Source organism: Dermacentor silvarum, chromosome 8, assembly GCF_013339745.2.
Source record: "Dermacentor silvarum isolate Dsil-2018 chromosome 8, BIME_Dsil_1.4, whole genome shotgun sequence".
Lineage (NCBI taxonomy): Eukaryota > Metazoa > Arthropoda > Arachnida > Ixodida > Ixodidae > Dermacentor > Dermacentor silvarum.
In genome coordinates, this window is record NC_051161.1 from 157483324 (window position 1) to 157627502 (window position 144179).

Here is a 144179-nt window from a genome sequence, read left to right on the forward strand (position 1 = left end):
GAATATGGCTCCAGAAGTCTAGGTAGTGATCACAAACGTATTAAGGTGAGTTTTAGAAGGGAAATGAAAGTAGGTAGGAGGCAAGATGAACAACCAGGTGGGATATTTTACTCGGAAAAGCAACTTGAAATAGCAACCCAGCAAATTGAGGAAGTAATTTCAGAGGATACAAAAACAGAATGGACATATGCAAATTTAACAGGACTATTTGAGCTAGAGCTTACTAAGGTACGAGTCAGGACAAAAGGGAACAGAAGACGTAAACCCAAGAGCTGGTGGGATGAGGAGGTTAAGAAGGCCATAGAGAAACGCCAGGAAGCATCCAGGGAACACAGATATTCAAAGCAGAGGGGTGAACCAGAAGCTGATGTAGGCAGAAAATGGAACAACTTCTTAAGCTGTAGAAGGGAAGCATCCAATTTGATCAATGAGAAGATCAGAAGAAAGGGGAGCCAATGGTTGTCAGAAGTAAACAAAAAGGATAGAAAAGCAGCGAAGAAATTTTGGAAACATCTCAACTCCTTGAGTAATAAGACTAGCCTAGAGCAGAGGTTTATAGTTACAGCTCAAGGTGTTCGACTAGAGGGAGATGAGGCAATGGAACATATAAGAACAATGATGACAGAAAAATTTAAAGAACGAAACATAGCATGTGCTCAATCAGGTGAGGATGGACTAGTCAGTGCAGTGGCTCCACTGGCACAAAGCGAGTGGGAAAGGGCAGAGAAGAGGGTTCCTAGTAGCACGTCGACAGGTCCTGATGGCATCCCAATTATGTTGATAAAGACATTGGGCCCAAAATCTAAGAAAGCATTAAGAGAGGCAGTGAGCAAAATGATAATGGACGGTAAAGCCCCTGACGGGTGGAGACTGAGCAGGATGAGCATGATATATAAGGGAAAGGGGGACAAAGCCGACATAAACAACTACCGTCCCATAACAGTGACGTCAGTGGTTTACAGGGTGGTGATGCAGATTATAAAGGACAGACTGCAGGCATGGGTGGAGAGCGAGGAGGTGCTGGGGGAACTACAAAATGGGTTCCGAGAACAAAGAAGGTTAGAAGATAATCTGTTCTCATTGACACAGTGTATTGAAATAGCAGAAAAGGAACACAGGCCCCTATGGCTTGCCTTTCTGGATATCAAGGGAGCCTATGACAGTGTAATCCAAAAGGATTTGTGGGACATACTGGGCACTCTAGAGGTGGAAGATGGAGTAAGAAATCTTTCAAAAGATATCTATAAAAGTAACAGGGTGCTTATAAAATGGGAAAACAAGGTATCTGGGCCTATAGAGATACAGCAGGGGCTTAGGCAGGGGTGCCCTCTGTCACCTCTGTTGTTCATGCTGTATTTACAAGGATTAGCGAAAAAATTAGAGAGGAGCGGACTTGGCTTCAACCTTTCCTATTCCAAGCAGGGAGAATGGATTAAACAGTCATTACCAGGACTGATGTATGCAGATGACATTGTACTTATGGCTGACAGCAAGGAAGACTTGCAGAGATTAATGGACATCTGTGGTAAAGAGGGAGATAGCTTAGGTTTGAAGTTTAGTAAAGAAAAATCGGCAGTCATGACTTTTAATGATAATCAGGGCAGCGAGCATAGGATACAGGAGGTTACGCTGGAGGTGGTGGATAAGTACAAATATCTTGGAGTGTGGATAAAAAATGGGGCTGAGTACCTAACGGAACATGAAAAATATGTGACGGCTAAAGGTAGCAGAAATGCAGCTGTGATGAAAAATAGGGCACTGTGGAATTACAATAGGTACGAAGTGGTGAGAGGGATTTGGAAAGGGGTGATGGTCCCTAGTTTGACTTTCGGCAATGCGGTCCTGTGCATGAGATCAGAGGTTCGAGCAAGGTTGGAAGTTAAGCAGCGAGGGGTAGGTAGACTGGCTCTGGGAGCACACGGAAATACACCAAATCAGGGGGTACAGGGTGACATGGGATGGACGTCATTCGAGGGCAGGGAAGCCAGCAGCAAGATAGAATTTGAGGAGCGATTGAGAGAGATGGCAGAAAAGCGGTGGGCAAGGAGAGTTTTCAGTTATTTGTACATGAGGAATGTTGATACAAAATGGAGGAAGCTGACCAGAAAACTGTCAATCAAATATTTGGACTGCAGGAGGGGTGCAAACCAGGAAACAGCGGTTAAGAAAAAGGTTAAGGAAACAGAGAGGGGTCTGTGGAAAACAGGGATGCAGGCGAAATCAGCACTGGGCACATACCGAACTTTCAAGCAAGAAATTGCCAAAGAAAATATCTACGATAATTCTAGGGGAAGCTCTTTGTTGTTTGAAGCCAGGACGGGAGTATTGCGGACTAAGATGTACCGAGTCAAGTACCAAGGTATAGACACGTTGTGCTGTGCGTGTGGAGAAGAAGAGGAAACGGCTGAACACCTCATACTTTTCTGTAAGGGGCTTAACCCTACAGTGCAAGGCAACGGGGCTGATTTTTTCAAAGCATTGGGGTTTAGGGACAGTGAAGGCAAAATAGACTTTAAGCGGGTAGAAATAACCAAACAGAGGTTATCTGATTGGTGGATAAAATTAAGGCAGGGGTGAAATTTCACCCACCACAAAGTACAAATTATCTTAATAGTCATGGCTAGGTGGCGTATGTCACCGCCCGATTTAAAGGGTTCAGCCTCATCCATCCATCCATCCATCCATCCATCCATCCATCCATCCATCCATCCAGATTCCTGGTATTGACCACTGCCAGCACAGAGAGAATATTTTTTTAACAAGAGTTTACTCAAAAACTACTTGCGCTCTACAATGTCTGTGGAACGCATGGTTAGGCTGGCGCTTCTATACACCCACAGAGACGTCGGTATCAACGTGACCGTTTAGCTCAACTTTCCCCCCGAGAGAAGTTTGTCCTTTAGATAGCGAAGCAGCAAAAATCAATGCAAGTAAAAAGCACTGTTCCTTCAGGTGCATAAGTTCTTAATTAACTTTTAAAACCGCAGAAATTTTCGCCGTTTATTCTAGCAGTTAGCATCATGATCACAATTATCACGCGAATACAAAAATTACGAGGATACCAATAACCTATTTTGACCGACCTTGCTCATTGAAAGCCCGACCCACGCGGCGTTCGCCAAAAACACTCGGATATTGGGTAGTTCAACTTACCGCATCATCTGTGGCCTTCGTTTGTCCTTTTCTTTCCTTTTCAGCTACCTGATTTTATTTCTTTTTTGAAGCGAAGGAATACCCTCCTTTAATTTTGGGTGCAGAATATTTGTTGGCGTTGTGCACGCAGTTAAATTACACATTTTCGTACTGATTTATGCATTAATCCTCTATTATTCTACCCACATGGCACTGTCGCGACCGCTGCATGGCCCAAGTACATATCACGATTTCTGCGATCATAGTTATGTTTTTGCCAGGATCATCTGTCTTTTTGTGCTCAAAGTTTACTATCTGTGACTGAGCAACATGTTTATTTGTCGTATTTGACGCATTATATACACTGACGTTTGCTTAAATATGTAGATTTATTGGAGACTCATACCTATTTTTAAATATTTTTCTGCGAGGTTTTGTGTATACAAGCAGTGAACTTTGTTTCCAGCGACTCTTTTTTTTGCCCTTTAGCGAGTTGTAGCTTCGCATTTGTATATTCCATTCTATCTTCGCATTTCTAATATATACTTTGCAGAACTCCCACTTTTTATTTGTACTCACTGCTGCGAGTATTATCTCGTTTTAATTACAATACACGACGAATTACAGCTGCTCCTGCGCAATCGATTTCAACGAGGGATAGCGTCATTGAGGTTTCTTCCTGGCCGTTGCATATGCAGAAAAATGTAAACAAGGTTTTTGAATGACAAGGATTCATCAAAATATTTGTCCTCAACTTATTCATTTCATGGCCTTTACGTTTTTCATATAAGCTGCATGCACTGCTTGGCTGGTTTCGAACTGATATTGACCCTTTTGGCGGCGATCCCGTGGGCGCTGCCATATTTGATCACATGGTGACGTGTCCATTGCTTGCCTCAACTGCCTCCGTTGCCTCCTTGTTTACAATGGAAGTGTATGACGCCGGCGCGGCTTAGAAAACCTCTGTTTTCGGAGATATCGTAGACGGTGACTAGGTGGACGACACAAAGCTTTGATCACAGCTTGAGAGAACATGCAAAAGCTCTTTCGGAGCTGATTGAGCTATGTCCAAACGGCGCAGGCAGTTTATATGGTGCTTCTTCTAAAAGCGGGGCTAAATATGCATTCCAAGCTTTGCGATTATGAATTCAGTCAGGATTAGTGTGTTTTGCTCTTTGTTATTTATTCGGCAAATATTTTGAAGCAGTGGCTTGTCAGTTTCTGACTCAGTGAAGTTCCTCGGTGCGGCCACTATCTGATTATTTTCTGCCTAATCGCTCGCGGGTGTGCTCAGTTCCGAATCCGATAGATTTGGTCTTGCTGCTCACAAGGCTTGAAACGAAGCTATTTTGTACATTGTAATACCTTGTAGCAAATATATATTACAGCTAGTAACTTGCTTACTCTTGTGGACCGTCACGAAACATTCAGCTTCGACCATTGGTGTGCCATAGGTGTAGTCCGTCATTTATTGTCTGTATACAGTGCGCATATATTCAAGTGTGCGTCCATTCACTTATTCTTGATACGTCGGCGATAGAGTGGGCGTAAATTTTCCTGCCATTTGGACAGATGTGTATAGATAACGTGCGCGAAACTTACTCTGACAGGAAGCGGCGCTACTCCCTTTGTCATTGTTTAACGAGTGGTACTCACTGTTGCCGACGTTCTGGGCATGAAACCCTTTCTTTAAAGGTTAGCGATACAAGGCTGGTGGATGAGCAAATTTCTATATCCTCGAGGAAAGCCGCACATCACGAAGTGCCGGTAACACGTTCGGATAGTTGCAGCAGCAGTCCGCGAACTTCGCCACACAGATTCATTCTATTCCTTAACATAACAGTCACTATTTTTGCAGCCAACTACTGCACGCGTCTTCAATCCACATTATTCAATCTAGCATAATTGGAGCACAGTGTGTTAGCGAAAACTCAGTTGCATTTCCTACAGCTGATCGCACAGAAGCAAGGTAGAATCGGTAATGGTTTCATATTCGTGCGCGGTCGCTGAGGAGAGGTATGGCGCGCCGCCGTGAGCGCCATCTCGTTTCTCTAAAACAAACTGCTCCGCGAACAGGGTCAATAGTTCTAAAGTTCATGAGATGTTTTCTTTACTTATTAATTAGACAAAAAAAACACGGAAGCATTGATATCAGTTATTTCTGCCACAATTTTTGGGGCAAACGAATATATTCTGTTATGAAAACATGCATATTAGGGGCGAAGCTCCTTATAGCGGCACCCGTTCGTCCCCGTCGTCGTCGTCGTAGTAGTAGTGTGTAACCAGTCTGAGAAAAATTAGAAAAAAATTCCGAAGTTGTGTCCGTAGCGCGGAATCGAACCAGGGACCCATCGCTTCCGAGCGCGCGGCGTTAGCCCACTACGCCACGAAGCGGACATGGACACACGCACCACGATGGCAATAAATACCCAACATTAACGAAAGGCTGCGTTTCTAGCGCGTTTCTAACGCGTTTGTGCTAGCGCGTTACGGCCCGTGTAAGAATTAAGCTGGTGTAAGACGCTGTGGCCTCTCCGCCTTACCTTCAACGCGTTTCGAACGCGCTGCCCAAAGCGGTGGCAAGTCAAGTTCAAGTCGAGGAGCGTTTATGAATACGGGGGGGGGGGGGGGTGTACTCTCTCAGCAGTCATGTGATGGCGTCGGCAAACGCGGTGCACGTTCCGGCATGTGTAAATGGCTGCGTAAGACGCTGTGGCCGCTCCCCCTTACTAGAGAGTACTGCACGTTTCTAACGCGTTTGTGCTAGCGTCCCCTTAAGCGGGAGATCCGATGATTCCCTCCGGAGCTTCGCCCACTCATCATCATTCACCCCGTGCATATGCTGTGATTTTTTTAATGGACAGTGCATAGCGTTCAATAATTCGTTTGCAGCATCTAATATACAATAAAATTGGCAATGCAGTTATTATTTATGCATTTGATCCCTCGACAAATTATATAAGGAGGAGGCCGCGCTGCAACCTGAGCCCCCCCCGAACAAAATTTCTGGCTACGCCACTGGTTGTAAGGTATATTTGAGGTGGCCACAGCGCGGGCACCCCGGCTCTATGCCATCCATGTATTTCGAACATTTTAGAGGCGATGCATACGCCTCCGTCTGTAACAGACGTAGAGTGATAGACTGAGCTCTGTTTAAGTTTGGGTGCGGGAGTGGGTACTTCCGCCGCTCCAATTGGTAATGTTTGCAAATTTCAGTAAAGGTTAACAACGGGTCTCTGAAGTACCTAGTAACGTCCTCAGCCTCCGAGTGGTTCTCCCTGACGCGGAACGTGAGACCTCGCGCCCGGGAATGAGCCAACTCGTTGGCATTAAGGATGGTTCCGTGTACGTGTCGGCCAACGTGTGCCGGGAACCAGATGATGTGCTTTTTGTCTGACCAATTAGCAGCATAGAGAACGCGCGCGGCTTCCCGACAAACCGAGCCCGTCATGAAGGCCCGTGCGGTTGCGCGCGAATCTGTGTAAATGGCGGTGCGGTCGGTGGCAGCGAGAGCTAGTGCCACAGCGACCTGCTCGGCACGATCAGCGTTTGAATTTAATAAAGTCATAGACGACAAGTGTTCGCCTTTGATTGTTGTTACAACCGAGACAAAGTGGTCCGTATATCCGTACTGCGCTGCGTCTACGAAGGCCACGTTATCCTCCATGGCGGCTGCGGTACTGAGTAGGGCTCGCGCCCGTGCCTGACGTCTTCCCACGTTATGTGTGGGATGCATGTTACGGGGTATCGGTAATACCGTAAATTTTGCGCGCAGCTCTTCAGGGAGCTGTCGCGGGCTTTCTTGGGTTACGGGAGATTGGAGCCCGAGGTATGCTAGTAACCGTCGCCCAGCTTCAGTGGAAGACAGCCTTACAATTTGAGAGACTTTTTGAGCTTCTACTATTTCTTCGAATGTGTTATGAATGCCTAGCTCGTTGAGCTTGGTCGTGCGGGTGCTGCCCGGTAACCCGAGCACCTGTTTAACGCACCGGCGGATGATCACGTCGAGACGGCGTACATCTCCTTTTTGCCACAGGTGGGCGGGAGCCACATAGTTGATGTGGCTCATGAGGAACGCGTGGAATAGTCTGCGGAGATTCTCCTCAGACAGTCCCCCGCGCTTGTTAGCTACTCTGTTAATTAATTTAGTCATTGCTTCGGCCTTTCGCTGCGGGCGCCGAGGCCGATTGCGCATAGTACGCTCTTAAAATAGGGCTTTATTTCAACTGCAACTTTATGTTTACACCATTTTGCCAAACATATATATTTGAGGCATAGATTACACAACGCGATGTCTTCAATTTTGCTGTCGTTGTCAAGCGCGTCGTCTGCTAGCGAGCGCGCGTTCGCTAGGCGGACGCTGGCGCACGCCCAGTTTTTCTCGCAGAACCTCTGTGCAGTAAATTTTTTTATAATGTTTTAGTTGCTTTGGTGCGCCCATGGCTCTTGACGGATTGTGCCAAATGTAGTTTAGCCAGGTGAAGTGCTGTTTTTACCACTGTCCTCTAAAAGTAACTGGTATCTCTGATATCGTGTCATTTTACACGCGCTTCTTGCTGGTGGATATTGATCAGGGACAATGATCGAAGAAAACAATATTAGAGTGAAATAAACCAGGTTTATTAAATGCGTGGCGCGAAGAATGACCAATGTATTTCTAGGTAATTAAATCGAATGGTACATAGGCATATATATTTACGATATATATATGTAAGGGAAAAAAATAAATATTCTAAATACAATAATTGAAAAAGTGAGAACTCCCGACCGGAATAAGCGCACGTGTTTGCAGTAACAAACACACTTATTAGTGAATACTGGAAATAAAACTCTCATCCGCAGAAATAATATTCACAGCAGGCCAAACCATCTTATATATATATATATATATATATATATATATATGCGTGCGTGCGTGTGTGTGTGTGTGTGTGTGTGTGTGTGTGTGTGTGTGTGTGTGTGTGTGTGTGTGTGTGTGTGTGTGTGTGTGTGTGTGTGTGTGTGTGTGTGTGTGTGTGTGTGTGTGTGTGTGTGTGTGTGTGTGTGTGTGTGTGTGTGTGTGTGTGTGTGTGTGTGTGTGTGCAAGTGTTATTATTATACTGTACGACGCCGAATAGTCATTTCCGTTAGAATGTAACGCTAAACAGCACTATTGAAATCCCAAAGGATGCATGCAAGTGAGTACTGTTATTCCGAATGATTTGCTGCCGGAGGAGAGTCGTGGCTGTTGCGCAAAGGCGCAGTTCCTGAGAGAATTAACGGATGGCCGGGTGTTAATAAGTCCTGATTAACAAGTTCCTAGCTCTCATTCAATATAAACGCGCCGTTTTGGCGCAGCCTGTAAATCTGCTAACTTGACTCAGGCAAGAATTTTTGACAGTCTCACCATGTTTGCAACCCATTAAAACTGAGTGCCCCATGGGGTACCACACTTCTTCAACGAACGCAACAGATCTGCACGTATCTCTACGTGTATGTGAGACATGTGGTTCCTTTAATTGTTTCATTATAGTCGTTATGATAGTGCACCGGATAACTGAACGCAGCCGTTTATAATATACAAGCTGCAGAGTTGAGCGGTCATACATTTGGGAACGGCATTACATTTACGCATGAAATATAGGATAAGCGTAACATGTTTTTCTCGGAAATCAGACTCGCGAATAATTTATGTTGTTTACACCCCCAGAAATAAGCCGAATAACGTAGCCACCTGCTTTTTTTTCTTTTTTTAATATAAGCAAATCCTTGGGTTTTACGTGGCAAAACCATGATATGATTATAAGGCACTCGGTTGAGTTTTGCTACCTGGGGTTCTTTAACGCGCACCTAAATAGAAGTACACGAGTCTTTTTCCATTTCGTCCCCATCGAATTATGCGACCTGGACTGAACCCGCGAGCTCCAGAATTAGCAGCGCAACGCCGTATCCACGATATAGGCACTAATTAGGCTACCGCACATGCTTTCTTTCTTTCTTTCTTTTCTTTTTTTTGAAGTGTCGACTGGAAAAAAAATCCACGTACGGCTTACAGCGAAAGATTAGCATATAGAATGGCTAACTAAAACCGTTTTCGGCGCACGAGGTCCGACTGCAATAAATGAATTCGTACCAATTACTCCGCATTCTGTTACACGAAAAAGGCGGAAACTTGATTGGAATGTTGCACTGCAGTTTACTTTTTTTTATCTATACCAATGAGTCCCGTAAATCTAAGTACAAGGCGCGCGATGGGGCAGATGGGCGATGGGGCTTTACTTGTTTGAAGCGGCAAGCAGGAAGGTTACATATGTTACAATTGCTTCGTCTGCTTTTCGCAAGACCTACTGATAGAAAACTATATGCGCAACAATACACACGAAATACATGCTGCTTGAAGAACGAGAAAAATACTTTTTTTCTCCAAAGGGAACCGTACAATAACATAGTAGAATGAAAGCCGACACTGCGGTCGCAATGCACGCGCTATCACCGAGCGGCATTAGAAAATAATAAAAAATAAATAAAGAAGAGAAAGGAAAGGGATGTATTCTTAAGGCATAAATACATGTCATATGCAATTACGAACCCCTTTTGATTGGTCTGAACGCAAATACCAGCGCGCGAAGTAGTACGAATGGCCCTGCCGAGCAGTATCGCCAGCAGTTTCCAACGGCGCGACCTTGATGCGGCCCAATCCACTTCGACCGCAGCGCCGCCCCAGTATTTTTCCACGTCGGGCGCCTCACTGCAAAGCAAGTTGGCGTCGAAGCCGCGCGTTAGGTGGGCGAGAAGCGCCAGAGAGGTGGTCTATCATACGCCGACAATATGGGTCAGCCCTTTGGCGAAATGCAAATGTTTGATCGTCGTCCGGAGAAAGGAGGTCTATGGTGGCTAGAGAGGAAACCGGCGCAGAAGTGACATCCGAAGAGCTGCTTTGCGACGCAGTTGCCGAGGTGTCAAGTGGGTGCGCAGGAAGCGGGCAACGAGAAAGAGCGTCAGCATCTTGGTGTTTTTTGCCTGACTTATGAATAATGTCAAAGTCATATTCTTGCAGGCGGAGAACCCAGCGACCCAGCCGTCCAGTCAAGTTCTTGAGAGTGGAGAGCCAGCATAATGCGTGGTGGTCCGTAACAATTGTAAAATGACGCCCGTGCAAATAGGGACGAAACTTCTGTACGGACCAAACAATCGCCAGGCACTCCTGCTCAGTTATTGTATAGTTCTTCTCAGCATCGGTGAGTACGCGGCTGGCGTATGCAACGACTCTCTCGTGCGAAGAGTTGTTGCGTTGCAGAAGAATGGCACCGATGCCGTGGCCGCTAGCGTCTGTGTGCAAGAGAGTCGGTGCAGTCTCATCAAAATGGCAAAGCACAGGTTCAGACGTGAGGGCGCCCTTCAACATGCCAAAGGCTGCTTCACAATCTTGAGACCAGTGAAAGGGTACACCGGAAGCAAGTAGTTTGTGTAGTGGCGCAGCGATGGAGGCAAAGTTCCGTATAAAGCGACGGAAATAAGAAGCGAGGCCAAGGAAGCTTCGCAAGTCTTTAGGCTTTTCTGGGCGAGGGAAGCGAAGGACCGCAGCAATCTTGTCAGGGTCAGGACGTATGCCCTCCTTGCTCACGACATGCCCCAGGACCTTAATAGATCTGCTGGCGAAATGGCATTTCTTCGTGTTGAGCTGAAGACCAGCGTCGCCAAGGCACGTCAGAACGCTGGTGGCTGCTGAGGAAGTAAGGGGTGGCTGGTGGTGTCAGAACGGTAGCGGTAGAAGTGGAAGGTGGTGCGTCCTCAGACATGCTAGCGGACAGGGGGCCCAAGCGGCGGCCTGAACGTAGCTCCAGGGGGTAGACTGAGCGGGCAGAGGACTGAGGATCGAAGAGCACCTCCACCACTTATGGCGTCTCTGTTGGCACGACGTTTATTCGGCCCGAGTACTCGGCAGCGAACCAGCAAAAGCACACACCCGATGATGATGATCACACATAACTGAAGATGAGGATCGCGCAACGTAGGATGATGATGATGATATACAGATGAAGAAGACGTGCGTAATAAACGCCCACAATATATATATATATATATATATATATATATATATATATATATATATCATAAATATATATGTCTATGTACCCTTTGATTTAATTACCTAGAAATACATTGATCATTCTTCGCGCCTCGCAGTTAATAAACCTGGTTTATTTCACTCTAATATTGTTTTCTTCGATTATTGTCCCTGATCAATATCCACCAACAAGAAGCGCGTGTAAAATGACACGATATCAATAATAAAATTTTCTTACGTAGCTTCATGTTGCACAGATACCAGTTACTTTTGGAAGACAGGGGTAAAAACAGCAGTTCACCTGGCTAAAACTACACTTGGTACATGCCGTAAGGGGTCATGGGCGCACCGAAGCAACTAAAACATTAAAAAATGTACTGCACAGAGGTTCTGCGAGAAAAAATGGGCGTCCGCCAGCGTCCGCGTAGCGAACGCGCGCTCGCTAGCAGACGACGCGCTTGACAACGACAGCAAAATTGAAGACGTCGCGTTTTATAATCCGTGCCTCAAACATATATGTTTGTCAAAATGGTGTAAACATGCATTTACAGTTGAAATAAAGAACTATTTTAAGAGCGTACTATGCGCAATCGGCCTCGGCGCTCGCAACGAAAGTACGTTGAATATGCCGCGGAGCGCATCTCCGCCCCAATCCAGTTCGCTCGCAGCGCCCTCGTACTATTTTTCCACACTCGGCGCCTCAGCGCCAGAGCACCGTTCGGCCCACTCGACCATTGTCTAGTACACTCTAATAAAAAGTAGCGCCATCCACTTCCCTTCTCCTCCGTTCCACTATCGCGCTCGGCGCGATAGTGTTTGTTACTGCAAACACGTGCGCTTATTCCGGCCGGGAGTTCTAACTTTTTCAATTGTTGCATTTATATTGCACTGGTCTTAATAATGCCGTTTTGGAAGTAGCAACGCGACGATGCGACACGGCGCAAATATCAAGTGTGCAGCAAGCGTTTGCGCACGCCGGATGGTAAACAAAAAAAAAAAAAGCCTTTTGCCCTCGCCTCGTCGGTTGCGGCAACTTAAGGCGCAGCAGCATGCTATCACATCGAAGTTCTTGTCCCTAACACGTTTGATCCGTTTGTGCGTGCAGCACTTTCGTCGCACAGGCCCGAGAATGGCAGTCGGAGCGCGCCGGAAAGAAAAAAAAATATATACAAAAGCGCAACGCGTGCTTCCACGTGACACGGATTGGCCAATGTGGGAGCGGAGGAGGCTGGGGCGACCGAAGGCGGCGAGGAGGAAACGCCGGGGTGAGCGCGGTGGCGGCAAGATCTAAGAATGGCGCTACTTTTTATATATAGGGGCTTTACCGGCTGTACGGGCGTGCGAATGTAAATGCGCCGCCGGGCGAAAACAAAACACCGGTGTCCTTGCTCTTTCACGAACATGCCGAAGAACTCAATATTGTGAGCTGGCTGAAGATGAAGACGTGTACGATTACTCCAAAGAAGACGTTGCTCTTAATTTCGAGAGCTAGGCGACACCAACAACTACAATCTTGTCAGCCGCTACAGTTATTGTAAATATCCGGTAAATATATTGCTTACGTCTTTTTCCCCCGTAACAATGTAATCAATAATGATAATATATAAATTCACTATTGCAATTTTCACTACATCAGACCCACCATAGTCACACAGCTTCGCTGGCTTCCATCTTCACAACAGTGGAAGGGCTCTGAATTTCTTTTAATTCAATTTTCCTTTGTGCAGAGAAAATGTACGCACAATTTTGAGACCAGTTGCATGTAACGGGTCTAAATACATGTTTCTGCAAAGGAGCAGGCAAGCATTTAACAATGAGAATAAATTAACATTAAAAACATGGTTTGACTTAGTTGCAGCGATTCATAATTGTAATGGGAAAAACGGCATGACACTAAAGTACATTGGAATACAAATTAATGCTAAGTTGCTATCTGGAAAAGTTCTGAATAGAGAGTCTGGAATAAAGCTTTTTTCTGAGATAAAAGTTTGGTTAATTTCTCTATAGTTCTAACTATAATGCATAAGGTAATATATTCTTTCATTTGCACTATTAATACGTTTTTTTTTTCAGCCGAACAAGTTTCCACAAAGAAAAAAAAAAAGGTGGTGCATTTAACCAATGTTTACATTGCGGAATGTAACGAAAGATCCGTGTCCTGACATTTCTGCGCCTGAAAGGAGGAGCCTAACACGATCTGAATGAATGTGTAGCTCTCAGATACACTTTCTCTTCTAAATCAGGTGCTCTCAATTGTGCCGTGTCGAACCGCGTCATCAAATCCAGTTTCTCGTTGGTGCGCGCCACGTCTCACTCCGTCCCCTATCGACGCGCATGCTTTCACGGGCATCCGAGAAGAACAAGCTGCACGATTAGAGTGTGCCATATGTTAGTGCAGTAGCTCAGAAAAAAAGAACACTTAATACTCAGAACTGGTGTGCACAAAGTAGCACGAGCAAAATCCGTCGGGCGCGAGCAGCGTTACGCAGTACGCCGTCTGCTCCACTCTTTTACGGATGGATGGATGGTTGGATGGATGGATGGATGGATGGATGAGGCTGAACCCTTTAAACCGGGCGGTGGCATACGCCACCAAGCCATGACTATTAGCATAATTTGTACTTTGTGGTGGGTGAAATTTCACCCCTGCCTTGATTTTATCCACCAATCAGATAACCTCTGTTTGGTTATTTCTACCCGCTTAAAGTCTATTTTGCCTTCACTGTCCCTAAACCCCAATGCTTTGAAAAAATCAGCCCCGTTGCCTTGCACTGTAGGGTTAAGCCCTTTACAGAAAAGTATGAGGTGTTCAGCCGTTTCCTCTTCTTCTCCACACGCACAGCACAACGTGTCTATACCTTGGTACTTGACTCGGTACATCTTAGTCCGCAATACTCCCGTCCTGGCTTCAAACAACAAAGAGCTTCCCCTAGAATTATCGTAGATATTTTCTTTGGCAATTTCTTGCTTGAAAGTTTGGTATGTTCCCAGTGCTGATTTCGTCTGCATCCCCGTTTTCCACAGACCCCTCTCTGTTTCCTTAACCTTTTTCTTAACCGCTGTTTCCTGGTTTGCACCCCTCCTGCAGTCCAAATATTTGATTGACAGTTTTCTGGTCAGCTACCTCCATTTTGTATCAACATTCCTCATGTACAAATAACTGAAAACTCTCCTTGCCCACCGCTTTTCTGCCATTTCTCTCAATCGCTCCTCAAATTCTATCTTGCTGCTGGCTTCCCTGCCCTCGAATCACGTCCATCTCATGTCACCCTGTACCCCCTGATTTGGTGTATTTCCGTGTGCTCCCAGAGCCAGTCTACCTACCCCTCGCTGCTTAACTTCCGACCTTGCTCGAACCTCTGATCTCATGCACAGGACCGCATTGCCGAAAGTCAAACTAGGGACCATCACCCCTTTCCATAAATCCCTCTCACCACTTCGTACCTATTGTAATTCCACAGTGCCCTATTTTTCATCACAGCTGCATTTCTGCTACCTTTAGCCGTCACATATTTTTCATGTTCCGTTAGGTACTCAGCCCCATTGTTTATCCACACTCCAAGATATTTGTACTTATCCACCACCTCCAGCGTAACCTCCTGTATCCTATGCTCGCTGCCCTGATTATCATTAAAAGTCATGACTGCCGATTTTTCTTTACTAAACTTCAAACCTAAGCTATCTCCCTCTTTACCACAGATGTCCATTAATCTCTGCAAGTCTTCCTTGCTGTCAGCCATAAGTACAATGTCATCCGCATACATCAGTCCTGGTAATGACTGTTTAATCCATTCTCCTTGCTTGAAATAGGAAAGGTTGAAGCCAAGTCCGCTCCTCTCTATTTTTTTCTCTAATCCTTGTAAATACAGCATGAACAACAGAGGTGACAGAGGGCACCCCTGCCTAAGCCCCTGCTGTATCTCTATAGGCCCAGATACCTTGTTTTCCCATTTTATAAGCACCTTGTTACTTTTATAGATATCTTTTAAAAGATTTCTTACTCCATCTTCCACCTTTAGAGTGCCCAGTATGTCCCACAAATCCTTTTGGATTACACTGTCATAGGCTCCCTTGATATCCAGAAATGCAAGCCATAGGGACCTGTGTTCCTTTTCTGCTATTTCAATACACTGTGTCAATGAGGACAGATTTTCTTCTAACCTTCTTTGTTTTCGGAACCCATTTTGTAGTTCCCCCAGCACCTCCTCGCTCTCCACCCAGGCCTGCAGTCTGTCCTTTATAATCTGCATCACCACCCTGCAAACCACTGACGTCACTGTTATGGGACGGTAGTTGTTTATGTCGGCTTTGTCCCCCTTTCCCTTATATATCACGCTCATCCTGCTCAGTCTCCACCCGTCGGGGGCTTTACCGTCCATTATCATTTTGCTCACTGCCTCTCTTAATGCTTTCTTAGATTTTGGGCCCAATGTCTTTATCAACATAATTGGGATGCCATCAGGACCTGTCGACGTGCTACTAGGAACCCTCTTCTCTGCCCTTTCCCACTCGCTTTGTGCCAGTGGAGCCACTGCACTGACTAGTCCATCCTCACCTGATTGAGCACATGCTATGTTTCGTTCTTTAAAATTTTCTGTCATCATTGTTCTTATGTGTTCCACTGCCTCATCTCCCTCTAGTCGAACACCTTGAGCTGTAACTATAAACCTCTGCTCTAGGCTAGTCTTATTACTCAACGAGTTGAGATGTTTCCAAAATTTCTTCGCTGCTTTTCTATCCTTTTTGTTTACTTCTGACAACCATTGGCTCCCCTTTCTTCTGATCTTCTCATTGATCAAATGGGATGCTTCCCTTCTACAGTTTAAAAAGTTATTCCATTTTCTGCCTACATCAGCTTCTGGTTCACCCCTCTGCTTTGAATATCTGTGCTCCCTGGATGCTTCCTGACGTTTCTCTATGGCCTTCTTAACCTCCTCATCCCACCAGCTCTTGGGTTTACGTTTTCTGTTCCCTTTTGTCCTGACTCGTACCTTAGTAAGCTCTAGTTCAAATAGACCTGTTAAATTTGCATATGTCCATTCTGTTTTTGTATCCTCTGAAATTACTTCCTCAATTTGCTGGGTTGCTATTTCAAGCTGCTTTTCCGAGTAAAATATCCCACCTGGTTGTTCATCTTGCCTCCTACCTACTTTCATTTCCCTTCTAAAACTCACCTAAATACGTTTGTGATCACTACCTAGACTTCTGGAGCCATATTCATCTATGCTCATTACATTTAGCCTATCGTGCATCCTACGTGACATTAGTGCATAATCTATCGTCGACTGCAGGCTCCCTACCTCCCATGTTATGTGCCCTTCACACTTCTCAGTACTGTTGCATACAACTAAGTCATGCATTTCACACATATCCAGCATCATGTTGCCTGTTGAGTCTGTGTACCCGTCCATGTCTTCTATGTGTGCGTTCATATCTCCTAGTATAATAATCTCGCACCCTTCTCCTAGCTCATTAATGTCACTTGATATGCATTCAGGCATTTTTTTGTTTTCCTCTTTGGCATTTGCTCCTGTCCACAGGTATACAAAGCCAAGGAGTGTCTGCTCTCCTGCAACTTTCCCTTTTAGCCATAAATGCTCCTTGCATTCCTGTTTGACCCTTTGCCAGTTCATACTTTTATGAATGAATGCACCAATTCCACCCCCTTTTCTGCTGCCCTCTGTTCTATTGCAATATTACCATGCATAGTCAGGATTACAGGGAGGTTGCTCCATGTCCCTAAGATGTCTCCACAAACCCGTATACCATCAGCTTTTCTTGCCTTAGTTGCTCGTCTATCTCCTGCCACTTCAGCCTATTCCTGCCACCTTGCATGTTAATGTACCCTATGTCAGAATTTGCCCCTGGTGCTTACGTCTATTTCTTCTCCTACCGATTCTACGTTTCTTGAATCTTGGGGCCTCTCTGGGTCCGTCTTCGTCTACACTGGTGGTCTTAGGGCTCTGGGTCCCCCCAAAAAAGCCGTAGCTTGGCGCCCTATCCTACTACCTACGCTCCAGCCCGTCGCACCACTGTAGTGAATGCCATCCTGTGCAAAAGGGTAGGAGCCAGACGGCGCCCCCGAGTGCAGCGCCCCTCGCGGCACGGGCGTGCTTTGGGGACTGGTTTCCGCGGCCGCTTTTCACACCTTCCAATTCTAGCCACCCTAGCGCAGCAGCGCCAGTTTTCCCTCTAGGTAATGTAGTGAGAAACTCTATGGGTAAAGCAAAAAAACGGGGAAATTTGCGGTGGCGCTGCCATCGTCTTCTTTCGAAGCTCTAGCCAATTTGGTGCCTCTGCGGACCGACGGCGGCACCGTGGGCGGCGGTGACGGTGGCGCCGAGCTGTCGTCTGCTCGATGCGCCGTTTGTATGGGTGTTGTATGGGTGTAGGGTGGCTAGAATTAGGGTGGCTAGCCACCCTAATGGGTGTTTTGTGCGCTCGCGGCCGTGACTGGGCCTCTTCGATTATCAGTCCCGGACTGCTTGGGACTGCTGTGCCGCATTCGATTTTGCTCGGACAGCTTCCGAAGCTCCGCCCACTAGTCCGAGTGTTGTCAGAAGCGCGTTCGTTTTTTCACGGACCGGAAGTTCCGGACTGCCCGCGGACTGTTGGAGCTGTCAGCAGATGTTTGCTCGGACAAGCGCAAGTAGCTAGCAGACGACGGCTGTCTTTAAAAAGATGAGCGCGGTGTTTGACGCCATGTTGTGAAAGATTTCGTGTGCTTCTGCATACGTTGCGCGCTCCAGACGGCAACTACTGTGCATTGAGTTATCGCTTCTGTTACATCGGTGCTTTGTGTGCCATCATGCAAGTTTTTACGAGCCGTCTAATTGTTGTAGCTTTAGTCTTCGTGTTTTTTAAAGAAAGCAGCACAGCGATCAGGCGCACATGCTTGCTTTTCTTAATGTGTTTCACGAAATCAGTCATGCGCATTGCAGGCAAATTTTGCTTTTCGGGTAAGTGAAACTAGCGTACGGGCAAGGAATCATATATTGCAATGTGGCTATTTCATGCCGGTAGCTGGGGTGGTATACAATAGGAGCTTCGCGGATTGCTGTTTACATATATGTTGATCTCTTTTGCTACCAAGTTCGAGCGTTTTATTTTTGACGTGCAGGATTAGTAGACGGTGTACACGCGCTCTCTCACGCGTCGGGCCTTTAATTAGCAGACGGTCTCGCAAGCTTTGAGGATGTAGGCGGGTGCTTTCTGCCTGAACAGCGACGTGGCACGACCATGATTTCGGAGTCTCTCCACAGCAATTTTAGGGCCAATAAATATATTTCACCACCACCACGATTTTGCTTACGTCCGTGTGGGAATTCACCTTAAATTTCTCAGGCAATGAGCTGGCTAGCGCGACGTAATAAACTGCGCTTTGCGAAAACGTTCTACGCGCTCAAGCTACGGTTACACTGTGCTAGCTTCATGGTTGTGTCGGCGACGTACGCCTCTGAGACTGCACCATTGCGGAGGCCACGCTAATAAAAACGCTGGGTAGGGGGCTATGTACGAGTAGCAAAGAGCAGACGACGGCAGCCAGGAGAGTGACTTCCGGTCGTGGTGCTTCGACCGAAATCTCGGACCATATTTTACCTCCATGTCTCGGACAGTAGTCCCCGACAGCTGGATCACGTGACTGTGACGCGCTCTTCTGTCAGGGCTAGTCAGACCGGAAGCCGCGGACGGTTTGCGGACAGTACGGGATCGCATAATCGAAGAGGCCCGCGCACAGAAGGCGATGGTGGCGCCACCTGGATTGCCAATAAAACATGCCTCAGCGCAGAGCCCTCCTTGGACCCACTCCCCCAATCTAGTACACTCTACCGAAGCGAGCGATATCCGGTGCACCTTTTCTCCGGACCAGAATGCTACCATTCACTTCGCTGAGGCGTGCGTACGCGAGTGTTAAGAGCCAGCCGTGTCGATTTCGGTTTCCTGTATACATTCTAGACGCAATTATGCATAGAGTTAGCTGACCATAGGACTTTTCAGAACGTGATCGTGATGAGTTTAACAACGTCAGCTGGCTTGAAGTGCAGGGATTTGCACGCGTACCTGAAAACGCTTTCGCCGGCTACACTGGACAAGCTCTACACTCATCCAGCGACGTGCTTGGCCGTTTTTCGGTATACTTGTTTTAGCGATGGTGGTGGTGGTGGAAAACTTATTTGAGAAGGCCCGCGATAGTGCCTGCTGAATGATGTGCTCTAATTATATGCTCTCGTTACAGAGAGCTGCCAATCATATCTCGTCATTATATTATGCGATTGCTGTTTGTTGAACAACCTGTACCGCAAGCTGTAGTTTCATCTTGGAATGAACAAAAATATGTCAAGTAAGTATCACTTGCATGAATTGCTTTAAAATGAGTAAATGCTCTTTTATCGCAAGGTTAAAATGACTGTTATGACTGCCAATTGGTTAGCGTGTTGGCACAACGTATAGTGATAATGGGATACCTATGTTGTTTTCCCGCCTCGCATGAATTAGGCTACGTTCACACTTGGGAAGCGGCAAGCAGGTGGAAAGGCCAAAGCGGCCGGAAAATCTTTTCCGCGCATGTCCAAGTTGTTCACATTTGTTTTGCTACTGCCGCGGCCACCGCTGTCGCTTTCGTCCACATCCATCTAGTCTGCGTACAATTGTCGGCGTGGTGGCGCTCACTATCGCACCATTGGTGAAACCAACAACAACGGGACGTTCACAATGCGCTGTGCTTACATACGCTCTGCATTCATTACGCTTGTCGGATTCTTACACTTGAGCAGTACAGTCACGGCGTTACAGTTTTCATTTTACACACCAGACCTGTTGAACACGAGACGGATGGGCGCAGACACACTTCACTGTCCTGTCCATCTCGTGTTCCTACGTTGTATGTCTTGTGCATCACCAAGCCCAACAAACTCATGGCCTGCTGTTGTGTCAGTCAGCCTGTGCTTTCATATTGGCCTTGAAAGTATGTGATTGCCTACGTCATGATGTAGATTCAATGTGTCCCTTTGATATATAATTTAAAATATTCAGTTTTTCTTTTTCCTTCTTTTTTTCATTGATTTTTGTCATTCCACTCCGTTTGAAATTTGTGCAGAGACCATTTGGAGGCACTTGAGGCGCTCACTGCACTGCACATTTGGACAGATTCCAGCCTTCCTGGTGGACTTCCAGGCTGGTCATTGAGTGCAGTGTTTAGAAAGAACATCCAGATAGCACTCCTTGGAGGGTAAGCACTCTTGGTAGGCTCTGGAAATCTGCAATTAGTTAGTGCATGTCTTTAAAACCCGGGGGTAGAACTGAAATTTTTGGCCGGAACTAAACCCACACCTAAACTGATATTCTTAATATGTGCCTGAACCTGAACGACTGTTACTGGTTTGGAACAAAACAGTTCAAGCATTTTCGGTCTTATGAAGCAGAGAAAGGCATTCTAAACAAAACAGCTTTTGTTTCACAGTTGAGCCTGTCCCACTTGTAGCCTGTTATGACTTGTAAGGTGGTTTGTGTGCATAAGATGCGCATTATGCCCGAAATTGTGGGCTCCTAGTCCCAAGACGATTGTAGTCCCACACTGCCATATCAGCTGGGCAGGAACGTTTTTTTAAGGGTGTCTTAAGGGACTGCCTATTGTGTTGCAACCTTAAGGTTCAGCCACTTAGGCAACTTAAACACCAACCATAAATATTTAGGAAAGTAAGTTGTCTGCGCTAATTAGGTAAAAGCACATGCACCACGAGATATGCAGAGCAGCAGATGCGCTCGAGGAGGGAACGCAGCAAGCCAACCAGAGGACTGGTAGATCACACCAACACATGTCACTCTCCCAAAAACCCAATGACGCATACATTGTCAAGAGTGGACTGGACCACTTACCACTTCAAGTGCATGTGCAATAGTGTCAATTAAGCAGAAAAACATTACTATTGTTGTCTTGCTGTCGGTGATTCAGGCTCAAATCGTTGTACAAGAGGGGTATTTTAATGGAATAATAACATGTTACATAGCCACACAGGCTGACTATGCCACGCAGGCAAACTCCCACGAGCATAGACACACTTCTTTCACTGACCATCTGACAACTGCTATGTGGGTCCCAATTTCAGTTAGGCCCGCTAACGCACTACGTGAACAGTGGTTCCCGAGGGAGGGCACTAGCGACATGCTAACATTCGGCCATCCTGAATTCCTTAACGTCTTTGTTAAGGTGATGCTACATAAGATTTTTTAAATTATCTTACCGATGCTCAGCTACCCTCCAATTCACATTTCCTAAAATACAAACAATAAGAACAGAGAAAGGTAATAATAATAGCTTAAAAACACAAGCAAGCACTATGTCCAAGGACTGATGCTTAAATTTCACCACACCACACAGTATTTTGGTAGTTCGTAATGTACAGATCTTAAAAGTCATTTCTTCTGGCCATCTTGACTGGCTTGAGATTGTGTAAAGCCACAAAACGAAAAGAGAGGGAAAAAAATGTTTCACACAACACAGGAACTTGGCACAATAGAATTCTCATGGTATGCAGAGAAAATAGAAAAAGCCACAAAACGAAAAGAGAGGGAAAAAAAATGTTTCACACAACACAGGAACTTCGCACAATAGAATTCTCATGGTATGCAGAGAAAATAGAAAGAAACAAATCACAACACAGTCTCGTAGTTGCCGGTAAAATGCGTTCACATTGCGGACGTTGCCTTATTGATGTTTCTCCTTCCTCTTGATACTCTTCAGATGTGTCATCATCCTTTTCACATTAAACACACATTGACACATTAAACAGACTACACACTTGGACAGTAAAGAATTCACTATGTATTAACTGTGGTAAAACAAAAGCTGTGCTTTTTCGGGCCAAATCTACATCATGCAAAATACTTAATTCCCTAAGTATAAATAATCTTAGAATATAAATTCCGTCGTCTGCAAAGACTCTGGGTGTTGTGTTTCACGAGTATATGTCTTGGGAACACCACTACATAAGAAATAAACGCAAGTATCCTGCAAAAATGTCAGCGCATACTGCCAGAGCCACAAAAGCTTGTTATATAACGCTCTCTTCTGTCCTCATCTGCGTTACTGCCATCTAGTCTGGGCTACTGGTACCAAGAACTTGTTGCACAACTTAATCACATTGCAAAAAAATGCCTTGCGTTGCATTGCAGGTTTGTCGTACACTGCGCTGACGTTCGAATTATTTGCTAAGTTCAATGTTTTAAAAGTTACAACCCTATATGAATAGCACCTCTTGACAGCTTTTAGGTCCAAATTAATTCAAAAAGGCAGCCACATTCGCACTTTAGCAAATTTAACTCTTAATCCCACCTCACGCTTAACCAGACACACCAACCATTATTATATCCCCCGGCCGCGAACTAATTATGAACTGCAATTATTACAGTATTGTCTTCCGAGCACATTAAATAAGTTTAAACAGATGAAGGTTTACGCACGTTATCGAAAAAAACGCTATTTTAATTATGATATCCTGATTTCTTTATGCTTTAAACATGAAAATTGTTTTGAATTAGTCTGTATGAGCTTGAAAAAAAAAGCATTGCTTGAAATTGTTCCTTGTGAGCTTGTTTCCGTAAGCTTGTTTGTAAGCAGGGGGTGGCGGGGCTAGTCAAGTTGCTAAAAAGCAGCTTTTTTCCCGCTATCCTCACCATTTATGTACATTTTTGTTCTGTACTGATGTGCCATAATGGTGAAATAAAGCAAATACCGTATACACTCTTGTAAGGGCCGCGCATTTTTTCTGCGATTTTGATGGGGTGAAGCCCGGCCCTTCCACGGAAGTGTGAAATTTTGGTCTAATTTTCAATCCACGTATGCAAAAACCTATTTAATCGTGCCATATATACCTAATGATGGGATGCCTGGCGTCTAGCTACAGACATCCTCGCTAGATGTCCTCATCGGTATCGCTGCTCAGGCTCGGCTCGCCGCCGCTGCTCAGGTCATCCGCACGTTCATGTAGCCAGTCGTCCTCAGTGCTGTCCATGGCATTGAAAATCCCGGTGACCTTAAAACTCTTTACAATAATGTCCGTGGACACCGTCCGCCACGCATTTAAAATCCAAGAGCAGACCAGCTGAAGTGACGCCCTGCTTAGTCGTCCAGTAGGCATTTTCTCGTGGGGGCCCGCTTCCATCCATTCAGAGTACGGGCGTCTGAATTCTGCCTTAAACAGCCTATTAACAGACACATCCAGTGGTTGCAGCATGCTTGTTAAACCGCCGGGGATGACCGCCAGATGCGTACGAGCTTCTGCAAGACGAGCCTTCACGTGCTCTGTGAGTCTCGTCAGCAAACGGCACACGAGTGTGCCGTGCTGGCGAGATATTTTTTTTTTTTTCAGAAATTGGACTGCCAAGTTGGGGGGAGCGGCACTTAGTCGAGTGTATACGATATCAAAAATATCAAAAGAGTCCTGGGCGGACCTATGCCCGTCCCGTGCTTGGAGGCCGACTTGGACAAACCGGTTTTCTTTTTCACTGCTTCCGCTGGTGGCATCGATTCAGGTTTTTAAGGTGCTGCCCCGTCGGTGGCTTCGTCAATCTTTTCCTCGGACGCTGTTTCAGTCGCCGGCTTTACACTTTCTTCGGCATTCCCGGAAGATTTCTTGCTTTCGTCTGCAGCCCCTGGCTCAGCTTCAGTGGCAATGGCTGCTTCATCACCTTGGTCTTTAGGTGCCTGTTCCGTCATCTTGTCCGTGCCCGCTGGCATGGCACCGTTCAGCTCTCGAGTTTCTTTTGTAGCAGCGTCAACATTTGTTGTTGTTTCTTCACATTCCTTGTGACCAGACTCGGCTACTTCGTCTTCTACCCTTTCAGGTGGGGCTTCGTCTTTAGGCTCTGGCTGGGCTACTTCTTCCTTGACTTCCTGCAGTTCAACTGCGGTGGGGGCTTCCTGAATAGCCGGTTCTGGAGCGTCGGACACTTCAGAGTCACCGGGTGGCTCCTTCGACGGCTCTTCTGTGGATTCACTTTCGTTGTCTCTATTTCGTTCTGCAACAGCATCTGAAAGTTTCCGTGCTGCAGTTTCTTCGTTTGTTTTAATTTCGCCTGTCTTTTCCTGGCTCTTGAGGAGGGAGCTCTTGAACGTGAAGTTTCTCTGGTCCCACTTCTGCCTCCTTCGGGACGTTCTCATCCTCTTCTTTTTCTTTCGACGAAGTTTCCTTGGTTGCCTGTGTCCGTTCTTTCTCACCTACGCCCGGTTCAGGAGAAGTTGCGGTTTTGGGCGTATCCTTTGCAGCGGCGCCTTTGTGAGTGCGCTCCGCTTCCTTTAACAGCTTGTTGGTCTCTGCGGTGACGTTGCAAAGTTAGGCGGTTTATTTCCGTTGTTCTCGTTCGATGCATTCAAACACGAGGATGTCGTGAAGCAAATTGTCCTCGTAGCCATGTGTCCTTCCCAAGAGCATGGTGCAAAGCTCGAGAGATCTCAGACCCGGGAGAACATGCTCTCACGTATCATGAAAGTCCAGGTTCACTTCACAGCAAAGCCGCACCTTATAGTGGAAATAAACAGTCATGCTTTCCTTTCGCTGTTGCATGCACTCTTGCATCCTCTGCCATCATTCCGCTAATCGGGTCTGACTAAGAACGTGCGACGAAAATGTTCCTTGAACTCTTCCCATGACGTGATTTGAGAAATTCTTGCACGATACCAGTCTTTGGCAGCACCAACCAAATGGAATTTTGCGGTCTCCAGCGTATACGCAACGGGCCATCCGTGAAGTGTCGACGTTCGCCGTATATTTTCGATCCACTCACGTGCCGAAGGAGCGTCCTCGGAGCCGTCAAATAGCTGATATTTTGTCTCAGGTCCAGTATAACTTGGAACATTAGCGCTGGTTGAGGCTGCACAGCAAATCCTGTCCTTTTCTTGTTGGGCTTGGAGGAGGTCGCGAGCTGTGATTCCGCACAGTGGCCAGTGTCTCCGGGTCTCCTCCACCAGACTGGTTCACGTTTTCCGCCGGGTGTTCACAAGGGTTAGCAATGAGTCTTCGGTGGGGACGGGAATACTGGATGGAATCCCACTTCTGAATTATGTTGTCTTGCCGTCTGTGATTCAGGCTCAAATCGTAGAAGAGGGGTAATTTAATGGAGGAATAAAATGTTACATGGCCACACAGGCTGACCGTACCACACAGGCGAACTCCCACGAGCATAGACACACGTCTTTCACTGACCAGCTGATAACTGCTATGTGGGTCCCAATGTCAGTTAAGCCCACTAACGCACTACGTTAACAGCGCTTCCCGAGCGAGGGCGCTAGCATCATGCTAACACTATGAGCGTAAAAAAATATATTGCCTGGCTTACATATTATACTGCTTGCCTTCAGCACTCTAACATAATCAAAGTTTATGGCAAATGCAGTCGAACTCGCTTATAACGATCCCAGATATAACGATCAGTTGTAATGACCACAGTTCACGGCATTTACGATTTTACGACCCTGCCTATTGAAACTGCGTCCAGATATAACAGTCATTTTCAAAAGTGGACATTTCAAAAAAACGCAGGCGATCGCCGAGATGAGCGTGCGCTATTCAGAAGCCGTGAGGAAAGTCACTCGCTTTCAGCCATGGTAGCGTAACTGTGCTTTCAAGGCATGTCTCCAGTGTGATTCAGGGCGAATCGGTACAGTGTACGGTGGCCGTGGCTTCTACAGCAGCACAAACTCCATGGGCGGCACCCTAGTGTGCAGTTGTGGGCGGAGGTCTCCGTGCGGCACCACTCTCGGAAGCTACGCCGGCGGCACTCCCGTTCTTGAGCAGTTCTCCGTGCAGCACTGCGCGCACTGCATCGTGTACTATAGCGCTCAGGGAGGCTTCGATTAGGCAGTCCTGGGCCAGTATAACGTAAAACTATTTCAATCTGTTTTTATTCCAAATTGGCCATTAGCCCTCCGCGATAGGTCAAATCGGCTCCAGCTCTGCCCATATGCCGCCCATATGGGCAGAGCTGGAGCCAATTTGACCTATCTCGGAGGGCTAATGACCGATTTCGAATAAAAACGGATTGGAATAGTTTTTCATTATACCGGCCCTGGCCTGTCCGCAAACCGTCCGTGGCTTCTGGTCTAACTAATCCTGACAGAACAGCGCATCACAGTCTCGTGATCCAGCTGTCGGGGACTACCTGTCCTAGGTTTCGTTCAAAAGGTTCGAAAGCACCGTGACCAGAAGTCAATCTCCATCGCAGGATCGAATCCCGGCCGCGGCGGCTACATTTCGATGGAGGCGATATGCAAAAACACACGTGTGCTTGCGTTGTAGTGCACATTAAAGAACCCCCGGTGGTCAAAATTATTCCGGAGCCCTCCACTACGGTGTGTGTGCCTCATAATCACAACTGGTTTTGGCACGTAAAACCCACAAAGAAGAATGGCTGCCGTCGTCTCTTAGCTAATCGTAGATAGCTCCCTATCCAGTGAATTCATTAGCCTGGCCTCCGAAATGGTGCAGTCTGTGAGGCCACGTCACCGACACACCCATAAAGCTTGCATAGTGGAATCGCAGCCCGAGTGCATAAAACGTGTTCGCAAAGCGCAGTTTACGTTGAGCTCTAGCTCTTCTTGCCCTGTATTTAAGCTAGCTCAGTGACTGCGAAATTTTAGCAGAATTCCCACACGGACATAAGCAAAATCACGGTGCTGCCACGTCACTGTTCATGCAAATAGCACCCGTCGATATACTCGCAGCTCGTGAGACCGTCTACTAACAATTAAAAGGCCCGATGCGTGTCTAGGACAGAGCTCGTGTACACCGTCTAATCCTGCACGTAAAAAATCTAACGCTCGAACTTGGCAACAGAAAGGATCAACATATATATATATATAGGTCAATGGCAGTCGGTGAAGCTCCGATTGTATACCACCCCAGCTACCCCCGTGAAATAGCCCTATGCAATATGATATACTTCCTCGTACATCAGTTTCACTCACCTGAAAAGCAGTGAGTGGTTTGAAAAGCCACTTTCGAGACCTTCCGCGCCGCTCACGGACACACCGCGTCATCGGACGTGAAAGAGGAGAAACTATATTGGTTTTCTTAGCAGTTCGCTTTTTTTCCCCGTTAGGCGGTGATATTTAAAGGGCCCCAAACCACCCAGAGGTCTAAATTTAGTTGTGGTGTTGCAGTTGTATATAAGTCTACAACGAACAGGTAGCCGCGAGAATTTTTCGACATGGTGCCGCAATAGTGGGGTTACACGCATTTGATGATCGTAACACAGCCCTCGCTCGTTTCGCTCTTTCCTCCGCTGCTCTCCTCGTTGGCTGGTCTCCTCGCCGAGTGCTCCTCTAAATGTCATGTGACACGTCATCGCCAACACGCTGTCCATTTCGGTTAAGGCATGTCTATGCTAGCGGCGAATATACTGACGGCGAACCTGCCTCCAGTGCTGTAGAACGTCTGCCGCATGAGAGGTGTCCAAAGTAGACAGTAGTTCGGCCGACGCACCGCCCGCAGCACAATCAACGGGCCAATCGGTGACCATGAAGCTGCGCACCTCCGCCACTGACGACGAAAACATCAGCTGCGCCTCAGCTGCAGTGCACGGCTACCGACGGGAGACGACCGGCTCGGCTGTGCTCGCGTCACAGCCGTCGGTGTCGCTAATATCAGCGTATTTTTTTCTTTGTGTACAGTAATTGCAAAGAGCAATAACAACGATAAGAAAATTGGTGGCTTGTGAGCGTCGGTAATTTATTTCGAAGCGCTGTCCGCTTTAGTTTTGAAGGGCACCGGAAAAGGCCTAGCGACAATATCGGTGCCGTCGACCGATCAGCCGCGGTGAGGCTGCCGCACAATTGAGTCCCGGTCTCATCCTCTCTACGTACGGCAAGGAAATCTCGCCGTTCGCGAGCAAAACCGCGAATGGCAAACGGCGTGCGGCAAGTTAACGTGCTACCCGCTGTGTCTACCCGCTGTGGCTGCCGTGCCAGCCCGTGCTCATTCAAAGCGCGCGCCATGGACCCTGTGTTGCGTGCACGTCTAGAAAGGCCAACACTGTCGCACTCTGTTCGCGCAGCTAATCAGACCGGTAAGCACGACTGTGTTGGATGGAACGCGAGCGATTTGGCACTTGCGTTGCGGGCTGTAATTACCGATTCGCAAGGGCGCAGAAGCGAGCAACATGACGAGGAAGAGCAGGGAGCATGCGTACTGTACCTGCTAGTAGACAAACCGGAAGTCATAGGTCCTTGTTTGACCAGTGGGCGTCGTATCCCCTGTTGACATAACCAGATGCGCCCTGCAGACATCGTGACGACCGCTGGGGATACCGGAAAGGCCAGGAGAGGAGGACGGCATGTTTTTTGTTTTTTTTTTTGTGGTGCACCCGCGCCTTGTAGCGCTGCAGCGTTTGGCATCGTTGATCATGACGGCATTCTGAACTCGATGCGCATGTTTACTTGAAATGTTCAAAAAATATCTGAGGTGGTTTGAGGTCCTTTAAGCGTGCTCCGAAGTTTCGCTACAGTGGTTTTGCGATCGTCAAAGCAGAACGCAATAACAATTAGACAGTTTTAGATGTCTTTAGATGTCTGGCTCCGGAAACGGCGCGCGCGCTTCGGGAGATCGCAGATATTGCGATTCCACTGCCTCTGTGGCCGATCTTATCAATACATCAAATAGCATGAGTCGGAGGACGCTGACTTTTCGTCGCACTTTGAGTCTGAAAGTGACGACGCAAATCAGCCCGGAACATTGGTGGTCGCAGCCCGGCACGCCCAACTGTAGTGCTTGCAGTTAAATTTTTCTAGCGGTATACCTGTTCAATGAAAACTTTAGATTTTTTTCGGAGAGCGCCTAATAGACGGCAGTACATATTTTATATCGCATCATTTTTCGTAACATTTTTTTCTTAATAGATACAAGCGTGTCTTACAAACTTTGTTCAATTATATGCACAATCTTGATTTTGACAATTTATATATTTTTTATGACATACATCTCGTTAATAAAACGTTTATGTGTGAAAAGTGCACTCATTTTGCTTTCTGTTTATGTATTACATTAAATGTTCAGTGCAGTAGTTCCTTCAGAAAAAAAAGCATCTGCTGTAACATACAAAAAATACCTTTTTTCCCCATCGTAGGGATAGAGTTAAAGAAAGATCCTTGAACGCGAAGGCTTTCGCCCATGCAAGCTGAATAAAAGTCCAAGTCTAAAGCCAACGACCATGCAACGAACCCAAGAAATGCTTAGCGACCCGATGTGATGCATATGTGATTTGATTGCCTGTTTAGGATTGTATTTTTGAACGTTTAAGTTGAATGAAGACATTTCGTTAAGTTGCATAGCCTTTGTTTTAGATCATGTAGCTGTTGATTACACCCACATGCTCAAACTTTCTCGGACTGCATGCCGTTGCCAGTACACGGGATCGGCCGTTCGAGCACGATCGCGCTTGCGGCCGTTCCAGTTAATTTTGTGCTTCCATGCATAAAGCGACGTTTTTTTAAGAACCTAACTGGAACGCCAATGCATTTCTCCGCAAAGTTCGGGAATTAATATCTTGAAACTGGTGTCATCCCGAGAATTCGTTCCAAGTGGATCCGCCTTGCGAGCTCCACGGCTACAAATTGTAAATTGCAATATGGGCCATCAAATAATTAGTTAAAAACTTAATTAGTCAATTTCTGTTAATTATTCGATTATGCATTTCAATTTCTTGTGCAAGTAATGTCCGCCTCTTCGAGTAGACCAGCTCATGAACTAGAATTGCGCTATCTGCCACAGGCAACCTTTAAGAATTTTTAAAAGTGATCGCTGAAACACCCTGTAACCCGCCGTGGTTGCTCAGTGGCTATGGTGTTGGGCTGCTGAGCACGAGGTCGCGGGATCGAATCCCGGCCACGGCGGCCGCATTTCGATGGGGGTGAAATGCGAAAACACCCGTGTACTTAGATTTAGGTGCACGTTAAAGAACCCCAGGTGGTCTAAATTTCCGGAGTCCCCCACTACGGCGTGCCTCATAATCAGAACTGGTTTTGGCACGTAAAACCCCATAACTTAACTTGAAATACCCTGTATATATATATATATACACACAATTCGACTGGGTAGTGTGACGTTGCGCTTCCCATTGTCCTTATCGGGACAACTGCGAATGTGAACTGTAGTGTTCTACGGTTATGTGCGCAGATTGTTTTATTGTGCGTGCAGGTAGTTCTATTGTGTAAGTTGGCTCTCCTGCAGTGTGTTTTCGGCACTCACTGATGAATCAATGAGACCGAAAGCTTCGCTTTAAAGCGAACGCGATTCTGGCGGCTCTCGGACTAGTGGGCGGAGCTTCCGAAGCTGTTCGAGAAAATCGAATGCGGGACAGCAGTCCCAAGCATTCCGGGGCTGTCAAGGACTGATAATCAAAATAGCCCAGTATGAGCTACAAGTCAAGGTGTGCATGGTAGCAAAGGTGCCATAGAAGCCCATACGTCCTGCAATGGTGGCTTGGATTGGATTTATTGGCCTCACCCTTTGTAACGGGTGGGCATTGCCATGAAAAACGTAGCGATGCCCTGGTCTTGTGGAGGCACGGCAAGGCCATCTACATTTCGTGGGGCCAACTTCTCGGCAGGGGTGGAAGTGCTGCGCCATTTGCGCCACGCTGCGCCAATCTGCTTTTCCTGCGCCATCCTGCTCCAAAACGCATTATCGCGCCGAAACTGCTCCCAAGCAGTGCCTCCATGTCCGACATGCTCAATAATTCGGACTGCTTCGCGGCACCAGCACGTACCCCATAGAGTCAATGTATAAGAACGTCTCAAATTTCATACACAAGAACCCTTCACCGTCCGATTTACCGGACTTTGTGCTGTGACCGCATGCCCCAAACGACATTAATGAAGGCCATCACTGCCGCCATTTTTTATATTTCGCCGCCTCGAATCGGCGCTCTCGCACGCAGATCCGCTGGAAGAGCCGTAGCCACCACCGCGTCAATGCCAGCAATGGCACCTCCTCCGCCTTTGTAATCCTCGCGATTGGCTTCGGAGCTCGGAAAGCACGGCGCCTTGCATAATGCCAGTTCCCGAAAGTCAGCTTCGCGTCAATAAAGCAGTGGGATGCGGTGAAGCATACGCGAAGTATTGCCGCGAACCGTAAAAAGATTGGGAAGAAGCAATTGTCATGGGACACAGTATGTATTCCTTAATTACACACACTTGCACCTGCAAGTTTCCTGTTACAGTACGAGCACTGATATGCCTCATAAGTGTACTGGCAGGCCTTCAAAGCTTTTTCGGACGTGCCTCTGGCGATTTGAGTCCTTAGCGGCAGTAAAATATATGTAGTCATTGCAGTGGCGCACTGACGGGGGGGCGCGGGGGGGGGGGGGAGGGGGTTCGGGTGTTGTAACCATCCCCCCCCCCTGAGTCCGAGTTAACACCACCCTCCCCCCTCGCGTCCAGCCCCACCAGTCCAACATGTACCTTCGGTGCTCTGTTCACATTGTCAGTACAATTCAGGAGGTGGCTTGAGGTCGAATTTTCCCGAGTAACAAAAATACTCTATCACTGTCTTGTATTTACTCATTCACTCTTAAATTGGGGTAAAATGCTGAAGAAATAAACATCGTGATTATCCTTGGTGTCATTATTATAATTATTAGGCATTTTATGTGCTGTTGGATACTCTGGCTAAAGCAACGACATTGTATATTATGCAAAGTGCTTGCTTCACCCCCCCCCCCACACACACACACACACAAAAAAATTTAACCCCCTCCCTGGCAGATATCCTGGGTGCGTTACTGAGTCATTGTTTCGGACTGCCGGGTTCTTCGGACGATTTCGTGGGCTCTAGGGAGTCCGAAAAATCGGACGTTGACTGTACTGCTTTCTGCCTTTTTGTTGTGAACTATGCGGTTTTATATGTGGGTGCAGTTTTGTGCTACAGTGATCGTGGGACTGAGTAGCCAGCTGTGCCTGCCCATATGTTTGCATTTAAATTTATTGGCTACTTATTATAGTGCCTTGTACCTAAAAGTACAGTTTTCAACTTGCAATATTTCCGTAGTTAATCACAGATGCATTATATTTCACTTAGAGACGTATTATTCTTGTTTAGAGAATACATTTTAAGTAAGACTTGTTCTTTAGACTGACACGTTGCTGACATATAAAGTATGACAGACAAGTGCTAGTGTTGTGTGGCAGTGTCCCTTTTTCACCCAGTTATTTGTTGGTAAAATACAAACTAGCTTTGCATCCCATGCGATTTACTTGTGCTACTTTTAGAGCTGCTTTGTACTTGTTTCTTTATACTCAATTGCGAGTACTGGTTTCTGCTATGTATTTCATGCCTCAAGTTGCTTGGCAAGAAGAGCATAGAATGTTCCACAGAAATTTCACCTTGGCACATGAAGTTTTCTCTCTTAGTATTCGTATTTGTTGAAAGCAAGTTTGCTAATTTAAATGCTCTTAGGATGGCGACCCGCTTCAAAACTCACTTTCTCTGCTACGAAACTACAAGTTCGTTGATCCGATGCTGCTCCAAAATAATTATTTGCTGCTTCAAAGCTGCTCCAAAACGGTCAATTTCCTGCTCCCAGCCCTGCTCTAAAACATTGGAGCCTGCTTCCACCCCTGCTTTGAGGCGAAAAAAAAAATCAACACTTGATGTTCAAGGCTTGTTTCGCCAAGTAGTCTACTGTGCCAGCTCACATCACATCGCTACGACATTGCATATACTGAGCACACAACAATACAAACGAAGCTAGTAAATGAGAACATTCGCCACAACATCGCAGTTCGCAGTCGACGCAACAGACTGATATGACGCCGTGTCCGCAGTATCTAAAAGCCCAAGAAGCGGTTGGCGCTACAGCGCAGCGTGGCGCCCGACAGAATGACGAACTAAATTTGGCGGCCCACCGGCATTGAAGTGCTAGGCCAACGCCGCAAACAGCAAGGAGATAACGCAAGCTGCTCGCGCGGCCGGACCAGCGGTGACCTCGGAGACCTGACGAAAGGCGGGGGGGGGGGGGGGGGGCGACATTGACGACACAGACGCTCTTTTTGCTGCCAGTTTCGGTTTCAAGGAGCCTGCCACGGGGAACTAATTGTTCACTTACCTCCCACATGAACTCCACTATTCAAAATTTGATCGTTGGATTAGGTAGTTTTGAAGACGGGCTCCAAAGCACTCATTTGCTGTAGCCACCTATTGTTGATAATTAGAAAGTCAATTACCATAACTTCGCTAATTATGCACGTAAGTGCAGAAATTGCTCTGTATCTAGACGCTGCCGATCCGTACACTCGAACGGTAAACGTAACGTGACCAAGATTTATATTTTTCGAATTTTAAAAGTTGGGTGCAGCTAAAAAAAAACACCCTGTATATATAGCCACTACTTTTTATGGCTGCGCATAAGAAATTTGACAACATTACAGTGTCAAATACGGTAATACAATCTCAGCATATCTCAGCACGCATTACCACGAGCAAACTTCAGAAAGCCTGCACAGTTTCGTATTCATAATTATTCGTGGATAGAAGCAAGCAGCCTGTGACTTCACATTTTCCTATTTTAAGGGAATTCCTCCACTACGGCGTTCCTCATAATCAGAACTGGTTTTGGCACCTAAAAAACCCCAGATAGAAATGTACTTTTTCAAATGTTTCCATTGGAGACGTATTGGATACATAATTTTCAACAACTCGTGTTTTGCCCCGCGAGCTGTCGCCTTTCAGTCTGCACGACCATAATTGATGTCGCTGCTTTTGGCTTGAAACCGTTTTTTATTGCGATAGCAATTATATGGACACTCCAAGCGGATTTATGCCGTCAGCGTCGGTGAGGTTCCGTATGAATTTCAACGGTGATGAAATCGTCGTCGCGTGGCGTATGCTGTATGTGCGAGTGAAAGCACGCGTCCCTCGCGCGCTTTCACAGGGAGCAAACGCATGGCGGAGAGCAAACATGACTTCTTCCGTCACGCTGCGGCACCTAATGCGTATTTATATCACTAGCGAGCGTCACGCCATGCTTCGGACGCTTAAAAGGCCTGCTCCTTCTACGGACACTTGCAGTCAGCGGCAAACACTTTCAAGATACTGAAACTGTATTTCGCTGTCGTTTAACTATTGTAGCTTAAGTCGTTTAACTATTACCTGTAGTGTTTTGTCAATGGCAATTAAATTATGCAAAAATCAAAGCGGGCGTTAGTTTACACAGCAGTGCTGGATTTTTATTTTACAAATATAGATACCTAATTTCACACACTCATTTCACGTACTAATTAGCTATAATAATTATATTGGAACAGACATGATTAAAGACGGTAGTATATGCGCAATACAACACGCCTACACAATGTTTCTGCATTGAGCTCGACATACATGTATTGGCTATATTTGTTACTCTCCTTGCATATCTGTTCAAATTGAGATGCAAACGTCGGGTGCAAGGAGTTAAATATGTAAAGTTAGGTGCTTTAAGTTACAGCTAGAGGAAACATCTTTTTGCTGTAGCTATGTAACGTTAAATTTTCACGCTGGAAACTACATAAAATATTGTCTTGTCTTCCATGTGTCGGCAGCATCATGTAAATTTTCGGGATAAAAAAACTTGTACACGAAAAACTGTAGTTTATTAGTCTACATGCACTTGGTGCATGATAACATGGGATGCTGAGGCTGAAATACACTACACTGATCCGGTTCGTCAAACAGTTCGACACAGTGAACCAGTTCACAAACTGTTATAGCTTTCGATTTCTTGAAACTAAACCAGAATGAAGTCGAAGTAGCTTGAACCTGAACTGAACCAGTATACTTTCTGTTTGACATGCTGTTTAAAACCCACATGGATTTCGAGGTGTGTTGCTGTAGTTGTTACTCAGTCCAAATGTGTGTCTATTTCAAAAACAGGCCTTTCTATAAGTCCTTATAAATTGACATTCCTGCATCCCTTCATCAGTAGTTAATAATTTGACATGCACTCTCCACTGCTGATATCCTGAGAACTGTCGTTTTTGTAAGTAAACTTGCATCAATATTTTGTTGGAGTTGTAGTCTCACATGAAATATGCAAGTTCTAATCTTTTTCTTTATAGAGACTGATGATGTTATCTACCACTTATAATTTACTAATGCCTGAAACTGTTAATTTTATCTTAAGATTTGTATGACTGCTAACCAGGCCAATAATATCCCAGGAAATGCCTGAAGAATTATCAGGCATTTCCTGGGATATTATTGGCCTTAGTGAGGTTAGAAGAACTGGTGAGGCTTACACAGTGCTGACTAACGGCCACGTCCTCTGCTACAGAGGTCTTCCAGATAAGAAAGAATCCGGGGTAGGATTTCTAGTGCATAACAACATAGCGGGAAACATTGATGAATTCTACAGCATAAATGAGAGGGTAGCAGTTGTAGTAATAAAGCTGAATAGGAGGTACAAAATGAAGGTAGTACAAGCCTATGCCCCAACCTCTAGTCACGATGATGAAGAAATAGAACAGTTTTATGAAGATGTTGAACTAGCAATGAGAAAGGTGCAAACTCAGTATACTGTAGTCATGGGCGACTTCAATGCAAAAGTGGGGAAAAAGCAGGTTGGTGAGCAAGCAATTGGCAACTACGGCATCGATTCTAGGAATGCAAGAGGAGAGATGTTAGTAGAATTCGCGGAAAGGAATAGGCTCCGAATAATGAATACCTTCTTCAAGAAGCGCAGCAACAGGAAGTGGACCTGGAAAAGCCCTAATGGAGAAACAAGGAATGAAATAGATTTCATACTCTCTGCCGATCCAAGCATAGTGCAGGATGTAGAAGTGTTAGGTAAGGTTAAGTGCAGTGACCATAGGTTAGTGAGGTCTCGGATTTCTCTCAATTTGAAGAGAGAGAAAGTGAAATTAGTCAAGAGGAAACAGGCCAACCTAGAGGCAATAAGGGTAAAAGCAGATCAATTTAGGCTGGTGCTTGCAAACAAATATGCAGCTTTAGAAAAGGAAGATAAAGACAACATAGAAGTAATGAATGAAACCGTAACTAGGTTGATCTCAGAAGCAGCAATTGAAGTGGGAGGTAGGGCACCAAGGCAACCAGTAGGTAAGCTCTCCCAAGAAACAAAGGACCTAATAAAGAAGCGACAGAAGATGAAAATGTCCAACTCAAGAGATCAGATAGAATTCGCTGAACTGTCAAAACTAATCAACAAGAAAAAGTAAGGGATATTCGAAATTATAACGTGGGAAAGATTGAGGAAGCCGTAAAATATGGACGCAGCATTAAATCAGTAAGAAGAAAGCTTGGCATAGGACAAGGCAAGATGTATGCACTGAAAGATAAGCATGGTAATATCATCAGCAATTTCGATGACATAGTAAAAGCAGCGGAAGAATTCTATACTGACCTGTACAGTGCCCAAAACAGCCAAGCTACTTTCATTCAAAATAGTGATGAACCGGATACAGAGGCTCCTTCTATAACTAGCGCTGAAGTTAGAAGGGCCTTGAAAGACATGACCAGGGGAAAAGCTGCTGGAGAAGATGGAATAACAGTAGATTTAATCAAAGATGGAGGAGATATCATGCTTGAAAAGCTTGCGGCCCTTTATACGCAATGCCTCACAACTTCATGTGTACCAGAGAGCTGGAAGAACGCCAACATTATACTAATCCATAAGAAGGGAGACGTTAAAGAACTGAAGAATTATAGACCCATTAGCTTGCTTTCAGTATTGTATAAAATATTCACCAAGATAATTTCCAATAGAATCAGGGCAACACTTGGCTTCAGCCAACCAAGAGAACAGGCTGGCTTCAGGAAGGGATATTCTACGATGGATCATATCCATGTCATAAATCAGGTAATCGAGAAATCTCCGGAGTACAATCAACCTCTCTACATGGCTTTCATAGATTATGAAAAGGCATTTGATTCAGTAGAGATACCAGCAGTCATAGAGGCATTGCGTAATCAAGGAGTACAGGAGGCATACGTGAATATCTTAGCAAACATCTACAAGGATTCCACAGCTACCTTGGTTCTCCACAAGAAAAGTAGAAAGATACCTATCAAGAAAGGGGTCAGGCAAGGAGACACAATCTCTCCAATGCTATTCACTGCATGCTTAGAAGAAGTATTCAAGCTGTTAGACTGGGAAGGCTTAGGAGTGAGAATCAACGGCGAATATCTCAGCAACCTTTGGTTTGCAGATGACATTGTCCTATTCAGCAACAATGGAGACGAATTACAACAAATGATTGAGGACCTTAATCGAGAAAGTGTAAGAATTGGGTTGAAGATGAATATGCAGAAGACAAAGATAATGTTCAATTGCCTGGCAAGAGAACAAGAATTCAGGATCGCCAGTCAGCCTCTAGAGTCTGTAAAGGGGTACGTTTATCTAGGTCAATTACTCACAGGGGACCCTGATCACGAGAAAGAAAATTACAGACGAATAAAATTGGGTTGGAGTGCATACGGCAGGCATTACCAAATCCTGACTGGGAGCTTACCACTGTCGTTGAAAAGAAAAGTGTACAATCATTGCATTCTACCGGTGCTAACATATGGGGCAGAAACTTGGAGGTTAACAAAGAAGCTCAAGAACAAGTTAAGGACCGCACAAAGAGCGATGGAACGAAAAATCTTAGGACTAACGTTAAGAGACAGGAAGAGAGCGGTGTGAATCAGAGAACAAACGGGGATAGCCGATATTCTAGTTGACATTAAGCGGAAGAAATGGAGCTGGGCAGGCCATGTAATGCGTAGGATGGATAACCGGTGGACCATTAGGGTTACAGAATGGATACCAAGAGAAGGGAAGCGCCGTCGAGGTCGGCAGAAAACCAGATGGAATGATGAAGTTAGGAAATTTGCAGGCGCAAGTTGGAATACGCTAGCGCAAGACAGGGGTAATTGGAGATCGCAGGGAGAGGCCTTCGTCCTGCAGTGGACATAAAATATAGGCTGATGATGATGATGATGATGAACCATGCCGTAAGGTAGGTAACCGTGCGAGTAATGTAGCAGCACATAGTGGCCTCAGAAACAAGGTGACATAATGCATGTTTTCGTGTAATCTTGCTTGTGCACAGGTAGGAACCAAATCTTATACATTGCTGTGCATGTACAGTGCTTAGTGATTCAAATGAGATACACGGAGCACATGACTGCTAGCGCTTTTTGCACCACCATTTGGCTCTGGGGACACTGAGCTGATGCATTGTGGTACAAGATGAAAGCGAGAGCCTTTGTGATGCACTGTGATTACACTTTGCCCCCCCCAGCGCTCACCAGTGGCACAACTGCCGCCTGTCATGCGGTCGGACCATCGCATTTAATTAGCTGAGCACTGTACAGATATGGGCTGGTATTTTGTAGCAATGCCTTTTCCCGATGCTAATGCCTTTCGACTCGTTTAGTGTACGTGATTGGCTGTGTTTGACGCCTCGTCCCAAGCAGAGTGTCACTTGTCCACTAGCAAACGCTAAACGCACCGAAAGTCATTGGCATCGGGAAAAGACCGCTACAAAATACCGGCCATGTTATCACATGCACTGGGGCTACATGTCCAAGGCATTGTCGTTGTCAGAACCACGTTAAAGTGGCCTGACAAGGCAGATTGCCAAATTGCACTTCTTGAATGCTGAAAGGGTAAATCTTGCTTAGAGCGGAGCTAGAAAATGCGCAAAACCAAAGGCCATGTGGTGACTTTACATTGAAGTCCTTGCAGCAGCTGCCAGTGAAGTCATGGATTTTGACATCTACTCGGGGCTATTGTTTGCAATAAACAAGGATTTAATGCCATCTCGTGGTACCACAGGCACAACTGCAGAGGTTCTGAGAACTTTTCCTGTGCAGAAGCTGCCCTACAATGAAAAAAAAAAAAAAAAACACTTTGAAGTTCGTGACATCACACTGATGTATCGGTGCTCCAGTTCAGGTACAAAATTTAAGAAAGTGAAATGTGGCCTTCATTTGCTTCCTTAGTAATCAGCCTTCTCCTACTGTATAAATGGAAATAGAAGTTTGAAAGAAAATTTACCTGTATAAACTTATTTAGTGTTGCTGTTTAGCATCACTTTAATGCAATCTAGTGCCTTTGAGGCATGCACACTTATGTCATTTTTTGTTGCTTGTTTTACAGCGGAAAACCATGGGCTGTTTACAGTGTACTTGAAAAGGACAAGCATGGAAGAGATGCAGCCTTCCTAGACCAATATGCCGCCGAACGATGGGAGGTGCTTATGTTACAACTTTTTCACATAGAAAAAAAATTCTACATTGTGTTGAAATGTAGGTGCAGTCAAATAGTTGTTGTGGGCCTGCACAATTTATTGGCTGTCATTTGCTTTGCCATTGTGTTCTTTTTCTTTTGTACGTCTGCTGTGGCTGCTCCAGTTGTGACTGTTAGAATTTCACCATCGAACGGTAGAATTTGGCTTTAAAGGGACCCGAAAGAGAAACACTAAATCAGTTCATACTGATAATGTTTTCTTTCAGCACTCCGTCTTTGTTGACTTACGGTGAGAGGTTGATTAATATAAAAGAAAAAGACAGGAAAAGTTTCATTTTTTTTTAATTTAGCCCGGACGCTCTGGTACATCAGTGACATCATTGATTTCGGTATATTGTCACGAGCAGTGGCAAAGACAAAGACATTGTAGTGGGGCTGGGTCAGAGGCTCTTCGGCTCATCGACTGCCGCACCGCGAAGTGACATCGTACATGTTTCCCGCCTCAAACTTTACAACTGTGATAATCCATTTTGATCACAATAAGCAACGGGACGGTGCTTCATCGGCCGGGGATAATGTCACGAGCAATGGCAAAGACAAAGACATTGTAGTGGGGCTGGGTCAGAGGCTCTCTTGTCGGACTGAAAACCTGCTGGAACCTGTGCGCTCTGTGCAGTCTTGACTAGGCAAGCGCTAGCTGTTCACAGTTAATTAAATACTCCCCGTAACAATATCTTTTGATACCTGGGGTGTAGTGGCTCAGCAGAAGTTCTTGAAACTTGCTTAATTCAGTCTTTGGCTTTTTAAGAATACATGTAGTCTATCCTTACCAATATAAATGGAGCTCGAGGAAACGATGTTTAAAAAAAATAATTCTGGGATGTTACGTGCCAAAACAGTGATCTGATTATGAGACATGCCACATTGAGTGACTCCAGATTAATTTTGACCACCCGGATTACCTTAATGTGCGGCTAAATCCAAGTACACGAGCGTTTTTGCTTCTTGCCCCCATTGAAATGCTGCTGTTGTGGCTGGGATCGAACCCGTGATTCTGAGATCAGCAGTACAGCGCCATCGCTAGTGGGCTACCGTGGCAGGTGCAAATGCTGTAAAAATATGATGTCACGGTGAGCTGGTTTTTCCGTTTTTGTGGCTTTTCTGGCATAGCAGGCCTCTTCTCACGGTAAGAGTGGGGTTAAAGCTTAAAATATTTTTTCTCTTTAGTGTCCCTTTAATGAAAGTAATTGCTGTGGAAATAATGTGCAGGCTAGCTGTGGCGAAGGTGCACATCTTTTGCAGGTTGTGTTTCTTGTGTGTTGTGCACGTTGCTCTCTCAGTTTACGTAACTTCCTGCTGTACCGTTGTCTCCGCTGCAGTGTGTGCTTCATTTCATGGTGGGTTGCCATACAACAGAAGGCATAAGTGCAGATGCAGTACGAATACTGCTCCATGCTGGACTCATGAAATCGTAAGCAATCTGTTGTATTTTTTCATTGTATCCTCTTCTAACAGCAGCCTTGAATGGAAGTCTTTTTGTATCCTTCCTTTAGCAAACACGTGAGAAATGACCAGCTGGTGGTCCTAGGTCGCTCAACTAGCCTCACTCCTGCAAACCTTAAAGTTAGAAATATACTAGAGTTGAAGCCAAAAATATGCAAGTTTGGTAAAAAATTGCTTCACTACTGAAGATGTTGATTGTTAAAAAATTCAGACTTTGTTCTGTAGGGACACTGTGCATAAGTGTTCAGCTCAGTAGTTTCAGATGGAATGACCTACATCACAGTTGAATGGCACCTATGAACTTTCATGAACTCATTAACTTCCTTCATGAAATATTCATGTAATAGTGGCGGAAATATTGTTTGACATTCAACATTCGTTCTATGGACTAATTGACATGGCTGCAGATAGGTCCAAATAATTGAGGAGGCCCCTAAAAACAGGCTCTGAAACATTGGTTGGTAACTGTATTTGTATCCTGTTGAAATAAGTATTACACTAAACTGGACATGTATTAAGAACGGTAAAGGTATCGATGCAGTGGTGGGAATGCTACTACAACTGCAACAATCTGCTACATTCTTTTGAAACTGCCTCATCCATGCTACAAATATGAGAAACTGCTCCAAAGCTGCTCCAGGATGAACCGCCTGCACAATCTCGGAGGCCATGGCAAAGAGGAGTTGCGGTCAACGCCAGGTGGCGGTTGCCACCAACCTGTGCGAAGAGTGCCATCACATCTCCTGCCATTCATAAAGCGAAATGAGCTAAAGGATCACTGGGTTAATCCGATCCATTTTGCGTTCGTGCATGTTTGTGGTCCACCATTAGGAAACTCATTCGCGGGTAGTGCGTAGTTTAGAATGGAGTTATGTCTGGCCTAGTTGTGTGCACTTCGCCCATTCCCCGTTATTGGTGTGTCCTGCATTCAGTGGCGTAGCCAGAAATTGTCAAATTTATTTCGGAGCAGGAGGGGATTCTCGGCCGGCCACTAGCCCTCCTGCTCCTCCTTCACCCTCTCTCTCTCTCTCTCTCTCTCTCTCTCTATATATATATATATATATATATATATAATGAGGATGCCCGTTTTTACCTTGCTTGGACAACACTTTGCTTAACTTCTGACAAACGTTTTTAATTGCTAAGGCGTGCAGCCACTTCGATCAAATTATGCTATCATCCTTGTGATATTTTAGAAAATGGTGATATTAATAAAGACTTTAACATTTTGTTTACATATATATGTATTTATGTAGCGTATCTTGATGCCCTAGTCGGTACATGACTTGGAAGAACGAACTGCGCTAATAATGGGACCAAACAAAAGACGGCACACTGGTCTGCTTGTTTAGCCCTGTTTTAGCGCTGGTTGTTTTTCCAGGCATTTATATAGTAGCAGCATTTACAAACCCATAGTGAACAAAGTAACCCATCGTGGCCTACCCTTTGCAGATATATTCTGCACATGCCCGAGAGATGTATTTTCCAACCACAATGTTCTTGTGCACAGACTAGCAGAACAATGCATTTTTACCATTGAACACCTTCGCCTTGACCACTCCAAACCCACTACTCAATCTTCTAGGTTTCGGTGATGGCAAAAGCATTTGAATTGCAACAATACATTTCTTCTGGGCGACTAGGTGTGCGGTTGCGAACCATGAGGACTTCAAAATTTCCCAGAAATTCTAAAGCCTTTCAGCTTGCGCTCCTCCATTTGAGAGACCACACTTTGAGGGAGATGAATAGAGTCTATGGAGAAGAGCTAAAATTCCCGTTGGGATTTGCAGTATATATGAAATAAATAAAACACCAAACAGCCAGGCAAGATAGCAAACTTGGATATTTGCAACTGGTTTATAAAAATCTGCCGTCTATTTATTTTTCGGGAATAGGAAAAGCACTGGTGTTTCTTTTAATTATTACTTGACGCAGAAAAAGTAAGGAGAAAGAAAGGCAAAGAGCAGAAAGAGACCTGTTGCAGCCCAGGTAACGGTGGACATAAGTGTTGTTTTCCAACCAGAGTGAGTGTTTCGGCCGTGGCTACATCTGGAAGAGGGCGGGCACTATTTTGCAAATTGCCGATTACTCAATTGCACTTTCAACATTCTGGGCATGCTATATTCTACATTTAAAATACAGAAACAAACCTTTGCGCTAGAAGTTCGATAGTATGTTATGATGCAAGTTTCACTGACTTTTCGGTGACCTGCTGTCCGACTTGTTTGAAGAGATGTTGTGAGGGAACTTGCGATCTTGGTATTGCAGTCTTCACCACACACGCATATCGTTATTTGATCATACTCCGGAATTGATAAGGCAAACAGTCCAAAGCACGACTGCTTTCTGTGTTAGAAGCCTTTGTCAAAATTATGCCATTCGTAGTTCACAGTAATATAAAGGCTAGTAACTCCGAGAGATTTGGAAGTGTTCTGTCTCCCGACACCTGGCTGTTCTGGAGACTGCAGAGACAGATGGGCTTTCGGCAACAAGTGTGACGACAAGGTTGGTGCACCTCAGCTAGGCTTCTGGCCACGGCCGTCTGGTGTCGAGGGATCGAGCAGTGACAAGACACTCTCCCTGCATCCATAATTTTTGGCCACCTTCGTTCTTGACGTCTTGTATGCACCCCCCCCCCTCTCTTTCCCCGTATCCATCACCCCACTCCTCTCATTAAAACTCTTTTTCATCAGTCACTGTCGCACTCGTCAACATTCCCCTGGTTGTGGAACGCGCGTCGCCCCCTAAAATTTCTATATTTCTGTTTACCTTTTCAAGGCAGCGCCGCTGTGTGGACATCGCGGACATTCACGTACCTCCGGTCCCACCTGTTTGCTGAGGCTATTGCTTAGTTTCCCTAGTCTTGTAACCCCGTCGTTCATATATTTTTACATGTGCAAATCAGTGTTCTATAGATCTTTCTTGTCCCATTTTTTGCGCGGTTTTCATTCTCAATGTGTACAAACTGGCCGAACAGCAAGCTCTCCAAGTTTTTTTTTTTACATAATGAAAGTCAAAGACAAGGAAAAAGGAAGGGGGGGGGGGGGAGGGGGTGCTTATTATGCGTTTCCTAGACAAGCAAGTCAAATCATCTTGAAATGATTTTCTTTAGCATAGCGTGGTTGACGATTCGGACAAGTACCAGAAATGAGGAGCTCTTTGACATCACGAAGGCCATGCGAGGCATTATGCCTCATATGGCTCATGAGGCAAAAAGTCCGGTGTTGTCGGCATTCGCCTGACCACGATGGTCCAAAAAGTCAAGTGAGCCAATTGAGCCAGTTGATGACGTCAGTTACGGCAAAGTTAATTAAGGCAGGTTTAATTAAGATAGAGTTCATTATGGCACACGAACCCACGACCATTGGTGGGAGTTGAACCCATAACCTTTGGTGGTAAGGCGAAGTTAATAAAGGTACAGTTAATTAAGATGTAGTTAATCAAACCACTTGAACCCATGGCCTTTGGTGGGAGTCGGACCCTTGACCTTTGGTGTTAAGGCGATATTAATTACGGTAGAATTAAGACACATGTTTATTTACGGTAGAGTTTATTATGGTACTTAATCTACGACCACTGATGTTAATTAAGGCAGGTTAATTAACGTGCAGTTAATTAGAATATAGTTAATTAAGGCAGTCGAACCACGACTTTTGGTGACAGTTGAACGCTCGTTCTTTGGTGGGAGTCGAACCCACGACCTTGCGTTGTGTGCACCTTGTGACAAACACCATTGGTTGACGCAATCACACAATGCATCAAAACGTTTCGGTCATGTAGTTATTTAACGATTGAAAGAGCATAGGCATCGCGAGGTCGTCGCAATGGTTTCGTTTTCACCCACGTAGGGATAACTAAGTGCCCCTTCTCGTCGCCTCTCCGTCCACGCCTCAAATATGCTTGCAGGGAGCAAGGTCAGGCTGCACATCTCTTAATCACGGAAGATCTCATCAGTGGTGCACTTTGTGTGTGCAGGCAGTGACAGGCACAAAGCAAGGGCTGGTCGTTCTCCAGAGAAAGACAAAATCATCATTCTTTCGAAAAAATAAAGAATGGTGTGGCTTCAGACAGCTTTCTACCTGCTTGTCGATTTTCCTTTCGATAAAGTTTTTCTTTCTCTCTACTCCCGTAATAGCTATGTACGTGTAATACGTATGCACCTGGGGGGAATGGCGACGCTGATAAACTTGTGTGTTCACTTCGAAAATGCCTCGAAACTGGCGTGAACGAAGCAAAGACCCCCGAAAATTTCAGGAATCTTACCAGATACAATAGCCCGTTGGCTTGCCCCTCTTGAAATAGGCTCTCCTAATTGTCTGCTCGCCCTACTCATGCCCACTGACCGGTGTGTATTCTGCAGGGGAGGCGAAATGTCCAAGTAAATTGCACTAATATTCACTATTGTAAATTCTGTAACTATTGTAAATGGGCCCTCTGTACTTTCTCCAATTGTTCCCTCTTCATTGCACCATTCCCCTTTCTGGCCAATGTTCAGGTGCCAGTCATCACCAGTGTGGCCAGCAAAATTCCTTTTCTTCGAACAATTGCGAATATTCACAATGATGTGCACCTGTTCTCTGGAACCATTTTTGATGCGCATGAATTGTGTCCGGCTGAATCATCATTGGTGACTGCTGAAAAATATTCTCCAAATCGCCATTTTTCCTGCAACAAAATCTGCTGCAAAATGCTCTTGGCCATTCCCACCACTGTTGATGTCATTATGACAGTTGTGAATAAGCTCTTAACTATTTGACATGTTATGATAAACTAATAAAACTTGGCAGGTATGTATACCTTTCTACTTGTTTTGCCACCTTTATCACTAATGTATGTGAAGTAACACTTTAAATAATTTGACACGAAACATTGGAGTGGGACCATTGTCAATAATATTTAGAACATGCTCGATTTATTGGCACCTGCTTTGAAACAACTTGTCACGTACTTTTGCCATTCTTTTGTCACTTCACTGATGTGTGTTTATGTGACTACATCTGCAAGCTATTTGTGCTTGATATGGAATAAGAATACTTTAAATTACTATAGAAGTGGTGCTGTGCTTCTAAATCTGAGGGGTCTTTATGTCAAATCCATTCTGCTGTGTGCTCTTAAAGGTATTTGTTTTCCTTTACCGCTATTCCTGTGCATTGCAGTAGGGATGAGCGAATATTCGGTATTGTCGAAGATGCAATCGAATAATTCTGTATTCGTTATTCACTTCGATTCGAATTCTGGTATTCAATATTTTCGAATTATTCGGCGCTCCCGAATAGGCAGCCAGAAGCCACGCAGGGCCGGTATACATCTTGGAGGCTATGCTTCACGCTGTGGCTGCCTACATTAACCATAAATCTCGAAGGCTATATGTTTTTGCACTAAAGAGCCGGAAATGTGCGACACAAAAGAGCAGGAACAGCGCTAGAGTACAACTGAAACGAAGCGGCGGAGTCCGCATCGCCATAGTCATCAGCGGAAATCGTACCGAAATGACAGAATGGCAGCAACGACAGAATGCTTCGTGCCTATTTGTGCCTTTATTGCGTTTACCGCCGCGCATAACAACGCGTTGGCTGCGGGATTTCATAGTCGCCATCCATGATCGCGTCAATAGCTGCCGCGGTTTCTTCCGCAACGGTTGCGCCAAAAAGTAGTTTCGTTTTGACTCAATACGCACGTCGGCCGCGTCCCTAAAAAGTTGCGTAGTGGCCATCCATGATCGCATAGATAGCGACCGCGGTTTCGTCTGCAGCGACTGGTAGTTTCGTTCTGACTTGGTGCGTGCGTTGGCCGCGTGCCTTAAGCACCGCAAAGTCGCCGTTCATAATCACGTTGATAGCGGTCGCGGTTGCGACAAACAGGTGTTTCGGTTTGACTCGGTGCAAAGCTGTCGAGGATGAAGAGCAGCGGCTACATCGTGATAGACGTGTGATCTGTTGGCGGTCAGCTTACTGGCAAAAAAATAATTGGGATGTGCGCGCGGTGGTGCAAAGCGTGCCGCAAATGATAGCGCGCCGCAGCCGTGCTGCAAAGGAAGTCGTGAGGCCTCGATCGCCGCTGTGAGAGCCAATCAGTCACGAGATGACGAGAATTGCAGCTTCCGCACTGCTTTTGTGCAAAATAGCAAAAGGATTTGCTCATCCATTACACTAATAAAATCGTGCTGATGTAGTAAGCATTGGCTTATTGTTTTCTGGATACCCTGATAATTCGGCATTCGGTTAATTCGGACATTTTTATTTTTCGCTCATGTAAAATTCGAATTACCTATAGGTTTTACTGTAATATGTGATATATACTATTTGAATTATTCGATTAGAAATTATTCGACCAAATCACTATTCGCTTCGAACCTCAAATTCAGTATTTGCCCATCCCTACATTGTAGTAAAGAATTCAACTGTAGACACAATCGCAGGCCCAAGTGGCATAAACTTCCCTCGTTTGGTTTGTTTCTTTCAAAGTCGAAGTTTAGGCCAACTTTCTGTGGGCACCATGCAGCTGCCACATAGCATGAGAAGATGAAGCAAACAGTGCCACCAACGACGGAAATTTCGTCAGTAGCATGTGAAACAAACATATCTCCAGAGAAGTGCTTGGAGCATGGATTGATCAGCGTCTTCTACTGTGGTTTATACAGTTTTCATTTCAGAATTTTTCTGAGCTTTAAACATTAAAAATTCTGCTATCCGGATATTACACTGATTGCATACTTAGAAGATGAGGGCACAAGAAGAAGACAGTGACTAGAGCGTCGGCAGAAATTTAGAAACCAATTCATAGTCACAATTAAACTAGTACATCTCTGTAACTCAGACATGCAGCCCTTAGTGCTCTTAGTGCTTCCACTGGCAGCAACATCCGACCATCTCGCCACTTTCAACAGGAAAGGGAAAAATTGTCATGCACCGACTGTAGTACGAAAGTACAAAGAAAACCCATAAGAGCTGCTCAGAAAGAAAAGCTTCGCAGTTGAAGAAAAATTTATCATGGTCCGGGGATTGAACATGTGACCAACGTCTTTCCGAGGTGGTTGCTCTACCATCTGAGCTAACCAGGAGACTAGCAGGTCAAACTAATGCACAACTCGAACCACAGGGATACTGAAAATGGCAAATCAGTTCTGCAGAAACTTGCGAGGTGGAGGAAAATTCATGAAAGGAAATGTCCTCCACCTAACTGCAGCAAGAAGCTACTAACTAAATTCATGTGGGTTTCCTTTGGAAATTTCTGAAGACAATTTTTCCCCTTCATGAATCTTCCTCCACCTTACAAGCTACTGCAGAACTGATTTGCCCCTTTCAACAGTTTACAGGCTGAACACATTGCGGTCACATTGGGTTTGTTGTTTTTCGCTCTGGTAGCACCTCATCAGCATGCCTGATGTACGAAGTCTGAACATATTTCGTGTGTGTGGTAGGATGCATCGGAAACTATGCAAATTTGGGTAGAAGGTTGACTGTGCAATCTCACCAATTTCTGCCATAATCTTGCAAACTCAAATGCTGAAAGTTGGGGATGATAATCATTGCTTGCAAGCAAAAATAGGTTCGTGAATTTTTATAAGCCCTGGTCTTTTCCTTTGATAAGCTTCTCTGCTGAGCTTCTGTTTAGCTACACCTCTGTGATCAGTTATACTTTTGGTTTTGCTGTGCATTTTATGACTTCCTCTGGTTGAGATAGGTTACTTGAATAAGTACGTAGTTGTTGGCTTCTTGCTGTTTGAACTAAAAGTTCGTATTCATGTTCTCACCAGCCATTGCAGTTTATTGTACCTAGGTAGTGTAGGTATTGCAATGTAGCAATGTAGGCAATGTAGGTAGTGCGAGGCGTAAGCATGGCCATAAATCGAAGATGGTGAATAAACTTTCGTAATTATGGTCCCAACCTTTCAACATCAATGTTGCAACATATGTAAAAATTTTATCATGTGAATTAATGCAAAAGGAGCAAGATACAAACTGTGCATTAAACTCGGCGAGTGCACATCGTAGCATGGGAGGTTATGTTTCTTGGCACGCTGAATATTTCATTTAAGCTACATTATAAAATAGTCAGTTGTGCAGGCTGCAGCCTGTTTAATGTTTAAAGTGCAAAATGTCAGTTTAGAGCTGCAAAAATTTTAAACCGTGCAGAACACCGTGACTGTGTCATACATTTCTGCTTCAGACTGTCATGTGGTTCACATGCTATCGGTGAAGTTTGTCCTGCAGGTGTTGCTGTTTGCTAAAGTGCTCATGGTATTATACGATGAGCACATAGCACCTTTAGCCAGAAATTCGTGTTTTAGAAATAAAGCTAGCTGGATGGTTTCATTGAAAATGGACTATTACTGGATGATTGACAAATAATAGAAAGGTTGTTCCAGTGAAGAGCACAGTGAAAATTGCTTTTAATTAGCTGGGGGGGCTTTTACATACACCATATTCCGAAGGTTGGACCATGCAGCATGATTTTACATTAGGTTTGGTCCATGTTGGTGTGTGTAAACTGCCATCAAAGACTAATTTAGTCTTACTTTGGTGCTGTGAAGTTAAAGTCTTAGGTTGTAGGGATTATGTTGGCTTTAGTGTACTCAGCAAGTGAGAAGTAGCTCGTATGACCTTGTATATAGAGCTGCTAAGTAAAATAGGTTTGAAATCTCCACCATTGTATCTAAAATAAATTGGGAATCGTTGCACGATTCCAACAGCAGTTGATTCTTCTAGTAGTAGTTCATATTCAATGAAGTAATCCAAGCAGTTTTATTTTAAAAGCACAATTTTGCCAATTGTCATTGCGTAATAAGAACAGTTATGTAGGTTGAATGGATGGTTCAGCCTGAGTAGCAGTCGAGTCCTCGCTTATGCTTTAGAGCATCTGAAATCTGTGAATGGTTATACATATCAGCACCCTCTGTAATGATGACAAGTTTTAATGTGATCTATGTGCATGATTGGTTTAAAGTATGTTGCAGTATTACAGAAGCAATCAGTGTGATTCAAATGTACTTTAATGCAAATGAGAGATTTGTATAGGGGTTGCTAGTTGCTCAGTTTCCTTGCTCTGTCCCCACCCTTACTATATGAGTGGCTCATGTGAATGCAGGGAAGAAGGGGAAGGAAGCTCCCCTTTGATCACAATGGAGGGCTTTCAGTTCTTGCTGATGGACACAGCTTCCCAAGTGTGGCATTTTGTACTTCAGTACTTGGACACTCTGGAGGTATGCATCATACTGGCCCTTTGCGATATGCCTCTACCTTGTTTTTCGCTGTATGTTGTAAATGAGGAGTTTAAAATGCAGCATTTCAGAAGGAAACTTAAAACAAGTTTATTGCACTTTGTGAGCTCCATTGTGCAGCATTATTTTCCCATCCTCTAGCAGTTTTGCCTTTTCAACCAGTTCCAGATACACATTGAGTTGAGATACATTGAGATGCAGACACATTGAGTGGCCAAGCCAGCAGAAGCGCATTTGCCGAAAATAATGCTCACATCTCATCGGTGTTTTCACATTGCATTGTTATAGAGTGTGTTGTCAAAACAACTATCACTCCCAGTGAAGCAGTGTTCTAGATGTTACATCATGAAGAAAAGGAAGTACTATCCCCAAAAGGGACCAGTCAAGAATATATTCCCAGTACTACTATTCACCCTTACTATCCCCTACTATCTACCCCAAAAAAAAAGTTATTTTACGCAGAGCGGCCGTATTCAACCTTAGTCAGTGTGCACAAGTCGTGCTGTGGCTGGTACACTCAAAGAAAAAAACAAAAAACGTCCGAGCCGCTCTGCACTCGCACAGTGCACTCTCTCTTGTGTTGTGAAGCATTTGAAAGCTCGCGTTCGCAGTGCAACAATGACCTCACAAGTAAGCAGTCTCTTGAATTATTCAACGTGCCTATCGCCGAGGCGACAGTGTCGCTGAAAGTGATTGTTGCAGAATACGTCCCCCGGCTTGCAGGCTTTCCACTAACAGTCGAGCACACATAAAACGATCCCATTTAAAGTGAACTTCCGTCTTCTACGAACAATTCATCCACACCTGAAAAGTTTTGCAAGGAGCCTATGAGAGAGCCGACCTCTTATAACAACCCGGTATCCTGCTTAGTTTGGTTAAAATAAGTGGAATGAACCATGGCATGGGAGCGCCTAAACGATCCTGGCACTGGGCCCCTATGTTACATTACACACAATGCAGCCAACCGGTGCAGCACCTTGACTTCTCTTTCCATTCTTTTTTTTTCCTTTCTGGCTCGCAGATGCGCTGCCACCGTAGCTGTGTGTCACAATCATGGCTGATTGGGTTGCCTTTGGGAATTTGTACAAAAAAGTACGGATTGTCAAAGTTTGATGTCTACCATTCTGAAAAAGAAAGGGAGGATAAGGGTGACAGTAAGTGAAAAATGGTGGCTACAATGTTTGGAAGTGGCTAAATCAGGCCACATATAAAGATGCTGACGATGCACTCTTCAAATGGTTTGTGACCTTCAAGGCATATGTGAGCATCGGGACGTGAGATGGTTTATGAGCGCCAAGGACTTTGTATTTCTTCTGAAAACCTTCAGGAATAAGCTGCTTTCAGAAAGCTGGCGTTTGCTTCCACTTAAAGAGAGAGGTTGTCCACAAAGATGATACATCAGCTCAGTTTTGCGGACACAGGTGGTTAATGCAGGCCATGCTGACCGTGGGAAGCACTGGAAGGCTATTGTGGCTAATGATGGTGTAGATGTCTTGGAGAACATCACCAATGAAGCATTCTTCAAATGGCACAACGAATTCCAGATGTGGAGGCTTTCAGCAAGGGCCTTGACCTACATGACGTGATGACGTGTTGACAACCTTTTAAGTGTCATTGTTGAGTCAAGACTACTTAACTATGCTTCAGTCATCTATCTCTGCCAGTAAGCGCAGTGTGTGTCATTTTTGGATGTCAAGCTTCTCTTCTGCACCTTGTTCAGTTCTTTATTGGCAGTTTTTACGGCAAGTCTGATTATAATTAACTTGATATGGTGAACATACTCAGCGCTACAACGGTGTTCATTGTAGCCAGGCTTGACTTCGGTGCTTCATTTGTTAGAGCTGTGTACATGTTGATGTTGTGTACCCAAGGGGTGCAAATTGGCGTCTCTTGTTTTTTTGTTCAGTTAAAGGCAGGTGTGTATGCTAGTGTTGTATAGCAGCTTGCTGGTTCTTCCTGTGAAGACACCGATCATACTAAATGTAAATTAATCTTTTTCTTTACCTGGAAGCAGCTCTATCAGACACTTTTTGCTGACTTGTCATCTACTAGGAACAGCAAGCTGGACATTTGTTTTGTTTCTCAGGTTATTTTTGTTGGTTTTTGCTATGGTGTAAAAAAAGTCCGTAATGTTATTGGAATGAAAGTATGTATTTCCCATGATTGATCACTGTCTCACTTTTTAATGACCAGCTCCTGGTGATTGCATTGTTCCTCGTGTGCATGTCTGTGCATGTGGGCACATATGTACAGTGCTCAAAAATTGAAATGGGAGCAGCAACTAATGCCTTTTAAGCAAAATTACAAGGAAGCGTGACATGTAGTCACTTAGTAGCCAGTTTCTAAGCATGGAGTAGTCCAAAGTGTACATTTTGGAGTCTTGATGAGGTCACTGCTGCAAATGCAGTTGATACTCAAAACAAAAAAATTAATTGAAGTAGTTTCGGAATTGTTCGTGTCTGAGTTTATGAGCACTGTACATGCACGTGTGTTTTGCCAAATCCACTAACAGTGTTATCACCTCTAGTCATGCCAATCATATCTTTATGTATTCCACAAATTTCTGTCCTCTGCTATTTGGTGGTAACTGGCGCAAAAACTTACTTTCTCTGCAGTCAAGAGGCCTGAACCTGGTGGAATGTCTAACCTTCCTTTTCCAGCTCAGTTTCCTCACACTTGGGAAGGTAAAGTGGCTTTTAGTTTGCTGAATCAGTTTGCCTTTTCTCTTGCATAATGCTGCAATAATTCAATCATATTTTGATGCATGCAACTTGTATCTTGAAACATGCAAGCCTGGTGCATACAGTGAACTCTCGTTAAGACGAACTCGGTTAAGAAGAATTCTCGCTTATGACGGAACAACATGGGATTGATTGTTTGGTTTTTCATAGACTCAATGCAAAAAAAATCCGCTTAAGAAGAACCACCTCAGACGCACTCTTCGGTTAAGATGAACTTTCAAACTGACCGCCACCGCCTCGCTGCGCAGGCTTGGTAGGGCATTCATGCGACAAGCGGGAAAGCGAAAATAACAAAAGGAACTTCCCCTGACAGAACGGCACGCGAGAGAAGTGAGAAAAACCACCCGCGCATGGGAATGCAGAGCCGGCAGTAAAGCAAACAAAACCACAAAAAAGCAGCCAAGAGAGAGAACAAGGGGGAATCTCCACCGGGCCGACCGGTTCGGAGTCGTCGTTGCCGCAATCCGCCTGCTTCGCTCGAAGGCGTGCGCACGTCGCAAATCGCGGGCAGAGAGAAAAACCGCGAGAGGAGAAAGAGAAAAACAAGGCAAAAAAAAACAAAAACGGAGTGACTCTGTCTACGTGAGCATGTGGACTCTCTCCACAACGCGCGGACCACGTGACCACCGCGGCCACCGCACCGCGGCCACCGCACCGCGCCACCGCCACGTCCCGTCCTTCATTCCTTCTGTCTCTTTATTGCCTCGACAGCGATCGGCTGCTAACGTACCGTGTGTCTCGCTCGCACAGCTTTTTTTTCTTTGCCTTGTTGCAAGGGCTAGTATGTCTGCTAGGGCAAGTGTTCAGCACAAGCCCATCACGCTTGCAAAGAAGGCCGAGATATTGTCTGATGTAAAAGCTGGCAAAGCCTCGAAAACTGAGATTGCACAGAAGTATGGAATTGCAAAGAGCAACTTGGCAGGAATCGTTAAGAACGAGGCACGAGTTTGCGCCGAAACGAAAGATGCGGACTGCAGCAAACAAGGATTTAGAAGATGTTTTCCTGGCTTGGATCCAGCGAGCTAGAAGTGCAAATCTGCCTGTCAACAGTGTTGTATTGAAAGCAAAGGCAGAAGAAGTTGCCCTCCGGATGAACATAAAATTCTCGTGTAGTGATGGGTGGCTTGACCGTTTCCGCAAAAGGCACGGGCTGGTTTTTCGGTCGATCGTCGGTGAGTCCGCCGCCGTTGATGAAGCGACATGCAACGATTGGAGGCTAACGAAGCTCAAGGATCTTCTATGGGAATATAACCCCAGGGACATCTACAACGTGCACGAGAATGCCGTTTTTTATCAGATGCTCCCGCAGAAGACGCTCGCGCTTGCTGGTGACAGCTGCACAAGGGGCAAGCACAGCAAAGTCAGGATTACCGTCCTCGTTGGCGCCAACATGACCGGAACTGACAAACTGAAGCTTTTTGTTATAGGCAAGTCGAAGTCCCCGCGTCGCTTCAAGAATGTCAAAACGCTTCCGGTGACGTACACGGCCAACGCCAAGTCGTGGATGACTCGGTCACTGTTTGAGCAGTGGCTGCGGGATATGGACCGCCGTTTTGTGAAAGAAAAAAGGCGTGTCCTGTTTCTTGTTGGTCGACAACTGCCCTGGTCATGGGCAAGTCGCTGGACTTGAAGCCATTCGTGTGGAGTTTCTGCCCACAAATACAACGGCGAACCTCCAGCCCATGGACCAGGGAGTGATCAGCAGTCTCAAGAGGCACTACCGCCGATCACTTCTCCAAAGGATGTTGCTCTGCTTGGAGAGCAATAAGCAGTACGTGGTGGACCTTTTGGCTGCTGTGCATTTGCTGAGCAATGCATGGAGCCAAGTAATTGAAGCGACAATTGTGAATTCATTCCGCCACGCGGGATTTGTCGCTCCAGACGATGACAGCCTACTTCACAGTCCAACCCAGGATTGCGGCAGTCACAACGAGGAGGAGGCTGCATTGCTTTCTTCACTAGGGAGCAAAGGCATCGTCGTGGACATGAGCACCTACGTCAGCGTCGACGAGGATGTGCAAACTTGTAGGGCGAACACAATTGACTCCATCATCGAAAAAGTGCTTGAGGTGTCTTCTGAAGGCAGCTCTGATGACGACGAGGAGGATGCTAATCCAAGGCCCGTGCCTGTGTCCTGCGAGGCAGCAGATGCCTACTTGAACTCGCTGGTGATTTTTTTCCAGCAGTACGAGGGCACAGAAAGATTTTTAAAGTCCTTAGGGGAAATGGCATCGTTTGTGTCTGCTCGCCAATTTGCCACGAAGCGGCAAGCATCCATCACGGACTGGCTGAAGCCCAGCAAAAGTTCAAATTGAGGGTGGTTTTCTATAAGGTGAGCTCGAATAAATGTTTGTTATTTTCTGCCATTGTAAGTCTCCTTCATTTACCGTGTTAAAGTAGGATGTTTAGGCGCATGTGGTTATGTTGCCATTTATTTTTTTGAGGCCCCTTCGGTTGAGACAAACTTCTGATAAACCGAACAAATTTTCGTGGTCCCGTCGAGTTCGTCTTAACGGGAGTTCACTGTACTTTGCATTTTTATCTTAAAAGCTGGCTTAAAGTTTCTGTGGGGCCGGGACATATGTTTATTTACACTGATCGCATTAAAGAAATGAATACTGCATCATATATTTTTTGAAAAGCATATGTAGGTTTATGCAAGTTTGAAAAAGTGTGCTCCTGTGCGTGATCCTTGTTTGTCATTGTTGGGAGTACAGGCTTCCACATTTCTAGTATCCCTGTCACACGTTCATTCTACATTGCCATAACCTGCTCTAATTGGAATCACTTTGGCAGGTGTGTTTTGAGAAATGGGCGTGTACAAATGCCAGAATGCGCGGTCAAGCTGTCATTTCTTTTTCACTCCTGTAGCTGAGTGTAAAGCTGCAGTGCTAAAGTGCTACAGTTACAACTGCAGCACTAAATATAAATGGAGCGTTAGTACGTAAAATAGGATAATTCAGACTCGTCCTGTTGTTCTTGCATGTGTGTGCATTATTTATTGGCAACAAACTTACTAATTTGGATGTATTTGGCTGCACACTGGTTAACAACCTTCGGGAGTGCAGCAAGTGCATAGTGCTGCAAAAGCGGCGCTAGCGTCAAACTGAATATAAGCAGCAAAATGAACATTGCCATAGTCATGAGCTGAAACCATACACGAATGACGGGAACGAATGCTTTGTTCCTATTTGTGCCTTTATTCTTGCATTTACCGCCGCGCATGACACCACTTTGGCCACATGCCTTCAGAGCTGCGTGGTCGCTATCCACGATAACCACGGTTTTGTCCACAGCAATTGCGGCAAACAGTAGTTTCGTTTTGACTCGGTGTGTATGGTGGCGGCATGCCTTCAGAAATGTGTGGTCGTCGTCCACGGTTGAGTCGATAGCGACCTCGGTTTCGTCCGCAGCAGTTGTGGCAAACTATTTTCGTTTCAACACAGTGCAATGCACGTGCTTCATCCTTTTCAGCGTGCAACAAGCTGAAGAGGATGAAGTGCAATTCTACCACAGCTCGCACGCTGGCGTTAAACCTGCTGGCTACATCGCGATGCGGATAATGCTAATCTCAGTGGTCAAAAAATAATCTGGATGTATGCGCGGTAGTGAAAAGCATGTCTCTGATGAAGACATGGGTCTTCCGCTGCCATCGCACTGTGAAGGAAGTTGTGAGGCGTTCCCCGCTGTGAGCAGCAATTAGTTACGAGATGAGAAGTGCAGATTCGTTTTGTGAATAAAAGTGTGTCAATGTAGTAATTAATTTTTTATTGTTCTCTTGATTAACCTCAATAAATTGACATAAGGTTAATTCGAACATAACTGTAATACCCTATTGTGTTAAATTTTTGTTTGCTTGCTTTTCTGCTGGTTGTTGCAGTGCCCAATCTTAGGTGTAGTACTTATGTATGGTATAAAGTTTGTACAAAATGTCATGAGCAGGGCTTTCTGTTTTGAGTTCTTTTGCAATATGTTAGGCTTCTGAAGGCGTGCTACAAATATAGTTAATCTTTTTATATTTATCTAAGGTATTAATGAAGGGCGCTCATCCGCTTGGCACAAATGTAAGTTTCGAATAGTATAATATGTTAACAGAAGCAATGCAATGGTTGAAGAAAATGTGTGCACTTTTCTTAAAGAAAAATTCTCCAATTCTTAGCTGAGCTTCTAAATTTATGACCTTTGCTCAGTCTACCACAATTGTAGAGATACTGTTGATGGCTTAGGAAAGATGACAGCGTGAAAGCTATTGCCTGCAAAGTGATGTGATCAGGGATGAAAGACAGAAATAGGAAAAAAAATGACGCACGTGCACGCACAGACATGCATGAAATGTACTACTACACACTGGTGTACCATATACCATGCAAACTCAAAAATGAAGGCAACGGTGAGGCATGATATTAACAGAGTGGAGCTGTGGCAGTGGCAATAAACAAAATAGCACATTCTGTAGGTCAGCTTTTTAAATGAAAGTAATGAATTTTTCGCTGTAAAATATTTTTCGTTCAGTATGGTATGTGCTCTGTTACATTTGTTTATTATATTTTTGCAGTGCGCTTCTGTGAGAGTGAGAGTGTCACGTATTTCGGTGGACTAAAGACAGACAGGGACAAGTCGAACGTTTAAGACAAACATTTATAATCGTAAAAACAAAAGGCAAAGACAGCACAAAACAAACAATTTACAGTACGAGTTAATTTTTGTAAGTTCTCCAAAGTCCGCAGCTACCTTGAATTGATAAGTCCAAACTATTAACATGGCGTCCCTCGACGTGGCCACGTCACGTCGTCGTCGCGGCTTCTGCCGACACGTCGTTGGGTCCGCCGATTCGTCGTAGACTCGAAGCCGCTGTGTCCGACGTTCGTCAACTTCTTTCTTCTTTATTTCTGCCATTGACTCCTCGTGTCTTCTTGTTCTCTTTTTAGCTTCTGCTTTTTCTTCTTCTTTCTTTCTTCCTTTATTGGCACATGACATATGCCCACCTTCAAGAGTTTTTCCATGTGAAAAACTGCCTTTCATCTTCCTCCTTGTATTGATGTTTCTGCCATCTTCATATCTCGGTCCACCACCAACACCAACATGCCATGTGTTTCACCACTTTCGTGGTTTGCACCAATCTGTACACTCACTGCACCTCACTTCACGTATTCACTTCACTGCACACACCAGAGTTCACTATTTAACACCAAAAAGTCATTGTCGCACACTGCTACAGTTAAACCTGCTTATAACGAACCTCCATATAACGAATTCCTGGATATATAACGAAGTTTTTCTATTCCCTGCCATTACTCCATAGAAGCACATGTATTTGAGACCTCTACGTAACGAAGTGGCAGCGGAAGACCCCCTCGATATAACGAATTTTCCCCTCCGACATCCTAGAGATTTCGGCCCAAATTTTGTCATTTTTGCGTGAGCAGCAACCGGAAGCACCTTCTCCGCCGCGACGGAATGCGAAGCGAGCGCACGTGTGCGTGCGTGCGAGCGTGTGCGAGGCGGGCCTGCATCCCTCGACCCGGCGATCTTGCCGCCGCGGGCGTGACCTTTCCCCCTCCCTAATTCAAACCTGATCCTGCCGCTTGCTGCAGCTGGTCTAGCCCGCCAAGCCGGCACTCTCTCCTTTTCCAGTTGATATTGACGACGCGCTGGTACACGCTGTGACACGTCACACTCGATGAGCGCGGACATGCGCTGTCAAACGCTGGCGGCGTGTGGAAGCGGCGCTGCTGGAGAAGCGAGCGAAGTGACCACCTTCGTGCTGTTGTCTATCGCTTCAACGCAAACTGAGCGCCGAGAACACACAGCACGCACAAAGCTATGAGCCGCCGACGCACCTACACTGCTAGACTCTGCCCCAACGCAAATCGCTTTCAAGATACGGCCCGCGCGCCGCCGCGCAGTACGCAGTTGATGCCAGAGTACAGTACAACGCCGCCCCGCTATTCCTCCCCCCTCGCTCACTCGCCGGTGCCTCTCGCAACGGAAGAAGGCGCGCTTCCTCCCTGCTTTTCTTGCGCGCGCGAGATTTAGACGCGGTCGTCGGCTCCTTCGCACGTTTTCACTCGCACATACAGCATACGGCGCGCTGCGACTGCGTTATCGCCCTTGGACTTTATATGGAATATCTATGAGCCAAAACCAATTTTAGGGCCACAACGCGTCATAGACACCATCTTTATATAGCAAATACGGATCTCAAGGGCCATACTTTTGCTGGCGGAAACCGAAAATACGTCGTAGTTGTCGTCCCCGGCACTTTGGGCGGCCAATGCCATCGTCAAGCCACCAAGCCACGCGACATGAAAAGTCAAAATGGCCGCTAGGGCCGGCGCGGGGTGGCAGTTCGCAATGTATGATGCGGCAACGGTCCCACAGTTGCGATGCAACAGCGGGGTTACCAATGCATTGGGTTCTATGGGAGCTGTGCCGGGACCGACCGAAAACGTCGTAACAGCCGGAAAAACGCAGCCCCCGGGAATGTAACAGCGGGGTTCTACTGTAACACTATACGACACTACGACGCCATCGTGATGCTCGCTCTTCGTTTCTTATGCCTTGTGCTTGTGCGAAACGACTCGCGTCCACGCCTCCGGTACCTGGTGTGACATTCCAAGGATGAGGGCTTCGACGAAAACGGAAAACGGGTGCGCGTTACAATTGAGGGCGCATTAGAATCAAGTAAATACGGTAAGCGTTTCTTTTTCGAATTTTCGTGTCGAACCTGCATATAACGAAATCCTCTTTATAACGAAGTTTTTCGAGAATTTGTCAATTTCGTTATATCCAGGTTTAACTGTATATAGAATCTCCGCTACATCACTTGTCTCTGTAGCACTCATTGGTCCACTGCTTCACACCAACACTTACACCACTTAACCAACTTTACTAAACATACTACGTCCCTAAACACAGCTCCTACAACACTGCTCACAGTTAGCAATCAGCCTTGACACGACTATACTTAACCACTCCGCCACTACATAATCTGCGCTACCAAACTCTACAAATGGCAAAATACTATGTGTTTTTCGCCCTACAAGTAATTTCCAACAAAATATGTGTTTTCACACAGCATTACCTTAATTACATTCTTATGATTTCACCTACTGCAATGATGGAAACATGAGCATCTTTAAGAAGACTGTTGTTTTATCCATACGTATCCCTGCCGTGGTAACAACCTCCGTAGATACTAATGAAAGCATTTCTTATATTCTACCCCCCAAATACCTTGGTAAGGAACATCCGAACCCAAATCCAAGTTACACTCTAATTTTGTACGCCTAACCTACACTGTGTCTTAACCAGCAGTAATGTTTCCAATCAATTTTTCAATCCATCCACACCTCATAAGAGCCCGTGTCCTTTCCATATTGGAATTCCGTTTGACACCCTCAATGTTGTCGAAGTGCTTTTCTCTTGCGTCGCTGTCGAGACTTCCTATGGTGCCTACTTCCCTTCTTAATTCTTCTCTTTCCTGTGCCTGCACGATTCCTGCCTGGCTTAGAAATTCTCTTGTAGAGTTCAAGTTTCGCCTCCTTTTTATTTGATGGACAAAGCTTCCTGAACGCATGCTTGTTCGCGCGCCATCTCGCTCTCAGCAGTCTCTTCATCTGCCGTCTGTACTTTCGTGATGTACGCCTTCTTGAGCGATTAGTGTAGCTGCTGGCTTTGTACTTGAACTCGAACTTGAAAAAATGACTCTTCAAAACCTTTTTCTTGTCATGGGGACATGCTCGCAATCTGCATTTAAGTACTCGACGCTCTTGCTCTGGATCTTTGTGATGTTCTTCGTAGTCGTCATATTCAGATGTTCTACGACTGTTCACCCCAGTGGCGCAACGAGGGGGGGGGGGGGTTTCGGGGGTTGTAACCCCCCCCCCCTGAGGCCGACTTAACGCCCCTCTTTTGTTTAACCCCTTTTCTTTCCTTGTGCATTTGAGTACTGCAACTGAGATATAAGACGCGCAATCGTCTGCACACTCACAAAAAGCGCTTTTGACAATTTCCCGTGAAAAAATTTAAATTAGTGCTATTTAGATGGTATTGGCAAACTGTCAACACCCCCCCCCCCCCCCCCCTGGCAGAGATCCTGGGTACGCTACTGGTTCACCCTAAATTTAAATCCCGCTCTCATAGTGGCTTTGCCATGAACAACACCCTAAAGTGTTGCCCATTGGTGCTTTCTTCAGTTCCTCCTCTTGGGTATTGACTTCCTCCCTTTCTTTTCCTCGAAGCATTTTCTCGATCTGTTCTTTCTTTCTCGCTTCGTTGTTTTCTCTCTCTCTGTTTTCTATGCATGCTTTATTCCTGTGTCTGCTGCCATCGCCTGCCTAATGCACACTACTTTCTTGTCACTCGTAAAACTTGTGCACCTGTGGTCGTCTGGATCAGAAATGTCTTGCTTGCTGGATGCTACCTTGTGTTCACAGGGGTTTCTGCAGTCGAAAGTCCCCACCTCTTCAAAAGCCTTGCCATGGTCAAGTACTCTCCCTTTCTGCATGACATTGTTAATTGCTCTGCTCTCCACACACACCGTATGCAGCGTTGTGCTATTCCCCCTCTCGTCAGTGTCCTTTTGAATCTTCGTTTCTGGGGACCGTTCGCCCTCATGAGCACGACCTTCTGGCACGTACCCTGCGCTACCAAAAACACACTCATCATTCGGGTGTTGTATCCCTTGCTCTCCAGTACTATAGGACTCAGCGGCGCGGTCATCAATAGCCTTACAGTGACAACTATTCTGTCGCAACAGCTCACCTGTGCGAGGCCCCTCTTCAGGTATGCTATGATTGCTATGTATTATTTTGACGGCATCTGGCCTCTCTGCCTCTTTCTCTTCGAACTGTTTTTTCTTGTCACATGCTTGCCGAAGTGTCTCAAGTTCTAAAGATCGAGCGGCGTGGACACGGTTTTTCTCCTCAATTAGTTTGAGGCCCTGCTCCTTGCTAAGCTTTTTCTCGCGAACAGTAGCTAATATGCTGTCCCAATCCATCTCCAGACCACCAAAATCTGTGACGGGGCCGGAAATGCTGGAATATCCTGGCAGGCTCGCCAAATTGTCACGTATTTCGGTGGACTGAAGACAGACAGGGACAAGTCGAACGTTTAAGACAAACATTTATAATCGTAAAAACAAACGGCAAAGACAACAGCACAAAACAAACAATTTACAGCACGAGTTAATTCTATAAGTTCTCCAATGTCCTCAGCTACCTTGAATTGATAAGTCCAAAATATTAACATGGCGTCCCTCGACGTGGCCACGTCACGTCGTCGTTGCAGCTTCCGCCGACACTTCGTTGGGTCCGCCGATTCGTCGTAGACTCGAAGCCGCTGTGTCCGACGTTCGGTCCACTGTTTGCCTGGTTCGGGGGTCAGGACGGTGGGGTGACCGATGCGCCTGGATCGCCCGGTCAACTCCGCTAGCCTGCGGATCGTAGCCACAGGGAATCCGGGAAGCGGTGCTGTCAGCCTGTAGCTCGGCTTCCGGTGGGGCGTTCGCTCAGCTCGCGGGTCGTAGCCGCGGCAGCTGAAGCACAGCTTCCATTGGGTTGCCGCCGTCTCCGCGATCCACCCGTCCTGTTCGGCCTCCAGCTCCGTCTGCCTGCCTGCGTCCCAGAGCGTAGCTGGGCTGTTCTCTTCGGCTACGTGGCCCTTCTCCCGTTGGCCACGTAGCTGGGCGTGCACTTTTGCACTTCTTCTTCTGCTGTCATATTGTATTCTTAGTCGGACGCTCTTATTTTCAAACTTCTTTATTTCTGCCATTGACTCCTTGTGTCTTCTTGTTCTCTTTTTAGCTTCTTCTTTTTCTTCTTCTTTCTTTCTTCCTTTATTGGCACATGACAGAGTTTAGGCAACAGTAAAGCTGATCGGTGCATTCTTTTGTGTGTTTCTCAAAAACACCCTTCAAGGAATGCAATCAAAAGCGTATCAAAGGCCAAGTGCACCTGATTAGTGACCTGCTCACAGCACTCTTCTTTCGCTAATAATCGAACCTCGATTTAACGAAATTCGCGATGTAGCAAGCTATTCTCATTTCTCAGTCTTAGTTCCATTGAAAACGCGCATTTTTTCTTGCAATTTAATGAAACAGTTTTGGACTTTGTTTCAATTTAACGAAGTTTTCGGCCATTTCAGGCATGTACTTGGAGCCTGTATGGCTGGTAAATCTATCAAAATACTATAAAAAGTCAGCCTAGGAGAAAGTAATTTCCAAGCATCCTTCCGCATGAAAAGTTCTACCAACAAAAATGCTGTCTAAGTGGGTGCTCTGGGACGTGGTATTCAGGAAACACTGCTGCATCATTTATTGCATGAAAACCTGCAGAGGCTGCGGGCCACATGGCTGCTCGGAACGCTTGGAGAAACACGAGAGCTGATGATTGCTTCAGCGTCAAGGGGGGAGGGGAAGAGATAAGCACGCGGTAACGTGATCAAGCACATGTTAGAGGTGGGGGGGGAGGGGGGAGACGCCTCCGAGGTTGCAGGCCTGCGCACTCTGTTTTATGACATCAAGTTACTTGGACCGAAATTTCCATTGCCATGCCTGGCGTGACGTAAGCGGTGACATCAAAATCACTGCAGCTCGCTCGGAGCATCCCCATTAGATTCTATGGCAGTCATGCAAGCTAGCATGACGTCATGGATCGAAGTGCACTGGCCTTGTTCTATCTAGGATGCATTGGGGACGTGCGCCTACCGGAAAACCACGGAGTCCTGTCTGGCTATAGGGGCACGTTCGGTAGAGGTGCCCAGCTTCACCACAGTGGTAGCAAAAAGGTATTCGGTCAGGAATGCACCATACATCAGCCTTCCTAAACCTTCTCTAGGGTGGCGACAGCGTATTTCGAGGTATCGCATTGTTAATAGATGCAGTGGCTGCGATTTGAGCACGCCCGGGAGTTTGCCACAGTACATCGGCATATGAGAGGCTCGGCTGACGCAGTAATGACGCTTGGGGGTGTGCACTGAGCTGTGGTTCCCGGATCACCTGTCTGACCGGCGTTGGAGCGTTCTGGTCAAGTCGTAGCCTCTGAAGCTCTTCTCGCACTACAGATCATACGAGCTCCCGTATGACTTCCACGCTGTTTGACTTCCACGATGTTTCCGAAGACTGCTGGAACTGCGTCTACATAGGTGACGTTCATTTCCCGGTTGTACATCCTTGATCACTGAAGCAACGTTCTTTTCATTGTTGTCGCCTCCGAACGAAACTTAGCGACCGTGCACGACGGGCTCTGAACCAACCCTGCGAACAGTTCCTGTTTTATACCCCGCATTAGATGGCGAAACTTCTTGTCCTCGCCCGTGTTCAGATCAGCTCGGCGGAATAGGTGGGACATGTCTTTTACATACATGGCAACGCTTTCATTGTTTCGCTGGTTCCTTGCTTGTAGGGCAGCTTCGGCCCTCTCCCTGCGGTCCATACTCGGGTAAGTGGCAAGCAACTCCCATCGGAAAGCATCCCACGACACAAATTACGCTTCGTGGTTTTCGAACCACATTCTTGCGCTGTCCTCTAACGCGAAGTAAGCGTTTCGCAGCTTGCGCTCTCCGTTCCATTCGTTGAACTCCGCGGCTCGCTCGGAGCATCCCATTTAGATTCTGTGGCAGTCATGCAAGGTAGCATGACTTGCATGGCGTCATGGATCGAAATGCACTGGCCTTGTGCTATCGAGGATGCGTTGGGGACGTGCGCCTACCTGCCCTCTCTCCCTAGTGCGTGCGTCTCCTCTCCTCTGCATTTGCTGTAGCTGCACATGAATGTCTATTCGTGCCACGCGCTGTATCTTCAAGGTAATTTTTGGCAAGTGCAAAGGTCGATCTGAGATGTTTGGTGCCTTGATTCGCATTTTGTTCCCGCATGCCTAGTGTTGGCAGGCAGTGTTCGAGGTACGGTAAAGCTCATTTGTGCATTCTTTTGTGTGTTTCTCTTGTTGAGCTGTTTGCGTTCGTGACGAAAACACCCTTGAAGAAATGCAATCAAAAGCGTATCAAAGGCCAAGTGCACCTGATTAGTGACCTGTTCACAGCACTCTTCTTTTGCTAATACAGTCGAATCCATTTATAACGATACCGGTTTTAACAATATATCGGTTATAACAATGAGAAGCTGCTGCACTGTCAACTTTTGTATGTTTTTTATGGTGAAATAGCCTGCTTATTACAATGCCCCCATGCCTCATTATTGGTTATAAGGTGAAATCTGGCTCCGGGGTGTCCGTGCCGAAAGGGAATGTGAAATCCTTGAAAAAAAAAAAAAATTTCTAGTCGCTGCACGCCACCGTGTGCTGTTTTCCAGCCGCCTCTGCATCGCCAGCCTCGCGCGTCTCTCTCCTGTCGTCATTCCACTCCTCTGAACACAAGTGAGCTGCAGTCCGTAGATCTACGCCGCGCCACCCTCCGAAACACGAATGGACCACGCCAACTGCGCCGATAGCACTGGGCGCTACTCCTAGATTGCTTGTTGGCACCTCATTCTGCACAGTTCTGCTGACGGACTTAGTCGCTCATGCAAGTCTTGGTTAAGTCGAAGTCGTTCCGGGCTACGTGGTTTCTCAGCCTCGTCTGACTCGCCGCCGAAACGGAAGATCGCTGATCCACCCGCTGATCATCGACAATGCACGGTGTTGCCGGTGTCACGAAAGCGCACTGCTACAGATTTGGAAACAAAGTACTTCTAACTAATGCGGCAACCGTCGCGAGTGTGCTTGCATCGGATAGTGACGGCGACAGTCGCGGCAGCGATGACGCGGTAGGAGGCTGCCTCAACATTGTCCTCGGAGGAAGCCCTGCAGATGATTCAGTCCCTCCGGAGCTTCCTTTTGCGTGAGGCACCTTCGCGTGAGAAGCATGTCGGCAAGCTTTGCGTCTAGCAAGCAAAGCTGACAGACATGGTGTTATCTCATGCAAGCCAGTGAGAAGTATGTACGTGGCGACATGCTTGCGGCGATCTCAGTGTTTCTTCTAGATTTCTGAAGCTGAGAGGCTGTTGCGACAACCTTCTCGCATTTATTAAATTGCCCCTTTTGAGGCCACCGAAGCGTTGCCTCGGTGGAGCTGGCATGTCACTTGCCACCCGTGACCCCGCTTTGCAGTTATTATCAGTGCCATTTTTGAACGCCAACAGCCGCGGCTTGTTACACGCAATTGGAGCGCACAGGAAGCAGAGTTAAACAGTTAAACGAGTAAACTTAATCAGCAGCCGGATGGAGGAAGGTGGCGGGTAGGGGCACTGGCCTCCCTGGCATTACAGTTTTCTCACAACAGCTCTGCCGTTCCCCTATTTTGATTTTTTTTCTTCATGCAATCTGGTTATAACAATTATCGGTTATAACAGTGGAATTTTTGTGGCACTTGAATATTGCTATAAGTGGGTTTGACTGTAATCAAGCCTCGATTTAACAAAATTCGCGATGTGACAAACTATTTTGCTTTCCCGATCTCAGTTCCATTGAAAACCGTGTATTATTTACGCAATTTAACGAAACAATTTTGGACATGGTTTCGATTTAACCAAGTTTTCGGCCATTTCAAGCATGTACTTGGAGCCTGTATGGCTGGTAAATCTAGCAAAAAACTTTAAGTCAGCCTAAGAAAATGTCATTTGCAAGCATCCTTGTGCATGAAAAGTTCGAGCATAGATGCTCCGCCTTTATGGCAAACCTGCAACATTTCTTTTCTTTCTTTCTCTCTCATGACGACTGTTCGTATCTTTTTGCACTTTTCTTTCTAATTTGAGGGTGCCATCTGATTAAGGCTGCAATCACTAAGCGTGGTCAGCCATGACGTCCAAAATTTACGGTGCCGCGCGACACAACTCGCTAATCTCAGATGCTGTGAGCCAAGCCGTTGCATTGCTCTCAGCGCGATCTGCACTGCGCGTGCTGGCACTCATAACCGCGCTGTTTTGGCCCGACCTTCTTGCAATTTGTCTATAAGTGATTATTGACAAGATACTATCCACCAGGAATGTTCTTGGAATTTGTGAAATGATTTTACTGGTGAAACTCGAAAACCTCGAATTACCGAAATTCGCAATTAACGAAGTTTTTCGCTGCAAGTACAACTTTGCTATATCGAGGTTCGACTAATAGCCAATTTTGGAGATCTTTACAGATGTCACACTCAACTACATTTTGAAAAGCTGATTGAACATCAAGCCGCCACTTTTTGTTAAAGTGAATGCTGTAAAATTAAAAAATTGCATATGCAAATACGAGGTGTTGTTTTGAATTTCGGTATGTCAAAGTTGCTTTTTGCGATACATTCGGGTACTGGAGTTCTTTTTAAGGTTTAAGTGGTGCTTTGGTTTTCTGTGACCAAACGCCAAGTGTTTCTTCAGTTGTGTTATATGCAGATAAATGTCATGTTCCAGCCCCTTTCTCCAACATAGCTTTTTGTTCCGTAGCCGAACTCCTCCCAAGCAGTGCGAAAGTTTTTTACATTAAAAAAAAATTGTGATCCTGATGAAAGTGGAAAAGGACGCTAAAGAAGTTGTACTCTTGTTACGCAAAATTAATTGTACTGTGCTTAGATTAACCATTGTTTGGAAGTAGTGACATGTTTCTAATCTAGCATTGATGTTGCCATTCTTTGCCATAGGCAGGGAGGGAGGAAGCAATTGGAATGTTTCTTTTTCAGGATTACAGCACTGAAGGCATGTCAGAATCCTTGCTAGTGTTCCTGCAGCATCTCAGGGAGTTTGGACTTGTTTATCAAAGAAAGGTGAGCTTGAAATATATTGTCCAGCTGTATTTTCTTAGCTCATATTTTTACAGTGCCACGCATTCTTATTTATTTTCTCGGTGACTATCTTTCACCGGCTAACAAATGCTCAAAGTTATTGCCCAGCACAAGACGTGCCTTTCTGTATCGGAAGTTTCTCTAATGTTATTGCTGGTTGCCTTATGTAATCATATTGCGTGTGTGATGAGAATAGCCATGCACATGCTAGAACTTTCGGGAGCACTAGCAATTACACTGGAATGTTCAAGCAGTCTTGTATGAATAGCCGATGCATCTGATCCATAAATCGGATTCTGATGATCGTGCCCGCCTCTTTGTTGTGCTCTTAGTGTTACTCGTCTCCCGTGGGCACAGGTTCGCCTAAGAAAGAGTTAGTTTTGTGACTCGCCGTTCCACGGTCTGATTGTTCACTGTCGTGACAAGGGGACAATAGGGTATAGCACAAGCTGATTAGTTTAAAGGGCAAGGGTGTGTCACTACATCTTTGGATTGCTGTAAGGCCGGAAGTCGGCAACATATGTTTATCAAAACTTGCAAACAGGTGCGGGACAGAATCAGAAGCATGAAAATAAATGGACAGAAAAGATTATTTTTTTTGGGCCGATTTTCGATCCTGGAGCCATGTTTCCCTTTAAATACAGAATAACTTTCGTGCCCCAAAAGTGGCTACACGCAAGTTAGATGCATGTGCTTTATTGACACTGCATGCAGATGAAAGAAAAGGCATGAATCGTACTTTGTATAATCCATACATACTCTTGTAATTTGTGTACTTCACATGTACAAACGTATGTTATATGCCGCTGAAACTTTAAAATGCTTTAGTAGTACCTGTGTCACACGGGCTGTTCTCAAGAGTAAGCCTTCAAAGTTCCCAAAATAAGATTGACTCAAAGGAGTTGTGTAGCTGCTACGTAGCAAACTCTATGGCCGTTCAAATGTTTCGTCAACGTGACACCTAAGCACTTGCGGTACCGGCGTTGTGACCTAAAATTGACCAGCATTGATTTATGATTTTTAATATCTAAAAAGTGCATTTACATTTTTGTATGGTTTCTAAATGCCATTTCATTTATTCTAACTTTAAAGGGCCTGGAGTATTTATATGAAAGGAAACATCAATAGCACAAGAGAAATATGTTAGGGATAATATGAATAGCATTTAGTTGTTGTGAAAGTACTGAAACAAAAAAGCAGTGCAATAACCTACAAAACACTGAAAAACTCTTCATAAAACTTGTTGGGCTAGTTGGTACATGCTTCATACAACGAAAAGACGCAACACACCATGGAAAAAGACAGGCGAAAGGAAAGAGCGTCTCTCCAAACTTCGGACTTCCACACTCGGCAAATCCTCTTCATGTGCCCGATTGAGGGCTTCACAAACCGACCTACCACATCACCAATGGATTGTTGCCGCTTGAAGTGCAAGCCTTGTGTGGCTTTGTGAGGCCGTCAATCGGGCACGCCAAGAGGATTTGCCGAGTGTGGAAGTCCGACGTTTCGAGAGACGCTCTTTACTTTTGCCTGTCTTTTTCCATGGTGTGTTGCGTCTCTTCGTTGTATGAAACTGAAAAACTCGAAGAATTGAAGGCAAGAAGATTTAATGTACGGGAGTGTTCTCCTATTTGTTTTGTTACTCTGGCAACGTTGAGTCTGCTGGCTGCAGGAGCTGCAGTGTTTTTGTCTCAGTGGGGGACTTTCACTTGTTGCTCCAGGAAAATTGATTATTTTTAGGTGGTAAATCTTTCTTGCTACTGTATTCAGATGCATTGTTTATGGTATGCAAGTGTAAACAAGCTGTTGACCCTCATCAATAATGTTTACAACGGTCAACTGTGTTGACCTTTTCGCATTGCTTGAAGGCCTTTGAGGTTTCAATAGAATTGTTGAATTTATCGACTGCTCACTCCTTGGTCTTCAAAACTGGTCCTGTAGCAGCACCTACTTAAGTGTTGAGCCAATAGGTCATCGATTCAAAGGCCTTCGAAATGCCTGTAAGACATCGGTATAATAATTATTTCATGAGGACTTACCAGCAAGTGAGTGATTCCCTCATTAAGGAAGCAAATGACGAAAGCAGCTAGAGAGTATAGTGATGGAATTGCTGTGCCAAAAGGCTAAAGCTGCGGAGTCCTGCTACAGTCAACATTGTGATAATTTGTGCCAAGACTTCACTTTTGCTATATTAAAAAAAAACAAAAAAAAAAATGTGCATGTGTACACGCACAAACACAGACAGACAGAGAAAGAGGCTCTGTTGTTTAATCTCTCATGGTTATGGTTCTGCCATTTCGTGTGGTTGTGGGAGCAGGCAGGTGTGTGCTCTGGAGCTAGAACAGAAGAATCGATAATACATTGCCGAAGACACGAAGAGTAGGCTTGGAGTTTTGTGGTGTAACGTGAAACCTTTGAGTTCTTGTTAATATGAATGGCACAGAGGATGACAATGAATTAGACTGATGATGGGCACTGGATGGAATGCAGCCTTTTCTGCATGTGAAAAGGAGCCACGCACTTTCCGGCACCTGGCAAGACTTGCCATGAGCGAGTACACAAATCATGCAACAATCCTGTGATCACTGTGCTTGTAGTCATTTGATCACTGTAATCGTGCAGCTAGCCTGTTCTGTGCAGAAAAGTTAGCCATTTGTTATCACTTATAGACCCTTTTTGCAGAGTAGTTTGCTCTAGAGGAATGGGATGGCGCTTTTGGCGCTGCAGCGCATGTTGCTTCAGGCGAAAGTGCACGAATGTGAAACCATTATTGCTTCTGTCCTGTTACTGTGTGATCAGCTGTCAAAATGCAACTGGCTGATTGCTAACATGCTGTGCTCCATTCATGCTTCAAAATGTGGGACGGTAGAGGGAAAACTATGCAGTAGTTGGCTGCAAAAATAGTGACTGATGCATTAAGGAGGGGAATGAATCTGTGTAATGAAGTTCACGGCGCACGTATCCAAGGCTATGACCCAATGGGCTTCATGGTTACACTCTCGCAAAAACACCTCCAGAAAGAAACACCCATAGGAATATTGCAGCAGTGATGTGCATGACCTCTTCAGGCTGCTTTTTTTATCTCAAATACTCACCCATTCTTGCTCTCAATGTCTTCTTCTTATTATCTTGTACGAAACATCCACTATCTTGAAAGTATTTGCAATTTGAAGGAATTTGTGATGTGCAGCGATTCTTATATTGTCAAAATGAATACCTAGTTCTACAACAATGACCTCGTGCTTCATTGGTGGCAAATGTGCATGTCTTTGGCTGCTGACAGGTAGTGACTTCGCTCAAGATTTACTGCTGAGTCTGTTCTTTAGTAGCAATACATAAAACTTCCAAGAATGACCCTCATAAATTGCCTCCAGAATAACTTGATCAAGAGTGAGTAGCTATTGCTTTCAAAATAACAGGATGTGCAGAAGTTTTCATAAGCTCATACAAAAAAAAAAAGAAAGTGATTTTTTACAATTGCTAGAATCCACAAGTTGGGTATCGTTCTCACAAATGTCCAAGAAAATCTTATGTTTTGTGTATGTGTTTATATTTTTCCAGAAAAACAGGCTTCTTCTAAAAATTTGCAGACAAGTTTTCACTTAGCTTGTTATTGTGATAGGTGCTTGACCTGCCGTGGTTGCTTAAGGGCTTTGGCGTTGCGCTGCTAAACATGAGGTCACGGGGTCAGATCCTGGCCATGGCAGCCGCATTTCAATGGGGTCAAAATGCAAAAGTGTCCAGGTACGGTGCATTGGGTGCATAGTAAAAAAAAAAAACAGTAGGTCAAAATTAACCCGTAGTCACCCACTATGGCATGCCTAATAATTAGATTGTGGTTTTGGCACGTTAATTCCCAGAAATATTATTTAGTATATGTGATTGGTGCTTTCTGAGTGACTTTCAATTTCTAGGCTACTTTTGTTTATTGCTTCTTCAAGCTGCTTTCTAACTATGAAGCCAACTGTTGGCGGTCTCAGCACAGGGTCTTGAAAGTTGGTGCTTTCAGTCTGCACTCCACCATGAACAATGTTTTTCTCACACGAGAAGTCTAAATGAAATGTAGTCACTTCACCTCCTTGGGCCAATAAAAAATAAATCTGTTCAGGATGGTTGTGGAATCATCTGAAGTGCACAGATCAAGTATTTTAATCTTAATGCATCTAAGCTTTTGTCATTGTTTCTGCTTGATCTGCTGTTCCTGCTTCTATGCACTCTTCTTTTTTTCGTAGTTGACATGTATAATCTATCAAGTTTGATAGCTTTATTAACCACAAGGTTGAAATAATTTTGACCTAAAGTGAGCTCTTTGTATGTGACAAGTTATAACCTGAAGCTTTGAAAAATGAGCCACATTTGCATGAACTGTATGTACGAAGTGTGGCACGAAAGTTGCTTTTAAAATGGACATTAAAGAAAATACTGGATTAGGCTAGTTTTGTCAGTTGTATTCCTGGCACTGGAAATAGCTGTCTTACCACAATAGAAAGCTTGATAAGCCAGAAAGGAAGCATAAATTAAAACACAGGTTGCCAACAGGTGCCCCCTTTGTCAACAGGTGCCCCCTTTGTCAACAGGTGCCCCCTTTGTCAACAGGTGCCCCCTTTGTCAACAGGTGCCTCCTTTGTCAACAGGGGCCCCCTTTGTCAAGATGTCACATATTTTACTGCGTCTGCTCAAAGTGTTTATTAATGAAGAATTAGACTGCATTCATAAGTCTGCAAAAGCTTATTAATATGGCATCTTTTAAAAATTATTTTCAAGCGCAAGAACGGCTGAAATACATGAAAAGGCAGTGAAATTTATCACTGCACACTGACATGCCCGGTGCTGCAATTTGAGCACGAAAGTCAGTATGGGGAAGGTTGGCCATAATTTAATGACTAATAAACAGTTTTCAATCAAATAAATGAAAATTGTTGAAATAAAACCTTGTCAGTGTGAATGGATTGTACTTTTTTCTTTAGTGTCCTTTTGACGGTTATGGTTACTAAGCAGAGGGGCCAAAGTTGGTGCTGTGCTTGTGTGTCACTTATGTCGTTGATTAAAATTTTAATTTTGCTGCAAAGCAAATTGAAATGTAATTTTATTTAAATTTGTACTAGTGGGTGGAAAAATAGCCCTTTTGTCCTAAAAGCTCATTTCAATGTTGATCTCACCTTTATCAGCGGAGATCAGGTCGATTCTACCCAACGCGGCTTGCCATTAACCTGGCATCTGGACTGAAGGAGACGACCCTGCGCAGCTTTGAGGCGGGTTATATAATGGTGGAGACCAACTACAGGGTGTACGCATACACAAGTAAGCCCTTCCTGTGCATGGTCACATATGTTTGATATTCAGTTTTATTACATCTTTGCGACAGATCTTGTTCTTTATTGCAAAGTGTGGCAAACAACATGCTCTCCCATGGTTATGGCCTTAGAGAATGTGCCACTTTTCATAAATTGCAAAAGCACTCCCTTCCTTGGTACCCCCCCTTCTACCCCCCCCCCCCCCCCCATGCCCACTACTATCCCCAAGACCAAAAGCTATTGATATGGAACAGTTGCATTCTCTGGTGTGCAATCTAGGCTCGTCAGCAAATAAGTTTCGTATGCCTCACGCAGGTTGTTTGAATCAACCAAACCAGTGCAAGGCAAGCCATGGCCAGGTGCTGAGCCAATGAGCTTTAGGCCTATTGTGGCAGCGAAATATTGATGGCAGCTTTCGGGCTGCAACCTGCAGAAAAAATAAATTTCTTTCATTATGGTGGTACTTCCGCTTCATCAATGTTACTTTTGCAGAGAGTGGCAGCTGTAGCAGTGCCACACACAGCTACTGTTCCAATTAGATCACATCGCACCACTGTTAACTGCATGCATGTGTTCTACATGATAGTGCACAGCTTCCATGCACACACACAGTGCATATTCACATGTGAAAAAGACTCCATACAAAGCAAGCTTTCAGCATGCAATAAAGGGTGCAGATACAGTGTAGACCGCTTATAACGTAAGTCGCCGGAGTCGCGAATATCCGCACTATAAGCGGTACCGCACTATAACCAAAGCAACAATTTTCAAGGCCCCCACATATACAAAACATGTGCACTGAGCCATCATGCGTATGCGACATTCGAGGAATGTGGCTAGAACGTTTGCATTCAATTTACAGTTGAATCTCGTTAATTCGAACCAAATCACGTGGCAGCGCCTCCGACCGGCATTGCTCCGGCACCGCCATAGAGTAAAAGCTTAGGAGAGACCCCTCAATGTCGTGCGCGAACAAAGAAAAAAAGAAATAAAAATGCGGCGGAAATTTCAGCCTCTCTCAAATGGCAAGGTCGCCGATTCTGCGTTGCGCCGGAACATGCGTGTACGTGCCGACGTCTCAGCCACGCTACCATAGTCACGCGTAAAAAATGGCAGTGAACCCTTCTTTCTCCTTTATGCTTCCTCTACTTTCTAGTCACGTGTTGACCTTGCACGCTGCGGCTACGGTGCAGAGGGAAGCAGCGGCGCTGTCCCAGGCCGGCCAACGAAACTGCGCACGCCGGCAAACGCCCGCTTCCCAATAACGGCTGAAAACGAAACCTCGGGGAGCTGGCGCCGGGCCAGCTGGAGCGGCGGCGCCTGCGGGCGCGCACGGTGACAGTCGAAAGTAAGGGAGCTACGAGGGAGGGCAAGGGGAGCCACCGAAGCGGCAGAGTTGCCGAGGGCGAAAACAGCTTCCCTGCCGCCTTCTTCCCTCACATTCCACGGTCTCCGCGTGCGCCCTTCGCCGTGCCGTGTCGGCGCCGCCCGTTCCCTCCCTGAAGTTTCATTTACTGCCGTTATCGTGAAGCGAGCCTTGGCCGGCGTTGGCAGTTTCGTGGCGCTCGCTCGCTATGCGCGCCGTGATATTTCACGACTCGCACTCAAGATTCTGGTTTCAGCCTCACTGGCTGTTCGTTCGCACCACGTGCCCTTCTCCTCCACTTTGTCTCTCTTTCTTCCTCGAGCACTCCTTGGGGCGCCCGTTTGAGGGGAGCGTTCGTCGTCTCCGCTGACTTCCGTACTCCCAGGCAGCCGCACTGTAACCGGTATTTCGTTTCCCGCAACTGCACTATAAGCGATACGTGTATTCATGGAGTGCTATGGGAAAATTAACGGGAGTCTGAAAAGACTGCACTATATCCGGTCCTGCACTAAAAGCGGTTACGTTATAAGTGGTCTAAACTGTACATGGCTCTTCAACAGCTGCTCTGATGCATATGAATAGTTAGACAAGATTTATTCAACAAAAATATTAAGGAAAACAGCATGCGTATTACTGCAAAGAATCCATCCTTTTAAACATGGAGTTAGTGAGTGCCCTGTGACACTTTAGATTACAGTCAAGTCACCTGCTTTGCTAGCCAGGTTTGGTAGTTTCTTTAAGGGGTATAGAGAAGTTCAACAAAATGTTTTCTCAAGTGAAAGTTATTCAGTTGTATTATATATAAGGGAGTGTAAAGAGTTGGATAGCATTAGATTTTTTTTTTTACATTACTGAGAAGTACAGAGACCTAAAGCACCTCCAAAAAATTGCCCTCTGCTGTACTTATGTGGCACGCCTGATGTCAATGTATCAATTACTATTGCATTACCATGGCCACACTGTTTAACTGAGCCATGATTGACACTTCTGAGTCAGTGCCTTGATTGCACACGATAACTTTATGGCTGTAGCTCTGCCTAGGACACATATTTTAAACAGCTGAGTCTTCGTTGGGCTGTTCTTGTAGACACACTTGTGAAATCATTAAATACTTCAATAAGGAACTTACTAATATAATAAGCAGTGTCGTGGAAAAAGTCCACGCTACTAAAATTTAGTTTGACTGCAGTTCAAGTGAAATTTATTTCAGTGGATTACAGTGGCAGATTCTTGGGATATATTGTAAATGTTAATTCATCTGTATGGCTTGGTCATATAGTTTTTTTTTTTCAGTAATTAAATGTTCTGAATGCCTTGATGGGCTTGACGAAGCGGGGAGAATGCGTCATAATGGGAGCAACAGCGATGCATGTGATAGATCTCTAGAGATGTGATGTAAACTGTTGTCCGTTGGCAATCCATTAATATTGCAAGCAGTTGGAACTAGTTTACAGTTGAACCCACTTATAACAATATTGACTACAGCAATATATCAGATTTGACAGTGGACAGCTGCGGCACCATCAGTGCCTGAAATAACCTGCATATTGCAGTGCAGCCAAGTGCCACCATCGTACTGTAAAAATAAGATCTGGCATGTGCTAGCCAACAATAATTGAACAGAAAGTTCAAGCAACATGCGAAAGCCACCCAGCACCCTCCCACAACTTCAACCGGTTCATGATCTACCTTTATGCAACAAGCACATTTGTCAACCTTTTCCCCCACAGAAGTTGCGATCAACAGCTCTTCATAGAGCCGATGGGCTGAAGGTTGACGCATATATAAGGAAGTTTGTAGAAGTGGGAACTTCTACTTCCTTGTTCCTCCGGAGGCTTGGTCGAACTTGGTCCCAACCTATGTCTGAGTTATTGGTCACACGATCCACGTTTTTTTTTTTTTTTTTTGCATTGTAGGTCGTGCGTAGCCAGTAGCTGCTGCAGCTGCAATGCCAGTGCCCTCGGCACATGGCATCATTTTCGCCTGCCTATTGTGCATTTTTTTTTCTTTATAAATTTCATTCATGCAACGATAGAGGCCACTCCAGCATTGCCTCCCCTAAGAGTCACAGCACAGTCAGCGAAAAGAAAACATAGTTATAGCGCTTGAAACATTGTTCAGCATTGGGAAGGATCACAAGAATGGCAAGAATATGCATGAGTCGATGGAGAATTACAGGCTTTTACAGCCAACGCTTTCTAGCATTATCCGCTCCTGAAGCATATCACTTCCAGACTAGAGCAATGTAAAGAATAGTGGATGAAAGAGGATTCAGCAGGGAGCCCACAAAGATGGGGAGGTACTCAGACACTCTTTACTTGAAGTATCTAAAGTTTGATGTTTGTTGTTTGGCTGCAACTTAACTTGACGATCAAGCTAGTGGCAATCTGGTTTTTTTTTTTTTTTTAGAGCATGGTCACAGGTCTGACCTCCAATGGTGAAGAACTGCTTCAAAAAAGTGGGCTTTGTTTGGAATGCTACAAGTGATGCAGAGGCTTGAGAAGCTTCTGCCGATGAAGTAGTGGTCAACAGCAATGCGTTGGCGTTGTAATACTTTCTGGATGCCGACCACGTTGTAGAGACTTTTAAAAAAGCCTCTGATGGATGACGCAATTGTTGCTTTGTTGCTAGAAAGTGACACCATTGGTGAAAGTCATGACAACATACAAGAACAGTCTCCACAAGTAATGTGATCTGAAGAAGCCCTGTACACAATTGAGTACTCCCAGATTTCGCTTTTACGTAAGACCTTCTGCTTCATGGCATGGAATATTTAGACATGCTTCAAAAAGATGTGTGGACTGCACGTGAAGCAGGCGAAGTTGACCGATTGTGGATTTTCTGCTCTGAAGCAGTAAGTACTGTGAATTGCTCTGTGTGATGTGATCAGTAATGGCTTGAAATAGGTATAGGTTTGTTAGAATGATTTTTTCTTCAATATAATCCAACTAGAATACTAATCAATTATAGCAATGAAATTTCTCTGGAACCTCGATAGTGTTGTAAGTGGGTCTGACTGTATATACATTGTGTGTCACTATGTTTTTGGGGGGTAGTAATTACATAATAGTCATAATGTCAAACTGAGATGTCACATGTTTTTGCATTTCAGATTCTCAACTCCAGGTGGCCCTGCTAGCATTGTTTTGTGAACTTTTGTACAGGTAGTGTGTATGATTATAAGCATTTCTTCTGCGCTTAGCATGCAACAGCAGTGACACATTAGACAAAATTATTCATTAACACTAAAGTGCTTTATGCTGGGCTCTACTTAAAATCTGTCCCACGTATGTACATCACGAGATTGTGATGAACTACAAGCTTTGCCATTTTGGGCCTACCTAATGGTTAGAAAAATAAGTACAGAACGGTTAAAAAGATGTGCTTTATTAAAGGAATTGTGCTCTTGATCATGTATGTTGATCACAGTAAGAATATGTGGGTATCATTTGTTTTGATCACTGAGTATTTTGTAGACAACATGACTGGCAGCCTAGACACCTATAAGGGTAGTAAAGATGGTTGTGCATGGAAGTGTCTTTGCAATTCAACTTCGTTGGTGTCTGTGGGTGATGGAGCTCCTGGCGTGTTCCTTGCACTTTTTCGAAGGTGATCCCTAGTAACTGTCATCGTTCAGTGGCACTACGGCAACTCGTGCCTTTGAACATGCTTATGGGCGCTTGCTTGTGTTTCCGCCGGAGCTTTAACGACACAGTTTTGCCACATACGCACTCATCAAAGCATTGGATGTACCTATGGCACCTGCTAACTTCCAGGGAGCTGTTTGCGCTGTGCAGCAACATAGGCCTCGTATGCTTGCTATTGCTGTCATTGCTTTGTCCTTCAAGCGAAACTGTAAATAATAATAGACTGTGCGCATTTATGAACTTGTTTATTGCAAATGTGTAATGACGCTGCCACTGCTTCTTAGAATACACATTTCACTTTCATGTTATGATCAGTTCCTCTAAAAGAGTGATCAACCAATTTATTTTTATCATGCACAGGTTTCCAAATCTTGTTGTTGCCAGACTTACAAGAGAGAGTGTCCGGCAAGCACTGCGTAGTGGCATTACATCAAACCAGGTGGGCTACTCATTATGGTTTCTGTTGAAGGTTATGTTTAGAGAACTACCAGTTAGGCTAGTTAGATTTCATTCATTGTAATGTGAAGAGCACAAACTTTAGGGCATGAACACAAAGATGAGAGTGACTCATCATCTACACTTTACTAGACGTTGTTTGTTCTGAACTGATCTAACCACGATCTAACCACTTCGCATCACACAAAGGTCCCTTTATGTTTTCTATTTGCAAGTGACGTTTTAATGAGTTAATTGAGCACAATAAAATTCAGGGAAGGGCCTTCTATCACGGAGTAAGATAGACAGGAGCACAGACTCTGCTTATCCAGGGTGTCTACCAACCGGGAAAACAGGGAATTCTCAGGGATTTTGAATATTCTGGAAAAACTCGGGGAAAACTCAGGGAATTTGTGCCTCCATCAGGGAAAATTACTGTAGGGATGGGCGAATATACGGTATTGTCGAATATTCGATCAAGTAATTCTATATTCGTTATTCGCTTCAATTCGAATTCAGGTATTCGATATTTTTGAATTATTCGGCGCTCCCGAATAGGCAGCCCAAAGCCACGGATGGTCGGTACATATCTCGGAGGCTATGCTTCACGTCATTGCTGCCATACATCAACCATAAATCTCGAAGGCTATATGTTTCTGCTTTAAAGAGCCTGAAATGTGCGATGCAGGAGAGCAGAAACGGCGCTAGAGCACAACCGAAACGAAGCGGCGGAGTCCGCATGGCCATAGTCAGCAGCGGAAATCGTACGTGAATGACAGCAACGACGGAACGCTTCGTGCCTATTTGTGCCTTTATTGCGTTTACCGCCGCGCATAACAACGCGTTGGCCGCGGTATTGTATAGTCGCCACCCATCATCGCGTCGATAGCTGCCGCGGTTTCTTTCCCAGCGGTTTCGTTTAGTTTCGTTTTGACTCAATACGCACGTCGGCCGCATGCCTAAAAAGCTGCGTAGTGGCCATCCATGATCGCATAGATAGCGACCGCGATTTCGTCTGAAGTTGTTGCAGTGAACGGTAGTTTCGTTCTGATGACTCGGTGCGTGCGTCGGCCGGGTACTGCCACGCCAGCGGCAAGTTGCCGCGCGTCAGCGCCTTGCCGCGAAGTCCACCGTGGCAATCGCGTCTCGCCGCGCGGCAGCGCGATATGATTTCGCGCGCTCTCGGAACGCGGAATCACCGTGAGCGAAAAGGGTACGATGGGACAGCGTCCAGAAATCCCTCTATAGAACCACGAGAGATGACGATCGTCGATTGATAACCCGGCGCGGAGCGGCGGAGGTCCGGTTGCCATTGGCTCCGTGACGTCACCCTCGTCGCTCTCGTCACCCTCGGCAAGCCGTAAAACCCCCGATTCCTGCCGCTTTTTCCGCGCGCGTCATGATGCGTTGCCGCTCGCGCCATGATGCAGGCGTTTTTGCCGCTATCGTGGCCGTACCCTTAAGCACCGCAAAGTCGCCGTTCATAATCGTGTCAATAGCGGCCGCGGTTGCGACAAGAAGTTGTTTCGGTTTACCTCGGTGCAAAGCTGTCGAAGATGAAGCGCACCGGCTACATCGCGATGGACGTGCGATCCGTTGGCGTTTAGCTTACTGGCAAAAAAATTCTCGGGATGTGCGCGCGGTAGTGCAAAGCGTGTCACAAATGATGGCGCGCGCCGCGGCCGTGCTGCGAAGGAAGTCGGGAGGCCTCGATCGCCACTGCGAGAGCCAATCAGTTATGAGATAACAAGAATTGCAGCTTCCACACTGCTTTTGTGCTAAATAGCGAAAGGATTTGCTCATCTATTATACTAATAAAATCGTGCCGACGTAGAAAGCATTTGCTTATTGTTTTCTGGATACCGTGATAATTCGGACATTTTTTTTTTCAATCCCGTGAAATTAGAATCAACTAGGTTTTACTGTAATATGTGATATATACTGTTCGAACTATTCGATTCGAAATTATTTGACCAAATCACTATTCGCTTCGAACCTCAAATCCACTATTCGCCCATCCCTAAATTAGCTGTAATTTTATTGAAAGGGAACAAAATGTGCGGTAATGGAGGGAGGGAGGGGAGGCGACGTTTAGCTGCGGCACCAAATGCGTATTTATATAAGAATGTGGTGAGGCGAGAAGGTGGTAAAGACTTCGGACGCTGCTCGATGAGTGTCCCGTTCTGATCTCGTCGAAAACTTCCGAGCCGCCCCCAGAGGCACAGGCAACAGTCACCAGCGCCGTGCGCGTTCGGTGCGAACGCGGGCAAAACGCCGACGGCGTCTACAACAGTTCGGCGCATTGCTGGTGCTGCTGCATGTCTAAGTTTATACAGCTGATAAAACTACTATCCTTACTCCGTATAGCTCTCTACTAATTTGCTATCGCAATTGATGCTTCACCTTTCGGGTGAAACTGCGACATTTTTTTTATATGCTTACTAAAGAGTGACAGCATCAGGCAACATGGTGTCAGCCCATTTTGATGTAAAAGAAAGTTCCGTTTCACTCAGGCAATTTAGCAAAATCACTCAGGGAAAACCTCGAAAACACAGGGAATCTGAAAATGTCAACTTGGTAGACACCCTGTTATCTGGAAAGGACATCCTGAAACGCTGGTTGCCGATTCATGCTCTGTATAGGAGAAAAATGTGGGGGGGGGGGGGGGGGGGTTGCTCCATTCAGTCGATGGAGTGCGTGGCTGCGCCAAGCTTGAGTCTCTCGGCCGTTGCTATAGCAACAGCGCTAGGCCATGCCGGTCCATTCTTCCACACCTCACACTTTCGTTGTATCTGCACGGCGCATGCCCTGGTACCAGTAGCGTGCATTTGTATTGCATTTTGCAGACAGACGTTAGCAGATGAACCATGTCTTATTTCATTTTAATTTATTTACTCGAATTATACCTTACAGGCTTCATGCCGTGCCTTTATTAAGGGAGGTTACATTGAATTGTGCTAGGCACAGGAACAAAAAAACATGGAAAATAAAGGAAATACAAAGACTACGCAACACAAACAAAAACTAGAAAATGGGAGAGGGGGGATACAAGGGCCATCTGTGCGGTCTCGAGCTATGTCAGAAGAGAGTGGAAACAAGGTTTTAGGTTAAGGGTGCCTTTTATTACCGTGTTTATCTGAGCATCGTTCAAATAGACAGATGCTTCACTTGGTTCTTTTTTTGCGATGCTTTTTGTATTGACTGGTTCTCTCTGTAAATTGTGGTGGTCCCATGAAGGTGGAAGCTTGACTCTTTCTGGATGTAGAAATTGCACCAGCAAAAGTGAATTCTGACTTGTGCTCGAAGAGCTTTTGCTGTTGTCATTTCAGGCTGTGGAGCTGCTTAAACTGCTTTCTTCAGCAAAATCGTCGTTGCAAGGCATATTCAAACCATTCTCTTCACTGAACAGATCCCTGTAGCCTCCAGGCTGCAAATTGTAGGAATCATTATCATCTTGAAAGTAAGGCTGAGAATTCCCATTACGGCACATGCCTGAGTAAGGGAACGCACCTACACTGCGTGCAGTTGTAGACAGATTGTGGTCCTTCTGCCTTTCCGCATTGGCGTCTTGTGGTTGCTTCTGGCATTCAGCATCAGTGAGTTGCGCCTGGCTTTCGTAGAAAATTGTAGACACAGCTTCCTTTTGAAGTCGATCAAGAGACTTTCTTTTCGTCTAGTGGGCCATTCCCTCTATGTGCACTGCACTACTTATCAAAAGTCAGGTCCTACTCAAAATGTCGCACACATACCGTATTTACTCGAATCTAGGCCGACTCCGATTCTAAGCCGACCCCCCCAAAAGTTCGAAGCCAGAAAAAAAAAAAAAACTTGCCTCGAATGTAGGCCGAACGAAAAAGCGAGGACAGCATTCACAAAATGAAACATCATTTATTAAATATGAACCTGCCGAGCTCATTCTATGTCACCATCGCTGCTAGCCTCGTCATTAACTTCCTTACTGCTGACATCTTCAAACAGTGCACTGTATTCAGTACCATCAAGCGCGTTAGAGATGCTGCACTTTTTGAAGGAACGCACGGTCAATGTTCCTTGGTAAATGCCATCCTCGTTGCAGCGCACGCAAAAAGCATCTCCCGTGGCCCCCTCCAATGACAGACGTTTTTCTTATCGATGCCGAAGTTCCGTCCGGCTTGAACGCTTGATGATGCCTCTATGGCTAGACAACTACCGTATTTACTGGATTCTCACGCGCCCTCGATTGTAACGCGCACCCGTTTTGTGTGAGGAAAAAAAAAGTCCTTTACAGTACCGCACACATCATGCTTTCAAACAGAAATACAACTTTCTGTCATTTGGAAAAACAGATTTCCTCCCGATGCACTGAAGTTACGACGAATAAAATAAGTCGCAGTTTCGCCCAAAAGGCGATGCATCGAATGCGATAGCAAATTAGTAGACCGCCATACATAGTAAGGATTGCAATTTTAGCGGCTGCGATACTGACTTTTCTAGATGGCGCTAACTATGCACCATATTTATCAGTTTCAGTTAAAAGCTGGCACGTTTTTTAAAATCCTCAAATCTAAGCCGACCCTAGAGTTTCGTATATGATTATTTGAAAAAACTATCGGCTTAGATTCTAATAAATACGGTATTTTGTATTTTGCTGTAAGCAGTCGCTTACTTAAAGTAATTTTCTGTCGCCACTGCTGCAGCAGTGCGGATCAGATCAGCAGACGACAAGCTCGACGTGCGCCGCACCTCCAGCTCCGCACTGCCGCCGCCGCCGCTCTCCGTCAATATAGCGCATGGCATATGGAAGTAACCTGTGGAATGGTTTCCACGCGTCTCGGCAGACGACGCTAAGCAAGGAGAGTAGGTGGTTGGGCTCAGAAGGACGGGAGAAAGCATGTGTGAACGCCAGGAAGTGGAGCGGAGGGAGAGAACAAAGAAGAGACGCCCAGTGTCCACGTTTTACTATTTGTCCTGAGTGAATGCGTTGTGCGGCGGTGGAGTCGCCGATTCTGTCTGTCTTACTACGTGCCTTTTATGTTTTTGTATGAACAGATAGATTTAGTTCTGTGACAGAGAGCGTATCTCCGTGCCCTGCATTTAAAAAAAATTAAATTATGGGGTTTTACATGCCAAAACCACGATCTGATTATGAGGCACGCCGTAGTGGAGGACTTCGGAAATTTGGACCACCTGGGGTTCTTTAACGTGCGCCTAAATCTAAGTACACGGGTGTTTTCGCATTTCGCCCCCATCAAAATGTGGCTACTGCAGCTGGGATTCGATCCCGCGAACTCGTGCTCAGCAGCCCAACATGCCCTGCATTTGGTGCCACATCTAGGTGTCACCTTATTCCATTATTTCGTTTATTTGCTGAGTGAACTGAGATTTCGAATATACTGTGCCTTTTTCATGGACATTTGTTACCACATTGTATTACGGTAGGCAAGAAAAAGTATTTGGGCGTGTTGGTGGGTCATTGTAATCTTAACTGAGATTCATAGCGCTAAAACGACACAAGGACGAGGAAGAAGGGCGGAGCAGAAAATGGAGGGGGAGATGCCAACGCCGAAAGCGGAGGGAGAGAACAAAGAAGCGCTCGTCCCGTGTTCTTCCTCGTCCTTGTGTCGTTTTAGCGCTATGAATCTCAGTTAAGAAAAAGTACCAAGCGACTTCTGATAAATGGTGTGGTTATATTCATCCATACATTTTCATTGTGATGCAATCAATAAGTATGGTTATTAAAGGTAGTAAAGCTTATAAGCTTGTACACTTTTGAGCAAGCAAAGATTATTGACGTTGACATGTGCCATTTTCTGCTACACATTCATTTAACAGTAGCATGTCAAGTGTTATGCTTGTTTTGTTCACTGTGTACATGGCTAGAAATATGGAATCTATTGCTTGCACTGAAGAATTCACTAGGTTTTAGCTCTTTTCAATGCCTAATTATTTTTATTATGTGCGTGGAGCTGCTAGAGAGTCTTAGGTTTCAACGGTGTGAAGAATGTGTACTTGTTTGACTGACTTTTGATAAAATTTTGTTTATCACTATCCTCTCACTTACGGCTTGCGAAGGAGCATCTGATTTTGAGAAAGGCACCCTTCAATTTTCCAGATCATAAAGTTTCTTCGAATGTATGCACATCCTGAGGCCCTCAAGCAGGCAAGTGTCCCTCAGCTGCTTCAATGGGCGCATTTTTACCAGGAAAAGTGTCCAAACTTCTCCTGGTTAGGTATTTAATTATGTCCTTGCCATTGCAGACACCTGTACTCCCAGCCACAATCATGGATCAGCTACGGCTCTGGGAAATGGAGAGAGATCGATTTGTGTTCCGTGAAGGAGTCCTGTACAGCCAGTTCATCTCGCAAAATGACTTTCAACTCCTCAGAAACTATGCCTCGGCAAGTCCCTTGATACCCACAGTCTTGGACTTTTTATTTGCTAGGGACAGGCTGGAACAGGCAAATGTAAAAGAATTTAACCCTGGTTAAATGCTGTGGACAGAAAATTCCTGTGGTAGCATTGTTAGGTACTGCAGTGTAGTCCACTTATTATACAGTGGTGGAACAGCTGCGCCGATTGCGCTGATAGTGACCCTTTGTGCCATCCTGTTCTAAAGCACCATTTTAGCAGAAAATTGTGCCAAGCCTGTGCCAAGAAGCATAAAAGGTACCTTGCTAGTGAAACAAATGAAAACCTAAAATGTGCTATCTTCATCATCATGGAGGTGAGCCGAGTGGCCATAGTCATGGATATAACCATGGAGGAAGGAAGGAAGGAAAACTAGAAGGGAGTGTCATGTGACAATTTTAAAGCCTAGTCATAAAAAATATAAAGAAATGTAGGCCCTTGTCACATGATAGGCAAGCGGCACCTCGCTTTGGTTGTGTCCACTTGCATCTGCTGCAGTGGTTTCATCTCGCCTTTTCTAAGGTGCGAAGGCGGCAGGATGAAAATTAGCAAAAAAAAAGTTTTGCAAGTCCCCAACGCCTGTGTCGAAACTACAAGACCACAAAGGTTTCGAGGCGTTTGTGCAGATGTTACCCACTGATGCGTGACATTGTTTTCTGTGTAGTGCTGACATTCTCTTTCGGCTTTCCGTTTTTTCGGAAGTGCCTAGTCACCTCTGATGGTCTCGTCTCACCACCACTTTGATTTATACTACAAGATTGCCTGTAAGCACTTCCATGTGAGTGCATTGCTTGGCATGATTGATGCGTTCCTGCTTGAGTCTTTTTGTCTGTGTTGTGTGTGCTGTGATGGAGAGGCACCAGACAACCACCGCCAAGCAAACCCGGTAGAGTATCTAAAGAAAGCTTTGCTTTAATAATCACAGCAGTTCAAGGTGTACTGTGGCTGATATGATGAACCTTAACAAGTGCGTGGAAAAGTTAAACCACACTTGGGCGTTGTGCATAGGCTTCAAGGCGAGAGCGTTGGCAGTAAGTAAGTGATGCCTTGGAAATTCTATGAATGCTATGGTCGTGTGCAAGGTGCCCTAGCCTTCGTCTATGCTTCAAGGCAGCACACTTAAAGCCAAGTGCGATGCGCACGGCAGCAGAAAACCGTGCATTCCTTCCTCTGTAACTCTGAAGGCAGTTGCCACTAAAAGTTAAGAAACTAACAATCCCTTGAATGGTCAGGCAACCTCGGAGCACTGAGCTTCCAAGAGGCACCTCGTAGATAGGCCCCTGGAAAGAGGGAGAGGTGGCGTCAGAGGAGGTGGGCTTGCAGAGGCTAGCTGAGTGATGTCATGCTCTCTCCTAGTCTTTCTTTCCTCCATGGATATAGCTGATGCCATTGGTCCTCCATTTGCTGTTTTTGCTCTTTTGTTGCATTACTCTCTGGTGGAGGTTCTAATGTTCTGCCGCTGTGCAGTCTTCTTGTTTGTTTGTGCTGTTTGTGGTGCAGTTCTGTATTCCGCTTGCTACTGTGCTGTGGAGTTCAGTCAAGGAGGCTGTCGGATCTAAAAGCAGCTCCAGATATAGTTCGTTCACACATTGTTTAGCATAGTTGTTGGCCGTGCCACTTTAGAGACAGTACCTTGTAATACACGTACTTGGCCGCTGGCTAGGTCCTAGGAGGAGGATGAAAATAGAGGGAAAGACAGGAGGTTAGCAACCGCTGGCAAATAATTTACTATTAGTGGGGACCTTCCTTGCAACCTTGCATAATTGGAAAAGCATATCCCGTGGTTGTAACTTCAACAGCTTTCACACGACCTAATGCACAGTTACGCAGGCGAGGCTTTACACGTTAGAAGTGAAGAAACCTCTGGACGCCTTCACCATAACTTCGGTTTAGTCATGCACCTCCCTATAGGGTGTGGTTTTTCTTTCACGTCCTTCCGCTATACAGTCAACGACTGATTTTCCAGACGGCTGCTTTTTCGGACATGCCCGGTAATTTGGACTCCTTCGCGGCATTGTCACGTACCCCATAGAGTCAATGTATAAGAACCTCTGAAATTTCAGACGCAAAAAACCTTTGCCATTCGATTTTCCGGACTTTTTGCCATGACTGCAGGCCTGAAACTGCATTAATCGAAGCCACCACTAAACCGGTGCTTTCGCACGCAGATCCGCTGGCAGCCATAGCCAGCACTGCGGAAACGCTGCGACGTTCGCTACCAAGCTTTTTGCTGTTCGATGCCGTGTATTTCATTAAAACAATTTGCCGCTCTTAGCAATGGCGCCGACTCCCTCTTTGTAATCCTTGCCAATGGCTTCGAAGCTTGGAAAGCATGGTGCGTTGCATTATGCTGGTTCCCGAAAGTCAGCTACGCCTCAGTACCAAAGTGTTAAGCGGTGAAGCTTACGTGAAGTATTGCGGTGAAGTATAACATAAGTAGGAAGGGGCATTGTCATGGGACACGGTATGTATTCCTTAATGTATGTGATAGGAGACGCGTGCACCCGCTGTCTCCTATCACAATGTGAACACCGACACGTTTAAGTGTACTGGCAGGCCTTCAGAACTATTTCCGAAGTTCGTGTAGCGAATTGTGCCCTTGGGGTAAGTAAAAGGCATGCATTCACTTTTTCAGACTGCCAGATTTTTCTATCGCTTTTGCGGTTCCTAGGGAGTTGGAAAAATCGGACGTCAACTATTTATTCATTTTTTTCTAGCCTGAAGTGCGGTGTATGTGCAAATGCTTGTTGCAAGACGAAATGGTATAACCGGCTTTATACCACTAACGTACAGGGAAAGGCGTCGATATGAAGAAGTCGCAGTTTCACCTGAAAGGCAAAGCATTGATAGCAATAGCAAAGTATTAGACAACTACACGAAGCAGGGCTTGTAGTGTTATTGACCATTTAAATTGCTGTAAACATTCGTTTACTAATTAAGTTAACAAGCATGGTGTCATGTGCACATGGGTAAACATGCTCGCTAGATGACTGCGAACACTTGCTATCACAATGTTGAAGAGCGGCAGCAGGGATGAATGAATTCGTGCTGCCTCTTGCTTCAACGCTAGCGAACTAGGTGTGCGAGAACGAGGCATACAAAGCCATCTCAGCTTGCTTAACGTTTGTACCCACCTCGGATTACCTCCAAGAGAAGTGCAGCGGCGCCGTGCACAGCTGCCAGGCTAGATGAGGAGACTAGATGCAGATCTGCACCCACGAAAAGACGCCGGCACATTTCCTCTTGCACACCTACAGCATACGGCGTGCAGCCACATTCATGTCGCACTTGGACTTCATAGAGAAACTCACGGCGACATTGACGGCGGAAATTCGCCTGGAGTGTCCACATAATTGCTATTACTAAGAAATTAATCAAGCTATCCCTGTCATTTTTATCCTGAATGCTGCATTGATATGCATAAAGCTGGCTCTGTAATATTTATTTTTATTTTTTTATTTTTATTTTCAATACTGTGAGCCCTTTCGGGCTGTTACAGGGTGGGATAATTCGCAACACTAAGAGCGAATATACAAACAGCGTAATACAACTAACACAATGCAAACTGAAATTATACAATAGCATAAACAAACAGCAGCAGGAACAGCGCAGTACAACATCAAAAAACATTGAATTTAAACATATAATGATTCTAGGTTTCCTTGAAAACTCGCAAGCGAATTCATACCGTCAAATATTTTTGAGTTAAGTTTGTTCCACTCTTCTATAGTTTTGACCAGAAACGAATGTTTGTAAACATTAACTCTAGGCACATATGGTCTAACAACGTATGGGTGACAGGACCGAGGTGACACTCTGCCAGGAGTTGACTATTTCACGTAATATTGAGACCTTATGGTGTATAGAGGTATGTTTGACACTGTGCCAAAAGTGCTTGTCGCTGCATCAAATCAGCTGTTTGCCTGTGCCAAGTCTGTGCCGAAAGGTCAAACCCCTACTGATGTCTGTACGACATATAGTGTTATATAGGCTATGGTGATTTGTCGCTTTAGCATTAATAACTTTTGTAACAATCTTTCTGAAATTCTTTCTCAGAAAATCTGCTCCGTAGGAAGAATTAAATATAAAATGGGAGAAGTCTTCAAGGCAAATGGTGCCGATGCTGCACTGGTATTACTGTGGACTGTAACCTTTGTACACTTATTTGTTTAATGCAAAATTATATGCAGCCACAAGGGCTGCTGTTACAGTGTTTGTGACCCAGCTTGGATACTAAATATTGCTGTTGTCAAGTTCCACCTGCTGCAGAACCAAGCAGACAGTTTTCAGAAAAGTCTGCAGAATGGCCAACATGCACTTTCATATAGTTTAAACGCTAAAATTTATGTTTTAGTTTTTTTAGAGTTCTAATGGTGGCATCTTCAATGCTAGACCATAGAACCACTGGTAGGCATGGGGTAGCAAAACAGGAAAGCAAAGGAGTGCTAAAGTTGTAGTACTCGTTAACGTTGTGGCTTGCCAAAATGGTGGAAAATAAATGTTTACTTTATGCAGGGGTGCAATGTATGGGTCTGTATAAATGGGGTGCTTCTTTAGACCATACCGAATTTTAGAAATCGTCTGTGGCAGCGTATTGTAGTCCTTGAGTTAGATTACTTAAAGTGGTGAACATTACTCAGGAAATCGAAATGCATAATATACTAAACAAATAAAAAAAAATATAGTCAGCAAATAAAAACAGGTACTGATTAACTTTTTAATTTGTTACTTTACAGCACATATTGCAATTTACGAATTGTAGTTAGCAAGGCATGTCCACTTGGAACGACTTCTAAAGATTGCATGGGTTTTGAGATATGCACCGTGCAACTTGTGATAAAAATGCATTATTGTTCAACTTACTTTTTTATCAAACCATCATTTTATGCATGGCAGCACAAAAGTAACTCAACGTCCATGTATTTTGTCGCACACTTTGGGAATGAATATCTCGAAACTGGTGTCATCCTGAAAATTTGTTTCAGGTCTGTAGCCTAGCGAATTCACCGGCTACAATTTGCAAATTTCAATAGTGATCTTTCAAAGTGAATTTCAAGAACATTTTTGAATTGGTAATTCATCACTTGTGGATATCAATTTCTCGTGCTAATATTGTTACGGGGAGAAAATGTATGTATTTACAATATATACAGTTAGAGGGTTGTAGCTCTGTGGCCAGGGTGACACCATCTACCGAGCTCCGAGACACTTCAGCCTCTTCTTCCCCAACCAACGTCATTTTGTCCACAGCGGTACAAACTCGGACGTGACATTATAGTCCGTCGCAACAGCCACCCACTTGTTGCCCGAGGATGAGGTAGGAAATGGGCCAAGGAGGTCCAGGCCGACGCGGAAAAATGACTCACTGGGGATATCTATAGGCTGAAGGTGGCCAGTGGGAGACAATGGAGGCTTCTTGCAGCGTTGGCAAAGTTCGCAGGCAGCGACGTAGCTTTGAACAGAGCGATATAGCCCAGGCCAGAAAAATCGTCTGCGCACACGGTCGTATGTACGGAAGACACCCAAATGACCAGCGGTAGGCGCATCGTGTAACTGCGAGAGAATTGTCGAGCGCAGATGCTGGGGAACGACGAGGAGCAGTTCAGCACCATGTGGATTCATATTGCGTCGATATAAGGTCCCGTCCTGGAGAACAAACATACGGAGAGAAGCGTCCTGTTGCTCCAAGGTAATGCGTTCGATGATGGATCGCGAATATGGGTCACGACGCTGCTCGTCGGCGATGCATGAGAAGTCGGAGATCGACAAAACGCAGGTATCTGTATCGGTTTCGGTGCCATCGGGTGGGTCGACAGGGTAGCGGGAGAGGCAGTCGGCGTCCTCATGTAACCGCCCAGATTTGTAGGACACGGAAAACGTGTACTCTTGCAGGCGTAAAGCCCAGCGGCCAAGACGGCCTGTCGGGTCTCTGAGTGAGGATAGCCAACATAAGGCATGATGATCTGTCACGACGGTGAAATGTCGACCGAACAGGTAAGGGCGGATTAGCAATGCACCAAACAAGGGCCAAGCATTTACGTTCTGTTATCGAGTAGTTTCGCTCTGGTGCAGAAAGAAGATGGCTAGCATACGCGATCATGCGATTGGTGTCCCGCTGTCGGTTGGGACAAGATAGCGCCAATGCCATGGCCGCTTGCATCAGTACGAACTTCTGTGTAGGCATGCGGATCAAAATGACCCAACACGGGTGGATTGGTAAGGTGACTGATAAGCGTTGAAAATGCTTCAGCCTGGTCGGGTCCCCAACGAAAAGTGGTGTCCTTTTTGAGAAGGTCTGTGAGAGGACGAGCGATTTCGGCAAAGGTCTGGATAAATCGCCGAAAATAGGAACACAGCCCTAGAAAACTGCGGACATCGGTAGGAGAACGCGGAAAGGGAAACTCCCCAATGGCACGAATTTTGTCAGGATCAGGCTGGACGCCAGAAGCGTCAACCAAGTGACCAAGTACTCATATTTGGTGGCGGCCGAAATGGCATTTTGCAGAATTGAGTTGTAGGCCGGCACGTCGAAAAACATCAAGGATAGCTGAGAGTCGGTGAAGGTGGCTCTCAAACGTCGGTGAAAAAACTATGATGTCATCAAGGTAGCAGAGGCATGTGGTCCATTTGAATCTGCGCAGAAGAGAGTCCATCATGCGCTCGAAGGTAGCAGGGGCATTACACAATCCGAAAGGCATCACTTTAAATTGGTAGAGACCATCTGGGGTGACGAAGGCGGTCTTTTCGCGATCTCGTTCATCCACTGCGATTTGCCAGTAGCCGCAGCGCAAATCAATCTATGAAAAATAACTGGCACCGTGTAAGCAGTCCAGCGCGTCTTCAATTCGCGGAAGCGGATACAAGTCCTTTTTCTTAATCTTATTCAGGTGACGGTAATTGATACAAAATCTCCAGGTATTGTCCTTCTTTTTAACCAAAACGACAGGTGACGCCCATGGACTGCAGGAAGGCTCGATAATATCTTTGGAGAGCATTTTGTCCACCTCCGTTTGGATCACCTGGCGTTCAGCCGCTGACACACGGTAGGGCCTCCGGTGTATAGGAGGAGCGTCACCAGTGAGGATGGGATGGGTGACGACACGGGTGCGACCTAGCGGGTGATTTCCAAAATCAAAGATGTCTTCATAGGACATCAGAATACGGCAAAGGGCGTCGGCGTAAGCAGGCCGTAGGTCAGTAGCTATCATGGGCCTAAACTTGTCGTTGCTTGAAGTAGGACGGTCGGAAGCTGCAGCAGTGTCAAATTGTGGTTCGGGCGTAAGAGCAGCTACTCCACACTCTTCTAAAGGGGACAGCAAAGCGAGAGATACTCCCTCAGGAAGCACTTGCAGACACGAACCAAAGTTCAGAAGGGGAAGCCACGCTTGATTGTTAACAAGAGTAACAATTGAGCTTGGTAGTGCTATTTGGTGTGCCAGGAGAACGTCGCAAAGTGGGGACACCACGTAAGGACCGTCTCGAAGTGGAGGAAAAGGCTACATGAGGACGTAGGTCGCAGCATCAGGTTGCAGGCGAACAAATTCAGCAGAACGAAGTCAGGACTTGGGGTCTTCGGTCGGGTCGGCAAAGTAATGGGGCAGTTCAAGGCGAAGGGTGCCGGTTGCACAGTCAATAAGTGCTGAATGAGCAGTCAGGAAGTCGATTCCAAGAATCACTGCGTGGGGACACTCGGCCAGTACAGTGAACAGGACTAACACTGGACGACCGGCAATGGTAACACGGACGGCGCACATTCCCATCACGGCTGTTGTACTGCCATTAGCCACTCGGACGGCAGGCGACTCGGCAGGTGTCAGGACTTTACGGAGACGGCTACGAAGATCTGATCGCATAACCGACACCTGAGCGCCAGTATCGATGAGGGCTTGAACGGGTACATCATCAACAAAAATTTCAACAAGGTTCGGTCGAGCAGCAGGGGTCAGCAGAGGTTTTGCAGTCCGAGTCGTCAACGCAGCCTCACCTCCGGGGGCTGCATTGCTTAGTTTCCCGAGAAGCGGCCCGCGTAGGACGGGGACGAGGGACGTCGAGGTGTAGGCGAGCGGGACTGACGGCTTTGCAGCGAGGGCGAGCGGCTAGTGGTGTTTCCCCGAGAGGGAAGGCCGGCATGGTATGGTTCAGAAAGGGGCGACAGAGACCGAGGGTCTCGGTCGAAGCGGCGATCAGCGTATGGTCGAGGCGAGGAGTACCAGCGGCTACTACGGCAGTGGCGGGAGATGTGACCGACCCGGGAGCAAGCAAAGCAAATTGGCCTGTCATCCGGTGTTCGCCACTCAGAGGGGTTCCGATATCGATTCGGGAACGACTGGCGAGTTGCAGCAGAGGCAATGACAGGAGCGGTAGGGGTGGGCAGATGGCAGACTGGATATCCATGTTTGCAATTTCTTGGTGGACAACAGCTTGAATGAGCGAGATGGTCATGTTGTCGTGCGTATGGGGACTGTGAGAACTTGGAGCCATAGCCTCAAGTTCGCGGCGGATGACCTGTGTCAAGCTTGGCGTGGCAGGCGGATGTGATTCCGGAGGGTCGTTGCAGGAGGAAGTGGCAGCCGTATTGGGAAGTTGGTCGAAGCGTTGTACGATGCCTTTGCTCTTCGCTTGCTCAAAATTCCGGCATTCCTTTATGATGGATTCAACCGTTGAGCAGTTCCTGCAAAGCAGGAGGTTGAACTCATCGTTCGCGATGCCCTTCAAAATGTTTCCAACCCTATCGGCCTCCAGCATGTCCGCGTCCGCTTTACGGCAGAGAGCCAGAACGTCCTGAATATACGCGACGTACGATTCGGTTGGTGTCTGGACACGAGACGCTAGCAACTCCATTTGACGTCCCTCAGGTCTTCCGAAAAGATCGCGTAGCTTTTCCTTGCAGGAGTCCCAGCTTGTAATGTCGGTTTCATGCGTCTCGAACCATACCTTCGCGGTTGCTCCCAAGTAAAAGATCACGTTGGCCAGCAAATGTGTGGCATTCCACTTGTTGTGCTTACCGACGCGCTCATACGACGTCAGCCAGTCTTCGACGTCGACCTTGCCAGTGCCAGTGAAGATTCCCGGGTGACGTAGCTGGGTTAGTACCACTTCCGCCGGTGTCTGAGCGGCGGAGGCAGCGTCAGTAGCCATAACAGCGGAACCGATGTGACGCCCGCTGCAAAGATCCAGGGCCGGCTTGTGGCGAGATTACCCCGCACCTCCACCAAAATGTTACGGGGAGAAAATATATGTATTTACAATATATACAGTTAGAGGGTTGTAGCTCTGTGGCCAGGGTGACAGCATCTACCGAGCTCCGAGACACTTCAGCCTCTTCTTCCCCAACCAACGTCATTTTGTCCACAGCGGTACAAACTCGTACGTGACAATATAGTTTGCGTCTGAGTAATCAAGCTCAAAGTCTGGAATTATGCTATCTGCCACAAGCGATTTGCAAAAATTCTATATGGCTTAAAAAAAAAAAGACCTTGTATAGATAGCTGGCTATGACTTCACAAAGGGGAAATATAGGCTAGTTGATGTTGCTATTATAGTCTTAATTTTCATGCTTTGTGGCCATAACTATAAGTGAACTGAACTGTCACTGCACAACATTGTTTTTATTACTTGGTACTGATCTATGCTTTTGTACATTCTGTAGCTGCTATTTTAAACATTGGGTTACAGTAGACTTTTTGCACAAGATAAGCATCTGTGAAATGTTGTCCAAAAATTATTTGTATGCCTTGTGGTCAAGGTTACAGCTAAAATTTCAACTCCATATAACTCTTGCCAGTTGGTTTTCACAACTGCCCATACAACGTTATTCCTCAACTTGGTGACATTTATCATCATACTTAGCATAAGCACTTTGTACACTTAATACTATTTCATTGTTCAGGATGCATAACAAAAGGTGCATGATGTAAAGCTGACCAAACTGAATGGCGCTGAGGAGTCAACATTACATCAGCAGGAATTGTCTGATGGATAAATTTTTTTTTTTACTTTTTAGTATATTGCCTTCCCTCATGATTGTTGGACTGCTGCTGTTTCAATGCCGTATAATGGTCAGTACGGGCCATGGTGGTTTCAGAACCACTTTTGTTAAGCCAAAGTTTGCAAAAAGGGTTCAGTTTATCGAAGTACATAGGTGTAATCATTGTGCCTGTGGGCTACCAACAAAAGTTGGTGTCTGTGCATCATTTGTCCGTTAGTTTTGCCTAAGCAAGTTTTGTTTAACCAGAGTCCACTGTACTTCATTACCTACTTAATCTTTATGCTAGAACAATTTTCATGTATTGTTGTGTTCTTACGAATTTAAATGGGGATTTGAATGAACATGTCACGATATTTCATTTGTTGCTGTAGCTTGTATGACAATATTTTCTTTTTGTGGAAGCCTAACAAGTTCTTCAATAAAATGTTGCAGAAAATTCTCACAAAATGAAAATTTTATGCATCACCAAAATGCAATTGTGAAAGCCACTTTGAATATAAGAATCTTTATTGCTGGTGAACTGCATGTCTCCAGTATGAAGCAAGTTTGTTATCATGCCGCTTTTGTTTGTTTAGCAACAGGACCTTTCTTCAAGCAGTTTTATTAAGTACTGCTTGGTTGCACTAAATGGTGAAATTTGTAGTAGGTACTAAATAATTTAGCAACTTGCTGAGCAGTGCATATTTCCTGCCCATCTTGCAGGAACTGGGCGTCCTTATCTGGGACAATCCAAGCAAGAGGGTCATGGTTGTGAATCGTAATGGCCATGATGAAGTCAAACGTTTTTGGAAACGGCACCGGCAAGACCACTAACCTCATGTTATTCATCGTCATTCAATTGATAAATAAATTTGTTATTTACTCATTTAACTTTCTTGTTATAGTGTGTTGTTATTTGTAAATAAAAATGTATTTCAGAAAAACTTTGTCTTGTTCAAACTATAGCCAATTTTCGTACTGCCAGCACACTGTAAGCAAAAATTGCATATCGTGGTGCTAGGAATTTGTCAATCTTATTCATTAGCAGCATTTGTTGAGTTCAGTTAAATGGGGTCTTGATAGGGTTGTGACTAAAATTGTTAGATGCATTGTGTGGCACTACACTCGAACCTCGTTATAATGAAATGAGACAACGTAATAATTGATATGACGAAGTAAATGAAATTCCTCTTGAAAGCTCCATAGAAATCCATGTATTTAAAACCTTGTTTTAACAAAGTAAAATTGTCCTGCCAATGGATATAACGAACTAGATTCGTCTACGAAACCATAAAGTACCCGACCGTTGTGCGCCGAGTACATCCCTTCCTGCGAGGACCAGCGCTCGCTTGGCGCGGCAGTTCAAAACTCCTGCGTCGAATATGCCGTCGACCAACACTGGTATTTATTGTGTCTGGCCGCTATCACACTTCACCTCTCTTTAGGCAGCTTTAGTTTAACGTTAGCATAATAGCGGGGGTAAGGGAAAGAGCGTTTCCGTTTCGCAAACGAACTTTGCAGAAAGCGAGTTTTAGTATAGCGTGATAGCGTAGTTTACGTGCCGAACACTATTCCATTATGCTTTGAATTTCGCATACATAGTGTACCTAAGTGATTCTATCTGTGTGTGCATCCAGAAAGTGTGAGAGGCAGCGCAATGGAAGCCAGGATTGCGTTGTATTTGTACTTTTCATGTCCGCCGATCCGCGGCGAAATCAGTACAAACAGTACAAGCTGTCTACCATAACCTCCGAGACCTTCCGATCTCGGAAGGCTTATGCCATTGTTGCACCTATCTCCTCCCGACTTCACCGATAGGTGGCACTGACATTGAAGGTTTCAGGATAATGGAAACTGTAAATAGACAACCAGGAGTCATCAGAAAGAAAGTGAGAGAAATAGAGACTGTGAATTGGGATGCAAAGAATGGAAACAAAAAGGACAATGGAGATTTACAAGAATGAGAAGAAAGAAATTGGAAGGGAAAATCTGTACGATAACACAAAGGGCAGTGCCTTGCTATTTGAGGCTCGAGCCGGTTGCCTAAGGACAAAAACATATTGGAACAAATATTCGGAACTAGAGACGTGTATGCTGCAGTAAAGATCCAGAAACCACTCAGCACATCCTGATGGAATGCGACGGGATCCACTCAGCGAGAACCGTAGTTAACGTGCAACTCCCAGAAGCGCTTGGGTTTAAAGTGGAAGGAAACAAACAGATCAGCCGTAGAGATCAGCAAGAGACTATTATAGTACTGGTGGAAAAAAAGCAGGGAAAAGATGGACACGACCTGATCTCTTAAAATCATAGGCAGCGGTAGAAGGTAAATTTTTGAAAAATAAAAATAATAATGAGAGGTATACAAAAATGCTAGATAAAGAACATGTATAGTATACCTGATTAAATCAAGCAGGCTAGGTGACTATTTGTCACCGCCCCGTTTCAAAGGGAATGCCAATAAATCATCATCATCAATGTCAGCGTGTTTCCATATTATAGATATATGGAAGCACAGGAAAAAACCAACAGCTAAGGGGAAGAAAAATTGCGGCCATAATGAAACACAGGCCTGTGGGGATACAATAGGTACGAGGTGCTCCGGGGTAATGTGGAAAGGTGGAATGGTTCCAGAACTTGCATTTGGAAATGCGGTTGTTTGCTTGAAGTCAGGGGTACAATTGGGACTCGATGGCAACCAAAAGTCAGTTGGATGCCTCACATTGAGCACTCACGGGAAGACTACGAATGAAGCTGTGCACGATGATATGGGCTGGACAAGTTTTGAAGTGAGGGAAGCTCAGAGTAAAATTGATTATGAAGAACGACTGAGATATATGGAAGAAAGTAAATGGGCTGGGAGAGTGTTCAGATATTTCTACAGGAAAAACATTGATTCACAGTGGAGGAAAAGAACTAGGTAGCTTACGAGCAAGTATGCAACCGGTATAGTGAGCAACATGGCAACAAAGAACATCAAGCGGAAAATCAGTGAGGTTGAGATAATCTCATGGTTGATGGCAATGGAAAAGAAACCTGCTATGAGTAACTACTTATTTTATGATACCTCAAAGGGAAGCTCTTTACTTTTCGTAGCGAGATCAGGGTGCATTAGAACATGCACTTATAAAGCGAGATACAACAAGGACGAAGAAGCATGTGCTTGCTGCCTGAAAGCTATGGAGACGATTGAGCATGTTTTATTAGAATGTGAAGATATCTGCCCAGCGGTTAATTTAGGCATCTCTGGCCTCCTTGAAGCCCTTGGGTTCAGCAAAAGCAGGGGAAAGTAAACATGTCCTCAATAGAGATTAGTGAAAGGCAATTGCAAGATTGGTGGAAGAAAAGTAGGGAAACAACAAACAACGAAGGCACACAAAAACAAAGTTTCCAGTAGGAGTTCAGAAAGTTTGGTGAAAGGAATTCATGTTTTTTTTTTAAATTTTTATTTAAAATAATTTTTTTGAAGATAGGTAGGACATTAGGCAATAGAATAAGAGTTTGGTGGCGCAGCCCACTGCCCCATTCCAAAGGGGACGCTCCGCTCCTAGCATCCATCCATCGAGATGTCATGAATGTAATGAAGTGGTGGGAATTCATCAAGGACTGAAGCAAGGATGTCCTCTGTCTCCATTTTTGTTCACACTTTATGTGAAGAGCATAGAAAGACTGGAAAACAGCGAATTAGGGTTTGATTTATCCTACATGCATAATGGACAAATGGTGCAACAGAAGGTCCCTGGACCGATGTATGCAGACGACATAGTGTTACTAGCTGACAATAGAAGAGATTTACAGACACTTGTGAATATCTGTGGCAACGCAGCGAAAAATCTAGGCCTTAACTTTAGCACAGAGAAATCTGGAATTATGATCTTCAATAAGAGACGAGTAATTACGTGATGTCAATTCAACGGCAAGTCATACCCATAGTCAAGCAATATAAATAGCATGGTGTATACAGAAACGAAGGAAAGACTTACTCAAGCGTCCACCAAGATAATCTGAAAATAAACGGGAAGCACAAATAATGAAACAGGGCCCGTTGGGTCCACAATAAGTATGATGTGGTGTGTGGATTCCGGAAAGGAGTAAGGGTGCCAGCGCTACGGATATCTTGTCGAGGTTAGAAGTTAACCAAAAATCGGTAGGCCGGTTGGCTTTGAGAGCCCATGGTAAAATCACAAATGAGGCACTGCAGGGTGACATGGGTTGGTCATCTTTTGAAGTCTGAGAAGCACAGAGCAAAATTATTTTTGGAGAAATACTCGGGAACATAGATGAAAATAATTAGGCGGCCAAAGTGCACAAGCATCTGTACCTAAAAAGTGTGGACATAGAATGGAGGAAGTGGTCAAGAAAGTTGGCAACTAAGTACAGGGTAATTGAAAGTGTAAATAGACAACCAGGAGTCATCAGAAAGAGAGAGAAACAGACAGTGTTTTGGATGCAAAGAATGGAAGCAAAAAAGACCATGGAGATTTACAAGAATGAGAAGAAAGATATTAGAAGGGAAAATTTATATGATAACACAAAGGGAAGTGCCTTGCTATTTGAGGCTCGAGCCATTTGCCTAAGGACTAAAACATACCGGAACAAATATTTGGAACTAGATGAGGCATCTGTATGCTGCAGTAAAGATCCAGAGGCCACTCGGCACGTCTTAATGGAATGCGAAAAGATTCACCCAGTGAGAACCGTAGCTAACGTACACCTTCCAGAAGCATCAAATAACTGGCCAGCAGTGGAGATAAATAAGAGACATTTAGAGGTGGAAAAGAAGGCAGGGAAGAGATTGATAGAACCGGATCTAAAGGAAGAAAAAAGAAAAGGTTAAGGAAATGTATACAAAAATGCTAGAATGAAAAACATGTATCGGGCAAGGTGACTATTTGTCACTGCCACATTTCAAAGGGGAAGCCAATAAATCATCATCATTTCTCTAGTTAGGCTTGGACATGACCGCATCAAAATTGGATTGAACCGATCTTTCTGCGCATGCGTGAGGAGGAGCAGTGGTTGCAAGAGAGCATGGAGGAAGGAAACAAATTCCTTCCTCCATGCAAGAGAGAAATGTGGGGACTTTCCGTCCTTGAAATTTCTCTTCGCCTAGGTCATAGCCTCCTCTATGGGGAAGAAACTTGTTAGCTCAGTTCGTCCCTAGCCGAGCTGGCAGGCGCGGCGAAGATGCCGTGTCCGAGGTGAGTTTATTGCGATTTTGTTGCGACAGTATCGTATTAAATTCTGATAGTCGCAGGGGGATACGTTTGGAAGTGAGGCATCTTCTTGGATGACTTTGATAGCGAAACATTGCATCGTGCCGATGCATTGTTCATTAGTGTCATTGAGCACACTTCAGGAGATTTGCGGGAACGAAAGCAGTTTATGAATTCAACTGTTTGTACTTTGTATGTGAAATCAAGAATACTGAACGTTGCTATGCACTTTATTAGCCATAGGTCATTGTGACAGCTGTACAGCAACACTGACAAAGCATTACGCCGTGCCGATGTTTAGGACAAAGCTTCGATGAATTGAAACACATGTTGTATCCTGTATGATAAAGTAAGAAAAATGAATGTCGTCATGCAATATTTCACAGCCGTATAGACCTTTTCACAAACCGACGTTTGAGCAGCGCCATTGGCCGACACGAGCGACGTCTAGCGTCGCCGCCATTTTGGACTGTGCGCCTTGCGAGAGCAGGCCGGCCGCACTTCGGTTGTGTGATCTTCGCCACGCATTATTTCCATTGTTTTCTTCCGCTTCGCTTGTCTTGTGCCGCTTGACTTGTTACATGTTTCACGTGCTCGCGTGAGCGCTCAGTGTAGTGTGCCATGGCAACAGCAAGCCCAGCCAGTGGATGTGGTGTTTCTTCGTCGGTAGCGGCGGCAGCCGCGTCTGCTTCGTCGAGACCTGGCGTGCTATATAATCAGCGGTACATTTCATTGTTTTTGCTGGGCACATGTGACCGTATCGTCGATTGAATCTGATCACCATTACGTTTCGCGATTGAGGGTTGCCTCATTTAGCGAAAGCAGGCGCGTACGTAGCTGTCGGGCAATGCTTATAGAACCAGGCGCCGGCAGCCCGATGACGCGTGTCAGTGGTTGGTAGATATGCGGTGGTTACTCCATACGCTTCCGACGCAACTGAACAGCTCAATCATGCAAAATTTATTGGATTTGGTGCGGTGCAGGGTGCTTATAACAAAATGTCAAAGCATAAAGCGTTGCGACCGACGCGCGGCAGTGATCACAAATACCAGCGCGACTGATACAGCCCAGGTGCTAGATTTTTATTTTTAGTATTTATTTATTTATACATACCGTCAATCCCAATAGGGATTATAACAGGACTTGTTATAAAGACATATTTGTTTACATATATTTTACGTTTGTTTACCTGGGATAGCTTTTCTTTCGAATGTCTGAATTTGGAACAAGCTTCGCTCACGGTGAACCTTAACGTAGATCGTGCGCGAAGTTTGTATTGAAGATATCGCGTACGGCAAGAATTGTTCGTGTGCGCTATCTCTGAATCGAAATAAGCCATTAATATTGCAGCGTTAGGGCCATCTCTGCTCTTTCTCTTGTTTCCCTTACACCGTCTCACTGTGCTATGTTCATAATAAAGTAATGTCGAGTCTCAACAGTTCTCGAATAAATACATATGCATATGACTGTAAACCACTACTGACCGTGAGTGAAAAGCGCTTAGTGGTCAGCGAAGCAGTCTCTGCACGCACGTAAGTATTTCACTTGATCGACTGTGCGAATTTTTTTTTTTTCGTTACTGTTATTCTTGCAAGCATGATCCGCGTACACATGCGAATACCGTTTTTTTACGTTCTTACTTGCGCGGGCTCATTTAGCGCATTTCTACGCCACGCACAGTTAGCGCATTACGGTTCCCGAACTCTGGCGCTAGGCCGCACTGATGAGGTTGACACGTTCGTTTTTGCATTATATTGCTGCCCAAGCACATAGACAACGCTCAAAGATGGGTGAGCTTGATGCAGCACCACACTGTTGAAGTTAATTACCTTTATCGGCAGGGCCGCGTAGGGTGCGTGTGAACGCAGAGACAATGTTTTGGTGGACACAGGGTCTGCACACATCTTCCATAGGACACGATTTTTCCAGATCGTTGCGAAGTGTATTTACCGACTAGTTCTCTCGCAGAGTGCTCCAATTTGTCTTATACCGGTGTCACACGGCCACTTTTGATAGCGATCGAGACCGATCTGGATCGGAATGTTCGACCGCGATTGGCTCCCTTCCGCAGATTGAGCAAAAAATCTAATGGCGACCAAGAAATTCGACCGATATCGGGCTCGATCACGATCAAAAGTACGCCGTGTGACCCCCGTATTAGGCACCGGAATGAAGTCGTGTTTGAAAGAATAACAAATGTAGCCTCTGCCACTACATACGAGAAAATATTGCATCGCAGAGCTGACAATTCTCGCAACCTGTTGGGAAATGTGCCGGAAAGAGTTTACCAAAATGCGTTATTTTACTGATGTGTGCATTGGTTCACATTAGACTGAAATGCGAAGTCCTCAGGTGAAGCAGGAAACCGGCGAAGCGTGAACATACCACATCGCGGCAGTGGTTTCGCGGAGTGCTGTGTTGTGGACACACTTAGTCCCTAAAATCGTTATTTTCCGCTGGTTGTTTGTGCACCCATAAACTGAACAGTGCTGGCCTGTAGCCTTTTGATGAGTATATATGCCATTATTTACGAGCGTAAGTCATTCGTGACAAAAATAAACGGAAACATCGAAGGAAAGCTACCACTCCGCAATGCAAGCGCAAGGCAAGCTCACAGTCCAGACCGAACAGGCAACACTGGCACATACTCTCCACGCCAGACCGTCGGGAGCGCTCTCGTGAAAACGTCTATATAGACCCTTGTGAAAGCTGTACAGAAACACTGATCGACTACGTGGTGCACGCTTATTCTGAGGTGCTCGTATATAATTAAAGAACGCATACCCAATTCCCGTTATGATCTTGTATACGGGCCATGCTAGGTGAGCGAAACAAGCGCTCAAATCACCACAGCTACGTTCGAAATATCTTTGAAGACCTGCCAGCATATTTATTAGGTGTCTGTGTTTGTACTGTGATAGGAGACGTGATGGCGAGCGCCGCGAGTATCACGCCATATCCCATTACAGTGGCCCCCCTTACACTCTTAGTATGTTTAGTAGGACGTTCTGGTGGGCTAGTTGGTTCATGGCATTTAGATGTTTATATAACTGCGCGAAAAAACGAGGACACGTGAAAGAGACGCACATGACACCACGAGCGCAGACTGACACGCGACAACACGAGTGCAGACTGCTTGGCAGTCTGCGTTCGTGGTGTCGTGTGTGTTTCTTTCGTGTGTCCTCGTTTTTTCACGCAGTTATATAAACGCCTAAAAACTCCGAGTATGCTTCACCGCAATACATTGCGTATGCTTGACCGTGTAGCATTGATTCATTGCGGCGAAGCCGACAGTAGGGAACCGGCATTATGCAGCGATCGAGCCTTCTTCTCAGTGACTGCGGATAGAAAACACATTTTCAAGAGCTTTTCGTCAATCTTTACACCTCTTTATTGAAAAGGATAACGTATGCCTGTGTCCGTGAGTTAAAAGATCGATAAAGGCTCTGGGAACTTACTTGCAGTGTGGGAAAACTAGAGAACTTTATTTATGCAGGTGTTCATGCTCCTGTAAGAAACTTCTATTCAGTGGTGACCCTGTGGAGCTGTATCCGGCCTTATGGAAACACAGCCGGCTCATCACTCACAAAGTAGGAGCTGAAGAGAACACTCTAATACTGATATTATACCTCATTGTTAGTGCTTCATTTGTGTTTAGCCAGTGACAGACATTGCACTAGACATTAAGACTATGTCTTAATATGCAGCGCTTATGTGGCGAATAGGAGAGCAGAAGATGAGAACAGTGTTTTGAGATGAGATACGACTGCCTTCAGCTGTGTACAGTGTGGACTGCTTATAACGTAAGTTGCCGGAGTCGCGAATATCGGCACCATAAGCGGTACCGCACTATAACCGAAACAACTACAGTATAGGCACCCTGCAATGCAGTTTGGCTGTACATGTCGCGCCACCTAGCAGCGGCGGTGAGCACCCGCGAGTAGGCCCTCACCGCCATTTCACCTTGGTCCGCCCTGCGCTCAGGCGCGCCTGAAAGCTTCCTTTTCAGATTTTTCAATGGGTTCTCCGCGACCACTCGGCAGCTCCTCCGTGAGAAGTGTGAACAAAAATAACATGCGCATATACTGCTGCTTTAGGTATTTTCACAACCGCGAAGGGGATGTCGGCATCAAATGGTGCCGCTTCCCTTCAAGGCTGTGGGGAGAAACCCGGTGGCTGAAGGTGGATCGTCGTGGTTCGGGCTGTCAAGTAAGAGTCACTCTTGCGAATTTCTGTTGAACTATGACGCAAACGCAAAATTAAAAAAAAAGACACACACACACAAGGCAGCATCCATGAAAACGCACAATAAAGCGTCAACTGCATAAACACGCGTGATCTGATTCCCGCTGTTGTAAATTGGTTTGGATAATTGTTGAGCTATTCTCGCTCCAAAACAAACGCGCAGTGGTTGTTATGTGTCAAATCTAGCTTCGTAAGCGCTCCACGTTGGACCTTTGTACGCACTGTAGTTCTTGTTGTGCATTAATAAGCCAACGTGCAGCTCCTTTCTGCGCCTGGATCAAGACGCGACTGCTGAAATCGGGCTCATTCATGCCGACGTTTTCTCGCGTTTAGAACAACAGAACTAAGGCTGGAGTGCACCGCAGCACACATCCAGTATTCGCAAAATAGCACTTCTCTCGCGCACGCTAGCACACATTTGTTCAGGTGTTGCTTAGTGTCAGCTAATTGCTCTCTGTTATGTTTCAGCGATGATGACCTCTCAGACTGGAGCCCGAATGACAACACCAGAATATGCTCGAGGCACTTTGTCAACGGAGCAAAAAGCGCCATAAAGAATCATTCAAGTTACCTTCCAACTCGCCAAAACCTCGACAAATGTGATAAGCAAGGCACGCTCGAAGTATACTGAAGATACAAATGAAAGTTGAAAAACGTCTACGGCCGTATTTGCCCCCTTAAGCGGAATAAATTATTTATTTGTTCACTTACTTTGAGTTCGACGTCGTAAACGTGCTTTATTTGTCGTGACAAGAACTTTGCTGCGATGTCCGTCCTGTTTACTCTTTTGACACGAAACACATGGTTGTTGTCGTAAAGTTGACGTCCTTTCTCGAGTGTCGGTGGTCGAAAATGGGCCTCAATGTTTTCAATTGCCTTAAAAACCACACTTTAGAACGCCCGACTTATTTCAAATGAGCGCCGCAGAAGCATGCCTTCGTAGAAGTGGCCGCCTCGGTGTTTCGCGGAAATCACACGGCTAGAGTGTACTAGAATATGGTCGAGTGGGACGAGCGGCTGGGGCGGCGCATGCTTTGCAGTGAGGCGCCCGACGTGGAAAAATACTGTGGCGGCGCTGCGATCGAACTGGATTGGGCCGCATCAAGGTTGCGCCGTTGGAAACTGCTGGCGGTACAGCTCGGCAGGGTCATTCGTGCTACTTCGCGCGCTGGTATTTGCGTTCATATCGCTCAAATGGTGTTCATAATTGCATATGACATGTATTTATGCCTTAAGAATAAATTCTTTCTTTCTCTTTTTTTATTTCATTTTATTTTTTAATGCCGCTCGGTAATTGCGCGTGCATTCTGCCGCAGTGTCGGCTTTCATTCTATATACTATGTTATTGTACGGTTCCCTTTGCAGAACAAATATTTTTCGCGTTCTTCGAGCAGCATGTATCTCGTACGTATTGTTGCGCATATAGTTTTCCATCAGTAGGTCTTGAGAAAAGCAGACGAAGTAACATATGTAACGTTCTTGTTTGCCGCTTAATTCAAACAAGTAAAGCATATCTGCCCCATCCGGCGCCTGTACTCAGATTTACGGGAAGCATTGTTATAGATAAAAAGAAAGAGTAAACTGCAGCGCAACATTTCATTCAAGTTCCCGCCTTCCTCGCGTAACAGAATGCGGAGTAATGGGTAAGGGGTCATTTATTGCAGTCGGACCGCGACCGAGCGCCGAAAATGGTTTTAGTTAGTCATTCTATATGCTAATATTTGGCCGTAAGCCGTACGTGAATTTTTTTTCCAGTCGATACTTCAAAAAAGAAAAAAAGAAGAAGAGAAAGAAAGCCCGCGCGATAGCCTAATTAGTGGCTATAAAGTGGATACGGCGTTGCGCTGCTAAACTGGAGCTGGCGGGTTCAAACCAGGTCGCGGAATTCGATGGGAACGAAATGGAAAAAGACTCGTGCACTTCTATTTAGGTGCACGTTAAAGAACCCAGGTGGTGAAAACTAAACCGGGTGCCTTATAATGACATCGTAGTTTTGCCACGTAAAACCAAAGAATTTCTTTAAATTAAAAAAAAAAGAGAAAAAAGTAAGTGGCTGCGTTCTTCGGCTTTTTTCTAGGGGTAAAATAAATAATTCTCCAGGCTGATTTCAGAGAAAAACGCTTATCGCGCTTATCCTATATTTCATACATAAATGTAATGCCGTTCCCAAATGTATGACGTACCGCTCAAGTCAGCAGCTTGTACATTATAAACGGCTGCTTTCAGTTATTCGGTGCACTATCATAACGATCATAATGAAACAATTAAAGGAACGGCATGCCTCACATACACGTAGAGATGTGCAGATCTGTTGCGTTCGTTGAAGATAAGTGTGGTACCACATGAGGCACCCAGTTTTAATGGGTTGCAAACATGATGAGACTGTCAAAAAAAAAGTTTTCCTTGTCTGAATCAAGTGAGCAGATTTACAGGCTGCCCCAAAACGGGGCGTTTATATTGAATGACAGCTAGAAACTTGTTAAGCAGGACTTAACAAGCAGGAATTAACACCCATGCGTTAATTCTCTCAGAAACTGCGCCTCTTCGCAACAACCACAACTCTCCGGCAGCACTATCATCCGGAATAACAGTCCTCACTTCCATCGGTCCCTCACCTTTGAGACTTCAACAGTGCTGTTATGCGTTGCATTCGAACGGAAACGACTATTCGGCGTCGTACAGTATATCAACAACACTTGCGCGCGCGCACACACACACACACACACACACACACACACACACACACACACACACACACACACACACACACACACACACACACACACACACACACACACACACACACACACACACACACACACACACAACACACACACACACATATATATATATATATATATATATATATATATATATATATATATACGATGTTTTTGCCTGCTATGGATATTATTTCTGCGAATGAGAGTTTTATGTGCAGTATTCCCTAATAAGTGTGTTACAGCAAACACGTGCGCTTATTCCGGTCGGGAGTTCTCGCTTTTTCAATTCGTGCATTTAGACTATTTGTTATTTTTTCCTTACATATATATCGTGAACATACATGTCTATGTACCCTTTGATTTAATTACCTAGAAATACATTGGTCATTCTTCGCGCCACGCAGTTATTAAACCTCGTTTATTTCACTCTAATGCTGTTTTCTTCGATAATTTTCCCTGATAAACATCCACCAACAAGAAGCGTGCGTAAAATGACACGATATCAATAATAAAATTACGTAGCTTCATGTTGCAGAGATACCAGTTACTTTTAGAAGACAGTGGTAAAAACAGCAGTTCACCTGGCTAAAACTACATTTGGTACCGGCCGTCAAGAGTCATGGGCTCACCAAAGCAACTAAACATAAAAAATGTACTGCACAGACGTTCTGCGAGAAAAACTGGGCGTCCGCCAGCGTCCACGTAGCGAACGCACGCTCGCTAGCAGACGACGCGCTTGACAACGACAGCAAAACTGAGACGACGCGTAGTATAATTCATGCCTCAAATATATATGTTTGGCAAGATGGTGTAGACATAAATTTGCAGTTGAAATAAAGCACTATTTTAAGAGCGTACTATGCGTAATAGGCCTCGGCGCACGCAGCGAAAGTACGTTGAATATGCCGCGGAGCGCGTTTCCGCCCCAATCCAGTTCGCTCGCAGCGCCCTCGCATAATTTTTCCACACGCGGCGCCTCAGCGGGAGAGCGCCGTTCGGCCCACTCGACCATTGTCTAGTACACTCTAACACGGCGGCGCTGATGGCTGAGCCGATCGCTGCGCCGCCTGACCATTGAAGGGAGCCTATAGACCACTTATTAGAGATGGGCAAAACGGCTCACTTCAGTGAGCGGCTCGGAACGGCTCAGCTCACTGAAATGAACCGGCTCACTTGAACGACTTACCGGTTCACTTAAACGTGTAACCAGCTGTGTTATGCATATTCTATAGTTATCTGGCTTTGAAAAAAAAAACAATGTATGCATAATTTAATAACCGTGTTATTGATATTTTTGCTATGTTTAGAGATTATTTTAACATATATTAAAAGCGTGAATTTTTAGTTGTAATGAAACTTTCTTTTCTGATATTGGGGATAAAATGGTTATGATACTGTTACAGGCAGAATGCGAGGTACTTTTTTCAGAAAAAAAATATGTAACTTCATCGTCATTACAGAAGCTTGTCTGTTTTTGTGCTACATTAAAGTCAACTTATGTCAAAATAAAAACACAACATGATTGTACATTATATTTCAACTTTATTCATTTATTCACATACGTACGTTCACTATAATATGAACAAGCTGTAACGCCATGCAAAATGAATGTAGAAATCATGTCTTGAAGTAATATACAAAAATCACACGAAAGATCCACAGAACTGCCGCACGTACCTTTCGTTTTTTTCTCTTGAGTGCACGCGCGATACTGGCGATCGTGCATCGTGCATCGTGCTCATACGCCATCATACACCAAGACAAAAAAAAAAAGAATAAAGTTCAATTACAACTCAACAGATCATTGACCTCGTTTTAATGACGTGCTAATGATACACGCTCAGAAAATGCACTGAAGTGGATGTCATAGGCGACATTTTCATGACTACACTAATTAGCACAAATGAACACCAGGACGTAAACTGTACGTTCACCTGCTGTCTTTAAAGACACGGAAGACCATCTTCGAAGTGTTATTGAAGCAGCGCACGATGTGCGATCGGTGAGAGTCGTGAGACATCGTTCGAACAGCAGCAGGCAGCGAACGGTACCATCCTTTGCCAATTAAGACTTCTTTACTTCTCCCCTCGGTGGCATCGGGTTCCGCACCATAGGACGCACAAAAAAAAAAAAAAAAAAAAAAAAAACCAAAGGGACTGCTGCGCACACCACTGCGAGCGAGTACCAGTAGCGCGAGTCTGCCCACACCGGCCACCATTTGTCGGTCAGAAATCGAAATCTCGAAACCCAGCAGAACCCCCAGCTCTGACGGAACGGTTCGGCACGGCTCATTCAAGGAGAGCGAACCGGCTTCCCCACTCCGAAAGAAACGCCGCTCACTTACTGAACCACGGCTCAATCGCTCTTCAAAAGAGCGGCTCAAAAGATCCGGCTCGTTCCTGAGCGTTTTCTAGGAACGGTTCCTCGATCACGCTCAATGAACGAGAGAGAGAGCCCAGCCGGCTTCCTCTCTCCGAAAGAACCCCCGCTCACTTACTAAACCACAACTCCCTCGCTCTTCAAACAGGAGCGCTCAGGAGCGAGCCGGATTTCTTGAAGAGCGAGGGAGCCGTGGCTAAAAGAGCGGCTCGCTCCAGTGCGCTCCTGTTTGAAGAGCGAGGGAGCTGTGGTTTAGTAAGTGAGCGGCGGTTCTTTCGGAGAGAGGAAGCCGGCTGGGCTCTCTCTCTCGTTCATTGAGCGTGAGGAACCGTTCCTAGAAAACGCTCAGGAACGAGCCGGATCTTTTGAACCGCTCTTTTGAAGAGCGATTGAGCCGTGGTTCAGTAAGTGAGCGGCGGTTCTTTCGTTCTTCAGCCGAAGGCGAGGGGGTGAAGGCGACTCTTGCGAGGAAGGGTGGGAGGGCAGTTGCTTTCTCGTACTGCTAATAGATGGCGCGGAAGTCGCACGCAGCAGAAGACACGGCTCTGACGGAACGCATCGGCACGGCTCTCTGAACACGAGAGAACCGGCTCCCTTTCTCCAAAAGAACCACCGCTCATTTTTACTGAACCGCCGCTCACTCGCTCTTTAAAAAGAGCCGCTCACAAGATCCTGCTCGCTCCTGAGCGACCTCTACCACTTATAACGTGACCGCTTATAGTGCAGGACGGGATATAGTGCGGTCTTTTCAGACTCCCGTTAATTTTCCCATAGCACTCCATGTATACACGTATCGCTTACAGTGCAGTTGCAGGAAACGAAATACCGGTTACAGTGCGGCTGCGTGGGAGTACGGAAGTCAGCGGAGACGACGAACGCTCCCCTCAAACGGGCGCCCCAAGGAGTGCTCGAGGAAGAAAGAGAGACGAAGTAGAGGAGAAGGGCACGTGGTGCGAACGAACAGCCAGTGAGGCTGAAACCAGAATCTTGAGTGCGAGTCGTGAAATATCACGGCGCGCATAGCGAGCGAGCGCCGCGAAACTGCCGCCGGCCAACGCTCGCTTCACGATAACGGCAGCTTCAGGGAGCGGGCGGCGCCGGCACATCACGGCGAAGGGCGCACGCGGAGACCGTGGAATGTGAGGGAGGAGGGTGGCAGGGAAGCGGATTTCGCCTCGGCATCTCCGCCGCTTCGGTGACTCCCCTCGCCCTCCCTCGTAGCTCCCTCACTTTCGACTGTCACCGTGCGCGCCCGCCGCCGTGAAGGCGCCGCCGCTCCAGCCGGCCCGGCGCCAGCTCCCCCGAAGTTTCGTTTTCTGCCGTTATCGGGAAGCGGGCGTTTGCCGGCGTGGGCAGTTTCGTTGGCCGGCCTGGGACAGCGCCGATGCTCCCCTCTGCGCCGTAGCCGCAGCATGCAAGGTCAACACGTGACTAGAAAGTAGAGGAAGCATAAAGGAGAAAGAAGGGTTCACTGCCACTTTCTACACGTGGCTAGGTAGCGTGGCTGAGACGTCGGCACGTACACGTATGTTCCGGTGCAACGCAGAATCGGCGACCTTGCCATTTGAGAGAGGGTGAAATGTCCGCCGCGTTCTTTTTCTTTTTCTTTGTTTCGTTCGCGCGCGACATTGAGGGGTCTCTCCTAAGCTTTTACTCTATGGCGGTGCCGGAGCAATGCCGGTCGGAGGCGCCGCCGCGTGATTTGGTTCGAATTAACAAGATTCGACTGTAAATTGAATGCAAACGTTCTAGCCGCATTCCTCGACTGTCGCATACGCGTGGCGGCTCGGTGCACATGTTTGGCATATGTGCGGGCCTTGAAAATTGTTGCTTTGGTTATAGTGCGGTACCGCTTATAGTGCGGATATTCGCGACTCTGGCGACTTACGTTATAAGCGGTCTACACTGTATTTTATTGCGATAATGGACACTCCAGGCGTATTTATGCCATGGCTGTCGCCGTGCTCTAGGTTCCGTATTCGCTTACTAAATAAATTAACAAGCACGGTGTCACGTGCGCACAAGCAAACATGAACACATCTCGTTCGTTGATTGCGGAAATGAACTGTCAAAACGCTCGAGTGACGAAGCGCGGTGAGCGAATTGACCTTCGTGTTATCATGCCTCTCACTTCAACGCGACCTACAAGCGGCGAAAACACGGTGCGCAGCGGACTTTCCCCGATGCAGATTGCTTTCCACATTGGTGCCAAGGCGATCGTATCGTCGAAGTGGATCCTCGCAGATTATGTCCTGCTTCTGTCCACTGAAACCGTTCCGCATTGCTTTGCTGGCGAAAATCCCCTTCTGTTTGCGCCATTCCCGAACGCAACTTTCGGATTCTCCGAACGCCCGTGATGCGACCCGATTTCCGTCCGTCTCCGCACACATGATCACTTTCTTTTTAAATGCGGCATCATGATGAACTCGGTACTTAGTTACGGTAGCTAGGCTTGAGAGAGTAGCTAGGCTCGACCTGCGTGCGAGGCGGCCATCTTAAAATGCTGACGGCTATATGGTAACGCAGATTTAGGGTCGTACTCGATTCTAACGCGCACGCAATTTTTGGACCTGTTTTATTGGAAAAAAAGTGCGCGTTAGATTCGAGTAAATTTGTGGCTTAAGGGGGGCGTTTGCCGTCTAGGTTGACTGCCAAACTTCCAGGCAGCCGCACTGTAACCGGTATTTCGTGTCCCGCAACTGCACTATAAGCGATACGCATATACATAGAGTGCTATGGGAAATGGGAGTCTGAAAATACCGTATTATATCTGGTCCTGCACTATAAGCGGTTACGTTAAAAGTGGTCTATACTGTAGTGAAATCATGTTAATTATTGGTGTAACATCACTGCACTCACTCTCTCAAACCCGCCATGGTTGCTCAGAGGCTATGGTGTTGGGCTGCTGAGCACGAGGTCGCGGGATCGAATCCCAGCCACGGCGGCCGCATTTCGATGGGGGCGAAATGTGAAAACACCCGTGTACTTAGATTTAGGTGCACGTTAAAGAACCCCAGGTTGTCCAAATTTCCGGAGTCCCCCACTACGGTGTGCCTCATAATCAGATCGTGGTTTTAGCATGTAACACCCCATAATTTAAATTAAATAATTTAATTCACTCTCTTAAGTCGAACGTTTACTGTAGCTTACAGCTTCTGTCAGTGCAGGTGCTTCTTTACATGAAACAACCTTTGATTTATCAAATAAAGTTGCCATTTCATAGTTTTACAAGTATTCCTCTGGTCCTTTAGTCTTTTCTGAACCTGGAAGATCTGACTGAATGCATGTATATCAGAGTTTGTCCTCTATCAGATTTAAGGGTACATGACGCTTCGAGATAGTCGACGCACTTCAAAAAACACAGGATACTACATGTGGTTCATTGAAAGCGAACACTGCGAATTCAACTATTTTTATGAAACACCTTGCTCTTGCTACTCACAAGGCTAGAACAACTGCAAAGTGATTGAGTCGTCCACTTGTGAAGCATTTTCTGGCACATGCTGTACGGTGTTAAGGCCTGTACAAACAGTTGCAGAAACGACCTCGATTTCTAGTTATGCATGATGCACGACTATAAATGGTTTTAGGTGCAATACATCAACCACGGACAACAGAATAAAAGACACGGACTGGCACACTGTTGTCTGTGTCTTATTTGTGTTCTGTTGTGCGTGTCTGTTATTCTGTTGTCCGTGCCTTATTTTTTGTCCCTAAAATTATTTCTAGCCATGTACCAACTAGCCCAACAGCAGATGTTACTAAGCATGATGCATGACCGTCTCTCCATAATTTTAAATGCGAAGCATTCCTTGGCGAACATTTGCCGCTTTAGCAGTATCTATCTATCTAGCCGCCTACGTCTTGGTGCTCTCATGGTTGCTTCGTTAACTTGGTATTTGCTAAAATTGGCATACTATGACAAGAGTGTGTGACAAACATAAATGACAAACCCCACTCCGAATTATCGCGATCCGAATGCGTGGCGGACGCCTGACGACAAGCCAATTTGCTTTCGATGTGGACGTGTTGGGCACATCTCACGATATTGCCGAAGTCCTTGGCTCTCGTCTTCTCGACCCAGCTCATCCAGCTTCCGCTATCCTCGCCGAAGCCAGAACCAGGTACCAAGCCAACCTGACCAAGAAACATCTGCTGAGACCACTACTACCACCGCCCATTACAGCCTCTCGCCCTCCTCACGACGCCGACCTTCTCGGTCACCTCCACCACGCCGTTCCCCGTCCCCGTCTTACTTCCGGCGTTTTCCTTCGGGAAACTAATGGCTGCAGCTCCTGGAGGTGACGCTGCTATTCCGACCTGCTCTCCAATTCCTCTGTTGACGCTGCCTACCAATCATAACCTGATCGACGTTGAAGCGGATGGCCTACCTGTTACTGCTTTGATTGACATCGGCGCCCATATTTCTGTTATGAGTTCTCACCTCCGCCGGCAATTGAAGAAAGTAATGACCCCTGCCCCATCACGTATTGTCCGTGTGGCCGACGGTGGTACGTCTTCCGTAGCTGGCCTTTGTACCGCACGTGTCAGTGTTGCCGGCCGTCAAACTTCTGGTTTGTTCACCGTCCTCGTCTGCTGTTCCAATGACGTCATCCTCGGTCTTGACTTTTTGTACACCCACTCCGCCCTCATCGGTTGTTCTGCTGGTACTGTACAGCTTGACCTACCAAGTGTAATTGATCAACCCGGACCAATCAAGAGTCGGCTCTGTTTTGCTGAGCACGTCCGTATGCCGCCGCAAGCCGTGACTTGTGTTGCTGTGACGCCCTCTCCACCAGTACCCGACGGTGACTATGTGCTCGCTCCCATTACCGCCGTTCTGTTGACGCACAGTGTTGGTTTGCCTCACACTGTTATAACTATACGGGACAATATGGCTTATCTTCCTGTGATCAATTTCGGACTGTGTTCACAAGTGCTCCCACAAGGCATTTCACTCGCTATGCTGACGCCCTCCTACGATTACGTTATCTCGACCTTGTCTCCTCCTGATGCTGGTCGCTCGCACACCACCGATATCCCGTCTTCTTCGCCAGATCTGTCTCCTCCCGACCTGAAGAAAATGATTGCTCCAGACCTTTCGCCCCATCACGCTGACGATCTCCTTCGCCTCCTCTTCTCTTATAGGGACGTCTTTGACCTTTTCGACCGTCCTCTGGGTCAAACCTGCGCTGTCAAGCACCGCATAAACACTGGCGATGCCCATCCGATCCACCGAAGGCCACACCGCGTCTCTCCAGCTGACCACCGCATCATTCAAAAGGAGGTTGACAGGATGCTTGCCAAAGATATAATCGAGCCGTCCTGCAGCCCTTGGGCTTCTCCTGTGGTTCTTGTTAAAGAAAGTTGACAGTTGGCTATTTTGCGTGGACTACTGGCATCACAACAAGATCACCAAAAAAGACGTGTACCCGCTCCCACGCATAGACGACGCCCTGGATTGCCTTCACAGCGCGAAGTGACCATCTTCTTCAATCGACCATCGGTCAGGGTACTGGCAGATCGCCGTTGATGACATGGACGGTGAGAAGACCGCTTTTGTTACCCCTGACGTCCTTTATCAGTTTAAAGTCATGCCTTTCGGCTTATGCAACGCCCCGGCCACCTTCGAACGCACGATGGACACCCTCTTACACGCTTTTAAATGGTCCATTTGCCTGTGTTATCTAGATGACGTCATTGTATTTTCACCGAACTTTGAAACTCATCTCGACCGACTTTCTTCTATCCTTTCTGATTTTCGCAAAGCCGGCCTGCAACTTAATTCATCTAAGTGCCACTTCGGACGTCAGCAACTTATCATGCTCGGTTATCTCGTCGACTCAACCGGTGTTCGCCCTGACCCTGACAAAGTTCGAGCTGTGCATCAGTTCCCCGTTCCGACTTGCACAAAGGAAGTTCGTAGCTTTCTGGGACTGTGCTCCTACTTCCGTCGTTTTGTGAAGAATTTCGCGGAAATCGCACGCCCTCTCACAAACTTACTGAAGAAAGGCGTCTCGTTTCTTGGCGTGCTGCACAGGCTGCCGCCTTCTCTACCCTCATCACGTCGCTCACTACACCGCCTGTCCTGGCTCATTTCGACAGCTCTGCTCCAACAGAACTCCGCACCGATGCGAGCGGCTACGGAATTGGCGCTGTTTTAGTCCAGCATCAGAATGGGCACGCCCGTGTTGTCGCCTATGCCAGCCGTCTCCTTTCCTTAGCCGAACCGAACTACTCTATTACAGAACGGGAGTGTCTTGCTCTCGTTTGGGCGGTGGGCAAATTCCGCCCCTATTTACATGGCCAGCATTTCACCGTGACTACCGATCACCACGCACTTGGCTGGCTTTCGTCGCTTAAGGATCCCACTGGGCGTCTTTCGTCGCTGGGCACTCCGGCTCCAAGAATACACTTACTCTGTTTCTTATTAATCTGGCCGATTGCACCGGGATGCTGACTGTTTGTCCCGCAATCCCGTGGATCCGCCTGAAGCCTCAGATGACACGCCTGCATGTGTACTCTCGCTCTCCGCTTTAAGCCACATCCGTGATGAACAGCGCCGTGATACCATTTTAAGTGAGCTTATTCAGAAGCTGGATTCCGCAGCGTCCGATCCTTCCCTTCACCTCTTCGTGCTTAAAGCTGACACGTTATATCGCTACAACGTCCACCTGGACGGACGCGAACTGTTGCTCGTCGTTCCTACGCATCTGCGCTTGAGCGTTCTCGGCCAGATACATGACGCCCCGACCGCTGGGAGGTCACCTTGGAGTTTCCCGGACCTACGATCGCGTTCGGCGTCGCTTCTTTGGCCCAGCCTTTAACGCTCCGTTCGTCGCTACGTATACCTGCTTGTGAACCCTGCCTACGCCGTAAGAAACCACCTAAGCCTCCTGCTGGCCTCCTTTAGCCCCTTGACGTCTCATCTGACCCCTTCTTCCGAGTTGGCGTTGACCTCCTCGGTTCTTTCCTGACCTCTACTTCTGGAAACAAATGGATTGCCGTTGCTACGGACCACTCCACCCGCTACGCAATTACACGCGCTCTCCCTACCAGTTGTGCTACGGACGTTGCTGATTTCCTGCTACACGATGTCATCTTACATCACGGAGCCCCTTGTCAACTCCTCACTGACCGTGGCCGTTACTTTCTCTCCAGAGTTATCGATGACCTGCTCCGCTCCTGCGTGAGAAAGCACAAATTTACGACGGCTTACCACCCGCAAACTAACGGATTGACTGAGCGCTTCAACCGGACGCTTACTGATATGCTTTTAATGTATGTCTCATCTGACCATCAAGACTGGGATGTTGTGTTGCCCTTCGTTACATTCGCTTACAATTCCTCCCGTCATGATACTGCTGGTTTTTCACCCTTTTATCTTCTGTTTGGCCGCGACCCAACGTTACCTTTTGACACTATCATCCCCGATGCCGTCCATTTGCTAACTGAGTACGCTCGTGATGCCATTTCCCGAGCTGATGAGGCACGCCAAATTGCTCGCCATCGCCTTACTACATCGCAAGGCCACCAGAAGCACCGCTACGACTCCCGTCATCGCGACGTTATCTATACTCCGGGTGCCCTTGTGCTTCTATGGACACCGACTCGGCGTGTTGGACTCAGAAAAATTGCTTTCGCGGTACTCCGGACCCTACCGTGTCTTACGCCGTGCAACAGACGTCACGTATGAGATCGGCCTGCTCGAGTCTTCCTCGCCAACCGTTTCATCACCTACTGACTTTGTTCACGTATCCCGCCTTAAACCTTACCACTCGCCTGGATCATAGCAAGCACCGTGACGGTGCTTGAGCAGCCGGAGGTCATGTCACGGTATGATTCATCTAGAGGAGCATCGATGAAGAAGACGCTGATGATCTGGCACGCGCTCTCGGCCATATGGTTGAACGCTTGATCGCCTTGTAAATATACTGTAAATACGTTTTCCTGTTGTGTTTGCCTCCCCATAACAATATGAATATCATGACATGTGTCATGTAGGTCATGAAACAGCTGCCTATGTCTTGGTGTTCTCATGGTTGCTTCGTTAACTTGGCCGGTACCAAAATTGGCAAAGTATGACAACAGTGTATTACGAACATAAATGATAGGTCATGACATGCGTGTCATGTAGGTCGTAAAACATCCGCCTAAAATGACAATGACTCGGAGAAAAAGATTAACACTCAGAAACCACTGAAATGAGTTCTGACGTGGGTAGTAAGTGAAGGAAACACTAAAGGATGGTGGTAGCAATCATAGTCATGAGCATGACTCAGCAAAAATGACAATGACTCAGCGAAAAAAGATTAACACTCAGAAACCACTGAAATGGGTTCGGTCGTGGGTACTAAGTGAAGGCAACATTAAAAGATGATGGTAGAAGTCAAAGTCGTGAGTATGACTCAGCAAAAATGTCTATGAGTCAGTGAAACAAAGATTAATGCTAAAAAATCACTCAAATATGTTCTGATGTGGGTACTAAGTGAAGCAAACACTAAAGGTGGTGGTAGAAGTCATAATCATGAGCATGACTCAGCAAAAATGACAATGACTCAGAGAAAAAAGATTAACACTCATAAACCACTGAAATGGGTTCTGACGTGGGTACTAAGTGAAGGAAACACTAAAGGATAATGTTAGAAGTCATAGTCATGAGCATGACTCAGCAAAAATGACAATGACTGAGCGAAAAAAAGATTAACACTCATAAACCACTGAAATAAGTTCTGACTTTGGTACTAAGTGTAGGAAACACTAACAGGATGGTGGTAGAAGTCATAGTCATGAGCATGACTCAGCAAAAATGACAATGGCTCAGAGAAAAAAGATTAACACTCAGAAACCACTGAAATGGGTTCTCACGTGGGTAGTAAGTGAAGGAAACACTAAAGGATGGTGGTAGAAGTTATAGTCATGAGCATGACCCAGCAAAGATGACAATGACTCAGCAAAAAATACTATTAACATTTAGAAACCGCTGAAATGGGTTCTGCCACGTGTACTAAGTGAAGGAAACACTAAAGGATGTTGTTAGAAGTCATATTCATGAGAATGACTCAGCAAAATGACAATGACTCAACAAAAAAGATTAACACTCAAAAACCAATGAAATGGGTTCGGATGTTGTACCAAGTGAAGGAAAAGTCTAAGGGTCAATGGTTGAAGTCATAGTCATGAGTATGGCTATAGGCTTTCACCTTAAGGTCTCCTAGGCATTGCTAAAAGGACTCCTGAGGGCTCATGATGTGAATGTCATGACAGGCGTGTCATGCATGTCATGAAAAGCCCCCTACATCTTGGTGCTCTCATGGTCGTTTCGTTAACTTGGTAGGCTCCCCGCACACTGCTTCGCATAACATCGATTCCCACAGGGCGTGGGATCTGCCAGCTTTTGTTTTTTTTTGTCCATGTTTTCTGTTTTTAATCTTTTGCCACCACACCAGTCTTTTTGTTTTTTTTTGTTCATGTGAGAGCCTGCCGTTGCTATTTCCTGTACTTCCGCCTTTTCTGTGGCAGTCGGTGGCATTCAGTCTGTCTTGCCTAGGTGTACTATCGCGCTCAGCATGTGGCCAAGCGGACTGTAAGGTTGTATGGTGGCGCCGATCGTGACATCTTTTTGAGTTATCAGGGGAGGGTTTGGCTGTTCCTGCGAATGCACTTCGCCTCCACTTGCTTTCACGCTTGCCTTCATTTTGCCCTGTGGTGATATCAGCTTCGAAAATGATAGCTGCTGCCGTGGCTTGACGCCCAAACTTCATGCTCGACAAGTCGAGCTTTACAGAACAGGTAATATCTGGCTCGGCTCTTTTTGTTTGCTTCATTTTATTTAATGGGGAATTCCGGACTCATTCGCCACGCACCCTACTGCGTGAAAGTGGCTGCATGTAGCGCGCACAATGAAACACTAATACGTTCGTCACTTTGGAAAATGTCCCGAGTGCCAAGCACTGAGCGCCTACGAATAGTTGAACTGTAAGTGAAGCAATATAGTGTACGCCAAGTAGCAGAAATGACGGGGAGGTCGAATAAGACTGTCAATCGCATCATCCAAGCTTATAGCGATGAAGGCCACATCAGCGACGCTCCTCATAAACGGCAGCCTTGTGCAACGACTGCTGCTCAGGACATGGATATCCTCGATGCCGCGCAGGCAAGCCCCTTCAGCACTGCCAAGGAGATCGGTTCTGCCGCTGGTGTGTCCGCAAGCATGTTGACAATAAAAAGACAACTAGCAGAAGGAAAACTCAAGAGCCACGTTGCAGCCCAGAAGCCTCACCTCTCCGAGGAAAACTCCGAGTGCAGTGTATCAAAAACAGCACGACGAAGAAGAGAAGGAAGATAAATGCGGGTACAGTTAGGTGAAGTGTCGCACCAGAGCGTGACATCGTGGTCAGGAAAGTTGACTTGCTCCAAGCGGAGGGATGTAGAAGATCGGAGTCGTGGAAGTTCATCGGCGGATGTTTGTGGCGGGTAGTCGATGATGGCCAGAACTTGTCAGACAGCAGGGTGAGGCCATGATTGGTGATGTGATGTCCGAAAAATTGATCTCTGGAACCCCAAACGGACATTTATCAACATTGATGACGACATCGTGATCACGAAGTCGAGTGACAAGATGACATAGATGTGCTTTGTGGGTTTCAGCATCCTTGCTAGCGACGAGAAGATCATCTATGTTGGCAAAACAAAATGGTAAGCCTCTGGTGACTTCGTCTATAAAACGCTGAAAAGTTTGAGCTGCGTTGCACAAACCGAAAGACATGCGTAAATACTCAAAAAGGCCAAATGGGGTAGTTATACCAGTTTTTGGGATATCAGATGGCTCAACGAGGATCTGGTGATAAGCTTTCACGAGATCGATTTTCGGATATATTGTTGTGCCGGTTAAAAAGGCAGTGCAATCCTGAATATTGGGTAGCGGGTATTGGTTCGGAGTAGTGACCACATTCGTTGTGCGATTATCACCACAGGGCCGCCAATCATTGTTCTTCTTAGGTATAATGTGTAGTGTCAAAGACCACGAGCTTTATGACGAACGAATGATTTTTAGTTGCAACATATGCTCGAATTCATTGCGAGAAACTCGAAGTTTATCAGGACCGAGTCGGAGAGGGCTGGAGTGAACGGGCGGGCCTGTTGTAACAATACAATCGCTTACAGTGTGCTTAGGGGTTTTATGCATCGGAGACGGTGTAGTAATCTCCGGAAACTCTTTCGTCAAACTTCCTACCTCACCGTATACAGCTCAACTCAAAGTAGGGCTGAGGGTAGTAGCGTGCAACAAAAAACTGTTGACCAACAGACCCGTGATGTGGGTAGTCGATCCTCCACCAGGCGACAGCGGCTCAGGTGCACGAGCAGATGAAAATGTCTCGAGAAGTCAACCCCTAAGGTGGCATAGCGAACCTCTGCTATTCAAAATGGCCATTGCAACCCTTCTCTTAAGATCGAGGTCGAGGATAAGAGGCTTCTGTCCGTAAGTTGCGATGATGGAAGAGCTGATAGCCTGTAGGGGGGTTGACTTTGCGCGGAGACGCCAGTCAGCTTTGGATGCAGGAATTATTCGGACCTCCGCACCAGTGTCTACCAACAAACGCAGTCCTGTGGTTCGGTCAGTTATATAGAAAAGGCGGCTGGACGTATGGCCATAATCGCCCGCTGCTGTTATTGACGGCCGGCTCGAGCGTTTCCCATGCACCACGAACAGAGTGACACACATCGACGAGCAGTGGCGCGAACATGTCGGTGGTAGCAGCACAGGCTCTGGGATGAAAAACTGTGCTTGCTCAGGTTATTTAAACGGCCGTTGCATAGAAGGCGGCGTGTGAGGCTGATGAGTTGCAACAGGGTCGGTGATTAAAGTTGCGAGTCTTGCGCAATTGCAGACGCAAGTCGGCGACTTGGTATGCGAGCTATTTTACTGCTTTTCTAAGGGAATCCACTTCAGGAAGTGGAGAGCTACGGACAGCATTTATGACTGCCGGAGCGATGTCCATCATACCGTCGGCCAGTTCGGCGAGTTCCGACAAGGAGAACCCCAGATGGTCAAAATTAATCCGGAGCCCTCCACTACGGCATGCCTCATAATCAGAACTGGTTTTGGCATGTAAAATTCGAGCAAGAAGAAGAAGAGTTCAGACAAGGACTTATGCTGAGCTGTGACGAGCCATGCATATGTTGGCTGGAAGACGCTGTAGAAACAACTCGCGTAATATGGCCGTGTCCAAGTAGTCTAGTTGGTCACCAATGAGGCGTTGCAGCTGACGTAGAAACTGGGTTGGACGTCTGTCACCGAGCTCTTTGTTGTTCAGAAGCTGCTGAATACGCCAATGCACAGGCGGGACGGGACGGCGAAGAAGAGCCTCTTTCGTAACGTGGCTGTACGACCCACGCCGCACAACCAGGCTGGCCCAAGCACGGCAATATCACGGCAAACACCGGCACAAATATAGGCCCGAAACCGGCAGCGCTACCCGCGTCAAGAATGGCCCAGCGCGGCCATGCCACTAAAGGGCCTATTTCGGCCATCGTGTGGCAGCGCCAATATAGGCAGATAGCCGGCTCTGCCGTTCATTGCCATTCTAGTGTCCCACCTTGCCTACTGGCAGCGCCGGTATTGGTCAATAGCCGGCTCTGCCACTTTTAGTCAATTTATTGTCCCGCATTACCCACCGGCATGGCCATATTGGCAGATTGTTATGTATGTGGGCGATGCCGTTATTTCTTACGATTTTAAATTACGCAAATATTGCACGGTAGCTCGACGCAACATGCCATGATCTACTATAAAATCACAAAATAATATACACAATTTCTTTATTGGTCTTAAAATAGGTTGATACAGATTGTCGCTCGTATCCCCAATCCTGTGGGCCACCTACGAAAGCTTTGTTTATGGCGCTACGGGGGGTTGAGCCGCTTCGGCGTAATGCCGCCTTCTGCTATTAGCATAGTCGACGGCGCCTGGCAGCCACATTCTTATGAAGTCTTGCACTTGATTGATGACGATGTCTGCGTCTCTCAGGCACCATCTGCATAGAATACATATACCTTTATTATCCCAACACTGTCAGCAGTGCATAATATAAGCAAAAGGTACAAAACAGAGAAATTAAATGCGTATCACCTGTTCCCACTCTGCATAGCCGCATGTTAAACAGTCTCTTGCTTTTCTTCCCATGCAGGCTGTACGGCAGTTGAACTGCATGGCCCATGATGGCGTTCATTATATTGAAGGCAACCTCCCGCAGATATGATTTCTCCATCCAAACAAGTTGTTGAAGCTGAAAAAAAGAAGCAGAAATACGCAAAAATTAGGTACGAAATGCCGCTGCATCAAAATATGCGATTTTTGTTCTAACTAGCCAATTATGATGAATTATGCCTTCATCACAAGACTTCTCGTAAGTGCTTGTGGGTAGCTGTACTTAGCCTTTGGCAATGCGTAAGCTTTTGGAACAGAGGTAGCAAAGAAAGGGTGCATTATTTCATGATAAACACCTAAGCAAGCTGCAATACAACAGATTATGCTTTTGCAGGAAGTTCTGAACACCAGTCAGCTCGCAGAATGTACTTCCTGAATAAGGAATTACGACAATCCAACTTTGGTCTTCTTGAGTGTACCAGCCGAAATGTGCCGTGCTGCGTGTTTTCAAACAGACAGTGCGTTTCAGCAGACGCTGAAGCGGTGCAGCACCGTCTACGTACACAGTAAAAAGTGGCCGTACATTATCTCTGTAAAAAAAGAAAATACACGTATTAGGCAATGCACTTAGTTGAAACACTATACTTGAGAATAAAAATAAGACAATTGTACTTACCTTGTGATAATTTAGTTTATTTCGCAGTAAATGCAGCTTTCCGACGTTTGGCTAGCTGTTCATGTTTACCCGATAGCAGTGTGACACCAGGCTTGTAGTGGCGAAGGTCAAGCCGCTAGTACTGAACACGTTGCTGGACAAGTTGATGCATGCTTCGCAAGCAAAACATGGTGCAAGAAATGTGGGCTACGACAGCTCACAGGCAGAAGCAGAATGTGTATGGGTCCCTCGTCCTCCGAGAGACCGAGAGTCACCACGTTTTTTTGGAAGCGGGCGAGGTCCGCGCAGGGAGCAACATATTTGACAGGACATTATTCACGCTTCTTTGTGCACCCATCCGGTTTTTGAGTAGCAGCGCAGGCTCGGCTGTGCGCATAATAGACCGTGCATACCTTCGACACTGCAAAGCGAGGGAACGCAGGGAAAACGTGGTGAGAGTGAAACGCATTCTAGGTGTTTTGATGTCACTTTGCCTGATAGTAATGAAGAACGACACGCGCACGTTTTTTTATTCTTTTATTTATTTATTTTTTTATTTTTCGAAAAGCTGCTGCGGCTGAAGGAGCACTAGCACTTGTGCTGATTTTATTATATATTATAGCTGAAATGTAAAACCTGAAAAATGGACCTCTAGAACAACTCAAACTGATCAATGAATGTTTTCATCGTTATTTCTTTTTTGCGCTCATTATCCCAGGAGTACGGTAGAGCAAGACAACGTGTGCGCAAAGGGGTAGTCCGGCGCACAGCATCACTTGCTAATATGCCCGCATGAATTTTTTGCTTCGAGTTAAATAATCAACCTCCCCTTCGGAAAAAAATGGATACATAGGAGCGGCAGCCGTATCTAAGAAACCTCGCGACAATACCTTACGCGGCGCATAACATATAAGTGAAGCCCAAAAAGCGAGTACAAGGATCTCGTTCAAGTTCGGCATATTAATTTACTTAATTATGTTAGTATAGTGTCAAAGCCCGAAAGCTTTACATAAAAAAAGCGGGCAGTTTTTTTTTCTTTTCATAAACAAGAAAGCTTCAAACGTGGCCGCTGGGAGAAGAAACGTAGGTGGGAGGTAGAAAGATATGCCCTTTAAGCAGCGAGAGTAATAAAAGAAATCGTAATAAACAAACACAAGCGAGATCGCATACGGCGACAAAGTAAACCAAGCGATGATTTTGTAGAAGACGCACTGGCTACACGTGAGTAATTGTATGTAATAAAACAAGGACGGCAAGGTTTTGGACACTTTCGAGAGTTGCGAGACAGAACTGGTGTACTCGAAGATTGACCCCACCATAGATTTATAAAATAAAAGCTTCCCATGAAGAAAATTTTGGAGCGAGAAGCCAAACATGCGGCTGGCATTGGTAAATTTAAAACTCAACATACATATTCCAAAAATGTTGTGTGTGATGTATATATGGAGATATTTCTTTACAAGATGAAGAAGTTACCAGAGGTGTGTCGTTGAGGGTGCAAGTGGGAGCCTGAATTTAATAAGGAATAAGGAAGCTTATGTATGCCGCCTTGCAAAGTCAAAACAACGATAGGTTTATTGATTAGCTGATAAAAGATGCAAACGTCAGCAAACATTTATTCAAATCTGTGTTGCTCTCACGAAAAGAGTTCACCTACTTGAAAAATGTATATATTATATTTTAGTAGTTTTCTTTCTTTATGCTTGTTCCACTTTTTATTCAAAGTAATTTTATTCAGTAGCTTACATTTTTATCCAGTAGCGTTCATCTTAATTTTTTTTTCATTCTATATTCCTGTATTCTCCTTAATCTTAGCCTCGTTCTTCGTTCTCAGTTCTAGGTCGGTAACTTCAACTCTTTCAGCCATCCGTCAAGGTTCGGAATGGCGCGGCGGGCCACGAACATCCCTGTTCTTTTTTTATTTTTATTTATTTTCTGTTCCCTTCCAACGGAGAGCGCCTTGTATAGACGTCTTGGTCGTCTGACCATACCTTTCTCTTCACTCCCCCCCCCCCCCTCCCACCCACGTATATATCTTGTGGCGTTGTCTCTGTTCTCCGCCTTCCCCTTTCTTTTCAGTGTAGATATATTTGGCGTCGTGCAAAATAAGCATTTCGTTGTAAATTAGCGTTGGGCTTGTCTCACATTCGTGTCTCTTCTATTTGCTGTTTTTTGTTTTAGAAATATGCACCAATAACCCAGAAGAAACCTCTTCTTCAAAATGGCGCCATTTCTTTTTTTCCCCGGTTCTTTCTGCGGGGAGGAATTTACGCCTACTGTGCCAGTTGGTCTGAAAAAAATGATCTGGCATAAAAAAAAAAAAAAACACGCACGACAGAGTTTTCCGGGAAAGGCACCTAGGATTATAATGAAGCTGGCCACAGGAGACACTACTGCACAGTTCGATATGCTCTCTATGCAGAAAAATAATATAGGGAGCATTCATTCAAATTGCCTTGTATTGTACTGGCAATAAAATTTACAGCCGCTACAGAAGTTGAGCTAGCGACGGCATTACTAGCAAGTGGTACAGATGATTGCGCCATAAAGTTATGCAGTATTTTGCAATTCACTACCCGCAACACTACTTAAACGACGCACATGTAAGCGCACATGCTTTTTAATTATATACCCCCTTGAATTTATTATTGCGCCTATCGAGGATGCACATGGCAAGCGCGCATTGACGCATTATAATGGAGTGCCCTTGTGCCACTTGTTAACAATGTCCGATCGAATGATTCAACAAAATAAATACAATTACGCAAAAGTTAACATCCTGTGTAATAAAACGAAAAAAGTATGCAGAACTTACATAATAATTTAGTAAGAAACAAAAAAAATTACCAGAGTGATCTCGTTGCAGTTGGCATGAGCGGTGAAAAATTCAAATAAATATTGGGTGCTGTATAACACACACACACACACACACACACACACACACACACACACACACACACACACACACACACACACACACACACACACACACACACACACACACACACACACACACACACACACACACACACACACACACACACACACACACACACACACACACACACACACACACACACACACACACATATATATATATATATATATATATATATATATATATATAATCGCGATTGGCCAGCGAATGCTGCCTGAAAAGTAATATTGAAATGCCGTTCTGTTTGACAGGCCGATATTTACGAGTCTATCAGAACTACTAAACAATGTGGCTATGCCTATAGCTTTGAACGGACGTTGTTAACCAATGTTTAGAGATGTACAGCCAATGACGGCACTCTAACGGCAAAGCAGGCCCAGGATAGCCAGTTGCGGCGCCCGGCCTAGCCATTAACGGGCGTTCACCGGGACAGCAGGGCCAGCGCTGGATGTCTGTTACAGTGACTTTGCCAACATTGGCATTACGGAGGCAACGGAGGGCCTTCGCGGCCCAGCCAGTGCCGGCTGAAAACCATCATCGGCCCTAGTTGGCCCCATGTGATGTGCTGCCTGGGGAGGATGTCTCGTATCTCGGCCATGGCCTGTAGCTTCAAGTAGGAGTTCATACTTGCGACGTGACGCCATGACTCCGGAACTTGTTATCAGCTTGTATGAACCGTAACATTGGATCGTCAAGCCATAGCTGCGGTAGTGTAAATGGTGGCTGTAGCTCCTATAACACGTGTAGAAGGTACCTGACCGGTTGCAGAGGTAGTAGGAGTGTGGCTGAGGTCGTCTGGAGTATCACGTTGATCCATTGAAGGTTGCGTTAGTAGTCCGGGTCACCAGTAACTGCGGAGCCACCAAACACGTACAGTTACAAACACTGGGGCTTTATTTGTACGTCCCTTCACTGGATCTACTCCATTGTTTCACTTCCTCTTCTTCACCTCGCTCAGCCATCCTCCACTACTCGCTCGTGTCTAAACCGGCGACGCCCTAGAAGAAGAAAAGTTTGCCACACTTGAATATTTTTGTGAGCATTATACAGAGCGGCCCGCTGCACGCTGAGTCGCGTACCTCAGGACGTTCATTAAAGTTTTACATCCATCCATCCATCCATTATACAGATGCTGTGATGACTTTCTAAATGTTTTTTCATGTGATACCCTGGCATTGCATGCCACATGCGTTGTGCATTCACTGTTTCCAGTCTGAATTTATTTAAATGAAGTGAAAACTATATTATGTGCACCTGAACGACAAGAGTCAAGAAAAAATTACAAGAATTCCCACTGTATAGTCTTCGCAGTGAATAAAACGGTTTTCTCATAAACTGCCAAAAACTCAAAGGGGCTGTGAGCGACATGTGGTTTTTCAGCCATTTTAATTCAAACTCGTAATTCTGTAAAATACGACTACAGATCATATGCAACCCACCGTGGTTGCTTAGTGGCTATGGTGTTGGGCTGCTAAGCACGAGGTCGTGGGATCAAATCCTGGCCACGATGGTCACATTTCGATGGGGGCAAAATGCAGAAAACACGCGTGTACTTAGATTTAAGTGCATATTAAAGAACCCCCGGTGGTCCAAATTAATCTGGAGTCCCCCACTGCGGCGTGCATCATAATCAGATGGTAGTTTTGGCATGATTATACGAAGACCAGTTTTGTGCTACCCAAGGCACGTTATTTGCATTAAGCAGCAGGCTCCAAAATCAGCGTGATGTGACCCATGGACATTTGTGGAATTTTGTGAGCCATATTTATCTGCATGACAAAGTCAACAAATTATGTAATAATCATGGCCAACACCCACATTCCTGACAATATTTTTGTTGTTTATTTTTCTCAGTGTTCGATACTTCTTGCAAAACATTATGATTTCTACCTGAATCATTGAATAAGGAAATGTTAATGTACTTAATCCTTACGCAAGCACATATGTATAAAAGGTTGCAGGTATATGTTACATGCACGGTATCACTCACAATTTTAAGAATTGCAACGAGGGCTGGTGTCAGGGTTGTCACTTCAGCCTCGAGCAATGCCTTGTCTATGTGCTTTCTGGTGAATGATGCGCTTAAGCAAAGACTTGCAAAAAAGCACAAAGAACAATGTTAACATACTATACCTTTAGACATAATTTACCAGATACCTTTGTCTTGCGGCAAAGTATATATTAGACAAACCGAAAGATGTTTTAATGATTTGACAAGAGAGCAATAAAGTTCAATAAAATTGCTTTCAGCAAGCAATTTGTCTCAACACATAGGACGGCACAAATGCAAAGTTCAATTTCATAGAACCAATTTCATCACTCGTAACTGCTAGCACCAGCTGTCAAGAGCATTAATGGAAGTCATGACCATTGAAAACCACCATGACACTTGCATCAGCACTCCTCCAATAAAAAATCGCGAGGTCTTACGTGCCAGATCCATGACCTGATTATGAGGCATGTCATAATAGAGGACTGTGGATTAATTTTGACCATTTGGGGTTCACACTCCTTCAGTTTCACTCAGAGACAACCAGGAGCAATGCCTTTGACAATCACTACGTATGTCACTTTTGATCAAGACAATGATCTGTGCTATCAGATTGACAAGCACCCCTATGTTGGTTGTGGTTATGACCGCACCTGGATTTTTTTAGATCCTTCAGATTTTATGTGCACCTTTTTTTGAGTCTGGTTATAAATTTATGTTCTTCTACCGATGTTGCTGCAATCCTTTCTTGTTTTTATTTGTTATATTATTATTTGTCAATGGGAGGGAGGGGGTACTTGTCTGCACCCGTGCATACTGTCAGGCTGTAAGCAAGCAGTTGCTTCTTAGGTTGGCAGTTAGATTTACATAAGAATCTTTGCGTGTGCCTTTCTTATCTATTTACTGTTGCTATAGTCTGTCATGTTGCCTTATTTCTGTTTGTAAATTTAGGCTGTACATTACAGTTGCAGTTATTACAGTTTACACAAATTTATGTACAACCAGTCGTTTCGCTGTCATTCCAATTCTGGCTGAACTGCCATACTGGAACCTTCCAGAGACAATACTGTTCTCCCTAGACATTTTTGTAGGAAACTCTATGACTACAGTGCCCCTCATAACCCCTGTGTTAATCTGAAATGATTAGCTCCATAATTTATTTTTAGGGCTGAAGAAGTTTCAGAAGTAACTGAGTGGACTCTGTATGAAGTTATGTGCATAATGAAAAAAAAATCGAATTGTATACAAGATGAGTAGCATGCACACCACAGTTGTTATTCAGACGTACACCAGCATTCAGGATTCTGTGTTACAATGTACCTTGCACTATTTAGTTTATATATGATTTGGGGAGCTCATAATAATATCTTCAGAAATTTGTTTTTCAATGGTTTTCACACATCCGGCCAAGGTGTCCGCATTTCGATGGGGGCGAAATGCAAAGACACCGGTGTACTTAGATTTAGGTGCACGTTAAAGAATCCCAGGTGGTCAAAATTAATACGGAGTACCCCACTACAGCGTGCCTCATAATCAGATCGTGATTTTGGCACGTAAAGCCCCATAATATTTTTTTCACACATCCATTGAGTACAGTCTGAAATATTGTTACGGAAGGATAGGAGGCAAGAGAAGAGAAGAAGATCGAGAGACACTGGCTGCTGCGTGTTGTTGCTGGTCAGCCATCTTGACCATGCTAACCCTACTCGTGTATATATTGTAAATACATCCAGTCTTACTCCCAACATCCCCGTAACATATTGGTGAGAGGTGCTGGGTACCAAGGCTGGAAACGGAGCTCCGCAGTGGACGTCGTATCACCGTCCCCACCATGACTGACGGTGAGCACGCGGGTTCAACGTCGTTGCCGCCTCAAACGTCACCGTCGCCAACTACGTCGTTGTCCCCATCGGTTGTGGTTGTACAAGCCAAGGATCCCGGAACTTTCTGTGGGACCGATGGCGCCGACGTTGAAGAGTGGCTGGCCATGTACGAACGCGTGAGTGGAGTCAACAGATGGGACCCTACGCTTATGCTAGCCAACGTGTTGTTGTACCTAAGAGGCACGGCAAAGGTGTGGTACGAAAACCATGAAGAGGAGCTGACCAGCTGGCACCAATGCAAAGAGAAGCTAAAAGAGTTGTTTGGCCAACCAGCCGGCCGTAAGATTGCCGCAAAGCAGGAACTCGCCTCCCGTGCCCAATCCCCCACAGAGTCCTATGTTTCGTATATCCAGGACGTGCTGGCGCTTTGTCGTAAAGCCGATCACGACATGACTGAAGCTGAGAAGGTCCGGCACGTGCTGAAGGGAATCGCTGACGACGCCTTTAATCTGCTCATGTGCAAAGGCTGTTCTTCAGTTGATGCTATCCTGAAAGAGTGCCGACAATTCGAGCAGGCCAAGAGCCGCCGCGTCTTGCAACCATTCGCCAGACTCCCCAATACTGCCGCAACGTCGACGTGTGAAGATCAGCCCACACAGCAGCATGCGTCGCCATCAGAGGACGTGGTGCGAATCGTTCGATGTGAACTGGAAGCGATGGCGCCCGCAGCTTTCTGTTCACGTCGCCCTGACGCTACCCCTCTTTCAGTTCCTCTCGTTCAAGCCATCGTTCGCCAGGAACTTGAAAGCATTGGTTTACGTTCTGTCTGTGCTGTCGCCAACCCCAGAGTCAACGAACGCCCTTCTACTCTGTTTGACCCACCGCGACGCTTCTCTCCGCGTTATCGCAACCCGACTGAGTGGAGAACTGCGGACGACCAGCCGATATGTTTCACCTGTCGCCGTATTGGTCATGTCGCCCGATACTGTCGCAACTCGTGGCCCTCAGCACCTCGCACGCCGACCAACCTGAACTGTTTTGATGGAAATTCCCGCCGTGTTTCGCCTTCCGCTGAGTCTAACACTGCCGACAACTCTGCCAGGAACACGTGGTACGGTCACTCACCATCGCCTCGCGGACACCAGTCTCGTTCACCACAAACACGTCGCCCATCTTCCCGTTCGCCGCAGCCACGTCGCCTTTCGTCCCCTGTGGCTTGCGACCGCGTTCCTTCGTAAAACTAAGAACTGCAGCCCTCGGAGGTGGTGCTGCATTGACAACTACTGCAGCAAATCCTCTGTCTGTGCCCACAAAGCGAAGTCTAATTGACGTCAAAGTAGACGGCGTACCTGTCCAAGCACTCGTCGACACTGGAGCCCACATATTTGTGATGAGTGCTAGCCTACGTAGACGTTTAAAGAAGGTCCTGACACCAGCAGCTGCACAAGTGCTTCGTGTGGCCGACGGTGGCGTGCTGGTTGTTCTCGGAATGTGTACTGTACGTTTAAGTATAGCCGGCCGCCCTACTTCTGTTTTCTTAGATGTGATTGACACCTGCCCTCACGACGTTATCCTTGGGTTGGACTTTTCATCCAACCATTATGCTCTCATCGACTGCGCAACCGGTGTCCTTCAGCTGGAACTGCCTCAACTCGCCGATGCTCCCAGCACCGCGCCGCCACCGCGCCTGTGCTCGCTTCAAGATGTGCGTCTGTCACCCGAGGCAGTCACTTACGTCGCTTTGACCGCACAGCCACTGGCTCCTGACGGTGAATATGTGCTTCGCCCCATCGTCGACGTGCTTTTGAACCGAAACGTTGCTGTTCCGCATACGCTGATCACGGTTACTAATAATGACGTCGTTCTCCCGCTTCTGAACTTCAGCCTGTGCACTCAAGTGCTTCCGGCCGGCATGTTCTTGGCCAGCGTTTCTAGCACGTCCGAATTTGACATTGAGAGTATGGATGCCGAGAGTGGATTATTAGCACCAATTGCAGCTCACAGCTCTGGTTCTTTCATGGATGACTTCGCCAAAATGATTGCACCTGACCTCACCTCTGCTCAGGCCAAGGACCTCCGTCTCCTGCTCGAATCGTACGGCGACATCTTTGATTTCGGCGACCGCCCTTTCGGCCAAACATCTGTTGTTCACCACCGTATAAACACTGGAGACATGACTCCTATTCGTCGGCGTCCCTATCGTGTATCACATGCTGAACGTAGAGTAATCCAATCAGAAGTGGACAAAATGCTCCAAAAAGGGGTCATCGAACCATCAGCCAGTCCTTGGGCTTCGCCAGTCGTCCTTGTGAAGAAAAAGGACGGTACCTGGCGTTTTTGTGTCGACTATCGCCATCTAAACGAGATCACGCGCAAGGACGTCTACCCATTACCACGCATCGATGACGCCTTGGACTGCTTGCACGGAGCTACATACTTCTCGTCCATTGATCTTAGATCCGGCTACTCGCAGATTTCTGTTGATGAAATGGACCGCGAGAAGACTGCCTTCATAACACCTGATGGTTTATATCAGTTCAAAGTGATGCCCTTTGGCCTATGCAATGCTCCTGCGACATTTGAACGAATGATGGACTCTCTTCTGCGAGGCTACAAGTGGACCACCTGTCTTTGCTATCTTGACGACGTTATTGTTTTTTCTCCCACGTTCAGCAGCCACCTTACGCGACTCGCTGCAATTCTTGCGGTCTTCCGAAAAGCCAGCCTTCAGCTGAACTCCACAAAATGCCAATTCGGGCGCCGTCAGATTACCGTGTTGGGACATCTCGTTAATGCAACCGGTGTACAACCAGATCCGGATAAAGTTCGCGCCGTTCGCAGTTTTCCTGTGCCTCGTTCTGCTTCTGACGTGCGCTGCTTCGTCGGCCTGTGTTCTTACTTTCGACGTTTCGTCAAAATCTTCGCCGACGTTGCTCGCCCTTTGACAGATATTCTACAGAAGAACACGCCTTTCTTATGGGGCCCGGAGTAGGCTCACGCGTTCGCCGCTCTCATCGGCTTTCTGACCACCCCTCCCATACTTGCCCGCTTTGATCCATCTGCCCCGACAGAGGTCCACACTGACGCCAGCGGCCACGGCATCGGTGCTGTTCTCGCCCAGCAGCAGAATGGTACCGAGTGCGTGATAGCTTACGCCAGCCGCCTGCTGTCACCTTCTGAGAGGAATTACTCCATCACCGAGCGTGAGTGCTTGACTTTAGCATGGTCCCTCAATACTTTTCTGGTCACGAAACTCCGCCGTCACTCTATGGGAGAGCCGTCACTCTATGGGAGAGCTGCGGTGGAGCCGCGCTGCGGCGCCACCGCAGCTAAGAGGCCACCTTCCTCCGTGTTAAACCCGGAGAGACTGCAGATGCGACCGGCGTGGGCTGAAAGTTTGGGCGTGTGTTTTTTATTTGTGATTGATTTTTAGGCAAGATCCGAATTATGGCATTCTACAATTGAAGTGGCACGCTCGCCTGACGATGCCGTGCAGGTGTTGTGTACCGCGGGGCCGTTCCGGCTACAAAGGCACTACCGAAAGGTATCGCTATTTTGCATGCCGAGTGTTCGTGAGCACTTCGAGAATTGGAAGCGAGCCATACCACGGCAAGAAACGGATGATTTCAGCTTCGAGCCCAAGCATGTGCGTGTGTGCGCGAAGCACTTTGATCCATCATCCGTCTCCGTACAGACGATTTCACGATAAACGCTGACGCCGTATCGTTGCCGAGGGACAAGCCGCGCCTCAGGCCTACTGCCATTCCTTGTGTTTTTCGACGGCCTGCGTGCGTGCGTGTGTGTGTGTGCGTGCGTGTGTGTGTGAATGTGTGTGTGTGTGTGTGTGTGTGTGTGTTTACAAGATTTGTTTCATTTCCACATTGCAAATAAAATCGGTGCCTATTAGTACCTCCATGAGAACATAGGCACATATAAAAACTTTGTTCTGGTTTAAACAATAAAATATTTATGACCTGTAACCCTGATTGCACTGTCTGTGTGTTGATATTTATAGACGACAAATTATTCGCATAGCCACTTAGTTTCAGTTCTTGCGTATTGTTTTCGCATGCTGATAGCAACAGCTATTGTGAATTCTCACATTTGCTTAAGGTTGCTACCTCAGCGCTGCGCGGCTCACAAACGGGCCATGCCACAGAAGTAATTTTGTTTCCTGAAACAAAGTAGGCTTCCAGCCGTGATAAATGGGACGTTAGGAACTCAGTGCAACAGGAAAAACAAGATGTCAATTTTCTGCGTTAATGCAACTTTCAGATCGTTTTTGAGCTCTACACTACAGCAGTGCTGAGTGAAAGAAAAAATTAAATGTTACTTGTCATAAGAATTTTCGCGAGTTACAACGGCTACATTTGCTTCAAAGAAAGCTCGCGATTCAAATACTATTATGCGTCGCACCTCGCCAAGGAGGTATGGTACTGAGTGCAACGGGCCGTCAATCCTCGTCACTCTGCTTGTGCCAGTTAGAGATGAATAAGCGCAGTGCTGAGTCAGTAGGGCATAGTAATCCGTTTGGGTTTTCATAGGGTATATTGACAACGAAAATCGCCTTTGAAAACTTTGTCGCACATTTGGAATAATACGCACGAAAAATAGCAAAGCTTGCGATACATGAAAATGACAATACTTCCCTTCAAGCAAGCGTTTCATTCACGGCTACGATCTGCCGATGTGCCTGTTCCAAACTAATTCTGACGTCATAGAACATTTTGTTACGTGCGATTAGAATCTGTCACCATCGCCAGAACGGCTCGAGTGCAATCGTAATTCAGTAACAGCACAAGACCTTGTGCTCAGGTTGTCATTTACTGGCAACGCCTCGCCGCTAATCTCTTATTCTTTGTACCGCGCATAAAAGTCGCTTAAAAGTTGTTAACCGAAGCAGGTTGCGCCAACTAACGACAGATTGCTCAGTAAGAATTCTATGCGCGTCGTCTGCTGACACACGGAACCGCCAGCTGACTTTGAGATTGTTTACTTTTCCTACGCGCCTTGATTTCGATTAGAAAACACACTCAGATGTTCAAGTTTGGATACTGTAACTGCTACTATAAAATAGAATGTAAATAAAATAGAAAAGAAGGTGGACTTTCAGCCGCAACGCGACTAGAGTAGAAAAAATATCGCTGCCGCCTGCGGCGGCCGCTCGGCTGGGTGGCCTTTCTTAAAGCCCCTATATTTATAAAAGTAGCGCCATCCACTTCCCTCCTCCTCCGTTCCACTATCGCGCTCGGCGCGACCAGCGCGATCGAGGCGCGATATCGACAGTGGCGCCGCCTGCGTCGGGCCTGCCGTGGCAGACGACAGCTAACGCGCTACCAGAGGAAACCCGAGGAAAACTTCGATCGCGCCCTGCGGAGACGTTTTTGAGGCGCGATTTTGCTTCGTCAGTCAGTAACTGGTCTTAATAATGCCGTTTTGGAAGTAGCAACGCGACGATGCGAGACGGCGCAAATATCATGTGTGCAGCAAGCGTTTGCGCACGCCGGATCGTAAACAAAAAAAGCCTTTTGCCCTCGCCTTGTCGGTTGCGGCAACTTAAGGCGCAGCAGCATGCCATCACAACGAAGTTCTTGTCCCTAACACGTTTGATCCGTTTGTGCGTATAGCACTTTCGTCGCACAGGCCCGAGAATGGCAGTCGGAGCGCGCTGGAAAGAAAAAAATATACAAAAGCGCGACGCGAACTTCCACGTGACACGGATTGGCCAATGGGGGAGCGGAGGAGGCTGGGGCGACAGGAGGCGGCTAAGAGAGGGCGAGGAGGAAGCGCCGGGGTGAGCGTGGTGGCGGCAAGATCTAAGAATGGCGCTACTTTTATAAATATAGGGGCTTTAGCCTTTCTTTTACTATGGCGCCGCTAGCGGCAGGCGCTGGCTCTATATCAAACTGAGGCGGGAGTTTCGTGACCAGAAAAAGCTATTAAGGGACTATGGCTTTAGTGTGGGCTGTCGCCAAGTTCCGGCCATATTTGTACGGCCGCACGTTTTCGGTCATTACAGACCACCATGCCCTCTGCTGGCTGTCTTCCCTCCGGGACCCGACGGGACGGCTTGGTCGCTGGGCTTTGCGGCTCCGGGAATTTTCTTTTATTGTCATCTACAAGTCTGGACGTCTGCACAAGGACGCTGACTGCCTCTCTCGTCATCTCGTGGATCCTCCTGATCCTGTTGCGCATGATCCGGAGACCTGCGTGTTGGCTTTCACTGACATGTGCGACATGAGCGCTGAACAACATCGCGACGAGTCCTTGCAGGCCATCATCGCCGGAGAGCAATCTGGCAGCACCGACGGCCCGTGCCGCATGTTCGTGCTGCACGACAGCATCCTCTACCTTCCGCAATATCAACCCTGAGGTCCCTGAGTTTCTCCTTGTCCTTCCTCGTCATCTACGATCCGTCGTTCTCGAACAACTTAATGATGCACCAACGGCGGGACACCTTGGAGTTTGGCGCACATACGACCGCGTACGACGCCGGTTCTTCTGGCCGGGAGTCTACCGCTCTGTGCGTCGTTATGTCGCAACTTGCGAATTGTGTCAGCGCCGGAAAAAACCTCCCCTGCCACCTGTCGGCCGACTCCATCCAATTGAAGTTCCCTCTGAACCTTTCTATCGCGTTGGCCTTGACCTGCTTGGTCCTTTTCCAACGACGACTAGCGGGAATAAGTGGATCGCCGTCGCTACCGATTACGCGACACGCTACGCGATAACCAAGGCGTTGCCGACTAGTTGCGCAACGGACGTCGCAGATTTTCTCCTCCGTGACGTCATCCTCCACCACGGTGCACCTCGACAGTTACTTACCGACCGCGGCCGCTCGTTCTTGTCTCGAGTTGTTGACGACCTCCTCCGCTCTTGTGCCACAGAGAATCAGCTGTCCACCGCCTACCACCCACAAACGAACGGTCTTACGGAAAGTCTCAACCGAACACTCACAGAGATGATGTCGATGTACGTCTCCAATGATCACCGTGACTGGGACGCCACGCTGGCCTACGTCACTTTCGCGTATAACTCGTCCAGACATGACACCGCAGGATATTCACCCTTTTATCTTTTGTATGGTCGCGACCCTACATTGCCTTTTGACACCATCCTACCTTCTGTGCCACGTGTTACAACTGAGTACGCTCGTGAAGTCATCGATCGCGCTCACATGGCGCGTGAAGTCGCCCGATCTCGTCTGTTGGCCTCTCAGGATATACAAAAAGAGGGGTACGATCGGCGCCATCGCGATGTTAAGTTCGCCCCAGGTGCTTGGGTGCTCCTCTGGGCACCATGTCGTCGTGTCGGTCTCTCCCAGAAGCTTCTCTCTCGCTACACAGGGCCTTATGAAGTCCTACGTCAAGTTAACGACGTCAATTACGAGATCTCGCCGTTACACTTTGATCCGTCCTCAAGTCCGACGCCAGTTGACATCGTGCACGTTTCGCGGTTGAAGCCATACTTCTCTCGCAGTTCTTCGCCTGTAATGCGCCGAGACGGCGCTTCAGCACCCGGGAGTCCTGTTACGGAAGGATAGGAGGCAAGAGAAGAAGAAGAAGATCGAGAGACACTGGCTGCTGCGTGTTGTTGCTGGTCAGCTATCTTGACCACGCTAACCCTACTCGTGTATATATTGTAAATACATCCAGTCTTACTCCCAACATCCCCGTAACAATATTTTTGACCATGCTAGAAATATTAAGCCAATCTTGCAGCATTTTCTCAGTGGACGTAGTCGAAAATTACTGTGCTGAACAGATGAACTGAAGCAGCGCTTATAGTATAGTAGGTGAATATTAGACAAGGAATAACTGCAGAAACTAGATACACAGTGCACTGACTTCAAACTTATTTATTGGCATGAACACACCTCCTTATAGGCATATTTTGTGCACTGTGGGAGACATAAATCACAAATAATACGACCATAATGGCTTTATTCAAGCCTTTAAGGTAGTATTATTTTTGTGATTTCAGTTTTCCATCCTGTACAATACAAGCCAATAAATCATTTGGAAGTCAGTGCTTTGTATTTTTGTTCTTGCAATTGTTCTTTGTTGAATATGTTGTAATTCACCTAATACGCGAGACCAAATAGTCCAAATTTATATTTTAGTGAATTAGTACTATGTAGCTTGCAGCCACCTAAAGATGCCTCGTATTTATGGAAAGCCTGCTCGAGGACATCACTTTGTTCGCACGAACATTTATTGCCTTGGTGTTGCAAAAAATGTAGGCATCATGAAATCGGTGTGATATACAGAGCCGTGTGGAGACATATTAATTTTTTTAAGCAGCCAAGCATAATGACAATCTATTACCATGCCTTTATCTGTAGTCTGCAAGAACCTAAGAATGCAGTGGCATATGTACAATTGTGCGACTCAAAGATAATTTGTATAGATGCGCTACCAATTATGCTCGCTCATTTCCATAACATCAAGCGCTTTCCATTTTCCTGTGCGTTTAACATAGCTAATTACACCATATAGATTTATCTTTGTGTCACTGGTCCTACAATGAAACTTAGATTTTTTAAAGCTATCATCTACTCATTAAAGAAACACATTAGTATGCCTTCTGCGTATTGCTGCTAGCAATCTCAAGTTGGCGTTTCCGCACTGACAGCTCCATGTTTCTTTAAAGACTCGCCAAATGTCTGCTTGGACATGCTGCATATTGTTACATTTAAATATTTGGAAGTGCAAGGGTGCAGCACATTTTAAGCCAGTCGCCTTGCTTCGTTGTATGCATCACAGCAACGTACATAGTTTAATTTGTCCTAAAACAAAGTTTTGCATGATACAGGTGCAAATGTATGTCGTTTTAAAGGGGACAAGCTATTACTCATCTTAATACCTCCTCGCTTTACTTTAAATTACAGTTCCTGTCATTTCTTTCCTTCTGCAAAGTGTTGGTACTAACACATGCCTGGGCATTTGTGTGCAGTTATTGAGGTATGTATCAAAAGTAGACTGGTTTGGAATTAAAAAAAAGAAAATCTTGTGCCAATGGCTGCCCTCTAGAACATTCAAGGTATTGTATCATGCTCTGTAAAATAAACCTAGTTTCCACCCCTTCCCACAGAAAGTGTTCTTGTTTCATAGCTATGGGATTTTTCAACATTTCTTTTGCCTATGCTGTGTTTCATAATTTGTGGCAGCTCACCGAAGGGCTCTGATGTTTAAAAGTATCTTTAAAAATATTTTTTTACACAATACATTTGAAAATTTTGCAAAATTGCAGGCCTGTGAAACTAAATGGCACTTAGTATGTGCAGTGATGCCATGTTCGTTCAATGCAAAATGGGGTTTCTTGTGATGTAGTGACCTCAATTCGTGGTATTCCTGAATTGGGGTTTATGGATATTCGCAATGCAGCTAAGAAGCACAATCTGACTGGTTGTTTGCAGATTGTTTAGCGTAGCTTTCTTGTACAGTAGACAGCGATAACAGTAGGCAATCAGTAGTGGTAGGTGATATGTTTATTATGGTTAGTAGCATTAAGGACATTGGTGTTCTTGTAGCATGATGACTTAATCTGCTGAAGTGGTCCAGGCTGCCAATGATGGAATGTGCACCTGTAAGATCATTGCAGAATGCAGCATCATGATTGTGGATTGACTGGGAGTGTTTGCTCATGCACACATACTGCAAGAAAATGCCTCGTGCAATATTTTGGTGCTAATTTTAGCTTGGATGCAAAGGAAGCAAGCGGCATCTCAAGTTTCAAACCATCTCATTATTACATTTCCTTTGCTTGAAATACTTCCGCCCTGGTATCTCCATATTCAAACAGTAGGCGAATTCCCCAAGGAAAACACTCATAGGCTGTGCATCGACAGCTTAGTCTGCAAGATATTCACATTACGTACACGTACAGGGGACTTTCTGTTAAGGTGAAATTAAAAGAGCAACAAAGCTGCACAGTTTTGTTGTGTGCACTTGCAGAAGTCAACACAATCTAGTCTTATAGGAAGAAGGTAATATACAGTTTGTAATTTTTGATTGGTAACTGTAATGTGCACACTCAGAGTGACATAATTCAGTTGTCAGAATAAAACACTTTCCCAACTTGCTCAAAATACTTCAGAGGACTTCTAGAGACAGTACAGTAAACTGCTATTGTGTGTTATTGGTGCTGCCTCATAATCAGCACATTTGCTGTCATCATCAGAAGCAGCACCTTGTAGTAGTGCCTCAAGGAATTCAGCAGTTGCTTTTATCCACTTTTCCAACGAGTTCACTTTTGCTTGCCCTTAAATGTTACATTTTTCTGAACTCTTAAAAGCTTATGTGGGCCATTCTGACAACTGTAATCACTTCATGTTCCCAGCTTTTTAGTCCGTGTTGGTTAAGTTTGGTCTAATGAAAAACAAGTGCAAGCCATCAAAGCCAGCTTGCATTAAGTGCTGTTTTGTTGGCGCTGTGTAAGGAACATGGCTAACCACATTCATTCAGCCATAGCAGAAGCCCACTACACATCTACCAGCAGCATGCACCATCTGATTGAACATCATGTCTGCATATAATGCCTATTTACACTGTACACTCACACACTTGTCAGCAGCACGTGTCACCAGCTCAGAGGTGCCTCTCGCGCTCTAACGCATACAACATCTAATACCCCGTCACACTGCTGCACATGATATTGTGCATTTATTTGCAACACCGCGCTGCATGCAACTAGCCTAGAAATGCTTCTCATACCACACTGATAATACTTAACTGTGCCATAGTGCAGGCAAAGCATGCTTTGCTTATGATAACCATACTCTGCCTGTCTAAACAAAAACATCTTTTTCCCTAGCTTTCTGCAAAACAACTAAGCTACTACCACACTACTGCTAAGCTTACTTTGCTGGCCTGCAGTAATACTGGTCCTTCCCAGTACGAATAAATAAGGTTTTGCTGCCCATTTCCCCACCTAAAAGATCCCGCTTTATTGCTTCTTGCTCCAGCATATTTGGCCAATGACCTAGTGTCATTTTAGATTTTCTCTTTTTGGGTGCTGCGTACATTCGCTGTTTCTCCATGTTTTGTTTGCAGGCACCAATCTTACCTTTCCTGCAGGTTCTCTCACGTCTGCAAGCTTGTGTTTTTTAACAAACTTTGTTCATTCATGGTCTAAAGAATCCATCTTCTCGCAACTTGTTTCAGGAAGGTTTTTCAATATCTGTTGAAAAGCAGCCTCAGCTTGCACTTCGAACTTTTAAAATCTTTTTTCTGCTTTCAAGCATTGCTTTGTGCTCTCCATGATATCTTGAGCACTGGCCATTAAGCAGCTGGGTTCATCCATGATACGAAAGCTTTGACCACCATTATCAAAAGAGGCACTAGAGCAACTGGCTTCATGGCTCGGTACCTTGCTTGACTGCAGCTCCATCAATCCAAGCAACAGCATGAATGTGCTTGCACATGTGCACATATGCACATATGTTACATGGTCAAGACATGTACATGTGTACATGTTATGGCAAGCCTCGCAGTGCTTGCAATGGAGCTCACAACCTGTGCAAGTCCTGCCAGTCTTCCTCACGATGTGATGAAAGTTATCTGTGCTTTGAGATTTTACCAGCCATACACCATCTCCCACTCTGTCATTATCAGATGTCTGAATATCGATGCCTGCTTTGTGCTTTTTGAAGATAGCAGATTTGCGATGGTCAACTTTGCCTTTTATTAGTGCGACAGCCTTGTTGAAGAGTTTGTCAGCGGTCAAGGTAAAAAGTACATAGATTAGCTTGTCCAGACGCACATTTGCTTGGCCACCAAAGTAGGAGTACTTCAGTGTCTTGTGCATTGATTCAATGTGATTATTTGTTGTTAAGCCTACCTGCTTTTTACAGCAATAAGCCTACTGAAGTACTCTTAGCATAAGCTTTCATAATGTATTTAGTAAAGCTTTCCAGATCCTCTAGATGTTTGGAAGCAAAGGTTATTCAGTGTGTGCAACTTGGAAGGTAGGTTAATAAATTCCTTTACTTTCGTATCTATTTCTGTTTCATGTGCATTGATTAGTGCGTGCAAGGTATGTCTTGTGACACACCTGTACTTGATATTGAGTTGTGCGTTCCAGCTGCGCATCACATGCCAGATACGCAACCACCGATTCTTCAAGGGACCCATCACTTCCTCCCATGCGTTGCCATAAACAGGGAATCATCTGACATGAATGCTTTACACTCTATCACGCCTACCTTTTCCTTGATGACCTGAAAAAAAAAACCTCAACATCGTTTCAGTGTTAACCCTTTTGAAAATCAAGTAGGCACATGGAATACCAGATCCATCTTCCGAGATGGTTAGCAATGTTGTCAGCTGAAACTTGTACCTATTTGTGCCATGCGTGCAGTCAAAGCACAATTTCTCTGTTCCTAACTTACAAAGTAGTTCTCTCTGTGTGAAGGTCATCAAGGTAAGCTTGAAGTTGCCTTCAGAACTGCCCTGATCACCCTATTTGTTGTAATACAAAAGAGGTGAATCACTGCCTGCCTTACTTGGCTCATTTTCCGGGCTCATCAGCTCATTTCCTGTGTTTAAATCCTTCTCTTCTTCCATTTCTTTAACCCATAACTTCACACTCATAAAATCGTCAGGATGTCACTGCTGTGCTTTGTCAATATTATACTTATCGTGGATGTTCCGAAGGTCCTCTCTTGTGACAAGCTTCATCCGACTGCTAGCTGCACTTGTGCCTGCCTTGATTTTTTGCAAAATGGTCTTGAGTGGCACTCCTTCTGCTAGCGACCTTAAAATTGTAAAGAGCAACTGATGACTGCCTACCTTACTTGGCTCATTTTCCGGGCTCATCAGCTCATTTCCTGTGTTTAAATCCTTCTCTGCTTCCATTTCTTTAACCCATAACTTCACACTCATAAAATCATCAGGATGTCGCTGCTGCGCTTTGTCAATATTATACTTATCGCTGATGTTCCGAAGGTCCTCTCTTGTGACAAGCTTCATCCGACGGCTAGCTGCACTTGTGCCTGTCTTGATTTTTTGCAAAATGGTCTTCAGTGGCACTCCTTCTGCTAGCGACCTGAAAATTATAAAGAACAACTCATCAGCAACCAAGGAGGCTGCACATCGCTAATTTTTAATTTACTCGGATATCCCACTCTTTTACTACACCTGGGAGAGCTGGACTGCTCCATGGCAGGAGCTGCACCTAACACTATGCCCACTGCTGGTAGCCCACATCAGACACATCAATAGGGCCAGACAGATGGACACATCACTAATACTGTGGACCCAGCTAGACTCTAACAGTGAGGAATTCTATTCATTAAAAAACAGTTTCTCTCTCTCTCTCTACTGTATTTTCTTGTTGCTATGCAGTAGAATATCATCATTACTACTTTTTTGCCTAATCACTTGGTAATTCAGGCTTCTGACCTCTCAAATATGAGCTGTGAACATGTACTTTGTTGTTAAAATGCCTTTGCCAGCTAGGTTTGATGTAGCTTGAACTGGGCTGTCTTTACAAAAACCAAAGGATAGTATTAACACACCCCTTAAACACTGTGCTATTTAGACGAATTCCGTGTCACAGGGGAACAGACAGAAGTCTTGTTAAATTACTGTCATAATCTACACATGCATATACAATGTGACCCAACTAACATTAACCAAGCCGTTGAACGAAAAATTTCAAAAATAAAACACAAATTTAAGAGAAGTGATTCCACTCCTGCGCCAAAGTGCGCCAAATGGGATTTACTGCGCCATCCTGATACAATCGACGAAAATTGCACCTAACTGCGCCAAACAGTCTCGGATTTGACGGCGTCTATCGCCGACAATTGCACCACCGGGGAATTTAAATGTGCAATGTGATGATAGGGCGAGCCTTAGTTGCAACCTTAATTGTGAACAGGAGACGAAACAGCTCTAGCGCGTGCGTCCCGATTAAGCCACAGCGCCACGCACGTGCCGACGCGACGGCTGCTTCGCAAGGTGGCTCGACGGCAAAGTGCGGTTTCTGCTGAGGCTCGTGGCTTCAAGGTCAATTGGTGATTCATCGGCGGACGTTATCTACTCGGGAAACGCAGTTAGTAAAGTAGAACCCCACTGATACGTTTTTCACAGGACCGTAAAAAACAGACAAAAACGTAAGAACCGGGAAACGCAAAACCGAGAAACAGGAAGAATTGTGAAATGAGAGTAGTGTTGAACTGAACATAATATTTTAATTCTTATGGGTGAAAAAAAGTCTTACTTTCGCCCGAAAGCCGAAGGATCGATTGCGATTGCACATTAGTAGACAGCTACTAAGGCGCAAGTTGGAATACGCTAGCGCAAGACAGGGGTAATTGGAGATCGCAGGGAGAGGCCTTAGTCCTGCAG

The 144179-nt window shown here is 45.8% G+C and overlaps 1 protein-coding gene across 1 annotated transcript; it reads left to right on the forward strand.

Moving 5' to 3' along the window:
• The first annotated feature begins 19001 nt into the window (after positions 1-19001).
• LOC119461791 (general transcription factor IIH subunit 4-like) lies at positions 19002-95600 on the forward strand. Its single transcript, XM_037723172.2, has 14 exons — positions 19002-19311; positions 19416-19520; positions 20277-20408; positions 39305-39398; positions 40774-40865; positions 49985-50099; positions 52733-52801; positions 67511-67594; positions 72781-72913; positions 77385-77436; positions 78280-78358; positions 84446-84493; positions 84592-84732; positions 95433-95600. Exons 1-14 carry the CDS (start codon positions 19190-19192, stop codon positions 95541-95543), a joined length of 1377 nt encoding a protein of 458 aa, XP_037579100.1. The 5' UTR covers positions 19002-19189; the 3' UTR covers positions 95544-95600.
• Positions 95601-144179: the final 48579 nt, after the last annotated feature.

Coding starts and splice junctions, on each gene's coding strand:
- LOC119461791 (XM_037723172.2), top strand. CDS start 19,190: ATGAGTTTAACAACGTCAGCTGGCTTGAAGTGCAGGGATTTGCACGCG. Junction 50,100..52,732: donor AGTACTTGGACACTCTGGAG/GTATGCATCATA, acceptor CTTTCTCTGCAG/TCAAGAGGCCTGAACCTGGT. Junction 52,802..67,510: donor GTTTCCTCACACTTGGGAAG/GTAAAGTGGCTT, acceptor TTTCTTTTTCAG/GATTACAGCACTGAAGGCAT.